The sequence below is a fragment of the Panthera uncia genome (assembly GCF_023721935.1).
Source record: "Panthera uncia isolate 11264 chromosome A3 unlocalized genomic scaffold, Puncia_PCG_1.0 HiC_scaffold_12, whole genome shotgun sequence".
NCBI classification, from domain to species: domain Eukaryota; kingdom Metazoa; phylum Chordata; class Mammalia; order Carnivora; family Felidae; genus Panthera; species Panthera uncia.
In genome coordinates, this window is record NW_026057579.1 from 5,554,631 (window position 1) to 5,681,235 (window position 126,605).

Here is a 126,605-nt window from a genome sequence, read left to right on the forward strand (position 1 = left end):
CCTGAGGCACCACAGTCTGTCTGTGGGAGGAGGGAAAGGGCACTAATTTTTATAAGCGGACAATCACAAGCGTAGGGATCAGGAAAAGTTTACACGCTGAACGCCCGGCGTAACCAGCACCCCAGAGAAGCCTGCCATGTGGAAAGGGGGATCTCTTGCATACCGGGACCCTCACAGGGACACTACCCCTGTCATCCCCCACAACAGCCTTGCAAGACTGGCATTTATCCCCATTTCGCAGATCCAGAAACTAAGGCTCCTTACCCATCTCCCTCCTCCTCTCTGCTCCTTGGCCTCTGAAGAAGCCCATTCTCAGAGCTTGGTCGCCAAGGGTCCCACCTGGATTTAAATCCTGGAGGTGAGGGATTTGGGGACCTCCCCAGCCAGTGCCCAGTGAAAAGAAGCAACAGAGACGAGGCAAGGTCACCGGCTGCCGTCCACAAGTGCCTCTCCACATCCTGCCGTGCCTAGAACCCAGCATTTCTCAAAAGACAGGAGTCAGAATCACAGGGAGAACAGACAGGTGCCCCTGGTGCCCGGACACAGTATTAATGTGTGTAAAAATGCATGGAGCTGGCCTCTTCGGATGAGTGCTTTGTAAAATAATCGTAATAAGAATCGCCCTGCTTGGGTAGAGCAATAGATTCTCAGTTGAGAGATACAGTTTGACTTGAGGACATTACGCTAAGCAAAATAAGCCATTCACCGCAGGGAAAATATGGTATGATTCCGCTTATGAAGTATACAGTCAGGTTCAGAGACAGAAAGAGTGGTGGCTGCCAGGGCCTGGGGGAAAAGAGAAAATGGGGAGTGGTTGTTTAATGGGTACAGAGTTTCAGCTTTGCAAGATGGGAAAGTTCTGGAGACCTTGAATATGCTCAACATTACCGTACACTTAGAAATGGTAAAGATGATACATTTTATGTTATACACGAATGTATAATGTCTCTGCAGGGGATACATTCCAAGACCCTCAGTGGGTGCCTGAAATTGTGGATAATACAAACCCCTATATATAGTATTTTTTCCTATACAAACATACCTATGATAAACACTTAAATTACAAATTAGGCATAGTAGGGGCGCCTGGGTGGCTCAGTTGGTTAAGCGTCCGACTCTTGATCTCAGCTCGGGTCTTGATCTCAGGGTCGTTTCAGGCCCTGTGTTGGGCGCCATGCTGGATATAGTGCCTGGGAAGGAAGGAAGGAGGGAAGGAAGGAAGGAAGGAAGGAAGGAAGGAAAGGAAGGAAGGAAGGAAGGAAGGAAGGAAGGAAGGAAGGAAGGGGTGCCTGGGTGGTTCTGTCGATTAAACATCAGACTCTTGATTTCAGCTCAGGTCATGTTCCAGGTTTGTGGGACTGAGCCCCCCACATCAGGCTATGCACTGAGCGTGAAACCTGCTTAAGATTCTTTCTCTCTCTCTCTCTCTCTCTCTCTACCCTCTCCCCGCCTCCCTCCCTCTGCCCGTCTCCCCTGCTCATGTTCTCTCTCTCTCAAATAAAAAATATATATATATTTAAAAAATAAATAAGAAGGAAGGAGGGGGAGAGACAGAAATGCTGTTTGTTTAGAAAACAAAAACACAGGCAAGGGAGGCTGGATGGGGAGGGTAGATGGAAGGGATGGGGTAGCGGTGAGGGTGGGGTGGGCAGCCACCAGTCCTGCTGTTTGTGAGACGTGACCGTGTGGTGGGAAGGCTCCCGTGACTCAGGGCCCCCCATGCTCTCCCCACCCCCCAATCCCAAGCTGAGCAGCTGGTGGCAGGTCCAAACGGAAGCCCCACTCAGGACCTAAGGAAGCCCGGATAGTAAGCCCGGCTCTGCCCAGCTCTCACCCACCCCTAGACGGCCGAGGGAGCAAGGCGCTGGGGGCGGGCTGTTCGTCCTTCACCCGGCCTTGTGGAACGAGTGCCCACGTGTGCCAGACCCCGGGCACAGAGGGCAGAGCAGACCACAGGCCCTGCCCTCATGAGCATCCAGCCCAGTGGAGACGCATACCTTCACACCCGCACGCCCGAAAACCTTCACCGACCATCCACTAACGTGTCCTGAGCACCTACTATGTGCAGGTGCTGGGCTAAGCCCCTTAAACGGATTGACTTGTGTCATTCTCAAGACCACCCTAACTGCCAGGGGCTCCTAATAAAACCCCACTTTACAGATAAGGGAACTGAAATACAGCGAGCAAAGCTGGCTCCCTAACCATCAAACTACACCCCTCAGGTGCACCCTGCCAGGCGCTCAGAATTTCCTAAGGAAGAGCCAGCACTCCGCGGGGATGACCCTTGAGCTGAGTTTGGAAAGGCAGAGTTAGATGACACTCCAAGCGGCCAGGAGCATCAGAGCGGAGGCTGAATGACACAGGGTGAGCTGTCCAAGAGCTGTCCTCAAGGGCCTCAGCACCCCTGCCCTCTGGCAAATCACAGTACCCGTTTCCGGCCGCCCCAGCATGCACCCCTCCACTTCTGGCTTGGCCTGGGCCCACGACTCATGCCTCCCCAGACAGCGTAGTCTCAAACCAGGCAAGTAACCAATATTCGGTCAAGGCATGCTACTTGAGTGGGTGGAAAGAACAACCAAGCCCATGCCTGGTGACGTGTTCTCCACACCAGACCCCGGGCCACATGACTTCTGGGGACAAGAAGGAACTCTGGAACAGGGGCTTCCGGGAGCCCCGGCACAAACGGGCATTCCGAGGCTTGGGGGCCCGGCCCGGGTGTGTGAGAGAAGAGGTGAGAGAGGCTGTGCTGCCCTCCTGTAGGGAAAAGGGGGCCCGGCCTAGCACACACACGTGCGTATGGCCACGGGAAGAGCCACACGTGTGGGCACACACACAGATACGTTCAAGTACACACGGCATGTAGGTGTGTGCGAGCCGAGAACAGACATCCACACCCGTGGCAGCAGCCACATACATAGACCCGCACACGTACATATGCACCCACGTTCCAAAAAGGAAGTGGGGCCCGAGCCATGGACACATGGCCTTTTCCCCACAGGGTCCAAAGCCAGTCACAGGAATAAGGTTGGAGACCGTCTCCCTGAAACTGCCTCCTTCAGCTCTGGAGACAGACAGAGCTGGGCCAGGACACCCACACGGGGGGACGGAGGTGGGGGGCAGGGCCGAGGGGCTCCTCCTGCAGGTGAGGCCCCCCCACCAGCACCTTCTTCCTTCCACTTCTTGGATACTGCCGGCACGAGGAAAGGTGAGGTCTGATGAAACAGCGTCCGAGCATTTTCCCAGGCACTGACTTGAGACCGACGCTTGAGAAGTTGTTTTTTAAACAAAACAATATTTTATTGACGCATCCTCAATGTTCCGTATAAATATAAAGTGCTAAGTTTCCAACCCCCGCCCACAGGGCCGGGAGGAAGTGGGGGAGGGAGTGTTAAATGTCAGCTGAACACAAATAATTTTCCAGCGCCTGGCCAGTACAGGCGTGAAACACTCACACACATACACACGTGCGCACACGCAAGCACAGAGGTCCGGACGCCCCAGACGCGTCACTTCCCCGACACCCAGCTCCCCAGGAGCTCAGGGCTCAGACTCCAGGCCTGTAGTGGAACCCCCCCCCTCCCCGCCCCTGCAGACGGGGCTCCTGATTGTCACAGCTTGTTCCCTTAGAGCTCTCGGGCTGCCAAGGGCTCCAACACGGTGGTGGGACCAGTGGGAATCCATGGGTGTAGAGTCCAGTCAGTTTCTGCCAGAAGACGGAGGGGCGAGGGGAAGCAGACACACCCTCCATTCTGGTCCCTCGGGATGAGGGCCAGCCCTCAAACCTAGCAGAAGAGCACCAGGTGAGAAAGTCCAGCATTCCCACATTCCCAGCACCACCAGCTGGGGGCTTTTCGAATTCCAGGGAAGGGGCAGCTTTCCCTGAACGGAGGGACCCGGTGGCCCTGGGGGAGCCAGCAAGGTGCGGCCCTGCCTCAGTGACATAGCACCTGCGTCTCAAACTGTAGCAGCTGCCCCATGAAACTGAAGTTGGGGGAGATGACTCCCCGGCGTTGCTTAACAAAGTCGAAGGCCTCGTCCAGCCTCACGCGGCGGCTCTGGATCAGGTAAGCCAGGCAGATGGTGGCGGAGCGTGAGACGCCCGCCTGGCAGTGTACGAGTACCCGGCCTCCAGCGTTCTTCACCGAGTCTGCAAAGGAGACGGGGAAGGGGAGGAGGGTCAGACAAGAAGGCGGGCAGGGGAGCTGACAGGTGCCCCTTCAGGTCCCTGGGCTGAGGGCCTCCCTCTTACCAATGAAGCTGATGGCCTCCTGGAACCAGGCACTGATCTCCACCATCTGGTTGTCCTCCACCGGGATGCTCTTGTAGCGGAAAAGGCCCTCAAAGTGGTTGGGGCAGCTGGCGGAGACGTTGAGGACAGCTGTGATGCCACAAGCCTGCAGCCCCTGCAGGTCGGAGGAGTGGCTGCAGCTGCCCAGGAACAGGTAGGGTAAGATCTCCACGGGGCCGCCCTGCATGGGGAGGAGGAAAGGGGTGATGGTGAGGTCTTCTCAGCCCAGGCCTGGAGAGCCTGAACACCAGTGAGGGAAGAGAGGGCAGGCTGGCCTGGACAAGAGGAGCCCTCAGCCTATCCTGACCAGGATCACACTCAAGAATACGAGGACACAAGGGGACACACACAAACACACACCTCCCCCATCAAGGCCCCAAATACACTTCAGGCACACAGATTCACGTGAGCAGCCCATATCATACACACATAGATGTGCTCCCGTTTGCTGCGGACACACACACACACACACACACACACACACACGAATGTGGACATGGAGAGACTCCTGGCATCCACAAGTGGTGGCCTCTTTCCCCAGAGGTGCCTATCGGGCAAATACGGAGGTGGCGGGGAGAGCAGTGCACGGAGCCCTTGATCTCAACTCACCTGGTCGTAAAAGGGAGCCCTGGCGTCAGAACGGCTGTTCTCGGCCCCAACAGGCGACATGGCCGAGGCGGGGGACTCGGAGCACAGATCGGGGCAGCAGGCCTGGAAGCCGTCGAAGCCGCCTGCAGGGAGGGAGAGGGCCGGTTAGCGGGGTGGGCCCGGCGGGGGCGGCGGGCTGGGAGCGTGGGCCGGGAGGGGGCCGGCGCGGGCGGCGCTCACCTCGCAGGAAGCAGACGGCCGTGGGCCCCGCGCGGGTCTCGGGCAGCAGCGCGGAGAGCAGCGCGTGTGCCGGGCCGTCGGGCGGGAGCGCGGCCACCGAGGCGCTGCCCTCGTCCAGCACCACGGCCCGCGCCAGCTCCCCGCGGGCCAGGCGCGCCCGCAGCGCACGGTCGGGCAGCAGGCAGGCGAGGGCGGCGGCGGGCGGGCCCCGCGCTCGGCGCCGCAGCAGCGCGTTCCAGGGCACGGGCCGCGCGTGGCGCACATGGTGCCGACAGAAGGCCAGGAAGGGGCGACAGTCGAGCAGCAGCGTGCGCTCGGCCTCCCGCGGCTCCCGCAGCAGCGCGCCCAGCGCCGCGCAGTCCAGCTCGCGCGCCGCCTCCAGCCCCATAGCGACGGCCGTGGCTCTTCGGGCCCCTCTAACTGCGCTTCCTCTTCTTGTAATCCGGAGCGCTCCCGGACTCTCACGGCCTCCGCGCTGCCCGAAAGGAGGGTTCTGGGCGCCCTGGGCGGCGCCCCGGCTTAAGTACCCCTGGGCCGGCCTCCCGGGTCACCATACAAGGGCAGCAGGAAGGCGCCGGCGCCCGCCCCCGCGGCCCGCAGCTGGCGCGAGCTGGGCGGGCCCGGGGACGGGGCGGGCGGAGGGTGGGGGAGGAAGCCGGGACCAGCTGGGGAGGGAAGGCGTTTGCCAGGATCAGTGGGGCGCGAATGCCACCCGCCACTTCTGCGCCCTAGCCTGGAAGAACGCTCCCACCCCTTGAGCTGCTCCACACTGCTCAGTGCTTGGGAACTGGCTTCTCAGGTGCACATCCCCGTGCCCGGAGACTTCGGCGCCAGCGGTGCCCCTTGCCGAGCTTCCTCTGCCTTCTGCCTTTCTCTTCCAGGATCTTCCCTCTAGGAATTTGTTACCCCAAAAAATTGACATTGTGATGATTTTTACACTGAAGACTGGGAAGCCATGCTGAGATGGCCCTTTTCTAGTTAGAAATCTCGCACAGGAGAAACTTTATTTCCCCTTCTCCCTCCTCTCCCGCACTGCATGGCTGAGATCAGCACTCTGGGTCTTACAGCAGGTTAGTGGCCAGGCTAGCCCGGACCATTATCCTCTGGGCCCAAGACCCCTGGACATTGGCATGAGAAGGACCCCTGGACCTTCCAGGGGAAAGGCGGGGGGCCTATGATAAGTTTCCAGTTATGAGTGGGGCAAGGCTTCCCCTGGGGCCCAGGGAAACCCCAGGGGCCCAGGGCGAAGCACTTCCCCAAGTCACAGGCCTACTCGGAAGGGGAACTCTGGCTGACGTTGCTGGGCTCTCCCTGGGGCCTTGTGGGAATTTCAAGAGCCTCACCGAGGGGAAGAGGGAGAAGAACTACCAGAATCTGCCTCCTCCACCCCCTTACCACGCCCCCTGTCAACCCTTCCTAGGCTGTAGCAGGCCCCCTGGACAGCAGGGACCTTGGACTGGCACCAGAGCAAGACAGTGAGCATTGAGAATGGGGAGCTCAGCAACCTACATCCCTCTGCCCGCCCCCACCCCAGCCACAAGCCCAGGGACCGGATGTGGTGAGGCCCAGGTGTGGGGGGGGGGCAGGGGGGGGGGAGGATCTGGGCCCCTGGGTTGGGGGCAAGAAATTTTGACCGCTTAGCTCCAAAGCAGAGATGTTTAGGAGCTGCCCCCATTCCTGCCCCTAGTTGTGTGGGATTTCAGATCCCAACGCTTAGGCCCCCACTACTCAGTGCCCTGTGTAAGATCCTTCCAGCTCCCTTGCTGTTCCCTGTGTCCAGACTGTCTTGGAGGGCTGCAGCTAGGACCCGTGTCAACCCCCAAGCCCTCTACTTGGCTTATAAACTCTAAACTCCTCAAGACGGTGGGTCTACGTGTCTATAGATGTTGGAGCATGGTCTGTATGCACAGTGTTTGAGACCGTTTGTAGCTTATGTGTGCTGTGGGGAAGAGAGGATCCAGGGAACAGAAGCCCCACGGACTCCAGAGATTCTTGGGGCCAAGTCACTCTCTCATGCCTCAGTGTCCCCATCTGTAAGATGGGAGCTCGTAGTTCACCAGCTGTTCACCCACACCGGTTCCAAGGCCATGAGGTGACACCACCGCCTGGGCCCCTGCAGTGTCCTGTCCCTCCCTACAGGCCAGTCTGGAGGCTGAGGCGGCAAAGCCCACAACAGAGCCGGGGTGTCTGGGCCACAGATCCCAGAGGCTGATACGGGGCCCTTATCCTTGGCATCAGCCTGGCAAATGACTTAATGGCTGATTCCAGGGGCAAATTACAGAGCATGCAAAAGAATAGTCAGGTCCAGTCTTGCTAACCCGTGGGGCTGGCGTCACCTGCCACGCTGGGAGCCACGGCCTTCCAGCTCCTTGGGGAGGAGGAGAGAGAACTGGCCCGCTGAGATCCTGGCTCAGGAGTGAAAATCAGCTCGATGGTGGGGGCTGCAGATCGCGGACTCCCATGCTGGGCTGTTGCCCTCCTTGGGAAAAACGGACTCGAAGTTCCACTCGGGAGTGGGAGTACATTATCAAAGGCTTGCTCTGGTGACACAGTCCCCGGGGCCCTGCCCAGCGCTCTGCCTGAGGTGGCTGGATATGTGTTGTCACCCCCTCGAAGCCACCTGCTGTGGGGCTGTCCCTTTTGCAGCTCTGGAACACAGACTCGAGGAGGCCTGACTTAGCACTGAAAGAGGAGCTTCTCTTTTGCCTCCTTCCCCCTCTTCCCAAACTGGGGTAACCCCCACCCCCAATAACAGGGTGAAAGCCCAAGGCCGGGGTAAGAAGAAAGGGAGAAGACGCAAACCCACGTCCCACCCCCACTTCTGCTCTGACTAAAGAGCCCAGACCTTTGGTGAGTCATGGCAGGGGATGTCTTCCCTCCTCTGCCACCTCCTGAAGGAACACCGTCCCCCCTGGCAGAGGGGAGGCAGGGCTCCGGGCACACACGGGTGAAGACAGTGTGAGGAGGGGTCTCGGTTAGACTGGATGCCCCCCAGGCTGCAGGTTCTGAAGGGCGGACCCCGCTCGTCACTAGACCGTAAGGGACAACAGCAGGGGTGTGCCATACTCAGTTACAGAGCGGGCACTGTTAAGTAGGTTTGGGACCCACCTTCATTTTTTTTCTTTTTAATTAAAATATCTAATTGGAACAAATGATGATGTTGTGTTATTCTTTGTAACCACCTGCTTGGACAGTGAAGTGTCGTTCACCTCCTGCCTTTGGGATTCCTGGTCTTTCCCTGCCCCCCTAGCACATCTACCCAGCCCCCACGCCAAGTGGTTTCCCTTCTACAATCACGAAGCTCGAAGCTCTGTGCTGATGTGGGCTTGTGTGTCGTATTCCTTCCTCCTCCTTCCAAACCTACACCACAAGCCTGTGCCCCAGGGAGGAAGGAAGAAATGAATGGCATGGCTATCATCGTCTATGCCAGGGAGGCACGAAGGTGAGAGTGACGAGTGATGGCCACCCTCAGCCTCATCTGAGGAGTGAGTCAGGGTGACGTCAGGTTTCCTGTGCCAGGCCTCTGCCTAGGAGGCACGGCGGCCACCCCCACAGGCTCCTGCCAGGCGGGCACGGTGACTGCATGCTCTTCGAAGATGGCCCTGTCCAGCACCACGGGGAGCATCCAGGGGTCAGAAAGCCCGACTCGGAAGAGGGTCCTCCTGTGGCCGAAGGGGCTGGCATCTGTCCCCACACACGTTGTCACATGTACTTGTGGGCAGGAGCACAGTCAGGCAGTCTGCTGGGAAAGCTCTCCTCCCCACAATAGATATGTCGAGAAGAAAGTCTCTACTGGAAGCCGGTGTGGCTTTGACACCTCTCGAACATTAGCGCCTTCCCCAAGCGTCCATATCCAGATCACTCTTTCCTTTGTCATTTGCTCATTTACCGGCCCCTCACTCAAAAAATACATTTTGAGGACCCGTGATGTGTCAGGTACTTTTCTGGGTGCTGGGAATACAGCAGTAAATCACAAACCACTGCCCTCAGGGGGCTGACCTCATTGTTTCAATAATATTTGTTTTGTGATTATGTCGTATTCATGGCAAGTGAGACTAGTTATCCACCTAGAGTAATGATATAGTCGGATGGTACAGATGGGACCCAAAGATGTTAAAGAGTGTGACACAGGTGGGAGAGTCAGGACTCACTGTCCAGGAGAGAATCCCCACAGCCCCTTCCAGCTTCTGTGTGGTTCTGGGGTCTGGTTCTCCCTCCTGCCATGGTCCCCCACCAAGAGAGGAGCATGAGGCATGGAGGACGGAGGCGAGAGCAGGCCACAGCCATGACGAAGGGCATCTGGGAGACCCGGTCCCATTGCCAAAGCCAGAGCCAGCTCCCCTGGGTGAGAGCCATGCTCCACGGGCGTATCCATCAAAAGGACCCGGGCTGCACCCCTGGGTGTGCCCGGGCTTGGGGCTAGGGGAGATCTTCTCGCCGCACTCTTCCCTTGGCAGGCACCCACCCCCAGCACACGCTGGGCCCCCAGCACTTGCCTCTTGCAGCCGTGAAACGGTCCCTTCCCACCCTGTTGGCCAGATGTGCCCTTGGCTTAGGATGAAGTGGCCGAGAAGGGAAGAAGAAGTTGCTAAGGAAGAGCTCAGTCACCAGTGGGAACGGTTAGGCAAGAGGCGAGGGATTCTCAGAAATGTGACCACACTGCGGTCTCAGGGTGCGTGGCTCTGTGGTAAGAGGACTCCCAGGGCTGCCTCACAGCCAGGGCTGGGGGCAGTGTGAGGGGTGGCAAGGGGGCTTGGAGGTCCAGAGGAGCCAGAGACTGTTCCTTCCCACCTGTCACCCCTGACACCTTTACCACCACCAAAGACCAGGCTGGTCCACTCCCCTGAAGACGAGTGATGCCACCAGCAGCAGGGCAATGGCCGCAGTGTGTATCGGTGAGCGCTGGGGGCTCTGGAGCCACATTGCCTTGGCTCAAACACAGCTGGGCTGCTTCCTTGCTGTGTGGCCTTGGACAAGTCACTTAACCTCTCTGTGCCCTCATGAAACAAGAGCAGTTACTAGCACTGCGTTGGGGGTCTCCTCATTCCTGCATCTAAGCTTCAGGGCTTGGGGGCCGACCTCATTACCCAGGCTTTGCAGACAGGGAAACCCAGGCCCAAAGGGGTCAGGTGGTGGAACCAAGGCCACACGGCCCGTAAATGCGAAAACTGGGAAGCCTGGCTCTGTCCTAAAACCTGTACGGGAATGGTCACATTCAAACCTCAGACAGCCCTAAGAGGTAGGAACGACTGGTACTTCAAATACAAATGGGGGAACCCAGGCACCAAGAGGCTAAGTTACCCAAGCTGTCGTAGCTGATAGATGGTAGAGCCAGAGTTTGAGCTCACAATTTTGTGTCCCTCCCTCCAGCCCTCGGAATCCAGATCCCCACCCCACCCACCCAGGCTCCTCTTATCTGCTCCTACTCTTGCCCAAAGCCCTTCTCTCGGCTGGGCTCTGGGCACACAGGCGGCCATCCAGGAGGACCTTGCTATTTGTAGGGCATCAGCGCTATCCCCTGGCTCGGCCACAAAGCCCTTGAGGATGCGGGGTGCACAGGGCCCCGGACAGCCCGATGCTCAGCTCACGGCCACAGCCCGACGCACCTCTGTAGATATGTTAACGTGTCTCTGTGCTAGCCCTCAAACAGGAAGCTGATTACATAGGAAGTCGAAAATCCACACTGTTGAACAGAGGTCAGTGTCAGGATGGGGCCCGCTAGGCCCCTCACTCCGACCTTCTCCCGGCGCCCGAGCAGAAGAGGAGCCCTCAGGTTCCCACCGCAGGGAATGGTTCCGGAGAGGAAACAGGCCGGCATATGAGTAGAGAAGTCCTCGGAACCCGTGCAGGGAGCCGTCGGGGGCCGCTGCAGTGGCTCAGGGGAACTGGTTGGACCTGGGGGGGGGGGTAATGAAGATGGAGAATGTGTCCAGATCAGGTGTGGGGAGAACGAGCAGGGACTGCGGACAGAGCCACTGGAGGAGGGCTCCCGGGTTTGGGCTGAGCAGAGGGCTGGACAGCTGTCTAAGGGAAGGATGAGGCCAGGCCTTCCTCTCCTCCTTCCCGACCTCGAGCTCTGCCTGGGCACCTGCTCCCCCAGCCGGGGGACCCAGAAGCCAGCCAGGGGACGCCAGCTGCTGTGTGTGCTCACCACGTCCCGGGACTCGGTTTTACAGTCTGGAAGAGGGCCGCTTACTCAGCATGTGTGAAGGAGAAGGGCAGAGAAGGGAGGCCACCTATGCCACAGCCAGAGAGGAGCTGGGGGGCTGGAGGACACGGGGTGCCCAGGAGTGCCCTGGCTCTGAGGCTGGCTGTAGCAGCACAGATGGCTTGGGGGTTGAGAGAGGAAGTGTCTGGAGAGGATTAGGCGGATCAGGGCCACAGATCGGATTATGCTGCCCTTGAAGAAAAGCCGAAGCCCTCACTGTTCATGGAGTCGCCCCTGGACATCTAGAGAGGGCCACGCGCACGTGCGTGCACGTGCACACACCCACACACACGTGCATGCACGATCACACACGCACATGTTCTTTGGAGGGGAGATCACCCTGGGAGATCGCGAGGCCAAACAAGATGGCCCGCATTAGTGTTGGACTCTGCAAATACAGTGGCAAAGACCCCCCTGGGTGTCAGGCCCTGTGCTGGGTGCCCCAGGGACACTTCACTATGAGCTGGGCTTTGCTGTCATCCCCAGTGACACAATTCCTTATAGCCCATCCACTACCCCAAGTCAGGGAGAGGGCGATACAGGCAGAAATGTCCAAGGAGCCAGGCCTGGCTGTATTCTCGGCAGGTCCTTTTTGAGCATCCCAACCAAGGTGCCCTGCTTCTTCCCGGGGGGAAGCTGCTGTCCCGTCTCCCCAGCCTGACTCATGCATAGCAAGGACTGGGCAAGGAGTGCCGGCCTCAGTTTCCCCAGGGGCAGGGGCAGGCCTCCGATTTAGTCTGACACAGGAAAGGGCCCTGGGGGCTAGGCCAGGCGGGTCACCGGTAGTTTCGCAGGCCCACCTTCCTGGAGCCTGCGGTGGCCAGGTAGGCACAGATGCCCAGTGTTCCTGCCATCATGGGGCGGGCTGGCTGAGGCTGCAAGATCACGCTGGCCTGAGCGCAAAAGAGCAGGAGGTTGGAACGAGGCCATGGGCCCCAGGGTGCAGCCCCAAAGACAAGAGTCATTAGGCTAGAAATCCAGGCGGTTAGACCTCCCCACTGCTGGTCTGGGTACTAAGGGTGGGGAAGGGACACCAGAGACACAGGAGGGCCAGAGGGTGTGCTGTCCTTGCCCAGAACCCATAGGAGGACCCACGGGAGGGCAGGAGAGCAGTGCCCTGGGAGGTATGTCTGGTGCAGCAGCTGGAAAGACCTACATCTGGGCCACCTGCCCCCACCCCCACCGCCATTGCTGAAGCCACCGTCTCCAGGAAAAGTTCCTGGGCCCTAGCGCAGCCCCGCAGATTTCCCCTCAGGGGCCGGTGTCTCTGGGAGCCCTCCTCCATCCTGCCCTGCAGCCCCACACCATCCCAGGCCCAGCACAACTGCTGCTCCAGGGACGCTCCCCTGCACGGTGCCGGAGCGGTGGACTGTCCCCACCTGAGGGTCAGTTCCGTCCCCAGCCTGAGGCTCTTGTCCATCAAGGCCAAAGGAGTGAGAGGAAGCCGGCACTCTGAGGTCAGAATTGCAGAACTGCCCCCCCCCCCAATAGAGCAGGTGCCCCAGAGCCTGGGGACATCTTCCCATCTGGGGACTGAAGCCCCTGCCGAGGCAGGGGGGTGGCAGACGTGAACTAGACAGCTCCTTCCAGCACAGGATGCTCACCAGGTAGAACAAGATTTTTGGTTGCTTCCCCACGCACCAGAATTTCAGTTCCCTGCACCCTTCCCCCACCAGGCCCCTCTGCCCAGGCCGCAGACTCTAGCCCAGAACGTCTACGGCTAAGGGGCCTGGCCATGGGTCTCCCCACATGCCGCCACCCTTCCCCAGCTCCTGGGGGCCGGGGCCTGCCTTCTGCTGCCCCACTGGAGACCCCAGACCCTGCGGGCTTGCTCAGCTCTGTTCCAGGAGCCCCAGGCATCTGGGTGGTGCCTCACACAGGCCGAGAGCAAGAAACACTCAGCAATGCTTTCAAACTCACACTTTTTGTGGACCTACTAGATGTTAGGTACACTCTATGGCATTTCTCATTCTTCGCTTTATGTCACTTGAAGAGATAGGAATTACTGGGGTGCCTGGGTGGCTTAGTCGTTACACATCGGACTTCACCTTAGGTAATGATCTCACAGTTCGTGAGCTGGAGCCCTGCTTCGGCTGAGCACAAGCCCTGAGTGAGCCCCACTTCTCTCTCTCTCTCTCTCAGCCCCTTGTGGGATTCTCTCTCTCTCTCTCTCTCTCTCTCTGTCCCTTGCTCACTTGCACCCTCTCTCTTTAAAAAAAAAAAAAAAAAGATAGGAATTCCCTTAACTTTGACAGGAATTACTTTTTCTCCCCACTTTGCAGATGAAAAAACTGAGGTTCAGAGATTTTCCCTAGTGTGTTCAAGGTTGAGCTGCGATGTCAACCCTCCCGTTCCCCGTGAGGTCCCTGTGCTTGGTGCATTGCTCCTGCCTCTCCAACGACAGGAAGCAAGTCTAAGGTGGCCCTGGGCCCCGAACCCCCCATCCACCCACAGTAGCTACAAATTAGAGGGACTGGATCCCATCTTCCAGGGGCTAGGGAACCTCTCCACCTTGACTGAGAGATAAGCTCGCTTTGCCTCCACCTCCAGGAAGCCTCCCTGGCGGCCCTGGTGGAGCGTCGACTGTCTCTCGACTCTCTCTCGGGAGCACCACAGCACTGTTGAGCCCTCAGGAGCTTGTGGCTGTACCGGAGCCTCTGTGCACTCAGCTGCCGCCTGCCCCTCTCGGATGCCACTCTGTCTCTCTGTCTCTCGGTGCCAAGCAAAGGACTGGAGTCAAGGAGGTGGGTGCAGAGCGCTCTCGTGCATCCTTTCTTCCTTTCCCTGCTTTGCCTCACCCAGGCCTCACCCCGGGGAATTTCATTAGCCCTAATCTACAGGTGACAAAAGAGGTCCAGAGAGGACCTAGAAGTGAGACCTGCGAGGCCACGTCCAGAGCAGGGGGCTGGTGGAGGGGAGGACCTGTCTCGTCTAAGCTCCTAGAGATGCACTCCCTTCCTTCCACCCCTTTACAGAACTCTCCTGCCCCTGGGCCAACCGCAGTTGCCCGACTGTCACAAGAGGCCCTGTGCCAGAGCCACACTGAGCAATGAGGCCGTGGGCAGCTGACAGCCGCGGTTCCTGTGGGGGAAGGGTCAGGAGCAGGTCACAGAGGAGCCACTGGGCTTGTCCTCGGTGGTCTCCCATTTCCCCATCCAGAGCCTCAGGGCTGGAAGAGAAGTTCACTGCATCCTGGCCAGGGAGGGAATAAGTTGCTGGAGCCGTGGGGTGGCCACGTGGGTCTGGGGGACACGGGGCAAGGCAGTGTCCAGCAGCCTGAAATCTTTGAGGTGAGGCCAGGCTGGGCTCCCCCATGCCCCCACCCTGCAGGGGGCCAGGGCGGCTCCCCCAGACTGGTGCTATGCCGTGACAGATCTCGACGAGGGGGAAGAGACCCCACAGCCCCAGTCGAATAAGGGAAACAGAAACTGCTTGCATACCAACAAGGAGGCACCTTCCCCTTCCCAGTGAGCCCTGCTGGGCAGCCCCCTCGTGCTGTGCTGTGGCTGGTGAGTCAGCCTCAGACGCCTCCCGAGGAAGGGCCCAGAGCAGCGCCACCTTGCCTGCCTGCCTGCCTGCCTTGTTGTGGGAACTGAATCAGCCGCCTTCCGGAAAGGCATTTTGGAAACTATGAAGGGCTGTGCATGTGTAAATAATGTAAAGGATTATGGAACAATAGGCTCGTGACCCAGCGGCCAGACCTGGGCCCACACCTAACTGCAAGGAAGACCCATTATCCTCGGCAGCCACGTCCCCAGCTAAAATCCCAGGCTCCACCACGCCAAGCAAGCTTGTCAAAACACAGATCCCGTTTAACACTCATTCAAGATAACGGAAAAGCGGCATTCTTAGCATACGAGGAATAGAAAAAAATAGAAGCCTCCTTAAGTCCAGCGAACATCATACTTAATAGCGAAGCTTCCAGATTATTCTCCTAGGAGGAAGAACAAGACAAGCTAGCCCACTAGAACAGCTGCCGGACAGAGGCCTGCGTGTCCTGGTCTTTCAACGGGACAAGAAAGAGATGTAGGAGGAGAACATAAACCATTGTTATTTGTAGGAAATATGACTCCCTGTCAGAAGAATCTAAGAGAATCATCTGATAAATATTAGCACTATAAAGGGAAATCAGCAAGGTAACCAGATACAAGATCATCACACAATAATCCTTGCTTCCCTACACACACACACACACACACACACACACACACACACCCCAATGGGAAATTATAGCAAAATGTTGCCGTTCAAAATATTAACAAAAACTATAAGATAACCAAGAAACAAGCCTAACAGGAAGGTGCAAGATCCGTGTGAAGACAGCTGTAAAATTTGGTTGAAAGGACATGGTAAAGCTAAGTATACAGAGAACTATGTCAGGCCCCATAAGAATATTTCACATGAAGATGTGCGGTCCTACCTGGCTTGATCTATAAATGCATTACAACCCAATCGTGAGATGTTCTTTTTTTTTTAAATGTTTATTTATTTTTGACAGAGAGAGAGAGACAGAGCATGAGTGGGGGAGGGGCAGAGAGAGAGGGAGACACAGAACCCAAAGCAGGCTCCAGGCTCCGAGCTGTCAGCACAGAGCCCGATGAGGGGCTTGAACTCACAGACTGCGAGATCATGACCTGAGCCGAACTCGGACACTCAACCAACTGAGCCACCCGGGCGCCCCAAACAGTGAGATGTTCTAATGGGATCTGACAAAACTTTTTTTACATTCATGTGAAAAGAGAAAATATTACAAAAACAGCAAAGAAATTTTTGAAAATTAAGAACACACAGGGAGGACTTGTCCCACTTATTCTAAAAATAAACTACTGGCCTGTCAGTTAAGTGTCCGACTGCTGATTTTAGCTCAGGTCGTGATCTCACAGTTCGTGAATTCGAGCTCTGAGTCGGGCTCTGTGTGGACGGCGTGGAAACCTGCTTGGTATTCTCTCTCTCTCCCTCTCTTTTTCTGCCCCTCTCCTGTTCATGTTCTCTCTCTCCCTCTCTTCCTCTGCCCCTCTCCTGTTCATGTTCTCTCTCTCTCTCTCTCTCTCTCAAAATAAATGAACTTTAAAAGAATAAGCCACAAAACTCTAGTGATTTTTTTTTGTTTTTTTTATAAACCATTCAAAAAAAATTTTAATGGTTATTTATTTTTGAGAGAGAGAGAGAGAGAGAGAGAGCACAAGCCGGGGAGGGGTAGAGAGAGAAGGAGACACAGAATCGGAAGCAGGCTCAGGCTCTGAGCTGCCAGCACAGAGCCCCACGCGGGGCTTAAACTCACGGACTGAGATCATGACCTGAGCCAAAGTCAGACGCTTAACCAACTGAGCCACCCAGGCGCCCCAAAAGTCTGGTCATTTTTCAAGTGTGGTTCTGTCCCAGAAATAGGCAGGTGGAACAATGGAACTGATTAGAAGGTCCAAAAGCCTACTTAGTGGCACAGGCAGCATTTCAAACCAACAGAGCAAAGATTGGACCCTTCCACATACAGCAATAGGACAGCTGGCTATCCACTCCTTCAAAATTTTTGATCCATATCTCAAATTCACAAAAACACATTGCATGGAGAATAAATCACTTAAAATAAGACCAAAATATGCAAGTATTAGAGAAAATCTCCACCAGAGTATGTTGGAAACTTTGGGGTTAAAAAGCCATAAGCAAAATGCACAACACAAAAGCCACATGTGGAAGAATTGATACGTTTGAACTCCTGTAAATTGGGTGTCAGATGGCGGTCACAGAAAAAAATAAACAGGGAGGAGAAAGGGAGTGTGGGGAAGGAAAGCAAGAATAAAAAAAAGTCAAAGAACACAACAGAAAAAGGGGCAAAGAAGAGCAACGTAGAATTCACAGGTCAAGAAATGCAAATGTCCGGGGCGCCTGGGTGGCTCATTCGGTTGAGCATCCGACTTCGGCTCAGGTCATGATCTTGCGATTCGTGAGTTCAAGCCCCACGTTGGGCTCTATGTGGACAGCTCGGAGCCTGGAGCCTGCTTCAGATTCTGTGTCTCCCTCTCTCTGCCCCTTTCCTGCTCATGCCCTGTCTCTCTCTGTCGCTCAAAAAATGAATAAACGTTTAAAAAAAATTTTTTTTTAATGCAAATGTCCAACAAACATACTCTGCCCACAGGAACAATGTGATGGGGTTATTTGCTCAGTACTGGGAGGGTCAGGTAAATGAGTAACCTCACGCCCCTTTGGTGGGAGTATAAATTGGTATCATTGGCGGGGGTGGTACGTGCAATTCAGCAAGGCCTATCCAAATGTTGAAAGCACATGCCCTTTGACCCCACAACCCCTCTTGTGGGTATCACTCTGGAAAGAGAATTGTACAAAGATTTCCGATGCAGCATTGTCTGTATACGGGGGGGAAATGGAATACACAATTTTTACAGTTCTACCAAGCACCTGTAAAAGAATCATGACGCAAATCTACACACACTCATCTAGAACAAGCTGCAAGAGAATATGAAAAAGGGGAGCTGCCCATAAGGTCGTATGGTATGATACTATTTTTATAAAAAAGAGAAAGCTCTGTATTCTATATAAACGTAAATATGTATCAAGACACTCTAGGAGGGGGGCACCTGGGTGGCTGAGTCGTTAAGCATCCGACTTCCGCTCAGGTCATGATCTCGCAGTTCATGGGTTCGAGCCCCACATGGGGCTCTGTGCGGACAGCTCAGAGCCTAAAGCCTGCTTCTGATTCTGTGTCTCCCTCTCTCTCTGCCCCTCCCCTGCCATGCTCTGCCTCTCTCTCTCTCTCTCTCAAAAATAAATTAGAACATTAAAACAAAGAAAGTTTTTTGAAGACGCTTTAGGAGAAAAAGTCTGGTTACAAACCAAGGACAAGCACTGAAGCACCCAGAGGTGGCTGCTGGTGTGACAAGAGCTGCAGGGGCCACACCGTGGCTGGGCCAGGCCAGGAAGCGAATGTCTAGGATTCTCCCACAAGTGAACTGTCAGGGGAAGGGGCCCTGAGGTCCGCTGCGGGGGCGTGTGGCAGGGATTGCTCTGACAAGGAAAGAGAGTGTCAGTGTTAGTGTTGGTGGGAGGCCAGGCCAGAGGGGAGACTGAAGGCCCTGAGCAGGCCAAGTGGGTCGGCTCTGGCCGGGTGCGCAAAGAGAGGCCCCCCCATGACACTGACGCACACACCTTAGGCCAGGTGTCCCCCAGCACCCTGTGCTGGCTGACCCCACCTGGGATGCCTTTACCCACCCCTCACAGGCCCCTCCTTCAAGAGTTCCCTTACGCCTCACTTCCTCCAGGAAGCCTTCCCAGATCCTCAGGCTGAACCAAGGGCCTCTCCGAGGGTCTCCCAGAGCCCAGGCTCACCACTGCACTCCACCCCTCCCAATACTCAGGCCTCCCTGATGTCAGGGAATGGGCCTTGGCAGTTTCACGTTGCCCGCTCTTAGCTCAGGCCTGGCCCGAGCAGGTCCTCCATCGGGGTCTACGGGATGGACAAGTGACATTTTTGCCCCGTTCTTCCTTCAGGTTTGGTTTCGCCCTTGGATACCAGACGTTCCTGGGGTAGCTGGGGAGATTTAATCCCCATCTCTCCAGAAGGCACCGTTCCTGACCTCTCACCCAAGGGTCCGCTTCTGCCCTGGCTGGGAGCCAGGCGGGGCGGGGGAGGCCTGTCAGGGAGCAGGATGTGACGACTCCCACGCAGCCCAGGGTCTTTTTCCGTGGCTCAGAACACAGCGCACCAGGTGGCTGCCTTTGCTGGGAGCCACCTTGCTTCTCACGGCCCGGCCCCTCTCTGCTCACATCCTGTTTCCACCCCTCTGACACCCTGGGCCCCAAGACTTGGGCCCCCACCCCCGCCTGCTGGGTTTTCACACGGCCTTTCCTGGGTGTTCTAGGAGCACAAGCCTCTTGCTTTCAACACCTGGGGGCTTGAGGAATTTGCACTTGATTTCGCCCTCCTGAAGGAACAGTCTTAATGTGTCAAATGTCTCATGGGGCAGGCTCAGCTTAGAACAGCACCAAGGTGGAGGGGAAGGAGCAAGGGTCAGGTCAGGCAGGGTCAGGAAGCTGGGCTCCAAGCCTATTTCTCTCACCAACACACTACATGACCTTGGGCGAGATCCTTAAACGACCTGAGCCTCAGTTTCCTTGGCTACCAAATGGGAATCCAAAGCGGGTGGCCTCACCGGTGAAAGCCAGCAACAAAGACACCCACCGCATACCATTGAGACCCCAAGTCCTACCTCCCCCAGGACAGGCGCCTCATCTGCCACACCCCACCCTGCACTCAGTTACCACACAACAGTTGCTATGTTCCCTAGTTGTCCCAGAAATCTACCCCACTATAGAAAACTGAGAACAAACGGAAAAGAAAGGAGAAGACACTGAAGCATTGGCCATAACCCACCTTGGTTCATTTTTGGAGTCACTCGCTCCCTAGGTGTGAGACCTTTGCACTTGGTGAGAAAGGGCAGGGAGGGAAGTTCATTACTGAAAGCAAGGCCGTTAGCCCCACAAGGCCTGGCAGGGAGCCCCAGACAGACTGCCCCTCCTCTGGCAGCACAGAGAGACCCTGCCCCTCACCCCCCGCCCCCATCCTCCTCACCAGCTGGTCCCACCAGCCGGGCAGCCCTCCAAGGACCCCTGTAGCCTCCCCTTCCATCAACATCTCCCCTTCCGGGGCAAGTCCAGCAGTGGGGCTGGAAGCCAGGCAGGCGGAGGAGGAGGCCAGTCCTGACCGGGAACACAGCATCACACACCCTATGGTGGACACGACCCGTGGTGGCTGGTCTCCAGACCTCCCCTACCCGATGCACGGAGTCCCGCCCTTCTCAGCCATCCGGCAGCAGGGCAGAGCCACGTGACCCACTCCAGCCAATGAAATGTCACTTCCGGTCTGGGGCGCTGAAAAGGCCTGTGGGCTTTTCCAGTCTTGCTCTCTCCCTCCGGCCTTCCGACGGGGAGGACGTCCTGTTCTGCGGGCAGTGCAACAACACGAGGGAGGTCTGTGAGCCAGCCCCGAACCTCTGTTAACGTGTCCAGTGGTAGGCATGGTAGGGCGGCAGTGTACCGTAACCCAGCTCTCCAGCTTCGCGCGGCAGTCTGCCTTGGCTGGAAAGCCCCACGTTTGTTTCTACTGGGACAAACCCACTCTCTGCGGCCCTGCCCCTCCGCCCCCCAGCTCCCATGTCACATCTATTAAACCCCTCTGCTTCCTGTCACCCACCACCGTCTGGGGTCTGAGCTTCTCCTCAGCCTTCAGACGATTAGTCATGTACATCCTGTTCTCCCTCCTCCTGGGGATCCTCGACAGTGAGGGGTTCTCTCCTATCGGGCCTGAGGGCCAGCACCTTGGAGACAGCCCCACATGGAAGGGCAGCTGTTACCGGCCCTAACTCTGACTGCCGCCATCAGTCAGTCTACCCTGGTCTGTGCAAACTCCAACAAGGGTGGAGGGGGTGGAAGAAACCCCTCCTATTACATTTGGGCACTGTTACTGACCACACATTTGGCTTCCTGGTCGTTTTTTCATTTATTATAACCTAAGCATGTCCCCATGTCTCAAGCACCTACCCACAAGAACCGAAGACACTTGCTTCTGTCCACAGCACTTCCTGGCTTACTGTAGCTACTCTTCCTGCCTCCTGCCAAGTCCTGAACTCCCTTCCTTTTTTGTCCTTCCAAACCTGACACCTGGGGGAAAAAACCTAATGGCTCAATCCAGCGCTCAGCTTTGGTAGCTAACTGCTGCTGGAGAAAACCACCATAATGGGTCCTTCTCTGCTCCTCTCTCCCACTCGTGGGTCCCCTGATCCTTGTGCCCCTCTCCCACTCCTTGGCAGCCTAGCTTCTGTGCTAGCTACGCTTAGAACATAAAACTGGTAAACCAGATGGGCAAAGCAAGGTTTGATCCCTACCTCACACCACCTACATAATGGAGTAGATATCTAAATATACAAAGTTAAACTATAAAGCTAAGAGATAAGCATGTGGGAGGGCATCTTTTTTACCTTGAGGGAATAAAGATTTTAAAAGCACAGATTATAGTTGAAAAAGTGGGTTTGACTACATAAAAAGTAAAGATCTCAGCTCAATAAACAACATCAAAGATAGTACTAGATGAGTGATAAATTGGAAGAAAATGTTTGCAGTGTCTAAAACTGACAACAGTTATTGCATATATATTATCTTTTGTTTCATAAATAAACTATTAAAAATCCTAATTCAGGAGCGCCTGGGTGGCTCAGTCGGTTAAGCATCTGACTTCGGCTCAGGTCATGATCTCGTGGTCCATGAGTTTGAGCCCCGCATCGGGCTCTGTGCTGACAGCTCAGAACCTGGAGCCTGTTTTGGATTCTGTGTCTCCCTCTCTCTCTGACCCTCCCCCATTCATGCTCTGTCTCTCCCTGTCTCAAAAATAAATAAACGTTAAAAAAAAATTTTTTTTAAATCCTAATTCAGCATATACAAGGAAATTTTGCAAATCAAGAAAAAAAATAGAGAATTTATACAGAAATGGAGATAGCCATAATAGGCAATCCATATAAGGGAAATCTAAATGTTTAATAAGTATATAGAAAAATCTTAAACTCCCTAGCAATTAGATAATTCAAAAATAAAACTATGAGATATCCCTTTACACCATCCAGATTAGCAAAATTAAAAATAAAATTAAAAATCAGAGGTGCCTGGGTGGCTCAGTTGGTTGAACATCTAACTCTTGATTTCAGCTCAGGTCATGGAATTGAGCCCCATGTCAGGCTCCACACTGAGCATGGAGCCTGCTTAAGACTCTCTCTCTCTCTCTCTCTCTCTCTCTCTCTCCCTCTGCTCCTTTTCCCTTGCTTGCACACACATGCACACACACACACACTCTCTCTCCCTCTCTTTCTCAAAAAATAAAATAGATAAAATAATTAAAAATAAATAAAACAGATAATACCAAGTGCTGGCAAAGATGTACGGAAAGAAACATGGCAGTATTTAGTCAAAACAGTATACTTCATTGGCAAAATCTCTGTATCCTCACTCTTAAAGAAAAGCACAAAAGATAAAAACCAAAAAAACCTTCCCTGTAAGAAGTGTGGGAAAGGGTAGAATAGGGCAAGGAGGGAAAAAGGTAGGGAAGAAGAGGAATGATACTCCCATTCTGCCTCATATGAAATACAAAATAATCTGCAGTGAGGAGATATATGTAATAATATAGAACAAGGAATAACTGGAAATATCCTCAACATTAAATGTGAATCTTACCTCATACCATATATAAAAATTAACTTGCACAGATCATGAACCTAAATGTAAAATCTAAAATTATAAAGTGTCTAGAAGAAAACATAGGAGAAAATCTTTGCATCCTTGAGTTGGGCAAAGATTTCTTAGAACACAAAAGCACAAAATATAAAAGAAAAAAATTAATAAGTTGGACTTCATCAAAATTATAAACGTGTGCTCTTTGAAAGATACCATTAAAAAAAAAAAAGGCAAGCCACAGTGAGAACATATTCCCAACACATGTATCAGACAAAGTACTTGTACCTAAAATATACAAATATGTTGGGGCACCTGGGTGGCTCAGTCGGTTAAGCGTCCGACTTCGGCTCAGGTCACGATCTCGCGGTCCGTGAGTTCGAGCCCCACGTCGGGCTCTGTGCTGACCGCTCGGAGCCTGGGGCCTGTTTCAGATTCTGTGTCTCCCTCTCTCTCTGACTCTACCCCGTTCATGCTCTGTCTCTCTCTGTCTCAAAAATAAATAAACGTTAAAAAAATAAAATAAAATAAAATATCCAAATATGCAACTCAACAATAAAATGATAAATAATCCAATTTTTAAGTGAGCAAAGGTATTGAATAGACATTCTTCCAAAAAAAGATAAAAAATGGCCAATAAACACATGAAAAGATGCCCAAACCATTACTCATTGGGGAAGTGCAAATCAAAACCACAGTAAAATACCAGTTCCCATCCACTGAGATGGCTAGAATGAAAAAAACAGTAACAAGTGTTGAAGACGTGCAGAAATTGCAATCCTTGTAAGTTGCTAGTGCGAATGTAAAAATTGCAGCTGCTTTGGAAAACAGTGTGGTAGTAACTCAAAAAGCTAAACAGAGTTATCATATGACCCATCAATTCCAGTCCTAGGTACACAATCAAGAGAATTATTTAAACATATGTCCCTACAAAAACTTAAACATGAATGTTCGTAATGGAATTATTCATAACAGCCAAAAAAGTAGAAAAAAACTCAAACGTTAAGCAAATGATAAATGGATAAACAAAACGTGGTATATCCATGCCGTGGAATAGTATTCAATCATATAAAGGAATGAAGTACTGATTACATGCTACGGCATGGGTGAACCTTGAAAACATTATGCTAAGTGAAAGAAGCCCGTCAAAAGGACCACATATAGGGCACCTGAGTGGCCCAGTCAGTTAAGCGTCTGACTCTTGCTTTCAGCTCAGGTCATGATCTCATGGTTCATGGGTTTGAGCCCCATGTTGGGCTCTGTGCTGACAGCATGGAGCCTGCTTGCAATTCTCTCTCCCCCTCTCTCTCTGCCCTTCCCCTACTCACTCTCTCTCTCTGTTCTCACTCAAAATAAATAAACTTAAAAAAAAAAAAAAGACCACATACTGTATGGCTCCATTTACATCAAATGTTCCATAGGGACAAAAAATAGATTAGGCGTGGCCAGGGACTAGGGAGAGGGACGGGCGATTGCTGATGGGTCTGGGGATTCGGTGGGGTGGGCCATAAAAGTGCTTGGAATTAGAGAGTGATAATGGTTGCACAACTTTGTGAATATGTTAGAAACCACTGACTGTACTCTTTGATGGGGTGAATTTTATGGTGTATGAATTGTATGCAACTCAATATTTTAAAAGAGAAAAAAAATAAGGGGCACCTGGGTGGCGCAGTCGGTTAAGCGTCCGACTTCAGCCAGGTCACGATCTCGCGGTCCGTGAGTTCGAGCCCCGCGTCGGGCTCTGGGCTGATGGCTCGGAGCCTGGAGCCTGTTTCCGATTCTGTGTCTCCCTCTCTCTCTGCCCCTCCCCCGTTCATGCTCTGTCTCTCTCTGTCCCAAAAATAAATAAAAAACGTTGAAAAAAATTTTTTTGAAAAAAAAAATAAAAAAATAAAAGAGAAAAAAATAAGATTCTTACACTGTAAAAACTCTTACAGTGTAATAAGAACACAAACAAGCTAATAAAATTGAACAAAAGATTTCAAATGACACTTCATAGAAGATTTATGAATGCCAATAAACACACAAAAATGCTAAACATCATTAGTCATTAGGGACATGCAAATTAAAAGGCTAATGAGCAAGAACATGGATAGACTTAGAGGGTATTATACTAAGTAAAGTAAGTCAGATAGAGAAAGACAAATATCGAATGATTTTTATATGTAGAATCTAAAAACCAACACAAATGAACAAACAAACCAAAACAGGAACAGACTCCTAGACACAGGAAACAAACTGGTAGTTACCAGAATGAGGAGGTGTGGGGAGCAGGCAAAATAGTGATGGGTATTAAAAGTTACAAACTTTCAGGGGCGCCTGGGTGGCGCAGTCGGTTAAGCCTCCGACTTCAGCCAGGTCACGATCTCGCGGTCCGTGAGTTCGAGCCCCGCGTCAGGCTCTGGGCCGATGGCTCGGAGCCTGGAGCCTGTTTCCGATTCTGTGTCTCCCTCTCTCTCTGCCCCTCCCCCGTTCATGCTCTGTCTCTCTCTGTCCCAAAAATAAATAAAAAAACGTTGAAAAAAAAAATTAAAAAAAAAAAAAAGTTACAAACTTTCAGTTATAAAATAAGTAAGTCATGGGGATATAACGTAGAGCATAGGGAATATTGTCAATAATATTGTGATAACTTTATGTGGTCGGTAGACTGTGGGGATCATTCTATAATATATAAAAATCATCAAATCACTATGACCTACACCTGAAACTCACAGGATGTCAATTATACTTCAATTTTCAAAAAGGATGAGAAGACACCATAACATGTCTTGGCAGTAAGACGGAGCAACTGAAACTCTCATTCACTGCTGGTGGGAATGCAAAATGTCACCACCACTTCGGAAAACAGTTTGGCAGTTACTTAAAAATGTTTGAACACACAGCTACCACATGACTCAGCCATTCCATCCTAGGTATTTCCTTAAAAAACAAAAGCAAACCTCAAAAACATAGTCACACAAAGGCTTGTACATAAATGTTTATAGCAGCCCTATTTGTAGTAACCCAGATCTGGGAACAATCCAAATGTCTCTCAACAGGTGAATGAATTAACAAACTGTGGTATATCCATGCTGTGGAATAACAATTAGCAATAGAAAGCGAGGAACTATTAAAAAATGCAATGAAGAGGGGCGCCTGGGTGATTAAGTCGGTTAAGCAACTGACTTCGGCTCAGGTCATGATCTCGCGGTTCATGGGTTCGAGCCCTGCCCTGGGCCCTGTGCTGACAGCGCAGAGCCTGGAGCCTGCTTCGGATTGTGTTTCCCGCTCTCTCTGCCCCTCCCCTGCTCGCTCTCTGTCTCTCTCTCTCAGAAATAAACATTTAAAAATGTTTTTAAAAATGCAATGTGGACCAATCGAGGATCATTATGCTGAATGAAAGAAGCCATGGGAAAAAAATAGGACATACCATACGACACCATTTATATAAAATCCTAGAATATGTGAGCTATTTGATGGAGAAAGCAGATTAGTGGTTACCTGGGGACAGGGCTAGAGGCACAAAGGAATTTTATAAACGATGAAATGATGATGAAATATTCATTATTTTACTTGTGATGATGGGGTCACAGGTATACACACACACACACCCACACACATCAAAATTGATTAGATCATGCATTTAAAATACATGCCATTAGGGGCGCCTGGGTGGCTCAGTTGGTTAAGCGTCCGACTTCGGCTCGAGCTCGAGCCCCGCCTTGGGCTCTGTGCTGACCGCTCAGAGCCTGGAGCCTGTTTCAGATTCTGTGTCTCCCTCTCTCTCTCTGACCCTCCCCCGTTCATGCTCTGTCTCTTTCTGTCTCAAAAATAAATAAACGTTAAAAAAAATTTTTTTTAAAATACATGCCATTAACTGTACTTTGATTACACATCAACAAGCTAGGAGAATAAACTACATAAAGAAACAAAAACAAACCCAGGTAGATGTCAGACTGAAAACGCCCGTTACCTTTTGCGCCCACCTGAAACCCCACTTCAACAACAATTAAAGGAAGCAAAATTTAAGGCAAACCCCACACAGTCAAGGAGAAAGAGGAACAACAGGAAAAACGTTTTGGGAACTGGAAAGCAGGTGCACAAAATGGTACATGGCTTAGGGGAAACAAAAAACTGAATTCCTAGTCAGTAGTGGGGACAAGTGAGAAACCCACTTACACAGCAGAATCCGCGAAAGGCTCAGAATAAGTGGGACACCGAGCAGAGCAAAGCGAGGGCCTAGAATAAGAAGCAGCTGAAGGTCCGTGTGAAACACAGCCAGCCCACCCCACAATGAAGTTCACAGCCAGGTGCCGACACTCACACGCTCACAGCCCCCCAGACTGAGTTTCTTAATATGAACTCAAACCAATGGCTTTTAGCCACTCAAGGAACGCCTCTATTATTCAGGAGAAGGATAGTCCATCCTTGGACATTCCCAAGCGGAAGGGGAAGGGAGATCTCTGGGAGATCTCTCCTGCCCAGCCGTCTCCTGGGAGGAGAAGCCGTTAATACCTGCTCTGGCTGAATATCAAGAGACCACAGTCGGCAGAGGGGGGGCGGGGGTGTGAATTTGCGATCAAAACACAACAAAGCAAATGAGAAACCAAGTACTCACTCCAGGCAAAAATAAAGAGGTGTGCAAGAAAGAATCAGAGCCTGCTTCTGATTCTGTGTCTCCCTCTCTCTGCCCCACCCCTACTCATGCTCTCTCTCTCTCAAAAATAAATAAACATTTAAAAAAAAAAAAAAGACACTGATTCTCTGGGATATGAGGATTACAAATAATTTTTCTTTATAGTTTTGTGAGTAAAATAAATGTTTTAACTTTTTCACCGCACAATTATTACTTCAGGAAACAAAAGAATATGAAGGCAAAATCAAGAATTTTCTCACTGGTGAATCAGCATGACACTGGAGCGTAGGTTCCAGACTGTGGGCGGGTCTCGGGAATGGAGTTTCCGCTTCATCCCCACACAGAGCTGACACTCCTTTGGTCCTCCATGTTGGACTGCTTAATTCTGTCTAGTTCAATGTCGACTCCCCAGCTGCTTCATAAATCGTTTGAAAGTCATCAGGCACATAGTGGGTCTTCAATAATTCCTTGCTACATATCACCACACCGTGCCTTCTTTCGCAGGCACAGAAATACAGCAAACAAAGAATTATAACAGGATGAAACTAATACAACATTGTATGTTATCACTGTAATTAAAAGAAAAACTATTTTTTTTAAGTTTATTTATTTTTGAGAGAGAGAGAGAGCACAAGTTGGGGAGGGGCTGAGAGAGAGGAGACAGAGAATCTCAAGCAGGCTCTGCCCTGTCAGCGTGGAGCCCGATGCCGGGCTCCAACTCACAAACGGTGAGCTCATGACCTGAGCCAAAGTCAAGAGTTAGACACTTAACTGACTGAGCCACCCAGGCGCCTCTAACATAAAAACTTGGAAGGGGAGTGAAGGGGAGGGGAGGGGAGGGGAGGGGAGGGCAGGGCAGGGCAGGGCAGGGCAGGGCAGGGCAGGGCAGGGAAGGGAAGGGAAAAAAGGGGCGCCTGGGTGGCTCAGTCGGTTAAGCATCTGACTCTTGATCTCAGCTCAGTTCATGAGCTCAAGCTTCGTGAGTTCAAGCCCCGCATCGGGCTCTGTGCTCACAGCAAGGAGCCTGCCTGGGATTCTGTCTCTCCTTCTCTCTGCCCCTCCCCTAGTGTGCGCTCTCTTTCTCTCTCTCTCTCTCTCTCTCTCAAAATAAATAAATACACTAAAAAGAAATTTTTTTTTAAAGAAAAGAAAAGAATTATAACAGGAAATGCAGGAATTATAACAGGAGGACGGGGTCCTCTGCTTAGCCCATCAGTTCTGGCTGGCGCCGGAGGTTAGCACCTAACTCCTTAGAGCGGGGGCTGGACTGGCCACAGGCTGTCAGGGAAGAAGCAGCAAATCAAAGCCACTGCCTCTTTATCCCCACCTCTCTCTCTTTCCCTTGCACAAACCCTTGGTCACTAGGCAGCGAGCCTATGAATCTCCCACTGGCCCTCAGCCTCGTCTTCCCAACTTATTATAGACACCCACACAGGTTGTGGTCATCCGACCTACTTCCTCTCTCATTTATTCATAGGTCTTGATGTCCATCAAAGCTTTGAGGGAGGGGGAGTGGTGCCCAAATAGACCCACATTGAACTGTTGGCTTTTATGAGATGTAAAATCCTTCCAGCAGCCAAGGGCAAACAGAGAAGAGGCTCCCAGCAGGCGGCGCAGCCCTGCCCCCTGCTGCTCCCACGCTGAAGCTGCAGGACAGGTGACCCTGCCCAGGCTGGGGAGTCTTTCTGGACTCCATACAGGGCCATTTCTTTTGAAAAGTCATTCTTACATTGAGTTCTCTGTAATTTACCCTTGTTAGAGATTAAATTGTTTCCCCTCAGAATTCATATGTTGAAGTCCTAGCCCCCAGACCACAGAATGTGACCTTATATTTGAAAACAGTGCCATTGCAGATGTAATTAATTAGGTTAAGAGGTGGTTACACTAGGGGCACCTGGACGGCTTAGTCGGTACAGCACGTGACTCTAGATCTCAGGGTGGTGAGTTTGAGCCCCGTGTCGGGGGTAGAGTTTACTTAAAAAGAAAAAGAAAAAAAAAAAAAGGTTGGGGCTCCTGGGTGGCTCAGTCAGTTAAATGTCCAACTTCGGATCAGGTCATGATCTTGTGGTTCCTGAGTTCAAGCCCCACGTCAGGCTCTATGCTGTCAGCATGGAACCTGTTCTGGATCCTCTGTCCCCCTCTCTTTGCCCCTCCCCCTATTGTGTGCTCGTTCACGCGTGCACTCTCTCTCTCTCCCTCAAAAATAATAAACATTTAAATAAAACTTTTTTTAAATGTTTATTTATTATTTTTGAGGCACAGAAATACAGGCACAGAAATAATAAACATTTTAAAAAAACATTTTTTTAAATGTTTATTTATTATTTTTGAGGGAGAGAGAGAGAGAGACAGGACATGAGTGAGGGAGGGGCAGAGAGAGAGGGACACACAGAATCTAAAGCAGGCTCCAGACTCTGAGCTGTCAGCCCAGAGCCCAATCCGGGTCTCCAACCCACGAGCTGTGAGATCATGACCTGAGCTGAAGTCGGACGCTTAACCAACTGAGCCACCCAGGGGTCCCCTCAATAAACATTTTTTTTAAACAGGTTAAAAAAAGAGATGAGGTTTTACTTAAACAGAGAGGGCCTCTAATCCGATATGACTGGTTCCTTGCAAAAAGGGAAATCTGGACACAGACACACGCACACAAGGAGAACACTGCGAACCTGAAGGCAAAGATTGGGGTGTCGCGTCTACAAGCCACGGAACACCACAGGTTTCCGCCAAGCACCAGAAGCTGAGAGAGAGGCCTGGAACGGACTCTCCCTCCCAGCCCTCAGAAGGGACCAACCCTGCTGAGACCTCGATCTTGGACTTCCGGCCTGCAAATCTGTGACAGCGTATTTCTGTTGGTCAAGCCACTCAGCTTGTGGTTGTTATGGCAGCCCTAGCAAACCAGAATTATCTACTGGCATTTTTGCAGTAGACTCTGGATCCAGAGTCTTTGAAGTGCCACACTGAAAGTTGTGGGCGAGGATGTTTCAACCGTAATTTGGCGAACCCTGTCAGTTGCGCCCATCTCCTCTCTCTCCGTTTTCCTCAGCAAAATTACCTCTGAATTTTAACTGGGCATATGGAGGCTCCAAGGAGCAACTACTCCTCAACAGCTGGGTGTGGTCTTTTGACGAAGTTCTGGCTACTGGTCTATAAGCAGAAATGGTGTGGCATTCTGGGAAGCGTCCTCAAGGGAAGGGACATTCTCTTTCCCCCTCCCCGCCTTCCCACCAGCAAAACACAGACATGGTGGCTGTTGGGAGAGCAGGCCCCACCCAGGCAGTGACTCAACAGGTAATGAGCAGACACAGTCCCGGTCCTCAGGGTGCTCACCTGCCAGGGAACAGAGTCAGGTCCAGTCCTGGGCGCCACATTTTAGGGAAAACAGTCACACAAATATAACACAATGCTTGGATCTCACCCTCAGAGATTCAGATGTAACAGTGTACCATTCTCATGTTGAAGGTGGGACAAGACAGCAGGAGCCTGGGTCTGGAACTACCAGCCCTGGACTATGTTCACAAGAGAACATTGTTAGTTTGGTTTCAGCCATATGGTGGGTTTCTGTCCCTGAAGGCTTAACATAATCCTAACGCACACACATAGCAGAGTCTTAAGATCACGATAAAATGCATAAACCGTAAAAACATCAATATTAGTACTTTCAAACACCCACCCTACCTTTTTAGGGGTGGTCAGGCTCTTTAAAAGTGGATGCTAGAGTTAGGTCATTTCTAAGTTATCTGAAAAAAAATTTTAAGTGCACTTGCAGAACAGAATCAACCATGAGGTTATTAAAAGTAACTGACAGTGTGTGGCCTGGGGTTTCTTTTGGAATGATGCTCTGTCAAGCATCCACTGAGCTTTGTAGGAACAAATACATTGTACATTAAGATCACTTCCAGGGGCACCTGGCTGGCTCAGTCAGTGGAGCCTGCAACTCTTCATCCTGGGGTTGTGACTTCGAGCCCCAGAGCCCACGTTGGGTGTAGAGATTACTTTAAATATAAAATCTTAAAAAAAAAAAAAAAATCCCTTCCATCCACGTGCCACAATTTTTAACTTTCAAGTTTATGAGAAATCAGAATTCTCAGATTTTATGAAGAGTACTTTCATTGTTAAAGGAAAATTTCCAGACTCCTGTGCTCCCATGCTGAGCAGAGACTGGTTACTTTGGAACTATTTTTAGAAAATGCTACCCTAAGATGTCCCCAAGAATACCACCCCATCCCTTTATTAACCCATATGTCATTGTAAAGTGGTATATATTGTTAAGTTTCAAAGATAGAAATTTCATTTATGCTTCTTTTTGAGAGAGGGTGCAAGAGACAGCATGCACACACGTGGGGGAAGGGCAGAGAGAGAAAGAATCCCAAGCAGGCTCCACACTGTCAGCGCGGAGCCCAAGGCGGGGCTCAAACCCACGAAACGAGAGCTCGTGACCTGAGCCGAAATCAAGTCACTCACTCCAATATTTATGCTTCTGACACTTCCAGAAAGAGCATCACCAAACAATTAGCAATTGGATGGTGGAACTAGCGGGTAAGGGGGAGGCTTAAGCCATGTAAAAGTTAACAAGAGCGGATAAAAAGCAAGCCTATGATCCAGGTTCCAAAAGAAGTCAGCCACCCTGGGAAGGAATCAAGCAGGACAGTATTTATGAGAAACTAAATGTGAAGACATGCTGCTGGAGGGGTCTTTGGCGAGGTCAAAGCTAGGTCTGCATCCTGGCTCTGTCACTTCCTGTGTAACCTTGAGCAAGAAGATTCCTTAACCTCTGATGCCATTTCCTTGCTTATACGACAAGGATAGCTACATACTCACAGGGCTGTGGTAGGATTAGAGATCTTGCATGAATGCATGAAGCATGGTATCCGGCACCGTGAGTGCTCAGTAATGGTGGCTATTATTAGCTGATCCCAAGCCCAACCTAAGCCAACAGTGTGACAAGACTGGTGACAAGTTAATGACACCTTTGCCTGGATTAGAAGTGTGCAGATCAAGGGAGATTGCAGCCTATTTTTAATCCTTCTGATTGCTTTAACATTCCATACTTACACCCTCAGCAATTCTGATGTCATTGGTCTGGGGTGAGATCCTGGCACGGAGTTTTCAAAGCTCGAGTTTGAGAACCACCGCACTACATCTGAAGCACCCAGAAAGCTACATTACAAACGGCAGGCTACCGTTGACTTAGCTACTTGGCTATTGACTAACACAACACTCGATATTTAACTGGATCCTGGATTTGGGGGAGGTACTGTTAAGTCACTGGGCAGGGGGGGGGGGGGGGGACAACTGGGGAAATTTTAATATGGAGTGAGTTATTAGATATTACATTCTCTGTGCTACTACTGGTTAGTGTGGTTACAAAGAACATCACTGTAAAAAAAAAAAAAAGCATACTCAAGTTAGGGGTGAAATATGGTGATGTTTGAAACTTATTTTCAAATGGTCATGAAAACTTCTACTCAGACTACCAGAACAAAATACCATAGACCGGGTAGCTTAAACAACAGAACTTTATTTCTTACAGTTATGCAGGTTAAAAGTCCAAGCTCAAGATTTTGGCCAATCCTGTTCCCGGTGAGAACACTCTCCCCTGGCTTGCCAGGCTACCTTGTTGTCTGCACAACGGTGGAAGAGGAGAACAAGCAAACCTTTGGGGTCTCTACTCATAAGGGGACAGATCCGTTCATGGAGGGTTCCACCCTCATGACCTCATCTCATTCAAATCACCTCCCAAAGGCCCCATTTCCAATACTATCACATTGGGCATAAGGACTTTCAGCATGTGAATTTTAGGGAGACAGTTCAGTCCACAGCAAAGTGTATTTATATATAAAGACAAAGCACACACCATAATAAGTTAACAACCAGCAAAGGTAGGGGGAGGGCATACAAAGTTTTATTATTTTTCAATTTTTCAAACATTTTCATAATAAAGAGTTGGAAGGATTTTTGAAGCTGCTAGCAACAGAAAACCTGGGGAAGGGTAAAGGTCACATGAGCACTGTCTTCAAGAATGTGAAGTACTATCCCATGGAAATGTTTTCCTTGTGTTGTTCCAAAGACAGGGCTTGACCCACTGATCCTGGTAGACGCTGAGGTGGCACATTTAGTCTCAACATAAAGGACTTCCTGAAAGCTAGAACTGTCCAACAATGGAAATGTTGCTTTCTGTAAGAACTCAAATGCTTCTCAGTGGAAGTGTTAATGCAGAATCTGGAGAACGATGTCAAGGATGCCACGTGTAGGGGCCTCTGCAGCAGGGCGGAGGCCAGAGTCACCAACTCTCCAAACTGATTATAAAAACACATGTGCACCCATAAGCATACAACACCTAACAAGTAGTCTACAAGCAGGGATGGCTTTCCAGTGATTATCTCCGAACAATTTGGAGAAAAGAGCCTTAATGGTTCAGGTGTACATTTGTGTTCACGTAGTGTTTCCCACAGGCAGAATCACACATAAACTCAAAATTCACGTTATGCTCTTAAGTGTCTCCGATCTATCCATCGCCTTGCAACAAATTTACACTCTAGCAGAACTGCTTGTGTGACCCTACTTCCCACCAGGCCAAGTGGGGTTTGAACTCACCACCCTCCCTCTCCAGCCAGAGTCCCGGTCTGCCTCCCGCACTAGACCTGGCTTCCTCAAATCCTTTCCTCCTTTCCTTGCTCCCTCCCAAGTTTCACTGTCAGCAAAGCTCAAACACTGTTTCCTCAGGTTGATCCTTCCTTAAAAGCAAAGGAGATGGTGAGTAGATTAAGACAACGAAGTGGAAACAGGTGGTTTGTTTTCATATGCCAACCTGGCTACCTGGAAAGGGCTCATAATCAAGGCAAGGCGGTTAGCTCTGTGTTAGCCCCTACCCAGACCACACCTTGCTGCTTCCATGTGCCAACCCTAAGTAGAAACACTCCAACTTTCTGATCAGGAAGAAACCATAAGCCCAATATACAAGATTTCCCACCACCACATGTCCAAAGACAAACACTCTTGTACCAATCTTTATGTATTTATTCACACATTTGATAAAAATGTCACAGTTAGAAGTGAAATCATTACAATGACATAAGTAACTGTACAGACTGACCCCAAGTATAGGGTCAAGTTGCCAAAAATAGGAACATGAGCAACACGTAGCTCCTTAACACCTGTGCACTCACACGCTCTTAACCACACCACCATCCATGCCCCAACAATCACAGGCGCTAAGTTCAGACATAGCCCAGGGCGCTTTTCCCTGGCTTCTGTGAAGTCCTGGGGATGAGAAGAGAGAAATGATCAATGAAAAGAAGCTGGAGATACTCAACACATCTCTCTGTTCTGCCAACGACTCAGAGAAGGCAAGACATGAGACACGGGGGCAGTTATTTCCTTGGCACAAAACTTAACAGGCAACAAAAATGTCCAGAGGTTTGAGTCAATCTGAGGCTTAGATCCCCTTTTCAACAACACAAAAGGGTAGCCAAGTAGGAAAAAAGGGGAAAATCCAGCCGTTTAAATTCTACGGAAAAAAGAGAAGGGAGTATTTAAAACTTGATCCCTATTCTGTCAGACTGCAGCAGGACCATAAGCAAAATCAGCCAGGCCAAACTGATACATCTGATTGTGACTTTACCCAAACAGTGTAGTTTTGCTTTCGTTTTAACTCTGAAAAGAGGAGGAAAAACTTTGCAGAGGAAGAAAAGGGTCACATAAACCACATCCCCATTATATTAGTATTTGGGGCAAGATTACATCTAATTCTTCACACAGCTTGTCTACAGCTCTGAGAGCTCCAAGGGAGTGGCCCAACCCCCATTCCTCTGCCTTTAGCCTTCCAAGATGGACAAGTCCTCAGCATCCAGTCAAACCTGAAGTGTGAAAAATAATGCCTGCATCAACATGGTGTTTTCTATACAGTAGGACTATGGAGAAATCCTACTCAAGTTCCCAATTCCTACATTTTGACACAAAGGTTAAAAAAACAAAAAACAAAAAACAAAACAAAAAAAACCCCAAACCTAAAGTGTGATATTTTGAGCATCACCACTGACCCTATCAAAACACTGATGACACAGAAAGCTACCATCTGAAAGGATTCATTTCCCAGTGTTCTTGATAAACGGACTAAGGAAGGAGGCGATGATCCAAATTAATATAGTGCATGTATAGAGAAGAACTGGTCAATGCAAAGGAAACTGCTTTGGGGGGTGGCGAGTCAATGGGGTGGTATTTGGGAGGCAGAAATTCCTTGGTACAAACTTGATGTCCCTAAAGACAGAAGCAGGGTGAGGACAAGGCACTTACACTGCCAAGCAATAGTTCACATCCATTCAACACTAGGACTGTTACCAAGAGCACTCCCAATGACCCCTCATTGAAGACTCAACTGGCCAACTGTACTTTCCAGCTGGACCTTCAGAACTGAAGGAAATCCCAAGCGCCGCAGAACCGATGGTGAGAACTGGAATGTTGGCAGAGGAAACTACTCAGGAAGCGAAAAGAAGTTGTCCCCTTCTGGCCTGAGGTGAGAAGTTTGTTCCAGATTAGCTCAATGAAATACTGAATTTCAAAATGCTTGGCCTGAGAATATGACAACGCCCTCATGGATGATTCCTCCTGTTTTGATAAAGAGCAATAAGGGCTCTGAATGAAATCGGACACCAGTTATTGAGTTATCCTGCACTGGTGGTTACAGCAGACGCTTTCTAATACATGTCCCCATTCTGTAGCAGATAAGGAACTGAGACAGGGCTAAAAGCAGCCTGTCCCTTCTTATCCCAAAACCCTTCAAGCGTACTCGATCCGGGCAGGGCCACAACTACCTTCATTTTTCCGCTCTGAAGACGGGGTGGTAGCCTTGGCTTCACTACCCGTTTCCAGAGGCTTAGATGAGATATAGTCCTTTACTTTGATCTCCATGTTCTTGGCTTTCAGAGTGGCCATGTGCAGCTTCTCCAGGAAATCTGGCATGCCTGGTGGGAGAGAGGAAAATCTGGGTAGGCTGAAATACAAACCGACAATAGGCTCAAAATTAGAAGGCCCTATTTCTTTCACGGTAGGGAGCCAATTCCTTTCTTATAAAGATCACAGCCTAATCAACAACCTGTGAGTGACAGCTGCCTCCTAAAATGTATACAGTGAAAACAATCCATGACCTCGGAGATCCTTTGGAAAGGGGTACTGATCAAGCCGCATAAGGCTTTTAGGTGATTAAAACACCACTTATCAGTAGCATAGCCTAATTATCTGCCAATTTTATTTAGACAAATATCAAACAGAAACACCTAATCTCTCCATTCTCCCCCTGAGGTATTAGAAGCTGCCTACAGAGAAGCAAAAGAAAGAAAATCACATGAGGATGCTTTTTAAAACAAGGAATTGGAAGAAAAAGGTACAGTTACAGCTGTGATATGTAGCCTTTGTCAAGATACATGGTAGCCCCTTTCTCAAGGTTACTGTCCTATAACTACCACATTTTTTCCACCAGATTGTATGGCCTCCAACACTATCTAAAAAGAAAAAAATTGTTAACACATTAACATACACAGTCCATATTTAAGGAATAAAAGCTAAGCAACTGTTCTTAAAACTCCCTTCTGGGCACATGTTGCTTTCAGGGACTCCCTAACTCTCATCCCTCTGAACCCCAGCTGGAGGTTTCAATGTCTTCACAGTATTCAAGAATGGACCAGGAAAGATATTTAATTTCTCCAACAGTGCTCCCATGAGACAAGCACTAATCTTGCTTGCCATTAAGAGCTAGAGAAAAACAGGGGCGCCTGGGTGGCTCAGTCAGTTAAGCATCCGACTTCAGCTCAGGTCACGATCTCGCGGTCCGTGAGTTCGAGCCCCACGTCGGGCTCTGGGCTGATGGCTCAGAGCCTGGAGCCTGCTTCCGATTCTGTGTCTCCCTCTCTCTCTGCCCCTCCCCTGTTCATGCTCTGTCTCTCTCTGTCCCAAAAATAAATAAACGTTAAAAAAAAAATTTTTTTTTTAAAAAAGAGCTAGAGAAAAACAAAATGCTCAGCCCAGGTTCCAGGCCTTGTATACAAGTGCCCACTCACCACTGGAAACCATCCAACTAACGCAGTAGCGAGGAAACACAGTCTGGGGATTGTCACTGTAGGTCAACAAGTAGTCAAAGCCATTCTGAAAAAGAAGTACAGCAAAAATAATGATACCTGAATTACCCACCATAGCTTCCATATCCAGTACCCCAGAATGATCATGATCGGACTCTGGGGCAGACAGTGTCATTTTTTACCCCGCGCAGAAAAGTGTTAATACTGAAGACCTCAGAGGTTGCCATTCGTAGAAGGGCCACCCTACAAGGTTGGCCCTCGGGTGGTGTCCGGGAACTTGGCTCCCGGAGTATTCCCAGTCAAGTGTAAGGGTGACTCCCTGTGTGTCTTGTCTGTTTGTGCAAACAATCATACAGTTTGCGCTAACCACCTGTTTTCCTTCTGGGGACATCTGGAATTTTGGTATGTGCTATGCAGAGGATCCCTATGTGACCAGCCCTGAATAAAAATCTTGGGTGCTGAGTCTCTAATGGGCTTCTCTGGGCAGAAACATCACATACCTGTTGCTATGTTTTTGTTGCTGGAAGAATGTGCTCTCCTTCACGGGAGACAGCAAGAGGAAGCCTCCACATGGATTCCTTCAGACTCTGCCTGTCTCTTCCCTTATGATCCAGCTGCGTATCCTTACTACGTGACTATATAATGAATCTTAGTCATGAGTACAATTACATGCTTAGTCCTAGGAGTCCTTCCTGTGAATTTTGGGAGTGGTCTTGAAAATCCCAACACATATCCCAAAATGTTTAAAGGTCCTAATCTTTATCAAAATGATACAAACTCTGGGGCGCCTGGTGGCTCAGCTGGTGAAGTGTCTGACTTTGGCTCAGGTCATAATCTCGTGGTTCATGGGTTCGAGCCCTGCATCGGGCTTTGTGCTGACAGCTCGGACCCTGGATCCTGCTTCGGAGTCCACGTCTCCCTCTCTCTGCCCCTCTCCCACTTGTGCTCTCTCTTTCTCTCAAGAATAAACATTAAAAAAAATTCCCGGGGGTGCCTGGGGGGCTCAGTCAGTTAAGCATCCGATTTCGGCTCAGGTCATGATCTCACAGTTTTCGAGCCCCGTATCAGGCTCTGTGCTGACAGCTCAGAGCCTGGAGCTTGCTTTGGATTCTGTGTCTCCTTCTCTCTCTGCCCCTCCCCCACTTGTGCTCTCTCAAAAATAAATACATGTAAAAAAATTTTTTTTAATTTTTAAAAATTATTTTTAAAATGATATAAACTCTGCCGCACTGCTGCTACTACTACCAGCAAACCTTTACAGACCACTTAATGGTGTGCCAGGAACGATTTCAACTTATAATGTAGATACTGTTACCCCATTTTATAGGGGGGGAAACAGCAAAAAGAAGGAGCTTTGCCCAAGGTTACCCACATACTCAATGACAGCCAAGACGAACCCAGAATTCTGACTGCAGGGCCCTTGCACCCACCACTCTTTTTGGCTCAGCACTCTCATTGCCTAACTCCAGTGAAGGACAGGAAATTAAGGAGATTTACAAGTGTCCTGATCCTAGGAGAAGTAACCAATCATGCTCCATCCAAAGGGGTAAGAGATAACCGCTCTTATGTTGCACTTTTTTTTTTTTTTATTTTTTTTTTTTTTTCAACATTTTTTATTTATTTTTGGGACAGAGAGAGACAGAGCATGAACGGGGGAGGGGCAGAGAGAGAGGGAGACACAGAATCGGAAACAGGCTCCAGGCTCCGAGCCATCAGCCCAGAGCCTGACGCGGGGCTCGAACTCACGGACCGCGAGATCGTGACCTGGCTGAAGTCGGACGCTTAACCGACTGCGCCACCCAGGCGCCCCTGCACTTTTTTTTTAATGTTTATTTTTTAGAGAGAGAGTACATGCGTGAGCAGGAGAGGGGCAGAGAGAGAGGCACAGAGAGGATCTGAAGCAGGCTTTGTGCTGACAGCAGAGAGCCTGACATGGGACTCCAACTCAGGAACCGTAAGATCATGACCTGAGCTGAAGTCGGACGCTTAACCACTGAGCCACCCAGGTGCTCCTATGTCTGTACTTTTTAAAGCAGAGTGGCCACAACTCCAGGTGGTAGAACTACAACTTTAAATTCCCATGGTTTTTTTTTTTAAACCAGTTTTTTAAAATGTTTATGTATTTATTTTTGAGAGAGAGAGCGAGCACAAGCAGGGGAGGCAAAGAGAGAGAGACAGAGACAAAGGATCCCAAGCAGGCTCTGCTCCAACAGCAGAGAGCCCGATGCAGGGCTTGAACTCACAAACCATGAAATCATGACCTGAGCCAAAGTGGGATGCTCAACTGACTAAACCACGCAGGTGCCCCTAAATTCCCACGCTTTTACACCAAAGTTCTTTTTTTTCCTGAATGGATTGTTTAATCTTTTATTCATTTACTCAATACATATTTGAATGTCTGCTGTGATTGGCACTGTGCTGGGTATGACAGAGCAAACAAAAATGTGCTAGTCCCTGCCCTCAGGAGCTTTCAATTAACAGAATAGATGCTGTAACAGAGATACAGATGAATACTATGGAAGTAAAGAGAAGGGAAAGGTAAAACCCGTACAGTGGAAACAGTAACAGTACCCACCACAAAGGTTGGCTAGAAAACTAAATTAATTAATATATATAAAAGACTTTATTCTTCCCATAAAACACTTGGGCTGAGAAGTCAAGAGACCCAAGTTCTCATCCACCACTACTTGTGTTTTAAAAGGAAACCAAAAACAATGATTACCCATAAGAAGAAGGATGGAACTGGGTGGAAGGTACAGGGATATAAGCAAAATCACTCTAGTTATTGATAAATTTCACTTTGGAAAAACAAATTTTTTTCATAATTTAATAAAACAAAATTAAGTTTAAAAAGCAGTATCTAAAAATCAAAAGTAAAGTAGAAAACAGGGAACCCAACTACAAACTGAGTCAGTAAGAAAAATCACAAAGAGAACACCTATTTCAAATAACTTTAAGTGTTTATTTTTGGGGGCGTCTGGGTGGCTCAGTCGGTTGAATGACCGACTTTGGGTCAGGTCATGATCTCACGGTTCATGGGTTCGAGCCCCGCGTCCGGCTCTGGGCTGACAGCTCAGAGCCTGGAGCCTGCTTTGGATTCTGTGTGTGTCTCTCTCTCTGCCCCTCCCCCACTCATGCCCTCTCTTCTGCCTCTCAAAAATAAAGAAACGTAATAAAAAACTTTTTTTAATGTTTATTTTTTGAGAGAGAGAGTGGGGGAGGGGCAGAGGGAGAAAGGGACAGAGGATCCAAATCGGGCTCACGCTGACAGCAGAGAGATGACATGGGCTCAAACCCACAAACCACAAGATCATGACCCAAGCTGAATTTGGATGCTTAACTGACTGAGCCACCCAGGTGCCTCTCAAGTAACTTAAACTCAATTATTTTGTACCCTGTGTACATACCCTAAGGATAAAAATATATATATATACAAATTTTAAATCATCACATTATTGGTGATCTTTGCGGTATTACTCTGAAGCTGTTGTGTATATATCAGGTTAAAGCAAATGGGTAGTTATGTTTGGAGTGATAAGAACTGAATTTCTCATCATGGGAAAATATGATAGATGTAAGACACAAAATAATAAACAACTCTCCAGTCTGAAATTTGAATTAAAAGTATTGGCATGTATTCAAGATTTATCTTTAAAACAAACAAGTAAAATTTATTACTTAGTTTTATCTTCTGAAAAGACCTAAAAACAATGAGCAAACCAATAGCTATTACTCCTAGAAACCAAATTCTGGTTATTTATTTTTAAAGATTTTATTTTCAAGTAATACCTATACCAAACCTGGGGCCTGAACTTACAACCCTGAGATCAAGAATCACATGCTCTACTGACTGAGCCAGTCATCACCCCCAAATCCTGGTATTTAAATGACATTTTCTTAAAAGGAACCAGGATTCCCTAAAGAAATGCTAATTTCAGCTAAACCTATACAAGATGAACCTAGGATATCTTGTAACAGCAGAAAACAAAAGAACCCCTGAGGTCAAGTCAAAAGGATTCAAGCCAGGAAGATGAGGCCCCTAATGGCCAAAATTGGGACAAATTTGAGTATCAATAATTGTAGGGGCACCTGAGTGGCTCAGTCAGTTAAGCATCCAACTCTTGATTTCAACTCCGGTCATGATCTTGCAGTTCATGGGTTCAAGCCCTACACTGGGTTCTGTGCTAAGAGCTTGGAGCCTGCTTCAGATTCTCTCTCTCCCTCTCTCTGCCCCTCCCCCCTGCTCGTACCTCTCTCTCAAAATAAACAAACTGAAAAAAAGAAAAAGAATAACTGCAATAGGTTAAAACTAACCAAACATGTTTAAAAACTGAAATAGCTACCCTCAAGACAAAAAGCTTCTACACAGCAAAGGAAACAATCAGCAAAACTAAAAGGTAACCAATGGAATGGGAGAAGATATTTGCAAATAACAGATGAGATAAACAGTTAGTATTCAAAATCTATAAAGAACTTCTCAAACTCAACACCCAAAAAGCAAATAATCCAGTGAAGAAATGGGCAAAAGACATGAATAGACGCTTCTCCAAAGAAGACCTCCAGATGGCTAACAGACACATGAAAAAATGCTCAACATTACTCATCATCAGGAAAATACAAATCAAAACCACAGTGAGATACCACCTCACACCATTTAGAATGGCTAAAATTAATAATTCAGGCAACAACAGATGCTGGCAAGGATGTGGAGAAAGGGGAACCCTTTTGCACTGCTGGTAGGAAATCAAACTGATGTAGTTACTCTGGAAAAGTGTGGAGGGTCCTCAAAAAATTTAAAATAGAACTACCCTACAACCCAGCAACTGCACTACTAGGTATTTATCCAAAAGATATGGGAGTGCTGATTTGAAGGGGGGCCATGCACCCCAATGTTTATAGCAGCACTATTAACAATAGCCAAAGTATGGAAAGAGCTCAAATGTCCATCAACTAATGAATAAAGAAGCTATGATACACACACATACATACACACACACACACACACACACACACACACACACTGGAATATTACCTGGCAATCAAAAAGAATGAAATCTTGCCATTTGCTACAATGTGGATGGAACTAGAATGTATTATGTATGCTGTTTGAAATAAATCAGGCAGAGAAAGCCAAATATCCTAGGATTTTACTCATATGTGGAATTTAAGATACAAAACAGATGAACATAAGGGAAGAGAAGCAAAAATAATATAAAAACAGAGAGGGACACAAACCATAAGAGACTCTTAAATACAGAGAACAAACTGGGGGTTGCTGGTGGGGTGCTAGGTGGGAGGTATGGGCTAAATGAGCAAGGGGCATTAAGGTGGACACTTGCTGGGATGCGCCCTGGGTGTTATATGTAAGTGATGAATCATTAACTTCTATTCCTGAAATCATTATTACACTATATGTTAACTAACTTGGATTTAAATTAAAAAAAAAACAACAACAACTAAAATAGCATTAGAAGAAGTCTTCTATCGGTTCTTCTACAGCAAAGACTAATGGTATTTGTCTATAACAAAAAAATAAAAACTTTACCTTTGGAGGATCCCTGGTTGAAAGGACCAATGCATTATTTTGAAACTCATAAATAAAGGAACAAATCAACCATTTCTCTTACTTCCCTTTCCTATGTGCACTATAGAAAACCAAACAGTTGGTGAGGAAAATTACCTTAATGTATTTCAATTAATAAGTGGAAATAGATGAAGAAAAATAAAGGAATTACAAAACCAGCAATTTGTTATACCCCTAATGAAATAACGGATCTGAGCCATAATCACCAATCATTTCTAAATTCACAAAGAAAGAAACAGTCATCAACTGGCCTTCTGATACAGTGGTCTTGCCCAAAACAACCAACCAACCTGAATCTGTTCAAGCCTGAGGTTTGAACAGTAACTACCAATACCCAGGAAATATAGGCAGGGGACAGGGACAGAGGAACACATTAAATGATACTATGGAGATACAATCATCAAGATCCAGGACAAAAAACCCTGCTTCTTCAACAAATATAATTGCAAAACAACAACAACAACAAGAAACAAAAAACAAAAAACAAAAAAACAAAAAAGAAAGAGGGGAAACATACTGACTTCAAAAGACTCAAGAGATAATATGAACAAATTTCAAATGTCTAGAGTCTGAATATTATTTTTTTCCTTCAAGAATTTTATCTTTTGGGGGGAGCTTGGGCGGCTCAGTCGGTTTAGTGTCCGACTTCAGCTCAGGTCATGATCTCACAGTCTGTGAGTTCAAGCCCCGCGTCAGGCTCTGTGCTGACAGCTCAGAGCCTGGAGCATGCTTCTGACTCCTTGTCTCCCTCTCTCTCTGCCCCCTGCCCTGCTTACACTCTGTTTCTCAAAAAGCAAATAAACAAACAAAAAAAAAAATCTTCTGGCACACCTGGGTGGCTCAGTTGGTTAAGCATCGACTCTTGATTTCAGCTCAGGTCATGATCTCACGGTTCATGAGTTCAAGCCCTGTGCCAGGCTCCACACTGACAGCAAAGAGCCTGCCTGGGATCCTCTCTGACCCTCCCAGCTCGTGCTCTCTCAAAATAAATAAGAAAAAAAAAAAAAGATATTTATTTTTTATTTTTTTATTTTGAGAGAGATAGAGACAGAAACCAAAGACTCAACCAAAACCAAAACCAAGACTCAACACTTAACCAACTGAGCCACCACCCAGGTGCCCAAACTTTTTTTTTTTTTTAAAGCAGGCTCCATGCCCAGCACGGAGTCTGACGCAGGGCTTCATTTCACAACTGGGAGATCATGACCTGAGCCAAAATCAAGAGTAAGACGCTTAACCAACTGAGTCCTGAGTCAAATAAACCAACTACAAAAAAATTCATGGACCATCAGGAAAATATGAACACTAACTAGATTATTTGATATTAGGGATTATTATGACACTGAGGTTGTATTTCCAAAAATGCTTTTTCTTTTTGAGATAAATACTGAAATATCTATAGAAGAATTCTTCTATGGGTTCTTCTATAGTAAAGCAAGAAACTGTTTCAAAATAATCAGGAGAGCAGGAAAAGGGACAAGAAAGGATATAGATAAAATAAGTTTGTCCATGAGTTGATCACTGTTGGAGCTGGGAATGGATATAGAAGGTTCATCAACATGATTCTTTCTACTTCTTTATCTTTTAATTAGGGAAAATTTGAAATGTATATAAAAGTAAAACAAATAAAACACCATACCTTGGCTCAAGGATCTATTTTCCATCTGCCAAGTCCAAATGCAGCTGCCTGGTTTTCAAGTATTCTATCTACGTGGTCAATGTTAACTTATCACTCCTCCCTAATCTCAACTTTCCTTTCTGAGTGGTGAGTCTCTGAACCTATTCATGGCTCATTTTTGTCTTTGTCTGCCCCCAGGGCACTTCCTGTTTTCCTCTATCCAGTCTGCCTTTTCAAGAGACCCCACTCAAATCTTACCTTTTTCATAAGAGCTTGCCACCAATACACTAAAAGAATTATATAGATAATTTCTATTGTTCCCCCACCCCAACTGAAAGAAATTATTTACTGGGCCCCTGCTAGATACAACACACTCGGCTAGGTGCTAAACGATGCCTTGGCTATTTCATGGTCATGGTTTCTAAAGGTAGCAATGCTGGAACTCAAGTCAGTTTTTTCCCAATAGGAAATATATGGGGGGCAAGGTTAAAATTTTAAAGGAAAAGAGTGAGACCTAAGTTTGTCTCCCACACGGTCTCCAGCCTGACCCAGGCTCCCCTTCCTAAAGGCAACTAGCCATGGACACTAAGTAGCCTTACTATTTCTTTTCTATTTTCTAAAGTTCTAAAGGACTTTTTAACTACAACACACTGTAAATAAACTTTTTACACTGCAACCAGTTCTCTCTCAGCCTCATACACACACATTCATACATCCGTATGTACCTAAACAAGTCTCATGAAATATGCTTACACTCAGATGATTTCTACTCCATGTATTTTTTCTTTTCTTTTTTTTTTAGCTGGTCATAATGCACTAAATTAATTTTGTCTTCCACTAACGGGTAGCAATCTGTTTGAAAAATACTGCTCTAAAAATAGTATACAAGTAAACACACAGATCTCCCAGTTAAAAAGAGTCAATCACCACATTAACTGAAGCGAACCACCATTTCTGTCATATTTAAAGTCCCACGTCAGGCAGTATAAATAGAACAACTTGTTGAAAACAAAACCATACTAACACACAGTTCATCCAGCTCAAAAATAAAAGTAATGAAAGAAACAAAGCCTTTAATTATAAAGTGAAATACAACTAAAACCAGCAACCACTGGAATCAATACGTAGTAAACTCAATAGATTTCACAAAAAAAAAAAAAAAAAAAAAGCAATTCCCTACATTGAAAAAAAAATTCTTCTCAAAGAAAGGTCACAAAATTTTAAAGAAAGCTGAGAACATTATTTTAACACTCTCATTTTACAGATAAGGAAACAGAAATCCAGAAAGGTTTCAAATGTTTTGCCCACTGTGGTGAAATTTTGATGGAAAAGGTGCTCCTTCAGTTCCCAAAGAATGCCGCTAACAGGTCGTCGTCTTCTCCTGTCTCTCACAAACAGGAATCGTGGGTCATCAGAACTTTGTCCTGGAGGATCTTCCAGGTGTATCACCCTACAGCAATGGTTCTCAAACTAGTAGCATCACATGGGGACCTCTTAAAAATGAGAATTCTTGGGCCATACCCCAGCACTGTATGTTAACAAGCTCCAGTGGACTCTGATGCACGCCAAGTTTGAGAACCACTGCCCTTCCCAGTTCAGACAAAAGGCATTCCTTGAGAAAATCCCATAGCAGCTACACATCATCTCTCGGATGATGTAAAACTCACCTCATCAAATGACTTGTGGGGACGGATAACCATCTGGGATTCATACGATCTGACCCTTACAAATTCTGGAGACTCTGGAACACTAGGGTGCTCCACAGCACTGGTAAGGAGAAAAGTTAAGGAAACTCAGTAATGTTTACATACAAAACAGCGTAAGAGCTAAAGTTAAGAGGAAAATCTAAAAAGCTGGCTCTAATTTTTAAAATAAAACAAAACAGAGAGTCACCAAGATGAATGAATACAAATTAAGTTCTAAAAACAAAGTGAGTTTCCTTGGTGATTCCTAGGCTTTGTAACCTTTGTGCTGAAGAAAAAAGCACTTATTTTTCTAATTATCAATATTAAGGTTAAAGAAATGGTTTAATGAAAAGTTTACATCCCTTCTATCTTCCTAGACTGTCACCAGTCAAAGCCCACTCGTGTTCTAGCTGGGATGGATGGGGTCCTAGCAGCGCCCCTATTAACAACAAGACCATGCAAACTCCCACCAGACATCTACGAAGGACACAGCTAAAGGGTCTCAGGAGGAGCCACAAGTAACCACACATACCGTGACACCAACACCATCACGTTGTTTTCCTGATCCACGCTATACCGTCGAACATAAACATAATCCCGGGAATACATTGGATACTAAAGGAAAGAATAGGCAGAATTAGTGTTCTGCCTCACATGGATGTGATAAAAGTAAAAACAGTAACGAAAATACTCACAGGAAAATGGGTTACCCAGTGAAGAACCTCAGAACCACTAACCACATCCCTCTCAATCACTTCCAGCTTGATTACCAGGGCATCCCACTTTTTTCTATACTCTGTATCCAGCTGTAGAAAGAGAAGAGACTGTCAAGACCTAAGAAATTCAAAACAAAGCTGCAGAAGACTTCTCCAGATGCTTGGACCTCTGACCCAAGGATCTTATTCTGGAATGGAAACCTGACCTAAAAGTGGCAAAGTATGAAAAACACAGCTGTGTTTATTTTAGACAAGTCTTTCAAAATCCTTTCTTATAGGCCAATAGCATTATCTTGAAAGTGAATCTTACTAAAGAAAGGCAAAGCACAGGGGCGCCTGGGGGGCTCAGTCAGTTAAGGAACCAACTCTTGATTTTGGCTCAGGTCATGATCTCATAGTTCATGGGGTCGAGCCCCACGTTAGGCTCTGCACTGACTGCATGGAGCCTATTTCGGATCCTCTCTCTGCCCCTCCCCGCTCACTCTCTCTCTCAAAAATAAGTATTTTTTTAAAAAGGCAAAGCAAAGGAAAATATAAGAAAAAACTATTGTGATAGACATGTTTAGGGAAAATTTAATAGGTAATGACATACAAATGTACAAGGGTAAAACAAATTTTTTTTTTAAAGATTTAAACAGACAAAAAGCCCAAAAGTATGAGCAACACTTCACAAAAAGAAATGCAGGCAGCGTATGTTTAAATTTCTAGCATCAGGGGCGCCTGGGTGACTCAGTCGGTTGGGCGTCCGACTTCGGCTCAGGTCACGATCTCACGGTCCATGGGTTCGAGCCCCACGTCGGGCTCTGGGCTGATGGCTCAGAGCCTGGAGCCTGCTTCCGATTCTGTGTCTCCCTCTCTCTCTGCCCCTCCCCCGTTCATGCTCTGTCTCTCTCTGTCTCAAAAATAAATAAACGTTAAAAAAAAAAAAAAAAATTTAAATTTCTAGCATCACTTGTAACCAGGGAATTTCAAAATAAGACATATCATACACATCCAAACTCAACAAAAATTCCATATAAATTAACAAAATTCAGTGTTTGGGGGGAAGTGTGCACCTGCATATTATTAGTGAGTGTCATAATCATTAATTAGCTACTGAAAGCCTGATAAAACAGTGAAAAATCCAAGAAGGAAAAAAAAATTTTTATACAACTCTAGGTGATCCCACCTCCCCTTTTCGTACATTTCCACCCAAGGAAGAAAGGAGTCTTTGAATACTCTTCATCTTTACTAATTAAATAGCTTCACTGTGGCAATATTCCACATTACTAAATCCTGATTGGATCTGCACTCAAGAGGAAAATGCTGTAAAGAACATTGTCGGGTCAATAGATAAAAACTGGAATACAAACAAGAGTAGAAGAGCTGCAAAAAAAAAAAAAAAAAAAGAGCATAAGAGCTGCATCAATGTTAAATTTAGAGACTTTCATAATGGCACCACAGTTAGGAGAATATGTCTAGTTTTAGGAAATACACACTGAAGGATTTTGGAATAAAGGGACACGTATGTAACTTACCCTTAAATTGTTTAGGAAAAAATAACCGTAACACCTTATAAAATACTAAAAACATTCAATTACATTCCTCTAATTGATCTTCCCAACAGCCCTGTAAGAGGATAGAATCAGTCTCATCCCCTTGGACAAAGAGTAAGTCCAATGTGTACCTAGATGCTATTTGACAGGAGAAGAAGGATACAAAGATAGATGTACTGAAGCCAATGTCTTCAGAGTTAAAGAAATTATTCATGTGGACAGTTTGCAGTGGATTTCCAGGCTTAGAAGCTCCAAATCTGGGAAGAAAAATTTACTCACCTGAACGTTGAAGAACTGCCGGGGTGTCACATCTGTGTAGGTTCCAAAAACTAGAATGACATAACAAAGAATAAGGGATTAATGCCACATCCCCATCACTTGTCTTATTCCTATCACTTAACTGCATTCCAATTATAGAGTACAGACAGATCTTAAAGGCAGATTCAGGAGCACCTGGGTGGCTCAGTCAGGCGACTCATAATTTCAGCTCAGGTCATGACTCCAGGGTTCCTGAGATGGAGCCCCACATGGGGCTCTGTGCTGACACAGCGGACCCTGCTTGGGATTCTCTCACTCCCTCTCTGCCCCTCCCCCCCCCAATAAATAAACATCAACAACAAAAAAACATTTGCTATAGAAAAATAAAAGGCAGATTCAAAAACTAGATTATCATATTGGGACAGCAAAGACAGACAAAGACAACCTACAGCAAAGTATAGCAATGAAGACACTGAGATACTTGTCATCTGGGGGAGGCAAAACAAAAACAAGAAACCATGGTAAATTTTCTGATCAAGAATCAGAAAAGAACAGTTTAGAGAGGATGAGGAACAAAAGTCCTGCACACCTGGGCAACCATGGAACACACAAGGCAGCCAAGCTGGGCTCACCTCTGTACTGGTAAAGGTGAGTGCCTGTAATAGGGCGCCGCCACAGCTTAAAGTGTTTCTTATCCATCACCATTTCCCATGGCTGCTCTTTGCCCCCTAAATCTTCATTCCCTTCTGTCTGGGATTTTGGTTCTGAAGGGTGGCGTTCAACTCCAGAGCGCTGAAACACATGTGACATTTCCTCCAACCGCTTCATCTCATCAATGGATCTGCAAAGAAAAACAAAAGGAATGGTGCAGGTGGTTGTAATTAACCTGTGAAATGAAATGTCCACACAATGACTTGCATAAGAAAGGTGTGGGTTTAAAGCAGTATAAAATGAATAAAAACCTGACTTCCCGAGTTTGAATCCCAGTCCAACATTCATTCACCAAAACATTAAATTACTTGACCAGTCTGTATTCTTAATCTGTAAAATGGGGATAATAACAGCACCTACCTCAAAGGGTTGATTATAAAAACTTATATAATTACATATTTTTCCTCCTCTTTTAAAAATATAATTCACATTCCAGAAGAATCATCATTTTATAGCGTATAATACAATGTTTTTTAGTATAGTCACAAGGTTGTGTAACCATTACCATTAATTCCAAAACATTTTCATCATCCCCCCAAAAAACTATACCCATTGGCAGTCACTCACTCCCATAACCTCTCACAACCACACATCTATTTTCCATCTCTATGAACTTGTCTATTTTGGACAATATAAATACAATACAATATATAGTCCCTTGTGTCTTGCTTTTTCCACTCAGCATATTTTCTTATGAATTTTTTAATGTTTATTTTTGACAGAGAGAGAGGGAGAGAAAGGGAGGGAGGGGCAGAGAGAGAGGGGAAACACAGAATCTGAAGCAGGCTCCAGACTCTGAGCTGTCAGCATGGAGCCCGATGTGGGGCTCAAACCCACAAACCACGAGATCATGACCTGAGTAAGCTCAAGTAGGATGCTTAACCGACTGAGCCACCCAGGCGCCCCTCCACTCAGCATAATTTCAAGGTTCATTCATGGTGTACTTTGTTCCCCTCTTTTTTGGCTGAATACTTCTATTTCATTGAATGATACATCACATTTTGTTTATCCATTCATCAGGTGATGGGCACTTAAGTTTCTACTTTTTGGCTGTTATAAATAATAATGCTATAAACAGTTGTGTACAAGTTTTCATGTAGACACAGTTCTACACAGCTTTCAGTTCTCCTGGGTAGATTCCTAGGATCGAATTTGCTGGGTCATGGCAACTCTATGTTTAACCTTTTGAGAAACTGCCCAATTATTTTCCAAAGCAGCTGCACCATTTTTATATTCATACCAACAATGTATGAGGGTTCCAACTGCTTCACATCCTTGCCAACACTTGTTATTGTCTATCTTCATGGTTCTAGCAATCCTAGTGGGTGTGAGAAGCATCTCTCATTATGGTCTTTGATTTATATTTCCCCAGGGCCTAATGATGCTAAGCATATTTTCAAGTGCTTATTGGCCATTTGCGTATCTTCTTTGGAGAAACAGCTATGGAACTCTTCACCTATTTTTAAATGTTTGAGAGAAAGAGCACATATGCACCGCATGTGGGGGCGGGGCAGAGAGAGAGAGAGAGAGAAAGAGAAAGAAAGAGAGAGAGTGTCCCAAGCAGGCTCCGTACTGTCAGCCCAAAGCCCTACATAGGACTTGATCTCAGGAACCCTGGGATCATGACGTGACCCGAAATCAAGAGTTGGACATTTGGGGGCACCTGGGTGACTCAGTTGGTTAAGTGTCTGACTTTGGCTCAGGTCATGATCTCATAGTTCCTGAGTTCAAGGCTGCTTCGGGCTCTGTGGCTGACAGCTCAGAGCTGGAGCTTGCTTCAGATTCCATGTCTCCCTCCCCCACTCGCACTCGGTCTCTCAAAAATAAACGTTAAAAAAAAAAAAAAAGTCAGACACTTAACCAACTGAGCCACCCAGGCGCCCCTTTGCCTATTTTTAAACTGTTATTTTATTGCATTTTTTTATTGTTGAAATGTAAGAGTTCTTCTATATACTCTCAGTAACAGTCCCTTATCAGATATAATTTCTATTTTGTCCATTGCTTTGGGTTATCTTTTCAGTTTTTTGATAGTGACCTTTGATGCACAAAAGTTTTTAATTTTGATGAAATCCAATTCACCAATTTTTTTCTTTAATTGCCTGTGTTTTTGGAGTTACAGTTAAGAAACCATCACTGCCTAATCCAAACTCATAAGGACTCATGCCTATATTTTCCTCTAAGAGTTTTAGCATTTTTTTTAATTTTTTTTTTTTAACGTTTATTTATTTTTGAGACAGAGAGAGACAGAGCATGAACGGGGGAGGGGCAGAGAGAGAGGGAGACACAGAATCGGAAGCAGGCTCCAGGCTCTGAGCCATCAGCCCAGAGCCCGACGCGGGACTCGAACTCACGGTCCGTGAGATTGTGACCTGAGCCGAAGTCGGACGCCCAACTGACTGAGCCACCCAGGCGCCCCAAGAGTTTTAGTATTAAAAAAAAAAGTTTTAGTATTAGTTTACACTTTGATCCATTTTGAGTTAATTTTTGTGTATGGTATGAGGCAGGGGGTCTAAATTCATTATTTAGAATGTGCCTCTCCAGTTGTCCCAGACCCATTTGAAGACTATTCTTTGCCCACTGAATTGTCTGGCACTTTTTTTGAAAATCAACTGGCCATAAATATAAGGGTTTATTTCTAAAACTCTCCATTTTATTCCAACAATTTATTTATCCATCCTTATGCCAGTACCATATATGTTTTTAAATATTTATTTATTTAAGAGAGAGGGTAAGTGGGTTTGAGGCAAAGGGAAAAGGAGAGTGAGAGAATCCCAAGTGGCTCCACACTCAGTGTGGAGCCCAACACGGCGCTCATTCCCACAACTGTGAGATGATGATCTGAGCTGAAATCAAGAGTCCAATGTTTTGTTTTAATTTTTTTAAATTAAATAATATAAATAAAATAAAATAAAATATAAATAAAATAAATATTCATTTTTGAGAGACGGAGACAGAGTGCGAGTGGGGGAGGAGCAGAGAGAGTGGGAGAATCCGAAGCGGGCTCCAGACTCTGAGCTGTCAGCACAGGGCCCGACGCGGGGTTCAAACTCACAAACCGTGAGATCCTGACCTGAGCCGAAGTCGGACACTTAACCGACTGAGCCACCCAGGCGCCCCGAGAGTCCAATGTTTAACTGACTAAGCCACCCAAGCACCCCCCATATCATCTTAATTACTATAGTTTGGTAATGAGTTTTCAAATCAGGAAGAGAGAGTCCTCCAACTTTGTCCTCCTTTTTCAAAACTGTTTTGACCATTCTGGGTTTTTTCATTTCCATAGGAGTATCAGGATCAGCTTGTCAAATTGCACAAAATAGTGTACTAATTAAGACTTTGATAAGGATTGTATTGAATTTATAGATCAGTTTGACTAGTATTGCTATCTTCACAATCATCTTCCAATCCATGAACACAGCTTATCTGCCCATTTATATGTTTTAAAATTTCTTGCAATCATCTTTTGCAGTTAAAAAAAAAAAAATGTTGTTGAACAGTACCATGTTGAACAGAAGTGGTGAGAGCAGACATACTTGTCTTATTCCTGATCTTAAGAGAAAACCTTTCAGTCCCTCACCATTAAACTATGCTGCTAGCTATGTCTTTTGTAGATGCCCTTAATCAAGTTGAGGAAGTTTCCTTCTATTCCTAGTTGTTGAATGATTTTTTATCATGAGAGGAGGTTGGACATCAAAATGCTTTTCTGCCTGTACTGAGATGATCATGTGGTTTTTTAGCCTTTATTAATGCGGTGTATTAAACTGATTTTTATTTGATGAACTAACCTTACTTTCCTGGAATAAAACCCACTACTTCATGTCCCTTTTTATATGTTGTTGGATTCAGTTTGTTAGTATTTTGTTCAGAACTACATGAAGCTTTAAAACATCCAAGATAATACCATATAACCTTCTATGTTTCATTATATATTATTTAGGAACATATGCCTATGTATAAAGACACAGATGGGAATGAAATACAACAAACTGAGATAGATAATCTGGGGGACAGGGGAGATTTCAACTGGACAAGAGTACAGAGAAGTCGTTAATGGTATCTTATTTTATTTCTTAAATATAACTGTATTTGTAACATTCATGTTAAAGTCTTTTTATACATCTGAAACATTTTATAATAGTTTTTAAAACATGGCTTATATTTTCGCCTTAATGTTTAAATAGCCCATGGAAAGAAAGATTGCTGGCTGTCTGCATCATATACAACTCTTCTGTTATTCAAGACTGAAGAAGACATCAACTACTGATAGACTGTCTGAAATGCCCACTCTTCTTCAACCTTCAAAAAAACACACAGTTCAAGGTCAACTTCCAGGCAGAGTAACCATATTCTTTTACTTTTATTCCTCTACAGCCATATATCATATTATAATTAATCTATCTTTATACATGCCTCTTTACTAAACTATGAATTCCCTAATGTCCCCAAATCAGTCTTTCATGTCTGTATTCCCAGCATCTAGAAGTACCTAGTAAACATCAAACACTCCAATGTTTACTGAATAAATGGAGTATATATGAAAGCAGGCCACAATGATTCAAATTCTTATTAAAAGATTATATTAACACATTACTTTAAAAGCCAAAAATTCAAAGTTATACTAGTGGCCCAAGATTAAAAGTTTAGAGCAACCCAAAGTGATGGTGACTGTAAAACCTGTGTTCCAGTCCTCACTCTGCCAACTATGTGATCTTATGCCAAGTCATTTTACCTGTAAATCCCTCCCTTTTTCTACCTGTAATGTTAGGACATTATTTCTTGAAGACTTCTATTAGCTCTAAAATTCCGTTTCTCTGAATTTTAAACTTTGGGCTTCGATGAGAATCCCAAAATAGGTGGGATATAGCCCTCTTTCAAGCCCTAGCAGTTGAAGTACAGCACCTAACTTAAAGGAGGTTAATTAGAGACTTCTGGTAGAGGATGTGAATCTTGAGGAAATAATACAAGGCATGGGATCTTTTGGAGATTATTCTCAGTGATCTTGAAGAAGTTGAGAGTCTAGCAGTGCAACCAACCTAGGGGAAACAAAATCAGCACTAGTACCCTAAGGAGATTGATTATTCCTATGGCAAGTCTTGGCTGTTCTCTTGGCCAACCTGTACTCTGGTCTTCTTGTCAATGCCCTGAGTGACCTAACATCTTTCTGATTAATCCCTTTGGCTTAAGTTAACCAATATCACCTCTGTTTGCAACCAAGAACCCTAGCCAGTACAATTTATACAGATGTTCTGATGAAAAAAGTTTAACCATTTTTAAAAAGTTTTAATTTGAATTAAAAATTGCAAAACAGGATTCACTGCTACCACTACAAACACATATAGAAATAGGAAAGGAACTTTATACAGTAAGATCTTTCAGAGAAAAAAGCAAAACCAGAACCAGACTGGCTCAGAGAACAATTCAGGCATCACACAGCACCAATTATGACACTTTTCAGGACTAGTAAAGCATTCTTCAGTAAAAATTAAGCACCACCCTTGAATGTCATTCTTATCACATATTGAAGAAGGGGAGGAATGTCTTATTAAAACTTCATCAGAGGCTCATAAAATTACATAGTAAGGTTTTAAGAAAATTATATGACTATAGGCAATACTTTTAATGGCCTTCTAAGGTGGTACAGAGCTTCTGACCCATTGCTTTATCAACCTCTCCTATATAATTAAAGGCCACTAGGTGACCTTGATTAAAATTATGAGACCAAGTCCCCAGAGGGGGAGAGAAAGGTCTTGTGAAGGCCTGACATTCATACTTGAAATAGCACAATCTGAATGCTGGCACAAGACTGCGACATGAAAATGCAAATGATTCTTGTCCACAGATTCAACAATATGTGAAGGGTCTCAGCTTCTTTTTTTTTTTTTTTTTAAATGTTTATTTATTTTTGAGAGAGAGGCAGAATGCAAGCAGAGGGAAGGGCAGAGAGAGAGGAAGACACAGAATCAGAAGCAGGCTACAGGCTCTGAGCCAGAGCTCGATGTGGGGCCCAAACCCACAAACTGTGAGATCATGACCTGAGCCGAAGTCGGTCGCTTAACGGACTGAGACACCTAGGCGTCCCCGAAGGGTCTCAACTTCTAAATGCTGACATGACAGACATCATTAGCAGCACACAGGTGTTCAAAGTCAGTCACTATCCTGTATGTGGAGGAAGGAAAACCTCTCACCATACATCTCTTTAGCCTGCTGTGCCAAATCCTGTTTGGACAGGGTGAGTGTCTAAACCTTGTTATCTAAGAGACTTAAACAGGTAATAAGAAGAAAGGACAAAAGAGATTATTCCCAAAATAGTAACAGAACCAGCAGATTAGTAAAAGGATTAAGAAAAAGACAGCCAATGCTTACCTTTCTCCAAAACTAAAGTCATTTCAATATGGATTGAGAGGTATAAAAAGAAAATGAAGACATAAAACTATTAAAACAGAGTAATAAGTATAACCAGGTTCGGCCATGTAAGTCCTGCCCCAGTATAGAGTTTGATATAAGGGCCCAAAATGATTCAAATAAAGCCATCCCGAAATTAGCCATCCCGAAATTAGTAATTTCAGTAACACAACTGCCTCAATTCACATAATCCCTTCCTTAAATTACAAATTACGGTCAAAGTTAGAAACTTTCAAGTACAACTGTTACGAGACAACACATCTACAAATAACAAAACATCAGCTAGCTCACTGCAATTCTGGGCCAACTGGTTAACGGGAAAATAATGAAGACAATGTAAAAAATTTCAAGTCAGGTTTAATGTAGTCCTGATGATCTAAGAAGGGTATGCCAGCAAAAAATCTTCAAGTGACAGTGGCAAAAAAGATGAAGTACCTTTTGTTGGTCATTTATCTAATTAATAATACACCAAAAAGTTACAATTATTCTAAATGCCCTGAGATAAAAGCGGGAAACTAAACAATTTCTTTATGAAATTTTACTGGCACTTATTTACTCAAATTTCTGGAGCAATGGACTGTAACTTTTTTAACAGGAGGAGGGGTTAATAGAACATTTTCCCCTAGCCTTTCATATTTCTTAACTTCCTTCCTCCTTTTGTTCTTGTAATTTTTTTTTTAATGTTCCAAAGCAATAAAAAATTACTACTGTATTTTTCCATAAGATCTGTCCTGGGCTCACAGAATGCCAGCTAGTACCAAAAACAATGATTGAAAGTTATTTTGTTTGATTTGTTTAATTGAAGCCACTGGGTAAGAATACTAGACCAAGCATTAAAAGACCTGATTTCTACACCTGGTGCCCATCAGTGCGTCAGAGTCACTTTGTACACGTTACTCCATTTCTCAAATTTTCTTGCTGTTGCTAAATAAATGAGATTCTATTTGTTAAGATGTTCTCAAGCATAGAAGAATTGAAAGCCAGGTTATTCCTTTTCATTCTGAACGGAGACTCAAGTAACATAAGAAAAAACACATGCCACGTTTAAAGCATACATTCAAAGAGTACCAGCACAAGTTGGTACAAAAACAGCACAGAAGAACCAAATGCTGTGATTTAGGGGCCATGGGACAATCATGCTCTTCTTTCATTAACAATGAAAAAATGCACTTGTCCTGAGGCACATTCAACCGCGCTCCATTATGGAAGCCACCCAAAATCATTTCACTAGAACAAAGAAAATCTAAGATGTTCCAAACTAGCTATAATAACCTCAGCAGTGCCTCCTTTAAAGCAAATAAAATACTTAAACGACAAACAAAAAATGTTAACCTGAACCCAGAATATTTTATTAAATAAAATATATGACAAGATATTAGAAACATAAGAAACCTATAGAACCACCGTACAATCGGCATATAGTTGAACAGCGTTACTATTCGTCTCCCTAGCAAGGTAACAAACATTTTTTTTTAGTTCTCAAAATGGACACCTTCATCAAATTTTAGGTATATGACTGAATTCAAGCATGAACTAGAAAACAAATTGTTAAACGAAGATCTTTACTACAACAACTCTGGAGAATCAGAAAGGACCTTCAGTGTTCTGACTGGCCTTCATCTAAGCTTATGAAATTCGCGAGTGGGTTAACAGAGGGCAATACCTCTTCAGGAGCTGGATTAGAACCAAGAGTGTTTCAAATGCCCCCGGGTTTCACAGACAGCTCAAAGAGAAGGGAAATGGTACGAATACAGGGCCTGGTCATCAACTGGTCTCTTTCTGCTACAGTGGGTAGTGACTACTGACTCAAATGTTTTACCACATGCATTTTTTATCTTGTTTTCCTCTCTAGCTCCTGCTAATGGCAAGCCTACTAAACAAAGGCCCCAGGACAGATTGTCCATAAAAACACATGAAATAAGCCAAAGAACGTCATCTACCACCCAGGCCCCCAATGCTATTCAATTCCCATCCCAAAACATCTCCCTCTCTTTTGCACCAGGTAGCCCTTTTCTGGTTTTCTTGTCTTTCCTTAATAGATCCAACTGGGAATTTTCCTCTCAAACTTGACTACTGGGGAACATAGGTATTTCATCATCAAAAAGAAAACGAAAATTCAAACAGTTAATTGATAATTTCTTAATACAAAGGTTTTCCTCCCATAAGTCGTTTTATTTCCCATACCTGAGACTGAGAAGTTGCACAAGAATACTAACAGAAACTAGGAAAGCAACCTATCATGCTTTGGTATCTTAACATTTTTGTGAATAAGATTAAGACTTTCAATTGCATTTATATCCTCAGGGTGGATATTTAGTAACTAGTTTTCTATATGTATTATCATAGTAATGCAGGGATCAAAAACCATAGCCTAGGGCCAACCACTTAATTTTGTAAAGATTTACAGGGAAACAAAAATTTAGGGGGTGGAGGGAGAGAGGGGATAGCTGCTAAAAGGAAAATACAGAGGGGCGTCTGCGTGGGTCAGTTGGTTAAGCATCTGGACTCTGATTTCGGCTCAGGTCATTATCTCACGGTTGTGGGCTCTGCGCTGACACTTCGGATCCTGCTTGGGATTCTCTCCCTCTCTCTCCCTTTTTCTCTGTTCCTCTCCCACTTATCTCTCTCTCTCAAAATAAATAAACTTAAAAAAAAAGTTTACTAAAAAAAGGAAAATACAAAGATACTGTAAAGCAAGAACTAAATCAAGGCTTCCCATGAAATGAGTTGAAAACTATAAGGATTAAGATTCAGAACCACAGATTAACAAATTCAACCAATGGTACTGCATTTTTCACCCAGAAATTTTGATGATGATGACAGCGTAACTTCAGAGTCTAATGAAACACTATTCCCTAAGTTGTAGTTAGAGCAGCAAAAAACTGACCTAATTTTTGCAGGTTAAAATGGCTGGGCTACTGGTCTGAGAGGCCAAAAGCCTTTCCAGCCTCATAATTCTGTCACAGCAGCAAAAGAGCTCTCCTGGCATTTCTCACGAAATCCCATTTGGAATGCAGTAGTTTTGTAAATTACATATCCTTAGGTCAAATTTGAAACCTGCACTGAATTTGCACCTTTTTGGAAGAATTAAAGATTACGTGAACCAATGGGTTACATGCCTTCAAGACCTAATTTGTTTTTTACAACGTTATTTCTTCGGCGTGATGCTCCCTATTCAAAGTCTTCCCACCTACACCAATCTGCATTTCGTTATTTCTAGCCAGACAAATGAAATTAACACAGAAAGACAATAAAAAAAAAAAAAAAAACATGGTGTGCTAAAACAGGATCAAGTTACTGCATCGTCACTTCAAGTACCACCGGGTAAACCGGACACACTGACCGAAAAGGCAGGCCCCGAGGATCGATGTGCCGATCTCCCAATCTGACCCGCGCCAGCGAACCGGACCGAACGACCTCGTCTCCGGACTCACCTCTGCAACTCCTCCTCCTGGATCCTCTCCTCGTCCCACACGAACGCGCCAGCGAGCGCCGCCATCAAGGCAGAGGCATGGCCAGGGCGGCCGCGCAGCCGGCGCCAGAGGCGGCCGAGAAGGACGCGGCGCGAGGTCTCCGAGTAGAGGCGGCCGTACAGCTGCGCGATCTGCTGCGCGCGCCGCACACGCAGGCCCGTCACGAAGCGGCACTGATTGGCCAGCAGGGCTAGCAGGCCCCCGCCCCGCGCCCCCGCGCGTCCCGCCGCCGCCGCGCCCGCTAGCCAGGCGGCCAGGGCCCGCGGCCTCCGCAGGAACATGCCGCCGACGCGCGCCCCGCCCAGACCCTCTTGCCCCACCCCTCGGCGCCCGCTGCGCACCCGGAGGCGAACTAGGCCTCCCTCTCAGGGCAAAAAGAACGGGTCCGGGAAGGCGCGGGCGGCCTGCCGCGAGTGCCCCTAGTCGGTCGGCCCCGAGCTCGTCTCACGGTCTAACAGGCTTTTCATCTCTCTCTGCAGTAAACGTTGAGGAAGAGTCCCCTTTGCGGAGAGAGTCGATCATGGCACAGTCGCGGGGGTGGCCCCGCAACCTCTGCAAGAGGCCTTCCTGGGCTCAGGCCGCGAACGCGGCAGGCCAACAGCCGGTCAGCGTTGTTGGCTCCCTGCTTCCTTGGCGTCCTCAAGCCGGCACCGGGGCCCTGATGTGCAGCGCTCGGGAAGCAGCGAGGTGGGCGGCTCAGTCGCAGCAGCAGGTGAGGTCCCGGGCGTTCGGCGTCCGCCACATGCGCTGCTCGCCTGCAACCTACCCCCTTCGTGGCCACCCGGCTCCTGATTGGGCGCGGTCCGGACTCCTCGGTGCTGATTGGCGCTGCCCAGTGCTCGTCAGCGCTCCTTCCCGCCCCTTCGTGTAGCGCGCCGGGCCCCTAGCTAGCAAGGTAGGTGGCGCGGCGGAGAGCCAGTCAAGGGCGCCTCGGAGAGTGACCCGTAGACCCCGCCGCCGCCGCCATATTCCGACCAAAAGACCCCACCCCGCGGGGGGGCGCGACCAGGTGTCAGTTAGAGTCCTGCGCAGTGCTCAATTGGTTTGAGAGGCGGGGGAGCGTCTCCTGTTTCACTACTTTGAATCTTGGGTGGAATGGGGTCTTGGTATTGCCTCTGCGGGACGCTGGGGGTGTCCAGGTTCGGGTGGGGAGAGGGCGGGACGGTGTAGACTCCTTTGGTGAATGGAGACCTTGCTGAGGCCTAGAAGCAGCTGCCATCAATACCTTCTTCGATCTCTCCGGCTGGCCTCTCCCGGAAGCGCTTTTAATAACCAAAGGTACTGGGATGGTCTCCGAGGGTCGGAGTCGTAGCACTCATCTCTCTGAACCCCACGTCGCTAGAGTGGGCCGATGTGGCATCCTTAGAGCCTAGGACACTTTACAGAGAGCTACGTGGGCAGGTGGCCTGTCACAGTCTGGAAATTGAAAAACCTTTTGGTAAAAGGGCAGCAGAATGGAGTTACTTGGGACAGATGCCCTAGTTCGCGTAGTAGCTGTCCCACTCTCTTTGACTCAAAGATGTTAGCGTGAGAAGGTAAACAGGTCTAAAACCTACTGTGCACCACCCGTGAACACCCTGGCTAAACGCTCTCGAAAGCCATCAGATTACTAATCTGTACCCATCTCATTAATACAACTGTTGGATGTCCAGTAGGAAAACCTTACACTAAATTATTTCCTTTTTTTTTTTTCTTACAGGTACCTTAGGGACGAGAAAATGTATGTAAAAGGACGTCTTGCTACAAAAGGGGTTGTGCTCATTCCAAGACCATGCATTTAGAAATTTTACTCTTACTGTAGCTAGTTGAACCGTTGCAGAGATTAATAAAAAATGTTAATCTAAAAAGAGAAAAAAAATCAAACTTTACTGGAAGCTGAAGTTTAGATCTATCCTATCCAGACTGTCTGCTTTTACTCTGGGGATTGGTATTGATATTTATTTTCCCCAGAAAGCAGGTAAGGAGAAATGGGTATATAACAGAAAATAGTATTTGAAACTTTGAGTCAGGATTTTCCCAGTGATGGCCAGGAGGGGGCTGTGTGGAGAGAGGTTGAACTCTCCTACTGTCTTGCTCCCTTGATTAAAAGCTTAGCACTTCTGCTTTTTTGGGGGTTTTTTTCTTTTTTCTTTTCTGTTTTTGTTTTGTTTATCAAAATGAGTTCTCAAGAACTTCAGCTGAGCCCCTCTAACCCTCAAATCTAGCCATTTTCTCCATCTCTACTGCCTCTTCCTTCAGTACATAAACATAAGTCCATCTTCAAAAAAGCTTTGAGAAAAAGACCTTTAACTCATCCTCTTTTCAGATGCCACCTCTCTCCTTCCTTTCACAGCTATGATTTTGTTTTTTAAAAGGATGGCATAAATATGCTTGCTGTCTCCATTTCTGTACCAACTTACCAATTCTTCCACTTTAGAATTTTAGAGATCAATTTCTTCTACACCATTCTCTCTTCTACTTTTCTGTTGAGGCCCTAACAGTATTCTCTAGCCTGACCTCCCTTCCAATCCGTTATCAACAAACTTTTTGCTTGTGTATCCCCAGAACAAGTTGAAAAACTATTCCCTTTGTATACTTTTGTTGGCCCCAAATTCTTCATCATGAGCTTTTCTTGTGTAAGTTAGGTTCTGCCCTTTAGACCTACTAAAACATAAAGTTAAATAGGCCCAGCAATAATTCATAGCAGGACAGAAGTAGTACATCCAGAATTGGGTATGGACAGGATCAGGGGCACAAGTAAGCTCTACCAGCAGATGACCTAGACATTCGTGTCACTTACCGTTTTTGCACCAATGCCTCTGCCCTCAACTCATACCTATGGTTACATAGGAAGTGAGGTCCCTTTGATCAGCTAACAAGGAAAAAAAGCAAAATTTAATTTGCTGATAGGTCTGAATGGTACATGGATGCAAGTAGAAAATGAACTGTGTCTGTACTATAGCCCCACCCTGAGGTGATCCTGAAAGACAGTGACCAGGAAAATTCTCCCAAAGGATAAATCCTCAGTGGTGCACCTGGCCATTCACTTTGTGTGGAAATGTAGCAGTAGTTAAAATATGTATGGACTCACAGCACTGGCAGTTGACTTGGCTGGTTGACTGGGGACCTGGCAGGAGAAAGAAAGATGGACAAAAAGGGGCACCTGGGTGGCACAGTCAGCTGAGCATCCGATCATGATCTCACAGCTCATGAGTTTGAGCCCTGCATCAGACTATGTGCTGACAGCTCAGAGTCTAGAGCCTGCTTCAGATTCTGTGTCGCCATCTTTCTCTACCCTCCCCCCCCACCCCCCGACATGGGCTCACTTGCTCTCTCTCAAAAATAAGTGCACATGAAAAAAAAAAACAGACAAGAAGGTCTGGGAGAAGGGTACCTGGGTGGTTCAGTCGATTACGTGTCCAACTCTTGGTTTTTGTTCAGGTCGTGATCTCGGTTTTGTGAGTCAAGCCCCGCATTGGGCCCTGCACTGGTAGCATGAAGCCTGCTTGGGATTCTCTGTCTCTACTCTCTGCCCCTCCCCACTCATGCTGTCTTTGTCTCTGTCAAAAATAAACTTAAAAAAAAACAAAAGGTCTGAGAGAGAGAGGAGTATATAGGTGGACTCTGAGTAGACAAGAAGTGTACAGATGCCCTGCAGAGAGTATCTACCCTGAAAGAGGCTCTAAAGAACAAGTAGGAAGAATAACTTACCAGTTGATGGCCCCCAGATGCTATCAGCCACCTCAGTACCAGCACAATGGGTATGTGAATGGAGCAGCCATGGTAGCAGGAATGGGAGTAATACATGGATCCAAGAACATAGGCTCCACTCGCAAAAGCTGAGGCCACTGCTGAATGCCCAAACTAGCAGCAATTAAGCCAGTGCTGAGCCCCCCAAATGGCAATATTCCTCAAGGAGAGCAACCAGGCTGGATGACAAGTTGACTGCGTTGGATACGCTCCATCCTCGAAAAGGCAACAATTTATTTGACTGAAATTGCTACATTCTGGGCGTTTGCTTTTTCTGCCTGCAGGGTCTCAGCCAGCACCAGTGTCTTTTGAGTGTTACTGAATGTCTGACCTATTGACATAGGATCCCATATAACAGTGCATCAGACCAAAGGACCCATTCATTGCACAGCAAAGGAGGCATGACCGTGGCACGTGACCATGGGATCCACTGGCCTTATCACATTCTATACCATCCAGATGCCAGCATGAACAGAGAGAAGGAGTGGACTGTAAAGGCATAGCTGAGGTTCCAGCACAGAGATGATACCAACTAAAGATAGGGTACCACCTTCCATGACACCATGTACACTCTGTCAACAGTCAGTATGGTGCTGTGTCCCAATAAGAACAGACAGGTCCAGAAGCAAGTGGTGGAAGTAGGAGTGGCTTCACGTACCATTAAGCCCAGTGATCCCATTGGGTATTTCTCACTGCACCTGTGAACTTTGAGGGTTTTGAGGCCCTGGTTCCCAAAATGGGAGTATTTTCATCAGGGGCTATAACAAAAATCCCATTGAACTTTAACCTTCAGGTGCCACCAGACACTTTGAGCCCCTTATGCCAAGGGACCAGCAGGCAAGGAGCAGGCGTCACCATCCTAGCAGCAGTAATTGACCCTGATTAGCAGGAAGAGCCAGGGCTACAGTTACACAATGGGAGCAAAGAGGAAGATACTTTGTTAGCACCCAGACAGTCCAGCTGGCTGTGTCTTTGTTACCCCATTGCTCAATGTTGAGAGTAAATAGAGAAGTGCAGCAACTATGGCCAGAAAAGGACACCGTGACTAGGCACTCAGCTTAAGTGCTTCCTGAGGGTGAGAAGCATCTAAAATGGATAGAAGAGGAAGATGATGTTATCTAGTTGGGGCCTCAAGACCAGCTGTTGGGGGAAACGTGGCTTATCCCATGAACCATCGGCTTCCTGCAGAAAAATCCAGCTGCTCCCAAAACTTACGCAAAGAAGTGGATCTGAGTAGCAAACAGAAGGAACAGTGGACACCATGATATGCCATTGCAGGTCCACCTTCATGACTGAAGAGCTTCTTGTTCCTAGGTACTTTGAGTGTTGTTGGCTGACAGCCCTCAGTTATCAGTCCTCTAGGAATTGCCCTCATGTGATGGAGCTTCCTCGCCCGAGGTAACACCTTCCTCTCTGGGGCATGCATCCAGTGACTCGCTGAAGCCAGCATATAAAGGCCTGGTCCCCCCACCCCAATTCAGGACAACTCAAAAGGCCATCATCCCAGCTTCAGAACTCTGTGGGGTCAGGCCTTTGTGGAGATGACTTTGCACCCCACTTTCTCCCTCTGACCAGGACTGCTTCCTTCCCTTTCTCCATAGGTGTTGAACCAGAGAACACCCCCAGTACCACATCACATGCTAATCTTTATCTCACAGTCTGCTGCCCAGGGAACCCAACTCTGTCCTCAAGATCAATACAGTCTGTCTGTCCAGAGAACTGGTATTGGGAGTCGGCTCATGGACTCTCTTTGCCTAGAAAGTGCTAGGGGCCCTGAATACTCCCCTCTCCAGATGTCTTTCTCTGGTATCCCTTAGCAGATGCCCTTGCCCTCTGACCCATCCTTCCTCGTGGCAGGTTCCTCATGCAGGCTCCAGGTCCTAGACTAGACATAATCTCTCCCGGTTTGGGGATCTGGCAGTTAGGAAGCACCAATTTATTGGTTTAGCAGCATTTGTAAAAATCACTTCTCAGGCATTCCCCAGAGAGTTAAATGGGCCCACTCTAAATTAATTAGGATTTGATGCCCATGCCTTGGTCCCTTTTCCCCAGTACTTGGAAAGTAAGTTGTCTAAGACTGATGCAAACCCTGGGTTCCAATGGTCAGGCTAAGAGGCAGCAGTAATTGCCTTCTCCTTGCTTCAAAATGGTATGTAACCCAAAGCTCTATTCATCTATTATTTAGAACGGAAAGTATTTACAACATTTATCCACTTATTCATCCATCCGTATGTGAGATCTTTTCATAGCAGGCAGTTTCCCCTAATTCACAACCTAAAAACAATTCAGGAAAACGTGTTCTTGTCATCAAGGATACAGCTTGAGCTGCCAGGCCAAAGCACTTCAGGTCAAGTCTTCCAGAACCAGATCAAAATCCCTTCGACAAAAGAGACATCCCGGTCCTTAAACAAGAGATTAGTAACAGCCTAGGGCTGCTTTGACCATCTTCACCACCTTTGGGGAGAAATTACCTGAGCCCATGAGAAGAACGGAGAGAGAGAGAGAAATAGTGTCTTGACATCATCATTTGAGTACTTGGATCCCGCCAAGTCACTGTTTCAGTTATGCAAACCAATAAATTAATTCCATTTAAGATAGTTCTGTGTTAAGAGTTCTGTATCTTGGAGCTGTAAGTATTCTGACAAAACCTTTGCTTTCCAGGCCCTCACGGGCTGGATCCCTCCACCTTATTACTCTCCTCCTGTGGGTTATCACCACTTCAAAACACTGACTCATTGCTCCCCCCCCCCCCAAAGCCTGTCCCTTTCTTACTGTCACACCATTGATTACATTATTCTCATGAGAACCTGCCCATTCTTCAATGCCTGTATTAAGTCTCTCCTTCATGAAGCCTTCCGAGACCATTAGTCTCAAGGGGCATCAAACTGCTTTTGTCAGGTCTCTGCAGGTCTTGTAGATTTCCTCTTTCCTGACAGCTGGACTAGAAGGCCCTCAAGAACGAGGATCGTATGAATTCATATATTTGCATCCTTCACAAAGCACACTATGTTCATTTGGTGAGTGAACATTGCATAAGAAAGCAAGCCTCCCTGCCCCTAACGAAGTAATGTAAAAAACAAGACATAAGGCCTGTGCAACCTAATAGTCTGTGTGTTCAAGTGAACATATGCACAAATTTCTCTCACCACTCTTACTAGAGCACAAGGAAGCAAACAGGTGGGAAAGCATGAATAAGGGATGGCCTTCCCTTTTGAAAACAAAACCCACCCACCACCCCAGTGTTATTCCACAAGGAACCTCTCTGCCAATAGTTGGGGCACCAGAAATCTGGGTGAGAGAACCCCAAGAGGAAGGTAACACCAAGGTGGAGGACCGAGTTACAGGGTCTTGTCAGACCTCGCCATTAAGGGAAGGTCCTTTACAAGGCTAGCTGCCATTTTTGCTACAGAGACCAAGAGAACTGGAAGCTTCCAAACAGGGCTGCCTGCAGGCCCGGTAACTCCAGCCCCATTCTCAGAGCCTTCCAAGCCCTTAAGTAAGATGGAACCACAGATGTCTCTTTGAAAGTTTTACATCACCAAACTCTCCAGAGACATGGTTGTCCAAAGGGCTGAGGGGCCTCTATGTCTTCTTGAACTCATGTTACAAAGCCCCTCACCATTCACTGTGGTTTTTTTTCCCACTCAGCTGAGTGGGCAGACCAGGCCAACATAAATCTTTGTGCTTTAAGAAACCGCTGAAATCTCTCCTGAGGAAACTTCCCCTGCCCACAGCAGCAAAGCCAAGCGTTTTCCCCAAAGTGAGGAACTGTTACATTAATTCTCAAAGTGGGCACCTAATAGAGAGCCTTCACTTTAGGTACACCATTCAAAGAGTCATTTTCTCCCCTCCACGTGCCTCCCAAACGTTAACTAAAATGCCACTCCCAGAAAAAAATGCAGGGGAGAAGATTTCGGGCTATTTGGAAACAAGGGCCAAAAAGTTTTTTAGTTCCTTTGTCTCCCCACAGAACCTTGTGACCTGAGTTCAGTGGCTGATGGTGTAGACATCTGTGGGTGCGATGTCAGCTGAAGATTCTCTAGTTATTTTAAGAAAACTGCTCTTCCCCAAGACCCAACCACCTCTTCCTCCGTTCTCCAAGGTTCTCTCCTTGCTGCCCTTCGCATCCTGCATCTTCTCATCTGTGAGCCCTTCTAAGCCCACACTGCTGACTCTGCCTCCATGCCATGAGATTGGTCTCTTCCCCTTCCGCAAGCTTCCAGGCCCCCACACCACTTCCCATTTCCCACACCCTCAGGCTCTGACACTTAACAGGAGTTGGGCCTCCGTCACACTGTCACCAGTCATTAAAAGAAACCTGGATCCCTCCTGTCTCTTCTCAAAACCTTTCCAGGATTCCCCACTGCTTTTAGTGCCTTCAATGGGCCTCTCACCTTTCTAACCTCTTCTCTCACTACATCCGGGCCTCCAGTTGTGCTTCTGCTCGCTATTCCTTCAGTGGGAACTCCCCACGCCCTACCTCCAAATTCTCACGGTAAGCCTGGTTCAAGGTGCCCTCCTCCGTGAAGCCTTTTGTAATCGCTCAAGTCATAACCAGCCTCCCCTCTTGACACAGCACTTTCCCCAACTGTCCATTAGACCACTTACTTCACTGCCTGTTTGTGAACAAGACCATCTCCTGAACTAAGAATACAAAATTCTTGGAGACGGGGGCCACTGGTCATCTTGTTTCTTCTCATGGTGCCTAAGGGCGCCTCATATACAACACGGGCCATTTGTAAAGATCTGAAATGAGATGAGACAGAGCACATCCTAGCTTTCAGGAAAGATGTGTATTCTTCCAAAGGGGAAAAAAAAAAAAAAAAAAAAAAAAAGAACACCTAAACAGGCTGCTCCTCAAAGGGAGCCCTAAACCCTTCTGCCATGATATACATTTGGCCTAGTGTGTCGGCTGAACGAAGGGAAGATGGGTAGCCACGTGAGGCGTGGACACTAAAGGCAGGATCCTTCTACAAGTTACACTCCTGGAACTGTCTCCACTCGCATGCCTCTCCCTGTAAGTAAGTAATCATTCCCTGTGGTTTCAAAAGGAAGTGCAGCAACTTCTCCAAGTCCTAGCTCTGAAGAAGTCTATTTCTCTCCGCATCATGGCTGGGGTTCAGAAGCAGCTTTCTCTTCTGCAGCTAACCAGCAGCTGCAGAGAAGAGCTCAGGGTCTGAAGACAGGGACCGGGCTGGAGGTGTCTATTGCTCCTACCCTTGGGACCCTGGTGTGGAAGGTCTCAGGATTAGGGGGGGGGTCTTAGGGGTGAAAATGCCTTGCATGGAGTAAGCACATGCAAGTCCCTTCTTTTCTTTTTATTTGATTACACACTTCATCAATTTCTCCTGCTTCTCTAAGAGGAAGGGAACAAACCAAATCAGGGAAACTGCAACAGAAAAATGACAGGGAGCCACTGGCATTTACATTCTTATTTGTAGTTTGTTTTGTTTTGCTTTTTAATTTTTTTTTTTTAGAAAAAAAAAAAAAAAAACACAACCAGGGGGATATATATGACAAACTATCAGTGTCAGGATGGCAGGGAAAAAGAGAAAGGCCAGAGGTATGGGGAGCTAATAAAAAGTGGGTTCCAAATCACATGGAACGGTCCACAGGGTCATGTCTGGGTCCTCATGAGATGACTGGTCACTTTGGCATGCGTGTTTGGTGCCCGGTCTCTTGGTCTGCCTGCTTGGACACCCACGGTCTGAGAGAGCTGGCCACACCCTGGAGATCTGCCAAAGGCAAACTCGGACTTTACAGACAGACGTAAGACTTAATTTAGCTCCTTGGCTTTGTGCTCAGGTATCATACTGCGGTCTTTCTTGCCGAAAAGTCTGGAAGAGTGTGAGAGTCACCATGGGACACACGCTGGCATCACAGTGAACTCCAGGCAGCCGCTCACTCGTGCACAGACATAGTCTTCACCTCCCACGCAGGCATCTGTCCAGATGTCCCCAGGACGACAGGCTGAAGAAGGACGAGATACAAGACAGTCCCTTTCTAGCCCCAACTCAACAGTGGTATCCATTCTCCGGTCTTGTTCGGTCTGTTGCCCGTGAAAGGAAATTGGGATCCAATCTGCTTTTCAGCTCGGCATTGGACACTGATTCCAAAGAAGCCCGGCCATCTGGATCCACACTGAAGATCTCTCACGTTTCTCCCACTTGTGCCCCAGATCTCAGGGCAGAGTTTCCAGCCAGACCCAAAGCTATGCGTGGCAAACAGGATAGCCAGAGTGATGGCTGGGCAAGGAAGAGCCAGCGGCACACTCCTAGACCAGACAGAGTATATTCGAGAAGAGAAGAGGGGCATGCAGCAAGCCGTTGCCCCAAGTCACAGTCCAGGGGACACACTGAGCCTGAAGAACACAGCCAGGTCCGTTAGTCCGACAGGGTGGTGTTGACACCTCACGCGATGGGACCCCACTGGTGGCGGTTCCTATGTGGAGAGTGGCGGGTTTCCTGCCCTACTGTGGCCCCTGTTCCTGCACGGAGGCCAGGTTACATCTCAGTGCCACAGTCCTGAGGAGCACCACGCTGGCCGGCCAGCCAGGCCACAGTCCTCAGCCCCTCGGGGGCTGCCGGGGCTCTGGGTTCCACAGGAAGGGCCCAGGGAGCCGGGTCACTGCAGGGGAGGGAGCAAGGGAAGAGGCTGCATTCTGCTGGGAGAGGTTCAGGGAGGACCTACCTGGGAGGAGTGGTGGCCCCAAACACTGCGGAGCCAAAAGGAATGGGATACGTGTCTGAAAAAACGACAACAGTCTTGTCGCTAGTTTAAAAACAATATTGTTGCTGTTGGTTGTTTTGCTTAATCCTTCTAAAACCACTCACGTTTTAAAAGGTGAAGGGGCTAGGGAGATTTGGCCCCCCTCACTCTGATCCTTTATGGGCACCAGGGGGGCCTCGGGCCCACGCCAGCTGCTGCTCTCTTTGCCTGGGCTCCAGTCACCCAAGCAAGGGCAGGGCGGGGAGAGCACTGGCTCTGCTTCCCGACAGCAATTCCTTCTTCCCATAAAACCAGAACACACGTAATGGGAAGTCCAAAGACTAAAGTGCAGAGAATTCCGTGGAGTGGACGGCCCGGTACTGGGGCCCTCCAAGAAGGAATGGGGGGGTGGGGTCAGTCCAGGGTTACAACTGTGGGACAAATACGGACTGTTATGAAGTAAGCCTGCAGGGCATAGCCCCCTTTCCCTTTGCACCTGCTGACACTTCTATCTGGGACTGTCCACTGTCAGCAGCATCCCAAGGAAAGTCCCGGTTTCGAAGATACGGCCCATGAAGGGAGAAAAGTTGTATGACCATCCCTGGTTGGTAATGACTAGTGACCGCGAAGGGACAGGAAGGTGACAAGAGGGGAAACAGTGCATTATATAAAATCTGCGAATCCCAGGTTTCGAGAGCAGGGATACATGAACAACCTTAAAGGCAGAGTCTCTCCTGGGAAGGTTTGGTGAAATGGTCAGGATCCTACCAGTGAGGCCTGCTGGGGACAGGAGCTCCTCTGGGGGTGAGAAGCGCCGCAGAGTGGGGAGGGGCTGCTGTGGCAGAAAGCCCTCGGCCGGCATTAGGGTGTGTAGGCCGGGGGCGGCTGGAATTGGTTGATAACCTCATACTCTGCTGGGTAGGGCTCGTTCTCCTCCATCTCGGAGAGCAGCTCTAGGGCCTGCTCCTCCTCCTCTGTGGGGTAGTGGCGCAGGAGGTTGGCTGCTGTGGCCAGGATCGAGGCTCCACCGGCTCCTGCCACCAGGTAGAAACTAACAGCAAAGGTGACATAGACCTGGGAGCCATGGTACTTCTTATGTTGCTGCTGCTGGGCCAGGATGAGTTCAGAAGCCCAGTAGGAAAAGCCGATGACGGTGGCACACTGCAGGACTGGGGGACAGAGCGACAGCATGGGGATTAGTAGGCACCCTGCAGCCAGGATGCTCAAAGAACCAACTGCAGCCTCTCCGCCCAAACCTCATTCTCAGAGAACCTGCCCGGCTCCAGACACTGCAGTGGGGAGCTCTCTTGGCCAGGAAAATTCTCGGGCTGGGGCTGGGCCCAGAGGCCCGACCCCTTCTTGGCCAGTCAGAGTCTCTGCGTCTCAAGAATTTGGAATTGGGATATCAGGCTGCTATACGTCACTGTGTGTTTGAAAGGGATAGACCAGCTCATGCAGTTTGGGGGTGGAATCGGCACCACCACAAGTCAAATCAACACAGCAGCCCAGTCATGAGGGAGGACAGAGGCTGCACCTAATAGAGAAAGGTGGCACGCAGGGAAGCAGGAAGAGAGAAGGCGATGAGACCAGGTACTCCAGGGGAGATACAGTGAGACACCCCGGTTTCCTTCCCTGCTTGTGCCAGGCCCCGTGAACCCCAGCTGAGCTTCGACTCCGGTTCTTAGAGAGCACAGAGATTTCTTGTGGAATACGAACAATATTCCCTCTCCACAGCTGGGCCGAGTGGCTCTGTGGCCCTGGCAGGCATAAATGCGAATGAAAGAAACAAGCTGCTATTACAACTCCATGCTTTGTGAAAGGCTAAAGCTGAAATAAGAATCTGGAATGGTGTCTGCTCACAGAAGCCCCTAGGACCCCAACTGCAACTCCAGACGGGGTGCCTCCGCCCTGTGGCAGTTCCTTCCCCACCGTGAGCAGGCCCAAGCGTACCTGTAAGGATGTGGGCGAAGGCATAGCGACGGGTGATCTTCAGAGCTGGATGCTTGGGCCCAAAGACATCTAGGAGGAACGCAGAGAGACTACACAGGATGCCCAGGAAGCAGAAGGCGGCGATGACCCGCAGGAGCAGTACTGTCTGGGGATTCATGCAGAAGTCTGTAGGGGAAGAACCAGATCTTCAGGGCCCCAAGCAACACCGTGGTGCAGAAAGCCTCCCGCTGGGAGGCGTTTGTCCCCCTCTACCACAGTCCTGGGGAACCAGGGGAGTACTGGACCGAGCAGTCTTGGCTCCTGCTCCAGCTGGCCTCCACAGGAGATGGAACAGCAGACAGGAACCCTGGTCACTGCTCCCATGAGCCTCAGGTCCTTCTTCCCTTTCCAACAAAATCAGCCTGAGTGAAGGGCTCCACTTCCTCGTGCTTGCCACCCTCTGCTAACATTTGTAAAGACCTTGACGATTAGCCTGACATGGTAACCCACTCTGCGAAAAGCGTGCTTTGGGCTGGCAGGAAAAGCCCACTGACTTCTGAGCTGGGACGGCCAAAGAGGCTAAGGCCAGAGGCCGATTAATGTTGACTGTCTATCTAGCCGCTCATTCATTCCCTTGTTCAAAAAGAAGTTGAAGCAGTTTACAAAAACAGAGAATTAGAAGAGTGCTAAATAAACCAGGAAAGAGGGTAGACTAGTAAGTCACATTTATTTTTGCTCCCTCCTTGCACGCTACTAAAACAAAAGAAAAAAAATTTAAGGCATAAACCCACACAAAGAGGAGAGGGGCAAAACAAAATTCTGGAAACTGGAAATTAAAAGGAGTTAGAACTACTCAGAATGGACTTAACGTACTAGGTAAGCCCAAGTAGCCCACTAGATAAGCTTTTCCCAGATGTGGGAAAAGCTAAGAAGCAATTAGTTTACACCACAAAAGCCTAACAGACTCCGAAACTGACAGCCCCCGACACCTTCTAAAATGAGGCCAAGGCTATTGAGGGGTGCATGCTCTACCCAAACGAGGGAGTGAACCAAGAAAAAGGAAGATGCTGAAACAAGAGCCCCAACACTCAGAGTCCAGAGTCCCCAGGGTCATGGAGAAGGGAGGTCCCAGGATGACAACCATCACCAGACACAAACAGCAAACTTCTAGGACTTTAGAAACTTCTTTAAAAAAAAAAAAAAAATCATCGGGGCGCCTGGGTGGCTCAGTTGGTTAAGCGGCCGACTTCGGCTCAGGTCATGATCTCGCGGTCTGTGGGTTCGAGCCCCAGGTCGGGCTCTGTGCTGACAGCTCGGAGCCTGGAGCCTGTTTCAGATTCTGTGTCTCCCTCGCTCTGACCCTCCCCCGTTCATGCTCTGTCCCTCTCTGTCTCAAAAATAAATAAACGTTAAAAAAAAAATTAAAAAAAAAATCATCTAGACAACACTGTTCCATTGTATATCTATGCAAACTACTAGAGCTCCCAGAATCACATAGAATAAAGGCCCATCCAAGAAGAAACCATTTCAGGCTTTGGTAGAAAGAAATGGGCCTTCACTAACTCTCCCCCTTCTATTCTAACCATGGGCAAATTCTTTTTTCATTTAGGCCATGGGTCACCAACTGATTTAGGGCAATTTGGAAAGGGCCGGCAGGACTTAGACTATAGGCTTCTTTCCTGAGTCTTGATCTGAGGCTGACACTGACAGGCTGTGGGATGATGGTCATCAATCTAGTTCACATGAAAATCGCAAGGGTGCTGGCTGAGAGCATGTTCCCAGGCCCCAGAGATTCTGAGCTCTCAGCCTGAAGCAGGGCCTAGGGATCTGGATTTTAGCAAGCAGCCCAGGTAATTCCCAGGCAGGTGGGCCAGGCCTTACATTCCAAGAAACACTGACCCCAGACCTATGACGGAAAGTGGACTGCTGAAGAATAGTCCAGGAACCTGGAGAGACGACCTGAACCCCACAAGGCAGGCTCAAACCAACAGACACTGGCATCACTGGATCTTGGGCAGAGGGTCTGGCCTCCCACCCTGAAGAACCAGACCAAGAGGCTCTGGGCCTTTGTGACAGCATGCATTCCCTGCCTCAGGCTCAGAATTCACCCGGCAGATGTTGGCTGAGCTCACACAGGACTCCTATGCCTCCATCTGGCTGCAGATCATTCATTAAGCTGCCCCAGAGCTATCTGCCGCTCTCTTGTCAGCTGACCATCTGTTTTGGGTCCCATCATCCAGCCTGGGAAACCGTCTGCTGCTAAGAGGCTTGCCTATGAGTGAGCTCTGCCAGCAACCAGGACCAGCCTTCGCTTAACCCAGCCCTGCATCGCCTAAGACAGCGCTATGGCCTGAAGGAGTCTAGAAACCCACAGGCCTCACTGAAAGAAAAGCTCCTGGAGGCAGGAGGCTGTCTCCTGCCTTTGCTTGAATATTGTTAAAAGCTCTCTGAGACAGTTCTTCTTGGGCTCCACACGGCACATAGCAGGGACGGGACAGGACGGGACAAAAGTGTTCTTCTAGTGCTTCCAAGAATAACCTGAGAGCGGCAGGGTGTAAGGGCTTACATCACACTCGGCGCTGCAGCAGGCTGTGTTCTGATTTCAGCAGCATTACTTAATGTGGCCAGACACTCTGAGTGGTGCTTTAATTGTGGTTCTTAAAAATCAACTAGGAGCACCTGGGTGGCTCGGTTGATTAAGCATCTGACTTCTGCTCAGGTCATGATCTCATGGTTCCTGTGTTTGAGTCCCACATGGGACTCCACACGGAGAGTATGGAGCCCGCTTGGGGTCCTCTCTCTCTCTCTCTCTCTCTCTCTCTCTCTCTCTGTCTCTCTCCCTCCCCCTCCCCCACTTGCACTTTCTATCAAAATAAATAAATAAATAAACAAACCAAATTTCGGAGTGCCTGGGTGACTCAGTTGGTTGAACATCTGACTCTTGATCTAGGCTCAGGTCAAGGTCTTGAGGTTTCGGAGTTCAGGCCCCACATCAGGCTCTGTGCGAAAAGCACCGAGCCTGCCTGAGATCCTGTCCCCCTCTCTCTCTGCCCCTCCCCTACTCACACACATGCATGCACATGTGCACGCGTGCTCTCTCTCCCTCAAAAATAAACTTAAAGAAAAAAATCAACTAAATTTTAACAATTAGTTTTAACTGAAAGAAGTAATACATCAGTGCTTCAGACACTTTCTTTGGCTGCATAGGGAGTACAGGATGTTCGTTTTATTACCATCCTTAAAAATACATTTATTATATATACTCCTATTATGTCTTATGTTTTGTAATACACTTATTTCAATAATAACGAAGACGTGCACGTGATAAAAACCTTCAGAGAGGACGTCCCTACCCTTCCAAATGCCCAACTGCCCCACCCAAGAGACAAATATTATTGGTGGTTTCTTGTGTACCCCTCCAGGAATAGCCTGTGTGCACAGATGGGTCATACATTATTTTAGTTGGGGCACCTGGCTGGCTTGATCAGTAGAGCATGTTACTCTTGACCTTGAGGTTGTGAATGCAAGCCCCACATTGGGTGTAGAGCCTACTTTAAAAAAAAAAAAAAAAAAGTGTTACTTTAGGTAAGCCTCACTCCACACTGGGGGATTCATCACACAGCTCAGATGAGGAATCGGAGGCTCCAGGAGGTCAAGGGACTTCCTCCAGGTCACACAGCACAGTTAAGACTCCAAACCCGCATCAGCCTCCCTTGCATCATGAGGCTTGGAATCATCAAGCACCAGACTTAGCCGTTTCATTCTTTCCTAATGGAAGTAATCAATCAAATCCTAAAGAGCGGTATTTGAACGAAGGGTCAGAAGTTAATACGAATGCTGTCCGAGCCATCCTCAGAGCCAGTGGCTGCTGAGCTCACTAACGGAACAGCTGGAAGCATGAAAGCTCTTCTAGGCAAGAAAGGCTTGGGTCATTGAGCCATGAGAAGTGGGAATCACTGGGCAAAACCTGCTCGGTGTGGTCTGGGCTTCTGCAGCCATCGGTCTGGCTCTTGAAAGCAGTGGGGACGCCAGAAAGGCACCGAATCCTAGACCGACCACAGACTCTGTGTTACCTTGAGCAAGTCACTTAACTGCCCTGCTCTCTCATCTAGCAAATGAAAGCAGTAACACCTGCTCCCTCTATGAAGGGGTATGCCGAAAGAGTCAACTCACACCATGCCAGGAATGGGCCTGTACAGACTGCCACTGGCCCACTCTCTCGGCACTGGGGCTGTTATGGCTGGGCCACAGCTGTGTCATCCCCGGCGTGCCTTTCCTCCTTCCACTGGTACTTCCTCCTCTGCACACGTCAGCCAGTGTGGGCCAGGGAAAGAGCCGACTAAAGCCAGACTGAGAATCTGCCCACAAGAGTGATAATGTGGTACAGAGAAAGAGCTTTTGACCCAAAATTCAAATGAGTTTTGTTTCAATATGACCGCCTTTCTCTACTCCAAAGCTGTGAGTAAACCCTCAGGCATGGTGGGGAAGCGAAATACAAACTTCCCTTGTAGGGGCGCCGGGGTGGCTTAGTCGGTTGGGCGTCCGACTTTGGCTCAGGTCATGATCTCATGGTTTGTGGGTTCGAGCCCTACGTTGGGCTCTGTGCTGACAGCTCAGAGCCTGGAGCCTGCTTTGGATTTGTGTATCTCCCTCGTTTTTTGCTCCTCCCCGGCTTGCACTCTGTGTGTGTCTCTCTCTCAAAAATAAATAAAGAAAGAAGTAAATAAACATCAAAAAGTGTTTTAAAAAATAAAATAAACTTCCCTTGGAGTGATGTTTACAGATACCCCAGGAGTCTGCCTCATATCCCAAGAAGTCTTTCATCAGAGAGTCTCCGAGCACACAGAAAAGCCAGGCAGAGTTATTGCAGACATGCTTAGAACTCAGCTCAGACTCTCCCAGGGTCAGGATCTCAATGTCTGTTTCTCTCCTCCCCTGCCAGACATCAGTATGGCAGGGAGGGCAACGAATATCCACTCCCTTGAGGGTTGCTAAAGGAAAAAAAAAAAAAAATCCCCAAATGTTATGTATGTATTATTTTTTTTTTAATTTTTTAACGTTTATTTATTTTTGAGAGAGAGAGAGAGAGAGAGACAGAGCATGAACGGGGGAGGGGCAGAGAGAGAGGGAGACACAGAACCGGAAGCAGGCTCCAGGCTCTGAGCCATCAGCCCAGAGCCCGACGCGGGGCTCGAACTCACGGAACGTGAGATCGTGACGTGAGCTGAAGTCAGACACTTAACCGACTGAGCCACCCAGGCGCCCCAAGTATTATTTTATTTGTGGAGAGAAATGGCATATGGGGCAGGGTCCTAATTTTAAATTCAAACCAGTGGTACAGTCTACTACACTCTAGTAAGTCAGAGAACACATCCTCTTCTCCAGTTGTGCTGTTTATTTTGGTAATTATTGCTGACTGTCCCCTCCAGTCACCAGGGAAGAAGGCAGCTGCTGTGTAATAGGATCCCAAGGAACTGACTTTGCCCAAGGTCACTGGTGAGTCACTGGGATGGATTTGTTTTGAAGGCCCTGGCTCTTCCTGTCTACCTGCCCATTGCTCTCACCCCCTCCTCCTGCAGGCAGGAGGGTTAAAGTGGCTTCTGGACAGTTCCCTTCTTCTGTCTCATCCTCCATCCCTTCACCCCTCATTGGAGTCTCAGCGAGTCAGAGGCACTTCCCCCTTGCCCCAATCCTTCTCAGAGTTCATCTATCCCACCTGCACAGCTCACTGTGACTTTTTAGCTTCCAGACAGGCTTCTGACACAGGACTCCAACAGGGCCCTCTAGTGCCTGGCTGGGTATTACCACAGATACTAAAGGTTCTAGCTGAGCTGCCTCTGGGGACAGGCCCGGCAGGCATTGAAAGTGCCAGCTGCATTAGTCACCACTCAGCAGGCACACTGGCCCTCCCTGGAAGGGCCTTGATCTTCGTGGCTTGTTGTCAACTGTGATTCATTGACTTCAAATCCCAAACTTCCTCATTCTCCAAAGATGCTTCCTGAAGCTGTGAGCTGCCCTTTGCTGGCCACACTTGATAGCAGGGACTGGGGCTCAGAAGGAAAAATTATCTGGGGCTCTGCTGCCTGGGGCCACTAGCAGTCTGAGCATATCTATGGACCTGGGCCCAGGGTGAAGAGCTGTGTGAGAAGCAGGCACCCCCTGGAGAGTGGAAGAATTCAGGACCAAATCTTTTGAGCCAGCCAGCATTTGCCAAAGCCTTCTGGGGCTCTGCAAGTGACAGCAAGAGGGTGAGTGGCTTTGCCTCAGGATCACCAACTTGAGCTGGAATGCTGAGGCCACGAGGGATAAGAAGCACAGCTTTGGCTGGGCTTGTGAGAAAAACTCTACTAGAATGGGGAGATAATAAGCCTTGGACAGCTCCAATAGAAGGAAAAAGAAACCTCGAGTGTACAAAGTACGGTGCTAAGAGTGGAGGTCCACCACCACCTGAGCCTGAGACCTTTGTGAAGTGAGGTTAGGACGTTAGGACAGTACTTACCAAAGAAACATATTCAGAAGAAACTAAAGCCAGACATGGAGTGTGCTTAGCACAATGCCTAGCACTCAAGAAGGGGGGCTGCGAAACAGGAAGGCACTGCTCCAAAGCCTGCCGGCCCCATCTACTCCCCTTCACCTGCAGAGACCTGGTAGGGCCTGTTCTCCCTCTGGTAGCAACTATAGGCATCAGATCTGTGCCCCGCAGCTCTGCTCCCTCCTGAGATATGGAATATCCCAGGCTTTCATGCTAGGACTTGGGTTAGGCCGTAAGGATCAACATAATTGCACAGGAAAGCCCATGTCTAAAGGCCCATGGGGTACCAAAAACCCAACAGGTACAGAGAAAAGGAAGAAGAGAAGCCATCAGGGACCTCCTGATTCCTTGCCTTGTTCTCTGAGAGTTCATGAGGTACCACTGGCACCTTCCTTATTAATAGACACCCACATGTTCCTAGCTTGCAATGGCCAACAAGGTGGCCACGGAAAAGTAGGTTGAAACTATCCACGGGGTAAGATCGCTAAATGCATGAGTAAATGTAATGTAAAGATTAAGGTAACATGCTTTATAAAAGACCAAATCTGGCTTGAAAAACTTAAAAAGGGTAAATATATACGTCAACAAAAGAGAACCTGCATCAAGAATTTGTTTTTATTTTTTAAATGCCTTTAACAAGGATGCACACCAATGTGGAACACTCATGAGATCATTCTCTATGACACTCAAGTAAAACAAAGGTGAAGAAACATAGGAGACAGCATCATTTTATACTGGACTCGATAGATGTCAGCAGCCTTAGCTCTGCCCCCAGTTGTGTGACCCTGGAGAGATCACTTCACTTCTCTCAGACACAGCTTGCTGGGCCTCTGAAATAAGGACATGGGACCAGAGTGCCTCTCCCTCCATCACACAGATTCTGTGAGCCTCTCCAGGAATGATTTGAAAGGGGGGAAGCACCATGAACTCTCTCCCAGTTTGCAGGGGACAGGTTACACTGGAACAGCAGATGATCAGTGGCAAAGATCTAGATGAAGTAATGGAAAGGCAGCAGCTGTGCTCCAAGGTAGGTAGTGTGCTGAGGGTAAAACCATCCAGGCTCTACTCAAGCTGGATGGCTTTTCTGCCACCAGCTACACGCCAGAGAAAAAGCTGCACGTCACGAGGCCTCCATCATGTGTATAACTTGGGTCTCAGTGAGCCCAACCAGCAAATTTCATCACGGTGAAATGTAGAAGTAAACAAGAAACCCCCATCCTGTTCTCTACAAAACTATCCTAAAACATCGAAAACTCCAGAGAGATTCAAAACAGCAAGAGAACTCTTAGAGAAAGACAACATTAGGCTCTAAGGATAGGGTTTTTCAGACTAGGCCTGCAGAAGTGGCATATAATCCAAAGCACAGGAGAGAATTTGACCTTTTCACTAAATCCCAGTGCCTGAATCCTTAAAGAGGCAAAGTGGAGATAGCTAATGCTTCCGATACATAGGGAAGTAAACATCTGGAATGCATCACAGATGGGGGTGGCCCAGGGAGAAAATATGAAGACCTTCATAAACGGTTCAAAAGACCTTGGAGGTAATGAACTGTGCTGTTACTAAGGGCTTTTGGGGATTCTCTGACCATTTTGGGGGTTGAAGCCAGGCAAGTGCAGTCCTGCTTCCCACCACACAGCCTTTACTTTCATTACTGGAGACAGGGCTGGGCAGGATAACCTATGAGGCTCCCTGGGACAGCCCCCCCACCCCCCACGCCCACACCCACCTCCGGAAATTTTGGTCTCCTCTGTGCCCAAGTAAAGAGAACAGTCCCTTTCTCCTCTCCTGGCCACCGGGCTAGGAAGCATGATGAAGAACAAAGCAATCTTACTTCACTCGAGCCCACCCGCTTGTCAAGGTTCCAAGAGACAAATTCCGATTGTTTTACCGAGGGGGCAATGGAACTGACTTCTGGTTATCGAAAATGCCATAAACTCCCTTTTTCTCTAGCAAAAACCCAGTTATGATAGAACTCTAAAATATCTATTGAAAGCTGGCCACACTAAAGTTCCTCTTCCTCCCTCCATCTGGCTGCCCCCAAGAAACCTTCCTATATTCCGTAGGTTCCTCATAAAGGGGCAGCTAATTGTGATGACTAGCACCCTTATCAGTTCTCGATATACAGCGCCCTTCCTTAGGCAGAATCCTAAAATAACAGCAGTCCAGATTAGCACGGCGTAAGAAGTAGGTGCCTGGATGAATAACATCAGAATTAATGAGGGGCCAGACCCCAAACAGAGCCACCTGGTGGGCATGTACACCAGGCAAGAATGGGGGTGTTTTCTTAAAGCCAAGTGCCTGCCCCTGGCTATCTCTGCTCCAGCCCGCACCGCATTCTGTTCTCCACCAAGGATGTCCCTATCGCTCAGAAAGAAGAGGGCCGGCGCGCAGCGCCCTCACCTTTCAGCAGGTCCGGGTGCACGTAGCCCAGCACGTCGGAGACCCCCAGCTCCTGACGAGAACAGGTGCCACCGTGGATGTGCAGCCAGGCAGGCTCCGCGAGGGCAGTGCACAGCGCCGTGATGGACAGGGCACCCGGCAGAGCCGAGGCCAGACTACGCTCCGGCTGCTTGGGCAGAGCGCTGCCTCCAGGGCTCCTCCGCCGGCGCCCGCCGGGCAGCCCTGCGCCTCCGGGGGCGTACATGCCCGGGGCCGCCCGCCGTCGCTCCGCGGTCGCTGCTGTTCGCCGCGGACCTCCGCAGGGCGCGCTGAGCCTGCCTGTCCCGGGGAGGAGAGCAAGGCACTGGGTTCACGGAAGGGGGGGCTGGCGCAGCGCTGTCAGGGCCCACACTCGAGAATAGGGGGTGGGACCTGGGGCCAAGCATAGACAGGAGGGCTGCAGGGAGTCGGGGGGGCGGGGACAGGGTCCCTGGAATGGGGATGCGGAGGTGAGGAATAGGGACCCGGAGAGGGATGAGGGCCGGCCAGGTCTGGGCAGGCCAGAGTAGAGGCGCTAGTATCTGCTACTGATGAGAGAAAGATCTGGGGTCTCCGCCAGAGAGTGCCGAGGGGTAGAGGACCGGGCTGGGCCGCGGGGATCGGGGACCCGGGATCTGGAAACAGTCCTCTCGGGGTGCGACCTGTGGCCAGAAAGGAGCCTCCCCTACACCGACTCCTGTTCCTCACCGGTCAGCAGACCTCAGGGCCGGTATGGCGCCGCTCAGTTCTGTCAGGGGCTCCGCAGCTGCCGGGAGCCGAGCGATCCCAGGCCCCAAACCCGCAACGCCCGGACCGACCCGGGCCGATCCACTTCCGGCTTCCTCCACCTCTGCCTCCGCCTCCTCCGGCTCCCCGCCCCGTCCCCCGCGCGCGTCACAGCCCGGGCGCGCCGCCGGCTCCCTGCGCAGGGCCTCACGGGACTGGTAGTTCGAGACTGTCCCGCGGTGCTTTCCTCATGGGGTGGGGGGAAATTGACTACAACTCCCAGAGGGCAGCACGGCCGCAGCAGCGGGCACTTCAGTTCCCAGGAAGACCCGGGCCTTCGGGCGGAAGTGGCGGGACCCGAAGGCTTTGGAAGGCCGGAGTGGGCGTCGCGGGGGTTTGCACCGACTGGCTCGTTATCGGCGCTCCTGCATCTGCCCACCTCCTCCGCACCCTGCTCCGGGTCGTCATGAAGGACTCGCTGGTGCTGCTGGCCCGCGTCCCGGCACACCCGGACTCCCGCTGCTGGTTCTTGGCCTGGAACCCCGCGGGAACCTTGCTGGCGTCGTGCGGTGGTGACCGTAGAGTCCGCATCTGGGGAACAGAAGGTCTGTCCCGGCCTCGCTGCGCGACCCTTGCTGCCGTGGGTTCCGCGTGCGCGTAATGTGGGTGCCGGGCTTAGGGAGTGCGCAGCCTTTGGGGCAAGCCGACCCTGAATGGGGTTACAGGCTAAAGGGGAGGAGGGAGAGGCCGCCTTCAAGTTGGCCACTCTGGGAAAGACTTTTTGGGCAAAGGAGTCGGCAAGTATTGGAAGCAAAAACGTCAGTAGGCTGGAACTGTCGAGGGGATTGTGATAATTGCTGAGGCCGGAAAGGGAGAAGAGAAGGGTGGTAGGAATGTATCGTGCAGAGTAATTTGCTACACAGGGTGAAGTTTAAATTTTATCCTGAGAGCATTTGGGAGCCATTGACAGTTTTAAATCAGGAAGGTGACTCCTCAGATTTGTTTTATAAGGATGCCTCCAAAGGAAGTAGAGGAAGTTACAGCTTTCTGAAAGCATGTTGTTAAATATGCCTGTTGAGCCCAGCATGGCTCCCGCACTAGCCCTTATTATCTAACGGCATTGACAGTGCTTCTGCACGTTCTAGTGCACCCAGCTCCAGAGACTGGCCTGTCCTCTGCTTTTAGGTGACAGCTGGATCTGCAAATCTGTCCTTTCCGAAGGCCACCAGCGCACTGTGCGGAAGGTGGCCTGGTCTCCCTGTGGCAATTACCTAGCCTCTGCCAGTTTCGATGCTACCACGTGCATTTGGAAAAAGAACCAGGATGACTTTGAGGTAACCAGGCTGGATGGGAGCAGGATTGTTGCCTTTTTGCTCCCTAGGGCTGTTTCGGGAACCTGAGCCAACCTGGACTAGCTGGGCTATACCCATGTGAAGAATCCCAGGGGTCTCAGCTGTTTGATTCTTGTCTCTCTTCCCTTTTCACAGTGTGTAACGACTCTGGAGGGCCATGAAAATGAGGTCAAGTCAGTGGCCTGGGCTCCTTCTGGCAACCTCCTTGCCACCTGCAGCCGAGATAAGAGTGTGTGGGTCTGGGAAGGTGAGTCTAGGTCCTTCCAGACGCAGTTGCAAGCCAGTGAACAGACTCTATATCCCTGACAGGGTCAGCTGGTGGGCTCCTTTTTTTTCCCCCCTCCCACAGTTGATGAAGAAGATGAGTATGAATGTGTCAGTGTCCTCAACTCTCATACACAGGATGTCAAGCATGTGGTTTGGCACCCAAGCCAAGAGGTAAGTGTGAGGTGAGCTATCTCGTTGGGAAGAAATTTCGGTGTGGAGTGTTATGCCCAGCCTTCCTTTCCTCTTCAGCCTCAACCTGGCTTTTATGGGGGATCTCTATCTGTGGCTAAAAGTATTTTTAATCCCTTTATAGAGACAGATCCCTGGGACTGTCCTAGCTGGGAGAGATCTTGGAAATAGGCACTTCCTGAGCCACAGAGACAAGTGCTGTGTTCCCTCTCTCCCCCACACCCCCAGCTGTTAGCCTCTGCCAGCTATGATGACACAGTGAAGCTCTACCGGGAGGAAGAGGATGATTGGGTATGCTATGCCACCCTTGAAGGCCATGAATCCACGGTGTGGAGCTTAGCCTTTGACCCCAGTGGCCAGCGCCTGGCGTCTTGCAGTGATGACCGTACTGTGCGTATCTGGCGCCAGTATCTACCAAACAACGAGCAAGGTGAGGGGCCAGAGAGCTAAAGGAGACTCCTCTTTCGTGCGGTTTATAGTCTACTAAGGGTCTGAGACATATAGATGAGTCACAGCAAATTGGGGTAGAAAGGGCATGTGCCACAAGAGGGCTCCCGAGTGAGTACTGGCAGAATCAGGGAAGACTGTGGAAGAGGAGCCATTTCATCTGAATTTGAAAGTATACAGGACTTTAACACGAGGAATTTAGCATGAGAATTCTGGGTGAATACAGAACAACATGAGCAAAGGCATTGAAGGCGTAAAAGCCTAGATTTATGTCAGGAACCCTGATTCCTTTAGATGGAGGATAGGGTGTAAAGGATTCTGGGAGAAATAAGGCAGGTTGGGTGGCTGGTTGGTGGCCTTAAAAGACAGGCCAACTAGTCAGACATAGTCCGTAGCAAAAAGTTTTTAAAAAACAGGACATTTCCTTCTCAGCATTCTGGAAAAACCCCTGTCTGGCCACAGTATGTAAGGCGGATCAGTAAGGATGGGGACAGAGGAACGAAAATGAGGTCTCAGATTGAAGGTGGGGGTAAGGGAGGGCAGACTAGGATCTCCTCCCCTGAGATGCCCGGGACACAGACATGTCTTAGGCTCAAGAGAAGTCTGTTGTGCAGGGGTGGCATGCAGCGGCTCTGACCCCAGCTGGAAATGTATCTGCACTTTGTCAGGCTTCCACTCCAGGACCATTTACGACGTTGCTTGGTAAGACCTCCATCCCCACATCCGCCCATTTGGAGAGATTTTAGAGAAGTCAAGACCCCGTGCGTCTCTCTACCACCTTTGAGAGTACATGGAAATGGAGACCAGCCACTTTCATTTATTCAAATCGGGCAGACTGTCTAGCTCAGAGCTGGCTGGCCTGAGGTTCACAGGAGCCGGGAACAGACTTACAGACCCAGGCCTGTACCTATGTTAACATCTAGGCTGTGAGGGCAGCACCAGCCTTGTGGTAGGGGTGGGTATGGGGGGTGGTCACGGCATCATACCATCCAGAAATATTTATTCTTAAAATTGGGACTCATGGCTGGGGTTTTTATGGTTGGTAACACTGACTCTACCCTTATGGAGTCTAGAAAAGCCATACCATTCATCTAGGAGAGTCCGTCAGAGGGCAGTTCTGGCCATAACTATCTGTCTGTAGGAAAAAATCCTAAGCAATGAAAAGAGTCGATGTGCATCTAAGCTTTATTTATATTAGCAAACGTTTGGGAATAACGAAAGTGACCTTAAATAAAGTATGGTGAAGTTCAGTGCCCTAGTACTGTTCAAAAAAAAATGGTTAAGAATAGCTCACGACAAGGGAAACTGCTTAGGCTAAGTGAAGAAAGTGCAGCTCAGAATCGTGGAGTTTTGGGGTTGACCGGGGAAACCCAACCTAGATGGCAGCACTTGAATTCAGGGGGGACAGATTTGTGGCTGTGGTTAGTTAGGGAAGCTTTTCAGTAATAGGCGTTTAGCTGAGGCCTGCAGTTTGGGAAGAGCTGGCCAAGGACTGTAGAACCAATCTCTTGTGCCTAATTTGCCAAGGGGGGGATGGAGGAGCCACTTGCATACTCACTGATGCACATGTTCCTCTCAGGTGTCAGCTGACAGGGGCCCTGGCCACAGCTTGTGGGGATGATGCCATCCGTGTGTTTGAGGAGGATCCCAGCTCAGATCCACAGCAGCCCACCTTCTCCCTGACAGCCCACTTGCCTCAGGCCCACTCCCAGGATGTCAATTGTGTGGCCTGGAACCCTAAGGAGCAGGGGCTCCTGGCCTCCTGCAGTGACGACGGGGAGGTGGCCTTCTGGAAGTATCAGCGACCAGAAGGCATCTGAGCTACCTTCACCTTGGAGAGCTACCTTGACCTTGGACAGAATCATGGCTTCCCAGAAAATGCCGTAAGACTTTCCCAGCCCCAAGAGGACCTAGAAAAGCATCCTTGACCTTCGCTTAACTTGGCTCTCTTCCATTCACACTTGGGTAGAAGTACAGAGTCACAGAACTGCTCACTCTCCCCATCCTTTGACATGGGACCCTTGGTAAAGAGCTACAGAACATCCGGTGCATTGTGGTCGTGCCACAGATCTTGCTTGCTTGAGGGCAGTGTTAAGTTCTGGGGGATGAATATAGTATTTATAATCACCTTATCTCTATGTAGAAAGGATGCCTCTTAGGCCTTTCAGAAATTGGAAGCTTTGTAGAAATAGGTCATCTGAGTCCCAAGTCCAATTTTATAAGGACATTCACAATTTAAAAGAAGTCCATGGTGAGTCCTTTTCTGAAATTGGTCCTGCCTTCCTGATTTCTGGGTAATCCTTACAGATAAGACGTTCAAATCAAGATTGAAGGAAACTTTTTAACGTAGGCTGGTTTAGGGGAAGATACACTTCTGCTTTCTCTTAGAAACCCTCGTGTATCTTCTGTGCCATATGCTGTGGTGGCAACTGAAAATGCTGAAAAATAAATGAAGACATGAACACTAGAAGTTATTATTGGCTAGGCTGTACATTCTCAGTGGGGCTAAAAATTAGTTTCTGAAAATTTTAGCAAAAAAAATCTAAGAGACCGTTTGTGACCCTCTTAAAGGGCCACCAGTTATTAAATTTTCATGGCGGGGGCAAGTAGGAAAAAGATGGCTAATAAGGCTCATTGGAGGCATAATGAAAAAGGGTAGAGAAGAACTCCATAGGCAATCAGTTCTTCAGTGTCACCCAGGTTGTCTTCTGCAAGTCACTTCCAAATGGGTTTTGACTTGAGGACCATCCTCAGAGCTACAGCCTTCGCCTGATTTTTTACACCACGAAAATTATGACCTTAGACTTGAAAACACACCTGAGGTAACACCTAGCACAATAGCTCTCAGAGTGTGGTCCCAAGAGCCTTTCAGGAGATCTGAGAGGTCAGCTGTTGGCACCTTGGCAGGAATAAAGGCAGCGGCAGCCAATACCAGTGGTCATGGTCTTCAGCCGCCTTGCTCTCCTGGTAAAAAAAATACTGGTAACCTCACTTAAGAAATATCCTGGATAGAACCAATAAAAAGTTTGTTAAATCTTGACCCCTAAGAATGAGCTAATATTCTGACAGTGGAAAGCATGATAAAGCCATTCTGTACACTGAAGGTGGTCTTGACAAAAAGTTGTACAGTTGAGTTACAAGCTGAATTAGGTCTTCATGGCATACCATTTTTACTCGAACTAGCAAATTGTTATTTAGAATTGGCTATTTGGCAGACATTTGCTGGGAAACAGATGGAATGAGACTTTCACTTCAAGGGAAACTGAGTGTTGCCAGTGAAAAAATAGAGCTCTCAAGCAAAAATGAGACTTGTATTGCCACCATGAACTTGACATCTTCCCAACACTTAAGACTTTTCTGATTAGATTGGTGGTACTAACAGATGTGATTTGTATGATGAAACGTGTCATTTGGAAGATTTGCCTAAGTCCACGAACCAACATTTTTCAAATGAGTCAGGCGCGATGTCACGAAATCATTCGTGGGTAAGAGATTCATTCAAAACGGGTTTTAACAATAGAGGACAAAAAGTTTATTACCGATGAGGTTTCAGATTCCACACTGCCTTTAAAAAACTCACTTGCAGAGTCTCGCTGTAGTATCTAGTAGCCGATCGCCTGAAAGGCTTGAAAAGCCCCTCCCTTTTCTGACTTTATGTCTGTATAAAATCAGCTTTACGTCATTTCACTTCAACTCAAAACAATATACAAAATTGTAGAAACAGCTATGAGAATGTCTTCCATTAAACCAGACATTAAAGATCTGTAAGGGTGCCTCGGTGGCTGTCGGTTAAGCATCTGTCCAACTCTTGATTTTAGTTCAGGTCATGATTTCACAGTTCGTGGGATTGAGCACCCCCCCCCCCCCCACACACACTGCGCTCTGCACAGACACAGAGCCAGCTTGAGATTCCCTCTCTTCCTCTCTGTCCCTCTCCCACTTGCATTCTCTCAAAATAAAAAAAAATAAAAATAATTGTAGAAGTGTAAAATGCAGTCTTCTCCCTGGATTTGTTTTGGAAGGTAGTTTTCATAAAAAATTATTTTTAAATGCATTTTGTTTTAATCTTTAGTATAGTAAAGGTCGATAGATGATAAAATTTCTTTGGGGTTCTTAATTTATTTGTAGTGTAAAAGGGGTCCTAAAGTCATATTATTTGAAAACTACTGGTTTAGAGAAACTGAAAATTATCTCTAATTTTATGCACATTTATTCCTAAAGAACAGAAGGCAAGAATTTGAAGAGGAAAATTTGTAAATCTAAGATCACAAAATTGCTTTACCAAGACTGGGCCCCACCCAGCTGGTGCATTTTAATCCCCTTTTTCTGCTACTGCCTCCTTAAGGGAGGGGAAACTGCAGATCGTGAGAGACTAACATTCAGTGTTAATTCCCACAGTAGTGCTGATATCTGGGTAACAACTGAGGTAGTAGACAAGGGCATAAATCTGACCAAAGAGAAGCTATCTCACATTGATCCCTCCCTCACACTGACTAAAATCGCTGTGGGTGACAGCCCAGCTAAACAGTAGCCTTATCCTCTACAGGTATTCATTATAAGCAAGTTCAATGGCTAAAAAAAACAAAAACAAAAAAAAAAACACCATCGTTTTGGCCAAGGGCCTTAGGTAGACAAAAGAAACATTCCTTTGGAAACACTGCAAAGACAAGTGGTTTCTCCAAGTTATTTTATTAGAATGTTTGACAAAAGGAACTACACAGAACATGGCTAAAAATGCTGTACACAGTTTATGCTTGACAGTTACGGGACACCTGCAGACACTGGATCCCAAGTCTAGATGGCAAGGTAACAAGAGGGCAAAGTAGAGGAGGGGGGCCGGGACAGTACCTGCACTGACTGGCCAGACCTCACACGAACAGATCCGGTCCCCACAGGACTGTACATCTTCCTGATTCAGGTGCAACTCTTCTCTCCTCTTTGCAAGAGTTAAGTGCCTCTGGACTCAGTCGGAATCACTGTCTGTCTCCGCTTCTTTCACATCCACGCTGAATTTGTATTCCTGGTCACATCCCATGTAAGCATCACTCATGAAATACAGAGTGTAGTTGTGGGCGCCAGTGGCTGGGGCCACAAAGTCAAGCTTCACCTACAGAGAGCAGAAGAAATCCAGGTGAGCATGAATGCAGTGAGGGAAGAATTCTCACCCTGACCCCAGCTCAGAACAAATGCCAGGGCCAGCATACACTCACCTTGGCCTTCTGCTGCAAGGTCAGCCTCTTGATGGAGATGAGGCTATTGGACTTGGCATCGCCGATCACTACCCACCAGCCCTCTTCACGTTTCTGCAGTGACCAAAAGCCAAGAATTTCGGCACGTAAAACTTGACGGCCATGAGACCATAGGAATGATTATAAAAGCAGGAAAGAAAAGCCCAGATAGAAAGCTTTCTAAAATTTCCTCAATTTGTTATAACTAAGATTTCAAAACTATCGAAAGGTATCTCAAATGAACTCCACTTTTAAGTAGCAAATGAACTCATTGTGGGTTCTGGCTCATTTCCTTATTTGTTCCAGAACGTCTTCTCCCATTCAGTCCTTGTCACTGAATCCAAGATTCCACTATTAGAGATCTAGCCTTTGTGGCCAGGCAGCTGGGTTCTCAGAGATCCTTTTTAAGTAAACACATGTGTGAGATAAGCAAAACATGTTAACATGGAGACAAGCTGCCGACAGAGAGGATCCAAAGCAGGCCTTGCCTCTAATGAAAGCCTCTCTGCTGGGCATTCCTGTCAGAAAGCCCAGGTGTTGGTTTAAAGCACTCTTTCCCCAGAGCCTATTAACTAGTTTGTAAAATAAAACATTACAACATATCCGGTTTCTGCTTTCAGTCTTCAATTATTCTCTCATATAAGGGATCAGACTTTTTTTCTGGTGGTAAAGAACCAAGTAACTAGAAGCAGAGTGAGGGGTAGTGAGAGAGGAGAGAGAAGAAACGGACTGGAAAAACCCAAGTATCCCAGAGCCATTTAAAAACAAATGCATCTTAACAGTCATAGAGAATGACAATACTGTAGAAGTGATGTCTTTAACAATGATCAGTCACCTACTAAATTGTTTTAAAGCAAAAAACAATCAACAAAACCACCCATGGCCCCAAGATTAATTCTCAGCTTTGTGTCTTGTCATTACTCTAAATTTCCCTTCCCCAGTGACAATGTGCCCTTGAACTCTGTACTCTAGCCAATGGCTAAGGCCTCCAGAAGGCACCTCATACCGCTACTTAAAAACGGAGTTGGAGATTCCTTTTGACCATTTAAAAATCTTAGTTATATCAAACTGTCTTTCACAGGGACATTTCAAAAAGCTTTCTATTGGGTTTTTGTTTTTGGCCAGCTATGAAAACACACCTGTGGAAAGAGAGGTGCTATCACAGGGCCCGTGACCTCCTCCTCTCGCTCCAGCTGCACCAGCACCACAACTGGCCCGCCACTGTGGGAGAAGAGTAGGGCAGCACATCAGCAACGTGGCAGTGGGGTCAGAGCGCACTGTCATGTTGTACCCAGCAGGGACCCTGGGGCAGGGCACCCGGCTGACCATGGCTCACCTGCGGATGCTGTCCTTATCCACCACTTCATAAGACAGCTCGATATTAGGGTAGCGGTTGCAGAAACGGGCCACGTCCGCGATCTGGCTGTCAGACAGCTGAAGCAACGCATTTCGTTCTTCATCTTCCATCTCCATGATGTCAAAAACACTCTCTACTCCCTGCAGTGCATATTCAGAGGTCAGGGAAGGAGAACACATACTAACGGCAAACGAAACCTGGCTCCAAACAACTGCTGGTTCAACTCCTATGCTATCAGATCATCTAAATACACGATTTCAGAAAGAACACAGCCCACAACTGTCCAATCGTCAGGCTCCCTAGTACCTCAATACGTGACACCCTCAGGGGAACCAGAACTAGAACCCCCCCTGTACTGTGACTCCCCTCCCACAACCGTCACAAGTCCCCTCCTTCCCCTAGAAACTTGGCTCAGCCACCCAACAATCCGGGTCCAGATTCAGCTCACCTTGTCTGTACAACGTTTAATATGCTCTGAGGTGAAGTGTGGCAGCTGTTTCAGGTATGAGTCCTTGGACCACATGGCTTGGGTGACCATCTGGGCCAGCTCCATAGCTGCCAGAGCAGGGCTAAGCCACCCATTGCTGGAAAGGACATCCACACAGGCCTGGATGAGCCGGATTGCCTGAATCGAGACAGGAGTACAGGACAAGGTAGGGTTGGAACCACTACTTCACAGGCCACCACTGGCCCCTCCACACCCGCACCCGCACCCACGCTATACCTTGCTAAGAATTTCCTCAGTATCCGACTGCAGCTCGGCACTCAGCTGCATGCGGGACAGGTGAGCTTGCAGAAGCAGGTTGGTCTTGACATGTGGGTCATTGAATTTAGGATTATTCAGCTTATGGGGGACCTTCTGAGCCAACTGGAGAGTGGAAGAAAAATAGCTGGTGGTGAACAGGTGACCCTGCCTGAGAACAGCTCTCAGGCCCAAAGTACCACCTGCCCCAAGCTCACAACCCTTCAAAACAGAAGTGTGGGTGATGTGTTAGGATCTTCCTGTGGTGACAAGGACAACATGTGCTCTGGGCACACAGGCCAAGTTTCAACTCTAAAGATGTCCTCCTGAATCCAAGATGCCCTCACCTGCCGCAGGAGGTTATCTTCATGGTGCCGGATGGGAATGTTCTCGTACTCCGCCGCATTGGAGATGATTTCAATAAGCCCTCGCACCTTGGTCTTGGCATTCAGGGACATGCTGAAGAGCTCTGACAGCCAAAGAGAAGGAGAAACGGGAGGAGTCAAACGCAGGTAGAAAAGGAGCAGGCAGGAGAGTTAACTGGATTACTCCTCCCGACCCTATGATACATCCCTGGAATGTGCTTCCAGGGCACTGGAAGCCCTGTGCTCTCTCATCCCAGTGGGCTGCAGACCCCTGCATAAGGCTTCTTTAGCTTGGGCTCCCCAGACACAGCCCCTGCCGGCCCCTCACCAATGGTGGTGTAGTTGATGTAATAGTAAGCAGCGATCATGCCCAGGTTCAGAGGTGCCACATCCATTTCATCCTCAATGCTGATGCACTTGGACTGCTCTAAGTCACTCAGGGTCTGCTCCACAAGTTCGGACAAGTGGTCAGACAGGTGACGATGGGAGATCCCTGCAAAGGTGAGAGAGAAGTGGGGAGTCACAGGGAGACTGGCCGGCAAGGTCTATGAGCCACAAAAGGATACCGTGCTCCAAAGTCCACTGACCCTGCAGGTTGTAATAATTGGGGTTCTGTGTCATGCGGCGGTACAGAAAGGTCCAGGTGAGGTAGTCCACAGCATCCTGCTTGTTCTCAATGGTCTTGGTGACAATCTCAGCATTGAAATGGTCATGCATACAGTGGTCCAGGTGGGACTCTACTGGCAAGGGCTCATATAAGAACTTTTTGAAGAAATCCTACAGGTTGGAAAAGGACAGACAGTAATACTCAATGACAACATGGTCACAATGAAGGGCCAAGGGCAAATCAACAGGGAACGGCCCTTGTGTGACAGACATAGCTAATACAATAATGGAAGAAATCGGTTGCAGAGACAAGGTGAACTAGGTCTGGACCTGGAATGCTGGATGTGTGTGTCCGTTCCCACTGGCATCACTGGGTATTTTTATGGTGGGAACAGGGATACAGCAAGTCACACAGGCCTAACAGTACATGAGAAACCACCCAGAAGGTGAAAACCTTGACACATGGGAGTCCACAGCAGTAGCAAAAACAAAGGGCTACAAAATTCCACGTGGCTAAGAGGTTTATTACCAAAGCAATGTGGAAAATTAAAAAACAAACAAACAAAAAACAGAAGTTGACAGAAAAACTGTAAACAATGAAAGGCATCTATTAAAGAATCTACTCTGAGGCCCAGGATCTCAAGAGGGTGCACAAGGCCAGGACTGACCTTTTTGGAGCCCTGGCACATGATAACACAGCGCCCCTCATCATCCTGCAAAGGGCGGTTGGCATGGCCCACCATCTGAAGCACGTCGTAGATAGGGTAATCCACATACCTGGTGACAGAGAGAAGAAGGCAGGCAAAAGGTCCGTCACCACAGAGGCCATACTCAGGAGGCTAAGACTACCTCAATGTCAAAGAATAAAATGTAAACATAGGACACAGTGGCAAATTACAGCTGACTTCTGTATTTACGGCTTCTTGTGCTCAGGTACTAGCTTCACTTGTTTAGAGATCATTACAGTTTTCAAGTTTAAGAGCTGGGACTCTGCTGCTCAGGGTCCTTAAACCAAAGCTACCAACCCACCGAGTGCCAAAAGCAAGTAACTCCCTGTTAAAGGATCAAATATGTAAGTCAAGCTCCCCAAAGACGTGTATACTTCAAGAATTCTCAAGTCACCAGGCTTAAATCCATACCTAGACGCAGTTTTAGGCATTAAAAATAAGCCCATAAATAACAGTCACTTAAAAAAAAAGCCTGCATTTTGAGAAAAAAAATTAAGAGTTAAATCATTCAATTTTTTTCGGAGAAAAACGGATCCTTCTACTTCTCGTCACCACAAAGGTATGTGACTTGGACCATATCACCTTCCCAGTCTATAAAATACACGAGTTAACTACCTAATCTCCAGCTCAAACTTCCTGGTTCTCTAACTTGCTGAAATGAGAGGAAGATCATAAAAGCAAATGTGAACCTAGGTCCTAAGACTAAAAAAACTCTCCGACACCTGGCTGTGGGGGAACCTCAGCTGACTGTTTAGTTCCCTAACACTTCTTTTTCGTAATAGCTAATTTCCAGATCTTCAGATGTTATGTTCATTTTAGGAGGAAGGTTCCCGTTAATGCACAGCACAGCTAGACTCACGCATGAATCTTGCCATTGTAGTACTGGGTGTCCATGATGATCACCAGGTGGGCGGCCACATTCATGCCCCAGCAGAGACTCCGGGAAGCTACCACCACCTGGATAGCCCCTGGATAGTAGAGAGAAGAAGACTGAGTGCAGGGCTCACTGGGAGCCTCCTTCTGTGCAGATAGGGGCTTATCCTGTGCTAAGTTTCAGAACTCAGAGCAAAGCGTGCTGGGAAATGAGCCCTAATAATGTCTAAGGGTTAACACAGTACTAGAAAAGGGAGCTCTATGCTGCTGTTGCCCTGCTTGGGGGCCTATCCTAGGGGAAACAAGGTAATCTTGGGACCGAATCCGAAGCCCAGAGAAAGCCAGGGTTAGCCATCTGCCCGACACACTGGCCTTGTTGACTGGAAAAATGCTAACACCAACTCAGTCATAGGCCGGCTCAGTACACGGCAGCAAAACTGAGCTAAGTGCACATCAAACCAAATAGATTCAAGGGCCAATGAGTGCCAGTAAGTGGTTCTGGCAGGAGCATCTCCATTGCAGCTCCAACAAAGAATGTCAGAGTGACAATACTCTATGTGAAATGCCAGAGGTCAACAAGGGACAGTGGCACACAGGCCACCCAAGGGAGACTCTACCGTTTACTACATCTCTAAGGTCTAACAACCTTGGCGAATCTGGTATCCATAGAAAACCAGGTCTACTGGTCAAAGGTCTAGAAAACCAGGTTCTGAAGTAATACGACCATATGTGCCTGTTTTCTCAGCTAGCCAGTAGGGATAATATCCTACCTATACCACAAGGTTACTGGGAAAATCAAATGAGATAATACGTAAAACAATCAGAAAAGCATTTTGAAGGTGGTAAGTGTGCAGTAGGGAAGTATCACCCACACCCTAAAGTTTCGTTCCTACCACCTGTGACACTCCCAGATACAATCTCCCTCTAGGCCACAGCACTTTTTTTCACCTGAGCTGAAGAGCTGTTCTACCAGGCGTCGCTCCATGGGGCTGAGCCCCTCGTGCAGGTAGCCCACTCCATTTAACAGTGTTTCCTTAAGCGTGCTGTCACTTAGTTTCTCCAGGTACGGGATCAGATCCTTCTCCGTGCAGTGCAAAAACCTAAGCAGCACGGGCACTGATTTAGCTCATAGCAGTTCCAATCCCTTGCAAGACCCTTCCAACTGTGCGGTTGCCCAGCCCCTGGCCCCAATGGGGCTAACCCCCACCCTCATAAACAGAACACTCTTCAGGATCAGCCAACCTCACTGACCCAACTTCCCCCCCCTCCCCCGCCCCCGCCATCCCACCTCTGCCGCTGGATATCTGCTGCACACGTGGTGAGAATGTCAATTGCAGTGAGGCGGGTCTGCTTTCGAGACGGAACAAAAACAATGACAGGCTTCTTGGGAGAGTGTTTGGTGATAGCATGGTACACGGGCTTGGCCATGGAGAGCAGGCGAGTTTGTGTATGGCTAATGTTGAAGCCCTGGAGACGGAGGAAAATGAAAAGACAGAAGTTACAATACCTGGTACTTCAACAAGAGGCCACGCAGGAACGGGGAGAGCGGGCCCTACCTGGATGTGCAGCTCCAAGGGCACAGGGCGCACGTTAGGGTGGAAGTTGAAAGTCGAGGTGGCACTGCACCCCAGCCAGTGGGCCACATCCTTGGCATTCGAAAGCGAAGAGCTAAGTGCCACAATGCGAATGGGTCGCTCAATCTGGGAGGAGATGTAGCGCATCCGGGAGCAGATCACTTCTAAGACAGGCTGGGACAGAGGCGGGGAGTCACTAGGGGCCCGGGCTCTCCTTCCCCATCCTCCACCCTGACTTAGGCTTTCTGTCTAGTTCAACCACCTCAAAATCATCACCTAACTCTTCCTTCTAATTAAGGGCTCTGCAATCTTTGGTTCTACCTCCTCCATAGCAGCCAATCTTCACTAAGCAATGCTATTTTCCAAGAGTACTACAAAAAAGTCTCACAACGTCCTTTTGGAATAGGGTGACAAGCAGAATCCTCCTGGGAGAAGCACCTAGTCTATGGCCTCAGACCCAAACCGAAGTCCCCAAAGCTAAGGACACTCAGCCAATCGCAGCCCCTCCAGTGTGCAAGGTTAAGCCATACCCCATTCTCGCCCCCGATAAGGTGGACTTCATCCACCACGAAGAGGTTGATGTTTTGGACATTCTTGCGCTGCTTCCACCGCCGAGAAAGAATGTCCCACTTCTCAGGGGTGCTGATGATGATATTGCCCTTGCCCAGAAGCTTCAGGTCCGTGCTAGTCTCCCCCGTCAGGAGTACCACCTTCTTGTTGAGCCTGTCCTGGAACTTCTCATACCAGTCCATGTAAACCTGGCACGCAGGGAGAGGAAGGGCAGCAAACATCAGGCCATGACAGGCATCGTTTCATTTGTAATGAGAATTGCCTGAGAAGCCAGAGAGACCTGATGGTCTGTAGATCTCAAGCTACCTTATGATCCCACACTGACCTTTAAGAGTATTTTTCTTTAGGACACAAACTGGGGACGTGAACAAAAGCAAGCAAAGGGTCTCGCCCCAATTAACCCTGCAAATTTCAAGGGCTTAGAAAATCTTGATCCGGACTCAGATAAAAATAGCTTCAGGGAAAATTCACACGTGACACAGCAGCACGCCACATACCTGCTCTGCCAGAGCCTCCATGGGAGTGATGTAGACACAGCGTCCCTCTGAGTTCTGCAGCAGCATCCGCAGGATGGCAAATTCCGCACAGATGGTCTTGCCGCTGCCCGTGGGGGCCCCCACGAACACATTGTCATCACTGTTGTAGACGGTGTTGAACACTGGAAGCCGGCAGAGCAGCAGTGGGAACATCAAAGAGAAAAGACACTCAGACCACTCCTCAGAACAGAGGACACCCGGAGAAACTCAGCCAGTCGACTGCCAAGTGCCGACAACGAAGGGGGAGGCATCAGGGCCTCTAATTACGGTCAGCCTACTACACCTCTCCCCTCATGCTCTCCCTCTCACACAGAAGCAACAGGCGAAAAGCCCAAGACCAAGAAGTCCAGTAGCAGGGAGATCTGCAAGGTGGCAGAGAAAGTAGACCAAGTATCCGGTGCTTCTCTGCCAGTCTTCTCAGGGACCAGGATACGGAACAAAAAGGAACTGGCTACCATTCTCTGGCTACCCTCCGACACTCTCCTTGAAAGAAGGTAAAGCCTCAGTCCTGGCAACAAGACTGGTTAAAGTCAGTTGGGGGGGCACCTGGGTTGTTCAGTCGGTTAAGTGTCCAACTTCGGCTCAGGTCATGATCTCACGGTTCGTGAGTTCAGGCCCCCGCATCAGGCTCTGTGCTGACAGCTCAGAGCCTGGAGTCTGCTTCAGATTCTGTGTCTCCCTCTCTCTCTGTCCCTCCCCCGCTCACACTGTCTCTTAAAAATAAACATTAAAAAAAAAAAAAAAAGATTGGTTAAAGTCCAAGTTCTGTTTATTAAATGATTCAGTTGAGGTGCCTCTCTGTGCCTAGCTTCCTCATCTGTAAAGCAAGACACTAATAATAGTATCACAAGTAGTAAATCCCCCATAGGATCAGTGAGAGGAATAAAAGAGAAAATAACCAGGTGTATTCAGCCAAAGTACTTAGGAAACAGGACATGCCCTGTGAACATGCCTGTTATTTAAAACGACAGACAGGGGAGTGCCTGGGTGGCTCAGTCAGTTGAGTATTCATTCGACTCTGCTTTATCTCAGGTCATGATCTCTCAGTCTGTGGGTTCGAGCTCCGTGTCAGGGTCTGCGCTGACAGTGCAGAGCCTAGTTAGGACTCTCTCGCTCTCTCCCTCTCTGCCCCTCCCCTGTGTGCGCTCTCTCAAAATAAAAATAAACTTAAAATAATGCATTAAAAAAAAATGAAGGGAAAGGAGGCTTCAGTCAACACTGCACATGCTGCACACACATGAACAACAGGAGCACAGATCCAGCCTCCTGAGCCTGAGAAACAACAATGCACCATAATACGACCTTGTTCTGACCCTCCTCAATGAGACAGGCAAATAAGCAAAGGAAATCTAAGAGTAACCAAGGACTGAGAAAGGAAGAAGTCCTAGTGTGCTCCAATAGTTGCCACTGATGAGCTCCCACACCTACCTGAGCGCCCTACGTCCCTTCTTGCCACTGAACATATCTGTCTCTACGGAACCTTTAAGGTCCTCCAGAGGAATGAACCGCGTGGAGATGGAAACACCTACCTTGGGTCTGGATGGGGTTGAAGAAAGGAAATTTATCCTGGTAAAGGCTCTCAAAAGCACTGTTTCTCAGGGCAGACACGGGCAAAGGCTGCAGGTCCAGAAGCTCGGTTGGAGGTGGGTACTTCTCCGGTAGGATCAGGTGCCGGAAGGAGACAGGCAGCTGGGTCTCACAAGCTGCCAGAACAGAAACGGGAGAGGTCATAAGCACTCCTCTCTTTACCTAATGACCCCTCAGAGCCCCTCCATGCACACTGAAAACCCCAAAGCAGCAGCAGATAGTATCACTCTGACCCCACGAAGTCCAGTCCAGCACAAAGTGAAAGACACTCTTGATTCCCCCAGAAGACCTGTCCCTATGGGACCGTACAGAGACACACTCACAGAGCCAGCGGTCAGACACCACTCGGATGAAGTACTGAGGGGGCAGCGGTTCAAAGACAGGAACGAAAAACGTAATGAGGTGCTCATCCTGAGCATACTTGGCCTTGAGTAGAAAATACTCATGGTGGAGTATCACCTCACTGTCTACATCCTCCACCAGAATCCAGAATGCCTCTGACGAACCGTGGACCTGTCAACACAAGCACAAGTAAAAGGAACACGAGCCAGCGTGGACTTGCACCTCCAATCCAGCTCTCCTCAGGGGCATTCGCGAGTAGTCCCTGCGCCAAGCAACACCTCACCTTTTCATCCCACTGGAAATCCGGCGTGATGGTCAGCTCCACTTTTAGGGTGGAGCGTGTGATAGGCTGCAGGTGCACCGACAACTCCAACTTGGGGAAGAGGTGGACGTACTTGTGGATGGTCTTCCCCATCTTCGGCATGCGGATAAGCTCCCCTAGAAGGACAGGAGGGTACAGGGGCTGCAGCCCAGCCTTCCAAGCACAGCTGCAAACCGGGCCTTGAGGGCAAGTGGCAGAGTCCGCTCTGGCGGGCAGACTCCTCCTCCCTCCACTCTCAGTGCAGTCCAGAGGAGTCAAAGTCCCGGGACCAAGAGCCAGCCACGTTACTTCAGCAGAATAGGAGAAGTGAACACAGGACAGTAGGGCACCGGGCCCCAGAGACAGAAAGCAAGAGGGCTTAGAAAGATTTCTGAGCAGTAAGGACAAGGAGGATAGCTCCCCACACACCTATCTCATTATGATTCAGGTCATACAGACGCTCGAAGGGGAAGTTTTTCTTCTCGATCTTCTTCACTACCTCCTCAGGGAGTTTCCGGAACTGGCGCAGAGGACACATGGACTGCCACCTAGCCAGGAAGGAAACATTAACTGTCAGTCCCCTGTGAAACAAACTGCCTTTGTCATGGCTTCCAATTAGCTGTGACCACACAAAACAGTCATTAAAGGAAGGCATCTGGAACTGTACCAGCAGTGACACTTGAAAGCCATCACTCATCACCACTCTCCTCCCACCCCCAGGCTCCACCTCCAAGGGCCCTCCCTCTTCTCAACTTTCAGCCAAGTTCAAGTCCCATCTCATGAGTGAGGACCAGAGATAAGAGCACTCCCAGGCTTCCCCACGACATCCTCAGCCTGGGGACCTTAACTTATGGTGACCGGCTCCCAGCCCAGTGGGTCCTTACATGCGCTTATCAATCATCTTGCAGAGGTTCAGTGTCTTGTCTGTAAGCTGCGCCCAACCTCGATTCAGGACAATTTCAAAGATGGCACGCATCAACCTGCCAGCCGACTGGGAAAGATAAAGCATTCCCTCTGTTAAGTCCCCACCATCCCCAACCTAATGAAGCCACTCTACACGTGGCTTAATTACCTCAAGCTCTGATGCAATCGGTCACACCTCTCAAAAATAAAGCCCTCTGTAATTACTCCCCCACCCTTTTTAAAGACTTTTTTAAAGTTTATTTATTTGTTTTGAGAAAGAGGGAGAGCAGGGGAGGGGCAGAGAGAGAGAAAGAATCCCCATCTGTACCGTCAGCACAGAGCCCAATGCGGGACTCAAACTCACGAACTCATGAGATCATGACCTAAGCCAAAATCAAGACTGAGATGCTTAACTGACTGGGCCACCCAGGCGCCCCTGCCTTTCCCCTTTTAGGTAGCTGATGTTTGCTGAATGCAGAATAGTTAGAAAAGGGCAGCTCGAGCTTACTGTACAACATCTTAACCTAATAACCATTGTGATTTTAAAGTTCGGCTCATTTAGCACTCAGGGTTCTAGCGAAAGCAAGGATGCTAATGACTTGCCCTCAAAGGTAAAGACGAACTGTAGCTAATAGAACCTTTTGCCATTTCTGGATTTACAGATGAGCCTAGCCGTAGTGGAAAGTCACTCTCTGTAGGGAAGCAGACATTGTGTCTTGTGGCTCTCCCTATGGAACCTGCCCAGCACTCTCTCTTAAGGCCCTACCTCTCCTCACGCTCAAGATCAGCGACACAGAATGGCTATGCCATATGCACATAATCAACGAGCCAACTAGAACAAAACTTGGCCTTCTCCCCTCCTCACTAGCGTCAGCCCTGTTTTTTCCAAGACACACAACAGCACAAGGGACTGGAACTGTTTAGGCCTCTTCTCCCGGCAGCACAACTGCGCTCTCACCTGCGTAACATACACCATGTCTGCCATCAGCGCAAAGCCCTCCAATTTCAGCTGTGAGATGAAGGCTTGGAGAAGCACATTGATCTGGAAAAAAGCAAGGTCAGCAAGAAGATCGCCAGCCATTGATGGTGCAAGAAGGTGAATCACACTTCTGCTCTGGGATCCATGGATCATGCCGAATCGGATCCACAACTCCCGCTTTATAGGCATTAAATAACTGCTACTCCACATAAAGAACATGCGGAAAGGATGCAAAACCCAGGAAAACTGAGCAAGTCATCGAACATGAACGTAGATTCAAGGTTCACTTTTTACAAAACCATCCAATCCTTATGCCAAGCAGAGGAGTGAGCTCACCTTTGCACTGGGTTCCTCAATGCTCTCCTTTACAGGGATGGGCACCCTCTCCAGCAACTTCTGCAGCTCCAGCTTCTCCTCCTGCCACAAGAAGGGAACCGGTCAAGGAAAAGCCAGGTGACTAAGGAGAGAACCCATCCGGCGACTCAGCAGTGAGTACCAACCACCCGTCCCAACACGCTGTGTGGACTCACCTCTCTCACAGTGATGTTCTTGAACTCTGAAGACAACGAGAAGACTCTGAAAAGCTCAATTTCACTTAGGGTGGGCTTCAGCAGCTGGTTGTAGGTCTGTACCGTGTCATTGGTGATGTAGTAGTGGCTGGCTATACGGCCCAGTTCTGTCACCTATGAAGGAGGAAGACTCAATCCAACGGCGATCATTAACAAGTGGCAACCTCTCACTGTAGACAACAGGGGCCCACTGGAGGAACTCACAGCAACAAGAGTTTCTGGCCCAAGCACATGAAGAAAGATGGCACAACAAACTGACCTATGGTGAACTGATGCCCACACAGAAAAGACAGGTGAATGAGCTGCCTCGACTCAAGTGACAGAAAGCAGGCACCCTCAGGTTCTACCATACCATTTTAGAGGTTCCCAGATTCAAAGGGCACAGTCTAATCCCACCTGTTTTTCTACACAATGGGCAATTACACAGGCAGTGCTCAAATCAAGAAAACAATTTAAAAAATTGCCTGAGATCACCACTTTTACTGAGACCTGTGGCTCAATCCCTCAACCCACTCACCTGGAAGTTGCCGGTCTTCTTGTCATACTTGACCAGATTGTTCTTATCCAGCATCAAGGCGGCAGTATGAACCAGATCCAGTCGGCGCTGGTCCAGCAGGGGATCTCCCTTGAGGTCATCATGAGAGATGCCATAGAGGGTTGGGGATCGGAGCATTCGGATATACAGATAGGCATATCCAAGCCAGTTCACCGCATCCTACAAGAGAAAACCCGCTGGTCTGCGCATGGAGTAATTATGTCCAAATGAAAAGCTCCCAGAGGTCACTTAGAAATTAATTCCAAGGACGCCTGAGTGACTCAGTCGGTTAAGTGTCTGACTCTTGATTTTGGCTCAGGTCATGATCTTACAGTTTGTGGGAAGGAGCCCCAAGTTGGGCTCCACGTTGTCTCCACGCAGTGCAGATTCTCTCTCTCCCTCTCTCTCGGCCCCTCCCCTGCTCGCATGCACATACTCTCTCTCAAAATATTTTTTAAAAAAAGAGAGAAATTAATTCCCAACTAGAAGAATGTATGTTGTCTTCTCAAGGTTTCTAGTATCTTATTAGAACGACAGAGTTCTTTCTGAGATCTTGGTAACAAGGGGAATTGTCAGCCACAGAGGTGACAAGCTTCAGAGAGACTGCTTACATTGAAGATGTGGGGCACGGGGTTGGAAGCCCCTACGTGCTGGTGGTCCACAACACCACAATGGAGACCATCCCACCCTGGTACCTTGGCTTCTCTGGAGAAGGCAAGACGCGTGACGGGCAGAGCCCTTCCCTACCTTGGCATTCTGGACATTCCCCAGCACGATTTCCGCATTGAGCATGTCAGGCAACTTTGATACCATCTGGCTCTCGATAGGAAGTTGCTGATTGAGGAGGGACAGGTAGTACTGTAGCTCCCCATGAGACGTGATGAGTATGCCTTCGCCCTTGGTGTCATACTGGGGTCTTCCGGCACGTCCCAGCATCTAGGTCAGAAACAGGTTGCAAACCTTTTAAGAGAGCTATGGCCACAGAGCCTCCGGTTTTGTTCCCAGACTTCTACTTTACAGAACCCCACCTTCCATCTGCCACCTTTTTGGCCTCTTTGCATAAATTTTATACACAGGATACCTTTCCCCACTGAAAATAACCTCAAAGGCTCTATACCTGCAGAATGTCCAGTGCCCCCAGTTCTGTCCAACGCCCCTTCTCTGGACTGTACACCTGGGTGCCTTTGATGATGACTGTATGTGCGGGGAGATTCACACCCCAAGCCAGAGTTGCTGTGGAAACTAAAACCTATAGAAGCAAAGCCAAGGTAATAAAGAAAAGACGTTACCACCACAGGGTTAGTATCCCCAAGTTCTCTTAGAAACTGGCCTTAGAGCTTCTAGCAGGACTGAGGTGGGTCCCACACTTGTCAAGGTAACACTGGAATAAAGAGGAAAGGAGTCCCTTGGTTCCTCGTCTATTCAATAATTAACATTCCACGGTTCTCGAGATACTTAAGAGGTAAAACTGTAGACTAATATTAATCAACTTAAAGTTACCAGACAATTAACAATACACCCTGAGAGAGAGAACATACGAGGTCCTAACCTTACGAGGCCCTGCTTGGTGACATCTGGAGTCACTGACACGCTTCCTTTGTTATGCTTCTCAAACGCTTTCCTAAAATCACTCCTCTTCCCTGATGCAGTGGGTGAAGAGCTGGGAGAGGTGGCCAAAGTTCTATCTACCGTACCTCCCACAACCCTCTAACCTGGTTTACCATAAGGTACTGGGTGCAAACATGGCATCTGACACCTGAGGTCTTCTGATGCCTACACTTTGCCCACGCTCACCTGAATGTGTTTATCAGCAAAAAGATCCTCTACAAGCGTCCGGTCAACTCTGGTCATGCCTGCGTGATGAATAGCAAAGCCATATGGCAGAAGATCCTTCAGCTCCAGGTTCTGTGGAACAGAAAAAAAAACAGGTGAGGAGGTGAGCCTCGCTGTGGGAACTCCACAGAGACTAAGTAGATCTCTTCCCGTGAGACCCTGCCCCCTACCTATTCCACAGAACCAGACCCAGACAATCAACCTTCACCTGTGTGAAACAACAGCACCAAGATGCAGTCGAGGACTGTCTGGACAACCTCGGATTGAACCAGTTACCAGGTAGGAAACAAGAGAACCGGGCCTGTCTCTCCTCACCTTGCACTGCTCAGCTTCCGTCCGAAGGACTTCGGTGGAGGCTGAGCCCTCTCTCAGAAACAGACCCAGAGTGTCCTTCTCTAGGCACATGTCCCGGATGGCCCTGGCCGTCTTCCCAGTCTCCTTCCGGGAGTGGACAAACACCAGCACCTAAGGAGAAACCACAGTTTGCCACGGTCAAGAGACGCAGCTGCCACTGTCACTCCTCTGGCCCCATGGCACCAGCACCAGGAAGCAGAGGCTACACTGTTATGAGGCCAGAAACCCCGAGAAGAGCAATGGCAGGAAGGTATACTGATTCAGAAGCGCCTAAGACCCTGTGTGAATAAAGTACAAAGTACAGTGGCAGAGTCCTGTAGCTGGGAAACTAAGCTAACTCTTAGCATCCTATCTTTAAAACCACATTTAAGTATAATATAGATGCAAATTCAGAACTCCCAGTAATAAATCTGTGTTCAGGCACCCGACAGGATTCTAAGTCACCTGAAGAATGTGTCTGCAAAGTAACAGCTCATATACTGTATTCAATGATAGGCACTAGCCTTTGTAAAAGGACTTAGGAAGTCTCAGTATAGACTAGTACCATTTGGTAGGAAATAAAGTCCTCCAAGTATTTACTGCCGAGAAAAGATTTGTCTTGGGGCACCTAAGTGGCTTAGTCGGTTAAGCATCCAACTCAGTTTCATTTCAGCTCGGGTCATGAACTCAATTTTGTAAGTTCAAGCCCCATACTGGCAGCGCAGAGCCAGCTTGGGATCCTTTCTCTCTCCACTCTCTTAAAATAAATACACTTAAAAAGAAAGAAAAGATTGGTCTCTTCATCTAGATTCATAGGCTTTTTTTATAAAAAAATATACACACCCTGCCACTTTCCCTTGGTTTTTGTCTTGGTTAACGTGACCAAATGGTGTTTAATTAAAAAAATATATTTTTTCTAGTAAAATGTCCTCTTTCACTAGTTTTTAGTTTTCAACTTTATTTTCACTGTAAGTCAGCCAAATCTTTTATGGAAGGACCCTTGATAATGTAGAGAGACAGACTGATTATCCACACCTGGGGATTTCTTTTTTGGGAGTTTTTAAATTACAAATTCAATTTCCTTAATGGCTATGAAACTATTCAGGTTATCTTCTTCATCAAGGCTGAGTTTTGGTAGTTAGTAATTTTTGAGGAACAGGCCCCTTATTTTTTCTAGGTTGTCAAATGTACATGTGAAGTTATTCATAATAATCCTTTATTATCCTTTCAATGGCTACAGGTTCCATGTTAATATCCAATTTCATTCCTAATACTGGTGATTTGTCTTGTGTCTTTTCTCTTTATAGAAGTCAAAAATGCAAAAGAACAGAGTTTAATAGGAAACCATAGATAGACCTGATTTTTTCCAGCATGTTCCATGATTTTCTCATAGACTATTTCATTCATGATCTGGAAACGCTTGATAGCTTTTTTCTCTGTGATACCCACATAAGTCTGTTCCAGAGGCACTGGGCGGAAGCTAGAAATTCAAATTAGATAAATGAGGTTTTTGGCACAAAATAGTGAGGAAACAGACAGTTGTTTTCAATGGAAAGGACATTCTTTCCTGGATTCACACCACATCAAAACCCAAAATCTGTCTAATACCCAATCCAAAAGAGCTCCTTGAAAAAGGGGAAGGGCATCAGGAAGGTCACCCTAATCTTCTCCCAGTCTTTCTTATACCTGTTGTCAAAGTAAAAGAGGCCCTTGGCAGGATCTACACGCAGAAAGGTAGCCACATCTTCATAGTTGGGGAGGGTGGCACTAAGACCGATGAGTCGGACATCCTCTTGGGTCATCTCAATGTTTCGGATGGCCCTGGCCACCAAAGCTTCCAAAACAGGACCTCTGTCATCGTGGAGAAGATGGATCTCATCCTAAGGAATGAGGGGGTGGCCAATTACCTCTAGGGCTAGAAAAATGTAGTCCTCTTTCCTAATAGACCTATCCTGTAGTACATACCTACCAAGCCAAATAAAGAAGAAAGGGGAGCCCAAGCAAGAGAAACCCAAAGGGTGAGACAATACTCACTACGAAATACCCCAGAAAATAACATGCTCTGACCACCAAGCTGCTTTGCTAGTTTAGTGAAACCTAATGCTTTATGGCAAGAAAATCTGATACTTCAGGTAAATGAGTTCATTATAACTTCACTCAAAGATTAATTTCTTTACTAAAAATGAAGCTTCTCGGCAAACTTTATTTATATCAAATAAGGCTTCACCCCTGGGCAGTCATTCTTCCTACTCTGTGCTTGCAAAAGATATGTATCAAATGATGAGTTCACATAGCCTAAGGCAGTGCTTCTTGAATGTCAGCATGTAGCAGAGAATCTTACTAAAATGTAGATTATGTTTCAGTAGATGTGGGATGAGGTCAGGAAGTGCACTTCTAACAAGACTTTGAGTAGAACTAAAGCAGGGGCTGGCAAACTTCACAAAGGGCCAGTCAGGATTTTAAGCTTGTGGGCCATATAGTCTCTGTTACAAACAGAGCTGACCCTTGTACAGTGCAGGGGTTACGGATGCTCCAGTCGAGAATCCACTTACAACTTTTGACTCGCCCAGAACTTAACTACTGAGAGCCTACTGTTTACCAGAAGCCTTACCAATAACATAAACAGTTGATTAACACATATCTTGTACTTGTTTTCCATACTGTATTCTTACGATACTGTAAACTAAAGAAAACGTTATTGGAATCATAAAGAAAAAATACATTTATAGTCCAGTACTGTATTTACCGAAAAAAATCATCATAAAAGCGGACCTGCAGTTCAAGCCTGTGTTGTTCAAGAGCCAATTGTACTCAATTCTGTCACTAAAGCACAAAAGCAGCTGTAACAACATGTAAATAAATGGGTATGGCTATACTCTGATAAAACAAAATCCAGTAGACACAGACTGCCAAGCCCTGCTCTAGAATGCTGAAAATCAACACGTGAGGTCTCCTTTCTGCTTTCCCAGACAACATAAAGAAACTACAACCAGACTCAAGGTCATTCTTCTCTGGGTGCTCTCTGTACATTTGGAACACAATATCCCGATTCCTTCCTCGTTCCCCTCGAGAATGGATTATTTATTTATAAAGCCCCCCTGGGAGGAGGACACAATTAGTTTTGTCTGTTTACATTTACTCCAAAACATTTCGGACACAAAAAAACACATAAAGAACAACATGGCAGACACCATGCACCTCCTCAGAAATCTTTCACTTAGGGGCAGATTCTCATTTAACGGTAACAGCAATACTGACAACAGCTGTCATTATAAAGGCTAGTGACTAGAGGAAAGCACTGAAGAAACAGCGTTAAAATTCAGCAAACCCTCCTCGACCAGGCCTGGTCTCTACGTGCTCAAGTACTCCCTGCTCACCAGAATGATGAGCCGCACGAGCTGTGTGTAGGTGCGCTCCCCACCCTTGCGGGTAATGATGTCCCACTTCTCAGGGGTGCAGACGATGATCTGAGTGGCGCTGATCTCCTCCTTGCACAGCTGGTGGTCGCCAGTCAGTTCTGCAACAGTGATGCCATAGGTCGCCAAGCGCTAGGTGGAGGAGAGGCACGTCAGGCAAGAATGCTTGAAGGGGGCCTTGCCACTACACTTTATCTGGGAAGTCTGAATGTAGGGTATTATTGGAAGGAGGTATCGACCCAACAGGGAAATATCATATGAACACAAACACGTATTTCTAAAATAAACCCAAGTTTACACTCAGGCAAATGAAGCAAAGAATTTCTGGGATGTCTGCACAAAGAGGGGGAAATGGAAACTTGTAGACAACAGGACCTGGAATAACACCGCTAGGTCTAATGTCAACCATATCCTATGAGCATTTCATAAATTCTTCAGTAATGTACATAACAGCAGAAAACTGACTCAGAGACAGTAACAGAAAGATGCTAAATCCTCGCAAAAGTCCAAGACAAGCCCAGGACACTCTTGCTTCAGAAATACTCGGACCCTGGGTCAAGCTCCACCTTGAAGTGGAAGAAAAACACCATACAAGACATTCCAGAGATGTCCCAGTACAAGCAGTGATGCACTAGACCTGTTCCCAATACCTTTCTACCCCTTACCTTTCCGAAACTGCCCACCATCTCCTGCACCAGAGATCTCATAGGAGCAATGTAGATGATCTTGAAGTCATCCACGTTGATAGTGCCATCCATGTTAATGTGTTTCCCTATCTCTCGGAGCATACACATCAGGGCCACGTTGGTCTTACCCGCACCCTAAGACAGATCAAGGATGAGAAGGCCTGTTTACCTGTCCTCACTTCTACGGGCTTATCGGCAAAACAGACACCAGAGCACCTCCTAGGACATCTCTTCTATCAAAGAGAAAAGAACTGGGAGAGGATTTGGGTGAAGATGAACCATCTCGCCACCAAAAACATACACCACTTCCCACAGGAACAAAGCAGCCAGGGCAGTGCTTACAGTAGGGGCGCACAGCAGCAGATTCTCATCTGTTTCCAGAGCAGCACGGTAGAGTTTACTCTGGATCCGATTCAGTGTTTTGAAGCCCTCAAATCCAGCCTGGGCATACTTCGGCAGCTTCTCCACTGGAAGCAGTTGCTAGAAGGAAGAAATGCCATGCATGTCACACACTGGCAGCACCCTTGAGCAGGCGGTTTTTCCAGGATGGCCAGGATTGTATTTCCTGGCACCCTCCCTGAATAACTCTGCACTGAAGGCCAGATGAGAAATTCAATACTGTCCCCTGGACTCAAAATCAAAATGGGAAACTCTGAAGCAACTTCCATTTCTGGGATAAACTATCTATGACACAAGGTCACATTTTGGCCAATGGGTTGAAATCCAAACTGGAAGGAAGATGAACTGAGCAGAAAACTGAGAAAAATAATTCACTCACTTCTTCTGAACCAAAGGGCTTGGGCTTCAGAGCAGGCACATGCACCTCTTCATAGCCCTTGCGCTGGCGACGGAAGGACCCATCAGGAAGTTGACAACGTTTATTGGCCATGAAGTGGCTCCCCTGGGTAAAAACCAGGTCCTCCAAGTCCAGAACCTGACGCGGAGCCAGTGCCTGGGAAGATGGGGGTAAAAAAACAAAAACAAAAAAAACACACAGTGAACAAGGTGAACAACTAAGTTTTCCATCCGGCATAGCCTTAGAAATGACCCAATACTTACCTCTCCACCCTGGTCCAGATCCATGGTTTCCAAGTCTGTGTCCATTCGGGACTGTCGTACTCGCTCTCTCCGAGACCTTTCCTCCTGTGACGGGGAAAGATATAAAGTAACAATTATTCACCGTTGTAGGTTCTGGTCCCTTCCAACCCCTGCTTAGCGAAGCCTGACTCACAGGTGCTGACCAGTAAGTCTCCAAACAGAAAGAGGGCCCTTTATGTTCAGACATTTGCCACAGGGACCACCAGAATGATGACAGCAAACAGCTTTAAAGGGACAATGCACAGCGCAGGGATTTCAAAAGTAGACATTCAGCAATTCAGCATCAAGGGCTATCCCTACAGGTAGAAGCGTGGGTTCTGTGTTCGGCCAACACATGTGTTCTGTCCCAGCATTTTCAGTAGATACCATGATTTATTGTGTAACCAAAGAGTGAACCGTCCATGGTGCTGGTGAAGACCATGGGAAGTCAACAGTCTCTTGACCACACCAATGTCAATGTGTAGATTTTAATCTACACCAGTGACAAACCTCAAAGAATTCAGAGAAATTACTTCTTCAATTCCCTTTTCTAATAGGAATTCAGCTCTACGCTACAATCTTCTAAATGAGGTCTCCTTTCCAAATCAAACAGTCTAGCTCCGGAATCAGACAGATAAACCAACCCAGCCCTTACCCGGATCAGATCCTCCTTCTCGGTCTCATGGAGCTGGTAGAGGAACTTGGAGAGCTCTGGATCAGCTTCCATCTTTCCCATGATCCTTTCCTTTTCCGCTTCACTCTGTGCACTGGCCAGTAAGGTGCAGTATAAAACTGGCAACAGCAAAAGGAAGAAAGGGAAGGTGAGAAGAAGGGGGTAAGGTAAAATCAACCTTCAACCTTGGGGGAGGAAGCAAACTAAATGAAAGAAGCACTGAAGCTATGAAAATTAACAAAGCCTCCATCACACATGCACACACACCACGTATATGCTCCAGAAGAGACCACTATATACTCACTCATCATCCTGTGCTGTCGCAACACTTTAATAAAATCAAAAGTGTTGAAACCAAGGAGCAGAACAAGCTGGTTCTCACATTCCCGATCATCACTGGCCGTCTGCAGAGAGAAGGTAACACCATGATTAAGGACGCAGCCATCTGCTTCCATCCACCGTCCCATCTGCTAAGATACATACAATGAACACAAAACAACGTCTTGGCTGTACCTTCAAAATCTCCAACACTTCATCTGCCTTCTTCTGTGACACAATGGCATCATCATAGAAGCGACTGAGCTGCCGCTGTAGCCAAAACGCATCGATATCCCGAGGATGCAAATCCTTCTTCTTAGAACTCATCAGTTCCCCCGATGCTACAAGCTACAAAGGTAACCAGGCACTTAGCTCCCACCATGTCTGTCTGCACCAACAGCTTTCTTATCATCCTACAACAAAGTTCTACCTGCCACCCATAGCCTACGATCCTTTGAGGACTTTCCAGAAGGAAAAAAACTCTGCTACATTGAGCTCAGGAGCATACCAAACTAAGATTTCACCAACACATGCCTTTGGAAAGGAGAATGAGTGACTGAAGTCTTAAGGAAATCAAGCCACTGCATGTTTATTACGGCTCCTATAAAAGGGTAGCTTGCTAAGTAATATATAACAGGACCTACATATGAGAAACAAATGCTACACCCAGAAATCCCCTGACCTTGCAGCAATAGGCAAAAACAAACCGTACTTACATTAGCTGAAAGGGTGCAGCGCACCACGGCCTCATCCCCTTCCATGTCATCATCAGATGCCTCTTCTCGAACCTCCCCATACACATCTTCATCACCTTCCTACAGAAACAGCCCAACCCCAACTCATGATTTGGAAGTGACTCTGGCATCACCACAGATTCTCCCTTCAATCACTTAATATTGGATCCATGGTTAGAGCAATGGTTGGGGGAAGGGGGAGGTAACCAATAGCTTACTGGAGCCAGGGTCAGTCTTACTCCACAGTACATTTAATTGAATGACCTCTTTACTCTTAAGTCCACTTGGCATGGATTCATTCGATGCTTCTACTCTCTCTTCTGCTTCTCCTCTTAGTTTGCTAAACTCCCTTAAATTTATTTTTTGCGAGAGAGAGAGGCAGAGAGAGGAAAAAAGAGAATCCCAAGCAGGCTCCACACCAGTGAGAAGCCCAATGTGGGGCTCAAACTCACGAACCATGAGATCATGACCTGAGCGAAAGTCAGACGCTTAACTGAGCCACCAGGCGCCCCAAGAAATTCTGATTAGGTGGTAAATCTCAGTGGCTGCTGCAATTGTTACTTTAACAAACATGTACAAAATATGCTTGTGCTCTTGGGCAAAAGTGCATTCTTTTAAAACTGGCACAGGAGCACCAGGGTGGCTCAGGTGGTTGGGTGTCCAACTTCGGCTCAGGTCATGACCTCCCAGCTCATGGATTCAGGCCCCATGTCAGGCTCTGTGCTGAGGCTCGAAGCCTGGAGCCTGCTTCAGATTCTGTGTCTCCCTCTTTCTCTGCCCCCCACCCCCATTCATCTCTCTCTCTCTCTTAAAAATAAATAAGCATTAAAAAAAATTTTTTTTTAAATGGCAGGACACAATACTGAAAATTGGAAAATTATCACAATAAATTAAAACGCAGTAAAACAGGGGCGCCTGGGTGGCTCAGTTGGTTAAGCATCCCATTTCGGCTCAGGCCATGGTCTCGCGGTTTGTGGGTTCTAGCCCTAGGTCAGGCTCTGTGCTGACAGCTCAGAGCCTGGAGCCTGCTTCAGAATCTGTGTCTCCTCCTCTCTCTGCCCCTCCCATGCTCATGCTCTCTCACTGTCTCTCAATAATAAATAAATGTTTAAAAAAATAAATAAAATAAAATAAAACGCAGTAAAACATGGTGACGTATGCCCTCAATGGAGGTGCATGCTGTACTTTTTGTCTTTTTTGCTGATCCACACAATTTATTTTAAATTATTATATGTTTAGGGGCACCTGGATGGCTCAGTCAGTTGAGTGTCCGATTTCGGCTCAGGTCATGATCTCACAGTTTGTGAGTTCGAGCCCCACGTCAGGCTCTGTGCCGACAGCTCAGAGCCTGGAGTCTGCTTCGGATTCTGTGTCTCCCCCTCTCTCTCCCTGCCCCTCTCCCGTTCACATCGTTTCTCTCTCTCAAAAATAAATAAACAGGGGCGCCTGGGTGGCTCAGTCGGTTAAGCGTCCAACTTTGGTTCAGGTCATGATCTCGCAGTTTGTGAGTTTGAGCCCCACGTCAGGCTCTGTGCTGACAGCTCAGAGCCTGGAGCCTGCTTCAGATTCTGTGTCTCCCTCTCTCTCTGCCCCTCCCCTGCTCATGCTCTGTCTCTGTCTCAAAAATAAATAAAACGTTAAAAAAAAAATTTTATAAAACAAAAATAAAAAATTTTTAAAAACCAAATTATTATATGCTTACATTTGTAAGTTCAAATTTGCTTTATAAATCCCTAAAGACAACCGCAGCAAATTCTTAGCAACATAATATTTATGCCTGAGTTAGACACCCATAAAACAAACACCGTAAAATTTATCTGGCTTCAGTTAGGAAGCTTCTTTACACCAGAAGTGGTCCCCTCACCTTAACAATTTCAAAAAATAAAAACAGACTGCATCCATTTGCTTTATCACTCACCTCCTCATCAGACTCAAACTGAACATTCACACCATACGTCTCATCAATGTTGTCATCTGCAACGGTAAGAAGTAAGAAAAAGAATAGTGAATTAGTGTAATGAGGCACTTTGGAGCTAATTCCTCCCCAACTGCCTGCCTTGCCTGTCCTCAGCATAGATCTATAGTCTCAGGACCCACAGACTAAGACACTTAATGTAAGAGAGCCATCCACATTGCCACCTCTGAGGCCTTCTCCAACCTGCCAGTTCTGGATACAGCCCTGCATCGCCTGCTCAACCACCCAAACGTGCCACACTCCTGCCCCCACACAGGCTCTGCCCAAGTTTTCCCCCAGGTTCTATACAAAAGGGTCTTAAGAGTAAGAAATGGCTGCTGTATCTAGGGATTCTGATTCACCAATCACAACTCTTCAAACACCAAAGAGGTTACGAGACCTCACTGACACATGCAGAGGTTTTAATGACTGAGGCTAGAAGATCAAGTTTAGAAGTCAAAAGCAATCATTTAATAAGATAAGGACATAAAGAACTCAGTTACCCATATTCTGGATTTCCTTGTCTCCACCGTAGTCTGTGATCTTTTTGCCCAAGTTCACTAGCACGTGGTATCTGGTATCATCTGTCTGACCCAACAGCAGGTCAATCTCCTTTCTCCTTTCCTTGTCCCGAAGCTTTTCATTCTTTAGAACAGCTAGAACTTCATCAGCTGCCCCACAAAGGATATCACGTGGCTAGAGGCAAAAAAAAAAAAAAAAAAAAAAATTTTTAGAACAAGATCTAGAACATCACCGACCAGCTTCATGTGACAACAGGATGTGAGCAGCCATGCCTCTTTAAACCTTGCCTACCAGATTCTGACTACTTTCATCACTACTAATAAAAAGTGCCACAACCGAAGGAAGACCCATCTGTTTTTAAAAAGATTAGGTAGGTGGTCTTAAGAGGTAGGACCCAGATTCCACAAGTCTGGCACATTTCTACAGGTGGCAGAGGCGCTCCTCAATGCTCCTCTAGCCCACCAAACTTTTGGTAATTCTTTACCCTCACCAGAGCCTCTGAGATGCATAAAGACCCTTAAACTAATCACACATATATAATGCTCAAGAGCACAAATTTCAGATATAGAATATCCGGGCTCCTATGGTGGCCCTGCAAAAATACTACCTCTATCACGTAGGAAAATTACTTAACTATTCTTTGCCTCGTATCTCTCGCCTGTAAAATGAAAAATAAATATTAACAGGGCCTAGTCACTGAGCTGATGTCATAGAGGACTGAAAAAGAGAAAACACATAAAGTGCTATTCCACATAAAGCAAGTGCTCAGTAAATATTAGCCACTTCCACAAACTGCTATCGTCCGCAAAGAAAAATCCACAGTCAAGGTTCTTCTGATACTTCCCAGTTGCAATTCTCTCCCTCTCCAAACACATGGTTTCACCCTCTGGCTTCCTCACCTGGTCCCCAAGGGCAGCTTGGATGAAGCTGAGTAGCACCTCATAGGTCTCCCGGGTCTCTTTAGTCTTGGGCTTATAGATGATGCCCACCATCTCATCGATGCCCTCCGAGAGCAGAGTATAACCCTTCATCTTGTTAATGTCATGTCGGTCCTCATCACGCTTTCTTCGCCTAATGAACACGTGATATTGAAAAAGGTAGAATCTCCCCACAAAGGCAAAACTAAATCAAGCCTATCCTCTTCTCCTCAGCTTCATGGCACACAGTTAATGTTTAAAAACATGAATCTATACCTCAGCAAAGGATTCCCACTTGCCCAGGTTTATGCGGAAAAAGTAACAAGAAGGGAATCCTCTGTTATTCTCTCACTAAACACACTAAATGTTGCAATGAGACAGCCTCCTCACTCACTTGAAAAAGGACAACCCTTTTTGGGTTGTTGGCATAACACTACAATCGAATTTCAACTGGCCACACCTCAGACACAGTTTCTTTTTCTGGCCAGAGAAACTGAGGATCCAAAGGAATCTACTACCATTAATTCTCAACAAATTATAACAAATCTGTAAAGGAAGCCATACTCTGCAAGGTAAAGAAACCATGATGTATTTATTCACTTCAAATGTAAATAATCAAGGGGTGCCTGGCTGGCTCAGTCGGTAGATCATGCAACTCATGATCATGGGGTTGTGGGTTACAGCCCCATGTTGGGTGTAAAGATTACTTAAAAATAAAATATTTTTTTTAATATTTTTTTTTTTAAAGAGAGCAAGAGAGCACGCATGAGCAGGGGAGGGACAGAGAGAGAGAATCTGCCATCAGCATGGAGCCCAATGCAGGGCTCAAACTCACGAAACCTTGAGGTCATGACCTGAGCCGAAATTGAGAGTCAGAGGCTTAACCGACTGAGCCACCCAAGCACCCCAAAAATTAAATCTTAAAACAAACAAACAAACATAACTAATCAAAACTGGGCCTCTGAATTACTGAGGTTTCATCATTGAAGAGGGAAAAGAGACAGAGATGATCAGAGATTTCAAAACACAAGGATGAGGGGCGCCTGGGCAGCTTAGTCGGTTGGGCGTCTGACTTTAGCTCAGGTCATGATCTTCCGGTTTGTGAGTTCGAGCCCTGTGTCTGGCTCTGTGCTGACAGCTCAGAGCCCGGAACCTTCTTTGGATTCTGTGTCTCCCTCTCTCTCTCTGCCCCTTACCTGCTCACACTTTGTCTCTCTCTCTCTCCCTCTCTCTCAAAAATAAAAAAATAGGGGCGCCTGGGTGGCTCAGTCGGTTAAGCGGCCGACTTCGGCTCAGGTTATGATCTCGCGGTCCGTGAGTTCGAGCTCCGCGTCGGGCTCTGTGCTGACCGCTCAGAGCCTAGAGCCTGTTTCAGATTCTGTGTCTCCCTCTCTCTGACCCTCCCCCATTCATGCTCTGTCTCTTTCTGTCTCAAAAATAAATAAATATTTAAAAAAATTAAAAAAATAAAAATAAAAAATAAAAAAAATTAAAAAAAAAAAACAAAACATAAAGATGAGGTAAAGTTCAATGATTTTTAAGTTTTGAAATATGTCCCCAGGGGTGCACAGGTGACTCAGTGGGTTAATCACCCGACTTTGGCTCAGGCCATGATCTCGCAGTTTGTGAGTTTGAGCCCCACGTCAGGCTCTATGCTATCAGTGGACAGCCCACTTCAGATCCTGTCTCCCATTCTCTCTGCTCTTCCCCCGCTTGCGCACACACATGCACATGCTCACTCTGTCTCTCTCTCTCTCTCTCTCTCTATATATATATATATCCCCTCAGAAGTTAAAAAAAGAAACAAAAAACAAAAACACACACAACAAAACCCAAAACGAAACAAAAAACCTGTCTTTCTTACTATGGATGCTTGAGCGTTAATCTATAACGACAAAAGTAGGAAGTGGTCAACAGCAAAAGAAAGAAGTAAGGGTGGGAAGTTCATAATGGAAGAAAAGGAGTTACGGAGACAGAGAACAGCAAGGGTCCTGAAAATATCGTGGAGAAAATTAAGATTCCTCTATGGACCAGAAACACATACGTTAGAAAAAGATCTAAAAGTTTTCTCACTTCAGGTATGCTGATTGAGGCCAAAGACCCTTTTAAGTCTCACGTTCCATTTTTTTTTTTTAATTTTTTTTTTTAACGTTTATTTATTTTTGAGACAGAGAGAGACAGAGCATGAACGGGGGAGGGTCAGAGAGAGGGAGACACAGAATCTGAAACAGGCTCCAGGCTCTGAGCTGTCAGCACAGAGCCCGACGCGGGGCTCGAACTCACGGACCGTGAGATCGTGACCTGAGCCGAAGTCGGCCGCTTAACCGACTGAGCCACCCAGGCGCCCCTCACGTTCCATTTTTACCTTCACTAAGTTGTTTGATTGCCCCCCGTGTCTCATCTTGCACCAAACATTTCAGCAAAAAAGTTGGTCAAATGCTCAAGCAAAGATGGACTCTGGATCTGAAAAAAAAATCATTTTCTCCCTGGTACTCACTTGGCTCTTCTTTCCTCCTGCATCTGTGGTTTGGTCCGTTGAGCTTTATCTCCCATCCGGGTGCCCTCCAGCTTCCCAACCAGGGACAGCACCTCTCCTGTGGGTTCATCCCGCCGGGTCCGGTCAATGAGAGAGCGGTCAGCTTGGAGGACAAGATTCGAGTTCTGAAAACATCAAAACACTATCAAAGCTCTGCCACCAGTAAGGCCACTTGTTGTATCACAGGAATACAATTTTGATGATATCAAAATTAGTAAGAACTGGAGCAACTGAGTGCCGACACGCACAGTGGGAATAAGAGGTTTTCCTTAAGATGAAAGAGCGCCATGTGACTGCGCGGGAGGAAAGAGCGATCAAATGAGTGGAACGACCCTTGCGCCTAACACTGCCCGTTAATAATCCACCTCTGGCAAAAGCGTTGGGTTCGCTGGGTGGGGGAAATAAACGGGGGCGGGTATAGCGCTGAGGGGACAGGGAACAAACACTCCTAGCGGAATTCTTAGCCCATAACACCCGCCCTAGACCCTAGTGGGGCTATTCGTGTCATCCTGTACCCCCCGCCTCAGCCCGGGTCTGATTTCCTCTCCGCTTTCGTGGTTCACCTGCAGGCCTTCTGACTTGCCTCCCGCTCCCCACTGGGCTCCCTAGCCCGGGCCCTCCCCCGAGCCCACACGCACCGCCTTGTACTCGTACTGCAGGCTACGGGCGGTCACATCCGCCATGGCCGCGGCTGCCGGGGGGTCTCAGTGCTCAGCTCCCCTCACCGCACTTCACGAAACGCCGTCGCTCTCCTCTCCCGCCCGGCCCCAGCGACGCAGGACTGACGCACAGGACAGGCACGGAGACGGGCTCCTTTCCGCTTCCGGGTCGCGCGCCGGAAGTATGGGTGGGGCGTGTCTCCGGAGAGAGTGTGTCGCTCACCCGCGCGGCCTTCTGGGCGTGGCCGGAGCAATCGGGGCGGCGAATCCCGGTACCCCTAGACTCCGGTTCCAGCCACCCCTTGGGACTTAAGACACCCCCCCCCCCGCCCACCGTAGGCTTCCGGCCTCGGGCTGCTGCCTTCGGCCTCTTCACATCACCGCGAAACCTACACCTGCCTAACCCAAGAACTTTTCCACGCACTTCTTCCTGACTCTAGCCACTCTCTTGTAAGCCGTACTGGCAAGAAGGGCCTAATTAGCTCCTTTTCCGATTGAGGAAACTGAAGCACCCAGCGAACGGTTTAAGAGTGTGTGTCTGGTAAATTTCATATATTAAAAAATAAAAAAATAAAAAAAAAATAAAAAAAAAAAAGAGTGTGTGTCTGTGGCGTCTGGGTGGCTCAGTCGGTTAAGAGTCTGACTTCGGCTGAGGTCATGATCTCACAGCTCGTGAGTTCAAGCCCCGCGTCGGGCTCTGTGCTGACAGCTCGGAGCCTGGAGCCTGCTTCACATTCTGCGTCTCCCTCTCTCTCTGCTCCTCCCCTACTCACGCTCTGTCTCTCAATAATAAACGTTAAAAAAAAATTGTGTGTGTGCGCGTGCGTGTGAATTACTGGTATCTTCCCTTTGGATTTCAATTATGTTTTTAGCGATTGGAAGAATTGTCCCCCACCCATCCCACCTAAAACCCTTGCATGCCTACAAGACCCTCCTGGATCTGCTGGGGCCTTCTATTTGCTCCTAAATGCTTGTCTCATTCTTTTGCAGAGCCCAAGGAACGTTGTGAAGGTAGCTGCCCTTTTGGTAGGAACAGCTCCTTGAAGTCAGTGACTTAATTCCTTCCTCAAGGGCAAAGCCCCAGGGCCAGGAGGCACTCCTGCCTTCCTACCCACAATGAACCAGTTCTCGCCTGTGGAATGGCAACTAATAACTGAATGGTTATCTCACTTAGAGTCTGTTTGCTTTTGAAAGAGAAATGAAAGGGAAGATGGGTATTAAGCAAAAGGCATTCATCCTCTATAGCAGTCTCCTGGGCCAAATTTGCCCTGCAGGGGTATTTTGTTTGGCTCTCTGTTGGCTCCTTACTTAAAAATTGGGATAGTTCACGAAAAATCTGGGTTTTTAACATCGATGGAGAAATCAGAATACTGGCCACATGAGACCCACATTCCTACATGGCCTGCATGCCCAGTGCTAGTCAGCAACTTGCTGTCCTTAGAGGATACGCATGCCCCCCCTGCTCTGCATGTAGCTTGCAGCTCTGCCCACGTTTTTGTTTGTCTAACTTCCAGGGGACAGTCAAGTCCTTGCTGCAGCTCTGCTCCTCAGTGGCATTGTGACTTTGAGGTAGCTACCTGGTCTGTCTGGGTGAGCCTCATTTTGTCATCTTTAAAATTGAGGCAATTAAACTTTCTTCATATGAGTGTTGTGATTAAATCAGGTAGTGTGGTTTTTTTTGTTTGTTTTTTTAATTTTTTTAACGTTTATTTATTTTTGAGACAGAGAGAGACAGAGCATGAACGGGGAGGGTCAGAGAGAGGGAGACACAGAATCTGAAACAGGCTCCAGGCTCTGAGCTGTCCGCACAGAGCCCGACGCGGGGCTTGAACTCACGGACTGCGAGATCATGACCTGAGCCGAAGTCGGCCGCTTAACCGACTGAGCCACCCAGGCGCCCCAATCAGGTAGTGTGTTTAAAAGCACCAGTGAATGTATCAAGGTGAGGGCTTACTGAAGGTTATTTAAATCTGAATCCTGAAGACTGACTTTTGTTCTATGGCCATCCTGTGGGTCACCCACCTGACACAAAAGAAGCTGCTATTTCAAGGATTCTGCTTTGCATTTTTTAAGTTTTTATTTATTTTGAGAGACAGAGTGAGCAGGGGAGAGGCAGAGAGAGAGAAGGAGAGAGAGAATCCCAAGCAGGTTCCACACCATCCTCAAGAAGCCTGATGCGGGGCTTGAACTCATGAACCGTGAGATCATGACCTGGGCCAAAACCAAGAGTTAGACGCTTAATGGACTGAGCCACCCAGGTGCCCCTCAGTGAAGGTGTTTGTTTGTTTGTTTGTTTTAACATTTATTTGAGTGTGTGTATGTGTGTGTGTGATTGGGGGAGGGGCAGAGAGAAAGAGACACAATCTGAAGCAAGCTCCAGGCTCTGAGTTGTCAGCACAGAGCCCAACGTAGGGCTCAAACTCACCTACTGCGAGATCATGACCTGAGCCGAAGTCGGACACTCAACCAATTGAGCCACCCAGGCACCCCTCAGTGAAGGTGTTTTTTTAAAAAAATTTTTAGGGGCGCCTGGGTGGCTCAGTTGGTTAAGCGTCCGACTTCAGCTCAGGTCGTGATCTCACGGCTAGTGAGTTCGAGCCCCACGTCGGGCTCTGTGCTGACAGCTCAGAGCCTGGAGCCTGTTTCAGATTCTGTGTCTCCCTCTCTCTCTCTCTCTGGCCCTCCCCCGTTCATGCTCTGTCTCTCTCTGTCTCAAAAGTAAATAAACGTTAAAAAAAAAATTTTTTTTAACAGGATTATCCCCAGGAAGCTGAAGGACCCAGGAGCACCCTGACATGCACAGACCCTTGTGGGGGATGTTCGTTACCAAATTGGGCTCAGCTTTAACTGTCTTCCAGTCTATATGTGCCCCACTGTGCTGCCTCTCTGCAGAGATTCAGAATTCACTACTCCCTAGCGCCAGGCCTGGACACGGGGTTACCCAGGCTCCTGGGCCCTGCATTTCTGTACCTTAAGATCCATTATTTCATTTAGTTAACCTCTCAAATATTACATGTGCGCTAAACTTTGTGAGCACTGTTAGGGACTCAGAGAAAAATGATGCAGTTAGAACCTTTGAGAAGTTACATAGTCTTGCAGGACAAAGGAAATGTACCGGTAACTGCAATTAAAAAGCCTAGCGTAAGGTACCAGAAAAGGAAAAGTCCATATGCTCCCATACCTCCTCACCTTTCCCCCCCTTAACTAAAGCCCCCTCAACACTGCCTCCTGTCAGACAGTCTCTCCTTTGCTCTCCTGCCCACTGCTCCCTTGCAGTGTATCCAATAAACTTCCATTTCAGAAGAAAAAAAGAAAAAAGGAAAAAAAAAAAAAAACTGACTGCAGTCAGTGTCACAAGGGGGCGTTGTGAGAAATCAGAGAAGTCCCTTCTGATTGGAGAGAATGAGCGAGAATTTGCAGCTGTAAAGGACCGCTAGGATTTCAGTAGAGGCAGGGAGTGGGGGAGATTTCAAGGGCATACAGAAGCAGCAAAAGTAGGAAGGTAGGAAGACAGGGATATATTCTAGGAACTGTTAAGAACAATTCCGATGAATGAAGTCCAAATGTGAGGAATGAAACAGTGTAATAAGTTGGATAGATATAATGCAGAATCTCTTGAAAAAATAATGCCATTGTAAAGAGCTTTTTCTTTATTCTTGGAGACAATAGGAAGCCATACAGATTTCTGGTTCGGGAGGGTTAAGTTTGTTTTTACATCTGTATAGCAGGTGTTTGATTAGAGAGACTAACATTTAGATTAAGCAAAAAAAAAACAAAACAAAACAAAAAAAAAAAAACAACCAAAAAAACAAAAAAAACCCTACCGTGTATCATGTGGCAAGCACTCGTAAAGTGCCACTTTAGCATACGTGGTCTCATTTAATCCCCATACAGCCCTATTAGATATATTTATTTCCCCCATTTTACCAATGAAGAAATCGAGGCCCAGGGAAGATAACTGACTTGCCTGGCCTCACCTGCCTCAAAGCCAGCCTGTCTCATTCCAGATCCTCTGCACAGGGGCTTCCTCACAGAGCTGGGTATGAGGAAGGTCATTCTCACAGTACTAGGCAATGTGTAGGTGGGAGAGTGGGATGTAGGGGATACAAGAGACAGGGAGTAGAGCTGGGAGGCCATCGAAGAAGGCAGAGCAAGAGGTTAGGTGTGCCTGATGGGGGTTCCACCGGCAGGGGTAATGAAACGTTAGAAATGCGAGTGAAATTCAAAGGCACTTGGTGATTGGTGTATCCAGGAGGCTGTTAGGTTGCCTGAACTCTTGGGTTGGGAAAGAGGAGTGCTGAGTTGCCCAAAAGCTCCCGGTAACTTGCGTATTAGGTAGTGAAATGCCTCCTGACCCAGGATTGAACATTCACATTATAGGGTTTGAGTGAGGCTAAATTAAACGACTCCAGTAAACACAGTGTCCTATGTGGAGAAGGGATTCAGTAAATCCCGTGTGCCTAGAACAGTAACCCAGTAACGCACACTTTTGAACTACTCCATTCATTCACTTCTTCATTCAGCAAAATTTTGTGTCCTATGTGCCATTCACCACGCTAGGTTCCAGGGCTGTATCAGCAACAAGTCAGATATTATATGCACGTGCACGTAAGATTTAACCATGTAGTGACATAATTTATTTTCTAATTAATTTATCTGGTGTATGTTTCTCAACGGGATCAGCTGCCTTTCCAGGTCTTCACCTTAGGAAGCAATGCCCTGGCATTAACCAAGAGGCAGTCTGATGTGGTGATTAAAAGCATGGACTCTTGTGTCAGACTGCTGGGGTTCAAATCCCAGCATCCCCCCTTACCAGCTGTGCAATCTTAGGCATCACTTGTGGAACGGAGATCGTCTTACCTACCGTAGGCTTGCTGGGCACCTAGAACTCCACCAGGAAGTAGAAAGGATCAAGTGTTGTCCAACACAGCTGCATTTCTCAAAAGCATTTATGAAGTACTTTGTGTTTGGAGGCAGTTTGTGACTCGAACACAGGCGAATGGTCTCATTTTTTTTTTTTTTTTTGTCATATCCTCGCTTTACTATAAATGGTCTTACCTGATGGCCCTGCCACACAGCTAACTTGGTTCCGAATGACTGTTGGCTCTTTCCTAGACTCTACCCCCCCACCCCACATAGAAGATAACAGTTTGCCAGGATCAGGTGCATCCAGTAGCACAGTTGTAGGTTGGGTGGCCGTGCCAGAATGTTCTGTGTTTGGGGCCACATTGTCAGGTGACTTATTTGCAGGGCTTCCTGAGAACTCATGTGATGCACAGGTTGCTTGTTCAGAAATGAAATGGTGTCCTAACTATATATAAACATAGGCAGTCGTCATATGTCAAGGCGTGGCTCATACTGGTTCTGTGATGGAACCATTCCTAATGAGGCGGCCGGTGGCCTGCAGTTTTGAGGACTGGCTTCTGCCACAGATGGAGGACAGACTCGTGTAGCAAAGCTGACTCTCCTGCTTGTACTGGGCAGTACCTCTGCTAGGCTTTCCCTTCCCTTCCCTACCATCCCATTCCCTCCAATTCCCATTGCAGAGCAGAAGTTTCTTTTAAAAGAAAGCACGGGGAGGCCTGGCTGGCTCAGTCAGAAGGGCACGCAGCTCTTGATCTCAGGGTTGTGAATCCAAGCCCCACGCCGGGTGTAGAGATTACTTACATAAACTTAAAAATGAATGAATGAAAAAAAAATGAATGAATGAATGAATGAATAAATGAGAGGGATAAAGGGAGACACAGAACATACCTGCACTGCATGTTGCTGCATTCTTGCCCATCTTCCTCTCTGGGCCCTGATTTTCTTTCATCTTGGCAGCTCTAAGTCCGTGCCCATTAATCTCTCCAAGCCCCGGACTGCTGGTTGGGACGAAAGCCAGATCCCAAGCCCCAGTCACTTTTTCCTGAAGCACCATGGCCTTCAGCACGGACGCAGTACTTGCCAGGCGCTTGTGACTGGGCCCAGGATGAGGAGGATCGCCAAGTGCAAGCTCTTCCCAGGGACAGACACCAGCAGCGGAGGGCAGGCTGAGTGAAGAAGGCTTGGAATGCTGATTCCTGCCAGAGACCCATGTGCCGAGGAGATGGGCAACGAAAGCATACCAGTGTGCCCCATCACACTGGTACCTCAGAAGCCACTTGGGGCTCCTCTCCACGTGCTCCTCTCCCCCTCTCTCCACCAGAGGTAAACCCTTCCCTGACTTTTATATTAGCCATTCTCTTGCTTTTCTTCGTAGTCTTACTAGTTACGTAGGATCTCTAAACAACGTATTGCTCAGTTTTAAGAAAATGAGTAGCAAACACCATACCCCACTGTGCAAAGAAAGGGCAATCTGGTCCCAATAGATGGAGACATCAGAAGGTCAAAGCAGAATGTCTGCATCAGAGGCTGGCCTCGACTCCCCTGAGCATCTATGGGGCCACACCAGGCAGTGAGTGGGCGAGGCCACAAAGGAGGCCTGGAAGCACGGGGTTCAGGACACTTGGGCACCTAGCAGGGTCTTGGTGTGGACCAGTACAGCTTCTTGGAAAGGGGTACGTGTGAGGGTTGTTCTGTTGTCTTTTAAACATCGTATGACCCATGGGGTGCCTGGGTGGCTCCATCGGTTGGGCGACCGACTTTGGCTCAGGTCATGATCTCACCGTTCGTGAGTTCGAGCCCCGCGTCGGGCTCTGTGCTGACAGCTCAGAGCCTGGAGCCCGCTTTGGATTCTGTGTCTCCCTCTCTCTCTGCCCCTCCCTTGCTCATTCTCTGTCTCTCTGGCTCAAAAAAAATAAAAATAAATTATTTAAAAAAAAAAAAAAAGATTTTCTCTGTTCTTTCTGGGCCCCCAAATTGTCATATGTGGGACCTACCTGGTGACCCTCCTAAGTCCTCTCCATTCTTTTCCAGCCGTTGGCATTTTTACTCCAATTCGGGGACATTGCTTCTTTTTTATCCTTCAGTCTCAGTAGCACCTGCCACACCACACACCCCTCACTCCGCATCCCTGCTCCCCTTGTCAGCCTGGAACACCTGTGGCAGGTCTCAACCCTTCAAGGCAGACGGCCGCCACCTCTTCCTCAAGGCCTCCCTGGGCTTCACCTTCAGGGTCAGTTGAACATTTACCAGTATCTCACCGAAATAGGTGAACAAATATAAATAAAGCCTATTTCAAAGAGAAGCATGAAGAAAGGATTCTAGAATCCTTAGAGATGAGACCTACCCTGTGCCAGCTCTGAGGTAATCATCCTGATGAAGTCCGGGGGTGACAGTGGGGTGATCCGGAGCCGACGGCCAAGAAAGAATTCTCGAAGACATCTTTGGTGCAAAGAGGCGACTTTATTAAAGCACAGGGACAGGACCTACGGGCAGGAAGAGCTGCATGGGGTTGTGATGGATAACTCATTATATACCCTCAGGTTGGGAGGGGGTCAGGGATAGAGTAAGTCTCTAAGGTATTTGGGAAGCAAGGTTTCCAGGACCTTGAGGGGCTAGCTGTTGCTAGGGAAACACCATTTATTACCTTTTAGTAAAACCTCAGGCATAAGACCCTTCAGATGTATATGGGGGGGCCATAAGCTTGGAGTATGATTGCCAGCATATATCTTGGGGCAGTTGAGATAAAGGAAGTAAGACTTAACAGGATCCTCAAGGTTGGGATAATGTTAAGCCAAGGTTCTCTTTTGCCCCTAGCATAGTGTCATCATCGAGGCAGCTGAGTTCCTAGAGAAGGTCACTCTGCTGGTCCTAAGGACTTGTCAGTGGGCTACAGGCAGTAAGGAAATTTAATTTTACATTTGCCTTAGTTTCCCACATCATCATGGCAAGCGCTTAAACCCCATTCCTTTGTTCTTGGGTAACCAGGCGTGTCCGAGGACTATCACACACATTCCACCTGTGATGGGGGTGCTGTTAGCTTGTATTTTGCCCTCAGCTTGCCCCCCACGCTCCCTCATCAATCCCTCAGCTCCAATCCACCCTCTATTCTGTGCCACTCTGCAAGCCCCATTTCTGCTTTGCCAGCCACTCCCAGCCAGGTTATGCCAACGGGAGGCACTTGAATGAGACTGCAGGGCTGGAGAAAAAAGGACTCGCTCCTTCCTGTCCGCTTCCTGATCCTGTGAGCATCACCCAGCGGTGCTTCCTCATGTCAGTAGCGGCCCACCGATCTTCCAGCACCCAGCATCAGCTTCGCCTTGTCCCCCTTAGACACCATCGTTAGCTGGGCAGCACCCTTCCTCAGGGGCCAGTTTCTGCTCCGCAGAGCCCTCTTCGAAGTTTTCCTTTGGTCCTTTTGTTTTCCCAGCCCTGGGGCCACTGTTTGCTTCTAGCAATTGCTACTTTAGATGCCCTATATACCTAGCAAACAGTTCTTTATAGTAAGTTCTTTATTCATGTTCTAGGTTTCTGTCTCCTGACTAGATCCTGTTACAACTCCCATCTTTATTTTACAGAAACTGTATTTTACAGGAGGGGACTGCAACCCAGAGGGACACTTTTAAGGCAATATCCTGAATTCAGTGTGGGACTGCAACCCAGAGGCAACCCAGATATTTAAGGCAATATCCTGAATTCAGTGTTCTTATTCATCTGTAAGAAGAGGGGATGGTTTCCCAAATGGGGCTTCCATTTTGGCAAAGGAGTAGTTCTCGCGTATTTTTGCCCAGGACACCCCCACTGGTGAGGCTGAGCATTTCAGCCTCGGTGGCTTCATCTGTCTTTTCCACACTGGCTGCATTTCCTCCTGCCACAGGGGGAATCTCCTCCATTGTTTTTGTGTTCTGATCGCACCTTCAGCAGGAAGAGGGAGGGCATTCTGATGCCTTAGTGTTTCCTTCCAGGGAATGGCCTCCTTCTCCTCCTCTGATTCTGCAGGATTTTTAATTCCTAAGGAACTGTGACCAGATCTCACTTTGGAAAACCCGGTTGTAAATGAACTCCACTCATCCTTATCCAGGAAAAACAATCTCTAATGTTAGGGAAACGATTTCTGTTATGAAAAAGTACTCTGCGCTCGGACTCGGAAGATCTGGAACAGCTTGCTCCCAGAGCCTCCTGACAAGCAGGGAAAATTGGGAAACCGTTCTATTTCCTTCCTGGGGAAGTAAAAAAAAAAATATCTTGTTTAGCAGAGCTCCAGAAGGAAACTTTCCGTTCAGGCATCCCCAAAGGACAGAGGAAGTTTATCTTCATTGGAAAGGCGACCCCCCCCCCCCCCCCCCCCCCCCCCCCGCCGCAGCTCCTCATAGTCTGAATTATCATTGCAGAGAGGGTGCAAGGACATCATAAGCAAGAAGAGACACTTAATCCAGAATGAACAGTGTTAAGATATCAACCCACTGAGAGAGGTACTGAGAGAGGTACCACGTGGCCTATGACAGACACAAATGCAGTACTGTCCCATTTAACCTGACAAAGGTTTTTCCTCTGATTTGAGACTTTGTGCATATGGAAATCTTACAAAGGCATGCAAATGAAATCGCCTTTTCCTTCAGATTTATTTATTTATTTATTTATTTTTATTTTTATTTTTTTTGAGAGAGAGGCCCTATGAGTGAGGAAGGGGCAAGGAGAGAGGGAGACGCAGAATCCAAAGTAAGCTCCAGGCTCCGAGCTGCCAGCACAGAGCCCAACGCGGGGCTCGAACCCACGAA

The 126,605-nt window shown here is 47.7% G+C and overlaps 5 protein-coding genes and 1 long non-coding RNA gene across 6 annotated transcripts; 2 read left to right on the forward strand and 4 right to left on the reverse strand.

Annotated features, from left to right (window-relative positions):
* Positions 1 to 1,772: 1,772 nt before the first annotated feature.
* DUSP2 (dual specificity phosphatase 2) lies at positions 1,773 to 5,606 on the reverse strand. The gene is made up of 4 exons (XM_049652224.1): positions 5,117 to 5,606; positions 4,898 to 5,019; positions 4,250 to 4,469; positions 1,773 to 4,147 (listed from the first exon to the last, which is right to left on the reverse strand). Exons 1-4 carry the CDS (start codon positions 5,502 to 5,504, stop codon positions 3,933 to 3,935), a joined length of 945 nt encoding a protein of 314 aa, XP_049508181.1. The 5' UTR covers positions 5,505 to 5,606; the 3' UTR covers positions 1,773 to 3,932.
* Positions 5,607 to 34,167: 28,561 nt separating this feature from the next.
* On the reverse strand, positions 34,168 to 59,502 carry STARD7 (StAR related lipid transfer domain containing 7). Its single transcript, XM_049652214.1, has 8 exons — positions 59,176 to 59,502; positions 49,264 to 49,472; positions 48,653 to 48,702; positions 46,818 to 46,928; positions 46,655 to 46,737; positions 46,105 to 46,204; positions 37,218 to 37,302; positions 34,168 to 36,125 (listed from the first exon to the last, which is right to left on the reverse strand). Exons 1-8 carry the CDS (start codon positions 59,493 to 59,495, stop codon positions 35,941 to 35,943), a joined length of 1,143 nt encoding a protein of 380 aa, XP_049508171.1. The 5' UTR covers positions 59,496 to 59,502; the 3' UTR covers positions 34,168 to 35,940.
* A 363-nt stretch (positions 59,503 to 59,865) lies between these two features.
* Positions 59,866 to 61,082, forward strand: LOC125937488 (uncharacterized). The gene is made up of 2 exons (XR_007462395.1): positions 59,866 to 59,926; positions 60,914 to 61,082. It is a non-coding gene; the product is annotated as an uncharacterized LOC125937488 (long non-coding RNA).
* An 8,633-nt stretch (positions 61,083 to 69,715) lies between these two features.
* Positions 69,716 to 81,395, reverse strand: TMEM127 (transmembrane protein 127). Its single transcript, XM_049652223.1, has 4 exons — positions 81,239 to 81,395; positions 80,513 to 80,830; positions 71,602 to 71,766; positions 69,716 to 70,820 (listed from the first exon to the last, which is right to left on the reverse strand). The coding sequence occupies exons 2-4, from the start codon at positions 80,754 to 80,756 to the stop codon at positions 70,513 to 70,515; spliced, it is 717 nt and encodes a 238-aa protein (XP_049508180.1). The 5' UTR covers positions 80,757 to 80,830; positions 81,239 to 81,395; the 3' UTR covers positions 69,716 to 70,512.
* A 135-nt stretch (positions 81,396 to 81,530) lies between these two features.
* CIAO1 (cytosolic iron-sulfur assembly component 1) lies at positions 81,531 to 87,500 on the forward strand. Its single transcript, XM_049652213.1, has 7 exons — positions 81,531 to 81,861; positions 82,442 to 82,590; positions 82,744 to 82,855; positions 82,958 to 83,046; positions 83,293 to 83,494; positions 84,126 to 84,213; positions 85,091 to 87,500. Exons 1-7 carry the CDS (start codon positions 81,723 to 81,725, stop codon positions 85,329 to 85,331), a joined length of 1,020 nt encoding a protein of 339 aa, XP_049508170.1. The 5' UTR covers positions 81,531 to 81,722; the 3' UTR covers positions 85,332 to 87,500.
* A 681-nt stretch (positions 87,501 to 88,181) lies between these two features.
* SNRNP200 (small nuclear ribonucleoprotein U5 subunit 200) lies at positions 88,182 to 117,131 on the reverse strand. The gene is made up of 45 exons (XM_049652202.1): positions 116,944 to 117,131; positions 116,267 to 116,430; positions 113,752 to 113,923; positions 112,834 to 113,026; positions 112,295 to 112,350; positions 110,359 to 110,457; positions 109,838 to 109,990; positions 109,629 to 109,728; positions 109,307 to 109,443; positions 108,634 to 108,717; positions 108,353 to 108,526; positions 107,917 to 108,054; positions 107,554 to 107,709; positions 106,850 to 107,020; positions 105,159 to 105,352; positions 104,829 to 104,952; positions 103,455 to 103,604; positions 103,101 to 103,211; positions 102,424 to 102,555; positions 102,054 to 102,242; positions 101,289 to 101,486; positions 100,733 to 100,885; positions 100,539 to 100,619; positions 100,182 to 100,265; positions 99,205 to 99,311; positions 98,750 to 98,868; positions 98,303 to 98,457; positions 98,001 to 98,190; positions 97,620 to 97,793; positions 96,052 to 96,212; positions 95,515 to 95,742; positions 94,967 to 95,158; positions 94,699 to 94,877; positions 94,359 to 94,510; positions 93,397 to 93,505; positions 92,478 to 92,586; positions 91,791 to 91,980; positions 91,532 to 91,696; positions 91,186 to 91,307; positions 90,821 to 90,964; positions 90,545 to 90,721; positions 90,076 to 90,236; positions 89,879 to 89,960; positions 88,722 to 88,814; positions 88,182 to 88,618 (listed from the first exon to the last, which is right to left on the reverse strand). The coding sequence occupies exons 1-45, from the start codon at positions 116,986 to 116,988 to the stop codon at positions 88,475 to 88,477; spliced, it is 6,411 nt and encodes a 2,136-aa protein (XP_049508159.1). The 5' UTR covers positions 116,989 to 117,131; the 3' UTR covers positions 88,182 to 88,474.
* Between the last annotated feature and the right edge of the window lie 9,474 nt (positions 117,132 to 126,605).

What these genes read in the sequence shown, in the direction of transcription:
- TMEM127 (XM_049652223.1), bottom strand. Translation starts at nt 80,756, where the DNA reads ATGTACGCCCCCGGAGGCGCAGGGCTGCCCGGCGGGCGCCGGCGGAGG. An exon ending in GCACCCGGACCTGCTGAAAG is followed by an intron (nt 71,767 to 80,512) that starts GTGAGGGCGCTG and finishes CTTCCCCTACAG; the next exon opens with ACTTCTGCATGAATCCCCAG. An exon ending in CTTCGCCCACATCCTTACAG is followed by an intron (nt 70,821 to 71,601) that starts GTACGCTTGGGC and finishes TCTGTCCCCCAG; the next exon opens with TCCTGCAGTGTGCCACCGTC.
- STARD7 (XM_049652214.1), bottom strand. Translation starts at nt 59,495, where the DNA reads ATGTTCCTGCGGAGGCCGCGGGCCCTGGCCGCCTGGCTAGCGGGCGCG. An exon ending in GGCAGTTCTTCAACGTTCAG is followed by an intron (nt 46,929 to 48,652) that starts GTGAGTAAATTT and finishes CTCTTTCTACAG; the next exon opens with CTGGATACAGAGTATAGAAA. An exon ending in CCCACAAGTCATTTGATGAG is followed by an intron (nt 37,303 to 46,104) that starts GTGAGTTTTACA and finishes CTTCTTTTTCAG; the next exon opens with AATGGCTTTGACTACTTGTT.
- CIAO1 (XM_049652213.1), top strand. Translation starts at nt 81,723, where the DNA reads ATGAAGGACTCGCTGGTGCTGCTGGCCCGCGTCCCGGCACACCCGGAC. An exon ending in CCGCATCTGGGGAACAGAAG is followed by an intron (nt 81,862 to 82,441) that starts GTCTGTCCCGGC and finishes CTCTGCTTTTAG; the next exon opens with GTGACAGCTGGATCTGCAAA. An exon ending in AGAACCAGGATGACTTTGAG is followed by an intron (nt 82,591 to 82,743) that starts GTAACCAGGCTG and finishes CCCTTTTCACAG; the next exon opens with TGTGTAACGACTCTGGAGGG.
- DUSP2 (XM_049652224.1), bottom strand. Translation starts at nt 5,504, where the DNA reads ATGGGGCTGGAGGCGGCGCGCGAGCTGGACTGCGCGGCGCTGGGCGCG. An exon ending in GGCCGTCTGCTTCCTGCGAG is followed by an intron (nt 5,020 to 5,116) that starts GTGAGCGCCGCC and finishes CCCTCCCTGCAG; the next exon opens with GCGGCTTCGACGGCTTCCAG. An exon ending in GGGCTCCCTTTTACGACCAG is followed by an intron (nt 4,470 to 4,897) that starts GTGAGTTGAGAT and finishes CTCCCCATGCAG; the next exon opens with GGCGGCCCCGTGGAGATCTT.
- SNRNP200 (XM_049652202.1), bottom strand. Translation starts at nt 116,988, where the DNA reads ATGGCGGATGTGACCGCCCGTAGCCTGCAGTACGAGTACAAGGCG. An exon ending in AAGATGATTGATAAGCGCAT is followed by an intron (nt 98,869 to 99,204) that starts GTAAGGACCCAC and finishes CTTCCTGGCTAG; the next exon opens with GTGGCAGTCCATGTGTCCTC. An exon ending in CAATTATTACAACCTGCAGG is followed by an intron (nt 91,697 to 91,790) that starts GTCAGTGGACTT and finishes TCACCTTTGCAG; the next exon opens with GGATCTCCCATCGTCACCTG.